The following is a 144,179-nucleotide window of genomic DNA, read 5'->3' as shown; positions in this document are numbered from 1 at the left end:
GTCTGCAATAACCCTTCCAGCTGACATTTGAAGAAAATACCTGAGCAGCAAAGCACTGCTTTGAAATGTGACAATCAGCTTTTCATACCTGTAATAGATACATCCCTATACTATAATCACTGAAATCCTCTCAGTACTTTCTTCTCTGAGTCTGAACAGCTCTGTTTATTCTATAACAAACACATAAATATATAGAACAATTGTGCTGACAAATGAAGAATGATTTTTCTCATGGAGAAAAGATTAATTATTAAACAGTTATTCTTTCTGTTTTAATGCTATGAGAAAACAAAATGTGTTAGCTCACACAGGCTAAGCTTGGGGAAGGATTTTGTGGCTTTCCTCTAATTTTGCTCTTGCTACAAGTAACTGAATCCAAAAAAGTGAACAGAATTTTGTATTTGCTCCTGAAAATAAGAATACTTCTGTTTTCAGGCTGTGAGCTTCATCTTTTGAGTATCAGGATGAGATAGACTGGGTGCCCAGCCTCACTTAGGTCCAGAAATTGCATGTTTGGTTGAGGACTAACACCAAATGAAATAGCAAATGGAGATATCTGCCTTTAGCAAGATTTTTGAGAATGATTAAATTCCTCTTCCCTCATCCACTGTTCTAAGAAGAAAATAGCAGAGAAGTTGCAAGGTAATTCACAACTGTTTTTCTTGCCTCTGGTCAGCAGTAGCTTCAGAGATTTCTGGATTGGAATACCTTGCTCCTCATTATTTTCCTCTGCATTTTAGGAGTATCTGAGACAGGACATCATTCCTGAAGAGTCAGCTGATGCAACTTAGGAATGAATGTCTTTGTATGAGATCAAAATATTCCTTTGAATTTTCAGGGATGTTCCCAGGTGGGCTGTTACACAGTGAAGAACAGTCATGGATCTATATGTTCTTCCATTTTTTTTTTTGTTTATTCAGCCTGAAGGATAGGTCAATGAATTGTGGGCACTTCTTTACTGTTGTAACTTGTTTTTCAGTTTTTATACATATCACAGACTGTAATACTTCTGTATAATACTGCTTAAGGGAAGGAGGGCTACTTTCTGTGGGAACTAAACCCTGAACCAGTAGGGTGTATTATGATACTGTTATTAAGATGCCAAAGCATAAATTCAGAATCTTAGGAATGCCTATATATCTTAATAAGATGTGGGAATCACCCTTTGAATCTCAAATGCATATGAGAAAATATTAATATATATATGGATTGGTAAATTTTTTATGATATAATTATTTAAATGTTTGCATTCTGACTTACTGCTGTACTAGACTGTGTTCTTTACCTGAATTCTCAAAATGAAATAACCAACATAATTTATTCAACAAAGACAAAATAGCACACATATAGTACACAAATATTAAACATTTTCCCTATTTTTCTGATGATCTTATGACCTCTAAATTTGCATTTCAAATGGAGTTGTACTGTCAGACTAGCCAACAATTTTCTGCTCGTATTAACCTTCTGTCTACAATACAGGTTGCTTCTAGGTCCATTAAAATCAATTGCTTAGCTTTTGTTTTTTGCATTTCAGTTATACATTTTATATGCAATTTTACTTGAATATGGATATAGATGTGACTGTGCTGCCAGTAGTTTTGACCAATAGCCTAATGGTTGGAGATCTCACCTGGAACTGAGTAGATGTTACTCGAGGTCTGAAGAGGGTCATGTTGGTGACTATCACTTCTCAAAAAGTATTCTTCTGGCCTACCAATGACTCGGGCATGAAATACGGAGAGTTGTCCGTTCTGCCTAATGCTCAGTTTGATTTATTTTTGTTATGTGGTTAGCTTTGGAAATTCAAATCTGAAAAGAATGGTTATCACAATTTCTATGCCTGTTACTCTTTGCTAGATAGTATAGGAAAACAGTTAATTTTATTTATGAAAAGGTTATTACGTTTGCTGAGACAGCATCTGGATTTTTATCGCATCATCGATACCAAAGTATTTAAGAGCTGTGTCTTCATATACAAAGTTGAGGTTGATTAGGGTTGATCTCTTTTTTTTAATCAAGTTATCAATTAATCCTTTCCATCACTTTTTTTTTTTAAATAAAGTCATTCAACTTAATTAAGTCTTTGTTTTGTGAATGCTTATGGCAGGAATAAGCATACATCAAAATGGCATGAAATTTCTTCTTCATCCTCTTATGAGTATAACTTTCTTTCAGTTGCATCTGATCCAGAATTGCAAAGCACTAAAATTTCACATTTTCTTGATGCTTGTACACTGTTTTCCAACCATGTGTAACAGCAACATATTGTGCAATTGAAATCCTCAGAGGTGCTGCAAAATTCATCCAGTTATTTGATTAGGAAGTATGAACACGTATGTATTTAGCATATCTGAGTCTTAAAAAGCTCTAGAAGCACTATATGAAGGCTATTTGAAATGAAGGACAAAGTGGTAAGCAAAATGGTTCTCAACTGGGGATAAGTAAAGCTATTAGGAAATAATGAGAGTAGAATAACTGTTAAAGTGCCTTTTTATCTCTGCTATAGTATTTGTACAGAATCTAATGTCTGTGCTAATTAGCAGATCAAATTTCTGTAAAGCAGAGGTGTCTCTGGTCAGGATAATACCTTTCCCCAGCTTCTGTCCCCATATTGCCACAAAATACCTCAAGCCTGTTGGTAATTATTCACTTCTTTCTGATATAGAGTATTAATTTAAGCTCTTCTTATAAAAAGCTTTAAAAAGCATCCTCTTTTGAAAATACATCATAAATAAATAAGATGGGATTGAAAGAGTATATCCTTTCTGATCCGATACGGATGTTGAAATATGTGAAAGTAGAGCTGACTTAAAACACTATTTGTTTTAAAATGCAAACTAATTTGTTAGTTGCATCCTTGCCAGCTGCCCTCTGTAATCTTCTGGTTTTTCTATTGTTCATCACCCTTAGTGCTTCCTTGACACAAATATTCACAGGATCTGTTCAAAATCCTAGTTTTTCATTCATATTAGTGATTCATAGGGGGGTTTTTTTTGCAAGATGGATGTTTCACTGCTTTTCGGGTTTCTGAACTGCCTCTCTGGTCTCTGAACAGAGCCAGTTGCTTTGCAGGCTGCTGGGAAGTAGCTGATTTTTGAAAGCTTTACATACTAGGTGATCTGATAGGTTTAATGAGTTCCCATATTTTAATATGCTGAAAAATTATTTGTTTTCAAATATTCATAATTACAATGGTGAGAAAAGAACTCTCTTTTTAATATAATGTCACTTCTCAAGTAATTTGACAGAGTATGGATATGCATGTGCTTGCCACAGAAGAGGTTATACTTGGAGTGTTTCACCTAATTACTTGCTTTACTGAGAATTTTGTTTCATTTTTTTATCAGGTTGTCTCCATGTATTATAGCTTGCTGCTTAATGTGGAAAGCAGTATCTGTATTTTGTTTAGAAACAAATGTCTCAACAAGCAAGGATAATTTTTACCCCTACTCCCTTCCTTATGTAAAACCATTTCAAAATGAGAAGAAAGTATTCTAGGATATTACATTTTTTACCTTTACTGCTTTGTGCTGGTTTAAAAGTTAACCAGCAGGGGAAATGAACTCAACTCAAAAGAGAGATTATAAGTCAGAATAACAATTTATTAAAATAATACAATAAGTACCATTATACAGACAAACAATTGGTTTTAACCCACAAAACCCAAATGTACAACCCAGCACCCCAGGGCATGAACAAAAGTGGTGTTCCTTGGCGCCCCCCCCTGCCCCCAGTGCAAAGCAAAGGGAGAGGGGGAAAAACCTGCTGGTGGGAGAACTGTCGCAGTCCAGCCAAAAGTGGTGATTGCAGTCCAGTCAAGGGTGGTGGTCTCAGTCTGGTTGAGAGCAGTGGTCTGCAGTCTTCCTCTGGATCCCATGAGTGGTAAAAAAGTTCCAAAACCCCGAGTTTATATATTCTCCAGTTCAGGCGGGAATGCTCAGTCCTTCCCTCAGAGTGGGGAATTCCATACAAGGGTATGAGGACAGGAACATCTTCCTATCTCACAGGCCTCTTAATGCCTAGTTTATAGCCTGAGGAGTCAGGCTGCTCTGGGCAGAGGGTGTAAATGCTCTATTGATAACAGTTTCTGGGAAATGGCATGGAAGGCTATAGAATACACAGGTTTGGGTTACACCCATCCAGTGATGAATTGGTCGCAGCTGTTCTAACTAGGACATGCTTACCTAAATGTGGTAGAATTGAGATAAGATTGCAATAGGTCACAACTCCCCCAATCTTGTTATGGTAAGTAAATGTGTTTGTTTTTATATTCTGCCTTCTGCTGAAGAGTAAACTTGAAGATGACTTCTATTGCATATACAATTAAATTGTCAATCACTGCATCTGAGAGAGTGAAAGAAAAGCAGACAGAAGTGATGACTTGCTGAGCCGGAAGAGAGATTGCTGTATCAGAAACTCCCCACTTGTCCTTCATTTATAACAGAAAATGTGTTCAAAATCACAAGAATTAAAATATTTTAATAGTTGTGGTATTGTATATGTGTGTTGTACATGTGATCGTAGTTCAACTATTCAAATAGTTCAATTATTGAAACGTAGTTCTACTGGAAGACTGAGGAGCAGCATTCAGGTGAAATGATACAAACCTCCTGCATCTTTCAGCTCTTTGAAGAAATTCTGTAGTTATTCAGTATGATGAGAAGGGTTCATGTGACTGCTTCAAACTCTTTCAATGTTAGCAATGCAAATCTGGAAGACATAACTGAGGATATTTCAGCAAGCAGTCTAGCATAAATCAAAGATCATTCAAGAGTGCAAGTGGAAATGAGCAGTATTACAGCAGATAGTATTTCGTAATGTCCAGAAAAATTACGTGAGATAAAAGCAAATCGAATGTAGCCTGAACTGGAAACTAAATTGATTTAAGCTTTAATGAAATTTAGCTTTGTATGAGAATACTGATGGAAAAAAATAGAACGCATCTCCAGCTTGCATTTAGGCTGACCCTCGAAGATATTTGAGAAATGAAACTGCACAACTAGGACAGATAGTTAGATACTGTATAAGCTACTTTTTTGATAGGATCATCTCTAAAAAGAGAGTTTTTATATTATGAATTATATCTTGATACGATCATTCCATTTGCACTGAGAACTCCACTATCTAATATTCAGCTTCCTTTTGATATGCTATTTCCTTCCATCATATTTTCAGTAATGTCTCTAAGGGACAAGCTGGATTGCTCTTGATCAATGTCTGGGCCAGAGAAGAAAGCATATTAATAGAAACATTACTCAGGGCTGTATTGTAGAGGTATTGAATAGTTTATTTTACATTGGAAAAAAACTGAAAGTAGTTATAAAGGTAGTTTTAAAGGTACTCTTTATCCCAGAAATTCATATTGTCTTTTATTGTCTTTTCTTTTTTTTTTTATTCATTGTCTTTTATTTTTCAAGACACCCTAATAGCAACTTTAAACGGACCTGCTACCTGTCCAATGTTTATTTGGTACCTGACCATCCTTTATTTCTGCTTTTCTGTTCCTTGCCCTAGATTAAATATGTCCCACCTATGTTATTTTAAAAGCAGGCTGGCTTTTGTATACTATTTCCCAAGATTTTGAGAATGCACATTAATTTTTCCTTATACTTTGTGCAGCATACCATGCATAGATAGATTTTATGAGATCTAAAAAAAATCAAACAATTTTGAATTGGCAGTCTTGAAGACTGTCATTTTGTGACACATACAAAGCTTATCAGTATAATTTGATTAGAAAATGCTACATTTAAATTAAAATATTTGTTGGTCTTTGTTTAAATTGGAGGGATTGTTTTAGTTTTGGGCTGCTTTTGTATGACTGTTAGGGATATATGCACACACATGCACATAAAGAAAAAAAAGAATTTTGTAGTAACAACTGTTTATTTGTAACTCATTATGTTTAAAACCCTCTATTTTATAAAGACTTCATAGTGAGGTTAAAGAATTCTTGAACATTCTTAACCTCTGATGACAGAGTATAATTAACTACTTAAAGATCAAGCACTGTGAATCACTTTTTTTTTTTTAAGTGGGATATTTACAGTCTAAACTGAAGAATCTTGCCATTTTACTCCTCACTTGAATGCCCTTGTTACATTTCTCACTTCAAATTTAAATTTGAATTCATTTGGTTAAATTGTAATAAATATATATTCTGATGGTCCTGTTGGAGTCAGTGGGTATTCTGCTAATGACTGATAAGTCACAATGGAACCTCTTTTCTCCTTGGCCACTCTTCAGAACCCCTCAAGCTCATGAAGCCACAAAATGACCTAGTGTTAATTATTTTTTATATTTATTTATGCAATGTTAACATAAATGCAGTTGCTAAACATGCAACTGTATAAAGATTTTTATAACTAAGCCTTAATTGAAAAACTTATCAATTTATCAATTGATATATGCATTTTCATTTTAAGCAATGTTTACTGAAGCATCTTGAACTGCTGGTGCTTGGAAAAAATGCTAGCTGATGTCAAACTCCATTGTCTAGGAATTCTCCTAATGAGTTTTTACAAAAAATAATATTCACACTCCTTTCAAATGCCAAGTATTTGTTTGGATTTATTTTGTGGTATCTGTCAAAATTAGTTAATACAAAGAAATTTTGAGAGCATAATATGTTGCATAGATAATATTGCCAGGATTTAAGGCCCTGATCCTGTCAGTCTGAGACTTGTACAGTGTGAGCATGCAATTGGCTTCTTTTACATCCAATCTTTTTATTTATAATAGGGGAAATAAGAGCAGCAACTTAGTGCTGAAGATGTGCAATTGTCCTAAACTCTTCCACAAATAAAACATATGTTTCATAATGGATTTAATTGAGGTTAATATTGCAAACAAGTTTACTAATTTAGCACTAACAACTAAACATGAAGAATAAAATCATGGCTCCACAGATGTTGCAAGTGACTTTGCTAATGATTTCAAGTGAGGTCAGAATAAAATTCATGATTGAAAATGCAAGTTAAACAAGCAATATTTCACAACTAAGTTTACAGATTAAAAACTTGCTCAAGCAAGATTAAGAAAAGCTTGTACCCTGAATTCCTCAGAAGCTCAAAGATAAGAAATCAACATACAGATGATGTTGAAGTAGCTAAAATATTTTCTAACTGAGAAGTAACATCACCACCTCCCATATCTGCCCATTTTATTCCTGAATGAATTATCTATAATAGTTTCTAGCTTTCTTCTCTACCAAATAGAAAACTGAAGGAGTCATTTTTGGGATTCATATCAGAAGAGGGAAAGTGAAAATGGCGCTTTCTCCTGCTCTGCACTGGAAAGCAGTGCCATGGTGTCATGGAATTTCTCATTATTCTCATCATTCTTTCATGGCTTGCTTATCAAAAGATAAATTAGACAAAAATTGGAAATTGTGCATGCCCTGAAGAAAGAAAATGGAATCATGCTTAAGTTCAAATCTTTGTTTTAGACTGCCTAAAAATTTGAAGTTTGAAGAAACAATGGGAGTTAAGATGGAAATTCTTTGACCCAGCTGACAAATTTGAATCAAGTTTTAAGCTAGCATTCAAGTTTCCCAAGCTATAAGATTTTCATACCTAGAATTTTTTTCTGAGTGCAGTAGATATGTGGCAATAAGCTACTGGTTGGGTGATATACAGCAAGGTAACTGAGAAGCATTTCCAAATTTATATGGAATTAATAAGCTTTAAAGAGAATTTGTAAGAGTCAAAAATTACTAGTGTACCATTTTTATTACTTGACTATTTTGGTGAGAATAAAATTGCTCAATATTTCAATGATAAAAACTGTTTCATTACAGAATTGTACATAATTTCAATTATTGTTGGAATGCATTCCAATACAGATTCAGAATATATTAGAACCTGTGCTGTTAAGGTATCATGACAGATGTCTTTTGGCAGAAAGTTGCTGTAGACATATCATGAAAGGTATCTTTCGGCTGAGAGTTTGTTTGTTGTTTGTTTGTGGGTTTATTTTATTTGTTTTTAATTTTTTGACCTCTGTATTGTTTAATGTATAGACCCCCAACTATTTAATTGTGATTTCTTTTATGCTATCTTCATCCTGCCACAAACAAACAAAATTCTCAGGGATCTAAACTTTTTTTTTAGGTTTTTCAAATACAAATACTTCAAATTCAGGAGTTTCCTGACCATTTCTTTCCTCCAGACTGAACCACACTATTTTCATCTCAAAAAACATAAAAAGGGAGTGTCAGTGTAGCCACTTCAGTAAGAATTTTGAAATATACAAAGGCTTCTTAACCACTCCGCAAGTTATACAGGCTAACTTTGAAACAAATGTAGTACTGGTATGGGACAGTGAAGTCAGCCAAATGAAAGAAGTTTGAAAAGGGAAGATGAAAGAAATCTATGCCAAAACTGAACATACAGCTTGGTTGTTAAAAAGAGGAAGGGAGTAGTAAGGGCAAGTGTCATGGTTTGTCAGCCCCAAAATCCAGTTCCCAAGTCCTAGCCCCCCTCCCACATCTCAACCCAGTGTAATATGGGTTTTCCAGACACCACATGAGACTCAAAATGGGGGGAAAGGGATATATTACAAGACTGTACAACAAATAAATAGTATAGTACACTACATACACAATCTCAACTATCTCTGCCATGACATACAGTATTTACAATGGATCAAATCTCTTCTCCCTTCCAAATAAAAGTCCAGGAGGGAAGAAGGAAAGAGATCCTTCCCACTTATGAGCAGCAAGTCTCTCTAGGGCAGCAGTGTCTCGTTCTCTCTTCCAATGCAGCAGCTGCAGCTGGATCTTTGCCAATACACACGAGGGGATATCGACCCTCCGTCTCCAAAACGAGGATCTTCTCTTCCGTGGGCTGTGTTCACCAGGACAAAGGTCATGTCACCACGTCATATCGCAAAGCACAGGGGTCTTCTCGACGGTCCTTATCTTCAGGGGATTCGAGGCCCTTGCAGAGCTTCTGGCTCTGACTCAAGCTAGCTGCTAGCTTCTTTGCAGCTGCAGCGAGGGGAGGCCCAAGGTCACCCCCCCACACACATTCCGTCCTGGCTGAGCTCTCAGGACAATTGAGCTTCTTAGCTCCTCTTTCTGCAGTGCTGCTGTACTTCAAGACCCCTTTCAAGTGGGGGGTCCACCACCCCTTCTCTCTCTCTCTCTAAGAGGGGTCTCCAGGGAGTTTGGGGAGTTTTGGTTGTTCAGTTCTTACCCAAACTCTCTCTTCAGACAACTTTGTGTCTCTCTGTGTAGCTGCATGCTGTCTCTGCTGCTTCTCTCTTATCTTCTGGCTCTTTGCCACTGCTCTCTGGATGCTGCTGTCTCCGCCGCTGCTCCGTCTGCCCACTCATGGTGGAGAAAACTCCTTCAGCTTCTCAAGTCACAGACCTCAATCCAGTTCAACACTGTTTCCGAGTTTCTATGACCCCAGCTGGGGGCTGGGGGGCCGTGGCCCCCCAGAGGGGCTCCTGCCCCTTCCTCGTAGCTTTCACAACATGGCTACTTCTTCTACTACAACTACAACAACTCTTCTCTTCTGGTCTAAGTGTGATAATGTTTATATTTCTCAGGAGCACTGATTGGGTCAAACCCCAAGGGTCACCACCCCCTCGGGGGTTACCACTTTTATAACTCTAGGGGGGAAAACTGTTTCCCCCCACCACAAAATCTTTGAGAAGATTTTGTCTCAAAGGTCTGGTTTCTTACTCATGTTTCTGACATTGTGAACTTGCATGTCAAAGACAATTTTTCTGTGTTTTGTATGACTGCTGATGACTTTTGTCATCACAGCAGTAGCATTGAGCTATGCCAGGCCAAGAAATATGTCAACAGTTGACAAATCGCGAGGAAAACTCTCTAGATCTATCTTACTTTGCAATCTGCAAATAAAAAACCAGGAAAAGACGATAGATACAAAAATTACAATGAACAGGATCTTAAACATTGCTGAAAGAACTACTACTAAAAAAAATAAATTCAGACAATTGCTTGTAACTGGATTTTCTCACTTAAAGAATAAAAGTGTGGTTTTATATCTGGCTAAGCTGTGTGCTGATCTGTACATTATAGTAAAGCATTTTTAGACTTGTGATTCTAGGTCAGCCTGTCTCCTGAACAAGGTGAACACCATAGACTATAAAATCATGAAAGATTAAAGGAAGTTGAAAGTTTTAAACTTGAATTTCAGTCCAAAGCATCTCTTCACTGCAAGAGCATTTGACTACTTAAAAAGTCTGAAGTTTATTTTTTTATGCTATAGAACAGGACAGTTACTTTTGTAGTGCCAGCACAGTTATCTTTTCTTCTCTTCTTTGTTCACAGAAAGGCAGAGAGTAAGTCAAGGTCAGCTTAAAAAGCAAGTCATTGTTCCTTCAATACAAGGTTATGTATTTGAAACTACCTTTTTTTTTTCCTGTACACACTGGTAACAATTTAACTGAATATATTCTCAAAGTGCTTGCATTTGTCAGTATATGGAAATATGGAGGAATTTGTGAGTATATACTGTTGAAAAAGAAATTCCTCCTGAAATCTGTTAGAACTCTGAAGTGCTAAATAATTGAAGTATGCTCTGTATCGTGTATGCATAAGGGGACATATTTTTATTTAGAAATACTTAGGACCACCTCAGCTATTTTAATGATGATGCCAAGAAAGTAGATAGATTTCTCTATCTGTGTTTTGTACTTTCTGCTGACAGTTGTAGACTGTAGAAATGCAAATCAATATGAACAATGTTATGGAGAGCTGTTTGCATGAAATTCTGGTCTTGAGATATAGAATTTGGACATCAGAGTTATTAACAGAGGCACGTGGCAACAAGATGGATGGCTTCTCCTTATGCCTATGGCTGGATAGTAAAAGAGTAAAAGAGAAAGCCACATTGAACCTGTTTTCCTTTTCTAAATGATCCTTGTGCTTATGGGGTAGAGAGAGTGCTTGATGGGAATACAGATTTCTTCACCTACTACTGAATGTCTTCTGCCTTGTGGCCGGAGAAGGGGGATGATCTGGGCATCTTCTATGTTTTTAAATTTTTCATGAATCCAAATAATCCAGCAGGGTTTGTCATTGGGAGACCTGTCTTTATGCTACTGTTCTGAGTGGTTGCTAAGTGCAAAGCTCTGGTTTGAAACATAAGTTACATTTGAACGAGTAGTCTTCTCTTGCACAAAGACAAATGAGCTTGATAAGTGAGGATTCAAGCAAAATACAAAGTTCTGTGAACAATTTAAGAGCAGATCCAGAGAGGAATAGATAACTAGGTCATGACACAGTGGACTTCTAGGGAAGTGCCTGAGGTGATAGGCTGTCTTCTTAGTGAACTGCTGTAATGCCTACCGCTTTAACATCCACAGAAGAAAAGTATGTTAAAAGGACTGTGTAACTGTAAGTGCAAGTATTTTGTGCACTTTGAAAAGACTGGAGTAAGGGAGAGTTGGCTGATTTTTTTGCCTGTTTACAGAACTAACGAACTGTTCAATGGAGTGGTTGTTACAAAATACTTGAAAGCTTTCTCATGGTAAGGACACAGCCATATGGAGAAGTAAAGTGGAAAGATCAATTACTGCTGCAGACACTTTCATTACTGGTTTGCTATCAGATATAACAGACTGTTCTTTTGCAGGCAGGAAATAGAAAATTGAGTATTCCTCTTGTTCCTCTAAAGTCAACACAGAAAGAGAATATAATTCTGGTTTAGAAGACCTTATTTGTTCATTATTGCTTCTGCTTACTGTTCTGTTATACATACTTTATGGAGGGAAAACATAAGGAAAGCAACAACCTATTCAAAAGTGTGCAGCACAGAAGAATGTAGTACAAAAAATTGGTAAGAGCTACATTTGTAAACTGCAGAGCAGAGGTAAAATTACATTGAAAAAAATATTGCAGATAAAAAGGTCCTAAAGCAGACAGGGCAACTGAGTACATTCATGTGAGCTAAGCAGCATCCTGATTTTAGAACCAGCAACAAAATTTTACAACTGGTTACCTGAATGTTACTGAGAACATTCAGGGCAGTTATAACTGGTCCATATTTCACTCTTTCTGTTTTAGAAACCTGTCATGAAGGGCTGAGTGTATAAATCCTTCTATACCCCATGAAAGTATCTCATGGAAGCCAATGAGACTGCATGGCTCAGCATACAGAAGTATTGTCAGGAGTTCAAAATTCAGAAGTTATGTCCCTCAGAGATCATCATATTTTCCTTGAGAAAAAAATGGTTGTGTTTAGATTTTGAGCTACCTGAGACTAATATTCTTCAACATTTTGCTCATCTCTATAGAAATTGAGATACTAAAAATGAGACAATTCCAGGGTGTGCTGTTGGGATATGTGATTTTAAAAATAAGGAACCATTAAACTAACAGTGATTTTGGTGACTTCTTGACATGCAGAGGTTCTTCAGGAGAAGGTCTGAAGAATCAGGCCCTTAACAAGTTCGATGAACTTCACTAGTCTTCTCTTTTTCACCATCTACTGAAGAGCAGTAAACTGCTGACCTACTATATTAGCATTAATAATATAATAAAATTTAAACTTTGAATTAAACAAAATAAAACTCTGTGTCCTTCTAAAAACAAAGTTGATAGTATGGATAGACATTGAATGATTTGGAAGGAACCTGAAAGATCATCTAGTTCCAATCCCCCTGCCATGAGCAGGAACACCTTCCACTAGACCAGGTTGCTCAAGGCACCATCCAACCTGGCCTTGAACACATCCAGGGATGGTGCATCCACAACTTCTCTGGGCAACTTGTTCCAGCAACTCACCACCCTCACAGTAAATTTTTTTTTCATAATATTTAATCTAAATGTCTTCTCTTTCAGTTTGAAGCCATTGCCCCTTATCCCGTCACTGCATGACCTCTTCAGCTTTCTTTTGGGCCCTGTTCAGGTACTGCAAGGTCCTGTGAGGCGTCCCAGGAGCCTTCTGTTTTCCAGACTGAGCACCCCAACTCTCTTCAGTCTGTCTTCACTGGGGATATGCTCCAGCGCTCTGGTCATCTTCGTGGTCCTCCTTTGGACTTGCTCCAACAGTTCCATGTCCTTCCTATTCTGAGGTCCTCAGGACTGGATGCAGTGCTCCAGCTGTTATCTCACAGGAGCAGGTTAGAGGGGCAGAATCACCTCCCTTGACCTGATGGTCATGCTGTTTTTGATGCAACCCAGGATGTAGTTGGCTTTCTGGTCTGCAAGTGCACATTACCAGCTCATTTTGATCATCAGCCTACCATGCCTTTAAGTCTCTCCTGGGAAACACTAGCCATACACAACCACAGTGTTTCTGTTGTCTGCAAGATAATGCAGCAGATTTCAGAAAGAAGAGAGGAATTGTGCCACAGCTGGATGTAATGGAGATGTCAGGTTTAATAATTTGACTTTGCAGGCTGAGAACATGATAGATTTTGTAGGGGTTATTTATAGAATCCAGTCTCACTGACGCAGAGTTGGGACAGTTTTGGACTTATTTTCCTTGGCAAGCAAGTTTTCTTTTGCATAGGAAGACCGCTAAGACTATGAGCCTCAGGAGAAACTAATTAAATTGAGGAGGAAATGTCAAAGAAAGGGGAATTAAACTCATAATGAATGTCGTCTGATTTGATTTGGTAATTGCTTTTTTTCCTTGCAGTCTCCCTTCTAGCAACATCATCTGCTTTAGTGTTTTATATGCCATCCCTGGAATACTGTCAGATTTAGGAAAAAAATATGGGGAAAAGACAAATTAGCAACTCTCCACATTAAATATTGGCTGGTTTATGTTTTTTTTCCATTTGAATTCTAAAAGACAAACAACTGTTAGCAAGTTTTTTAGAGTAAGCCTGAAGAGACTTTTGTTACAGCTTAAATCTGTAGTGGCTGACATTCCTAATCGTCTTTGAGTTACTGAATGTTACCAAAAGAAAAAATAATTGTCAATAAAGTACATTATGGCAGAGCAAAAGGTATTATGCCATCAGAGCAAAAGGTATGTCCTTTAGCAATGAGAATTAATTTTTCCTCACTTTGAAAGTACAATTAAATATTAATGCTACTTTAACAAAGAAGAGTTAGAAGGCCTAGTTGCACTTTTAAGGAAGGAGGTTTCAGTTGCTTGTTCTAATGGAAAATAAACAGTGATTTTTGAAGCCTTGTAGGAGAAACATATTTCACTACTAACTGTTATGGGTAATTGAAGGTACGAAGCACTACACTCAAACACCCTCACTAAACAAGTTCAATACCAAAATCTAGATCTTTAGTCTTACAATATCAGTTGCAATTACTTTATGTACCAAGGATTATGACCTGTTGAACTGAGTAGATAACTTTCAGTTATTTTTCAAAACGGTGGTTGACATGACAGTTCAAAAACTCAGAGGAGTGGGACCTTGCCTTTGTGTTCTCAGTCTAGTTTTTACTTGGATCAGTCTGATCCACCTCGCACAGGTTAATGTTGGGTGGACTGAAATTCCACACCCAAAGAATGAAGGGTCCAAATAACTAAAATTTTTAGTTGGATTTTTTTTTCCTGAAGAACTGCTTTGTACTACTGTAATCAAAATACCAAATTAAAACCTATACTGAGCAGAACTATACATTTAAGTTACATTGTCTTAAAAAATCCAAAAAACTGTTCAAGGATATTCTCCTAATTGCCCAGAAATCTATAGATACATATTGGTCAGATACCACTCAGGTCAAAAGGAGATATGAAATCAGTGGTACATACATGTTTCTAATAAGTATGGATATGAAAGAAAAAAGAAAGGAAGGATTGAATAAAAAAGTCAGATAGGCAGGAACTGATGAGAAGGGCTAAAGAGACCAAGGTTAATAGGGCTAAAAATGCTGACTACAAACTGAAAATTAAGAAAAAGAAAACCAATATATCTCAGAAAATTAGCAACTTATTAGAAGAAACTGATCATTACTAATCCTTTTTCATATATTTATCAGCAACTTTAATGAAAGTTTTCAATTTTATTCAAATTTTCACTTGTAAAACTAGATTGTTACAGAAAACTGATCAGTCATTTTAATCCAGCAGTATAGAATATAATATGCCTGGAGACAAAGAGCACAGGCTATACCTCTGCGTTATGGAAAGACTTCTTCCCAAAAGCTGTAGCTGTCAGAGTAGTTCAGAAAATAGCTTTGTTAGAAAAGCTGTTTTGAAGTGCCTGTCTTGACCTCTTTTATCTGAGCTCACCCCTTCGGTTACACCAATGTGGGTGTTTGTCAGGTCTACTCTAAAGCAGATCAGGGAGAAGATCTAAGCTCAAAACCAAATTAGACTTTTTATTTTTATAGCCTAATCATTGCCCCAGTTCATTTTTTATGGCAATGCCTGTCAGTTGTCTTGAAAAAAAAACCACAGCAGGAATGTGTAATTTTTCTGAAAAGCCCTCTACTTACAGTGTACAGCCCAAGATAGAAAAGAAAGGGAAGACTTCTTGGGCTATTGGGAAGTCTTTGGTTATAAGGTTACCTCTGCAATTATGTATTTCTTTCCTCCAGTTCTTACTTAAATATAAATAATTATGTTCTGGGTTAAATGTATCTGTAATACCTCTTTCTGGTATATATTTTTTTCTGACCCCAGTGAGAAAACCTCGAGGTCAAAAGAACATACAAAATCAGTGATATATGTATAATAAGTATGTACCTGATAGGTAAAAAAGGGGGAAGGCATCTAATAAAAGTGTCAGATAGCTGGGAACTGATAAGAAGGTCTAAAGAAATCAGGTTTCATAGATGGGTATATTCTTGGTATCAGAAGATTTGTAAGGAGTTGCATCATTTATCTTATCCCATTATTTATGAACCACATTTCTTTCAGAACTTCAGGATCAGTATCTTGTTTTATTATTATTTATTATTATACACAATAACACAGAAATTATTTATAAGTAGAACAATCACAAAGGCAGCAATTTGTGCGAGTCAAAAGTGCAAGGGAACTTCAGAATAGAAACATAATGGCACAGCCCTTTTCTAGGAGTATGTGAAAGTGCTGCCAATTAGGTCTAACAAGGGAATATTTGTAACTAAAAGTAAATAAAAATGATGAATGGAATTTACATGAGCTATACATTGTCCATAAAAAATAAAGAAAATCCTAACTCCCCTTGCCCCCCAACAGCTGTTAACCTGAACGGATTCACTGTTTTGTCTGGAGATAGTGAAATGTACTTTTTTTTCTGGCACAATGCAAGGTTATATATGTTCTGTACTCTTCTGGAAAGGTTTCTGTATGTTCGTGAGCATTTAGTTCTGCTCTGGTGAAAGTCAATGAGCTGTCTCAGCAGTTTGTATTTCAGTCTCTCCTCAAAGTGGAACCAGGCTACAGCTTCCCCAACACTCTTGCTGCCTAAATTTTTTACACTTCAGCTTCTTGTGCTTGTGTACAGCATGTTCTGCCTCTTAATGAAATGTCTTTCCCTATAACAGAGAGAAGTATCCCTGGCACACTTTAACTTAGACAGAATAAGAAAATACAGCATTATAAGTTATAAGTAGCAGTAGGGTCTCAGGTTGCAGAAGCTCCCTTAACCCTTTTCGGAACTGCCCATCACAGCATGAATTCAGTGAACAGGGGGAGATAAATTTACCATCACGGATGGCTGTTTTTGTCTCCCATTCATTCACAATGAAGATACATCCAGCTTTTAGGCACTCCTTTAATGTGTCTTTGAGATATAATGCTTTTCTATGTTTTTAATGTAAACTTCCAAATCAAAGTTCCAGGGTCAGAAGACAACTTTTTCTTGCTGCTGCTTCTCTGTCACTGTCACCTAAGTGATGTGCTTCCCAAAACATTCCCGTAAAAGAGAGGCACTGTCCATGCTAGCTGCCAGCTTGAAATAAAACAGCCTTACTTTTGAACCCTATCGTTTCTCGCAGTTTACAAGACTTGTTTATTGCAAAGGCATTCAAATTCAGTGAGCTCATGATAAGGAAAACAAATGTTGCAAAAAACTTGCTTCAACATATAAATATATAACTATCAAAAAGAGAATACGCCATAATATTCATGTCTTACAGTTAGGGAGAAAGGAGCAGATTTGGTGCAAGCATGTCTCTGAAGTGGAGAGAGGAATGATGAAGGATACCCATCAAAGTCTCTGAAGAGCGAAGATGTATGCAGAATGCTCTGTTGCTGTAGTTTAGAAGTGTTCCCTTAGGAGCTAAAGGGAGTAGTTGGTAATTTCTATGCTGAGAGAGTTTGTCAAACTTACGCATGAAAGTTGTTGCTGTGAGCTCATCACTGGCAGCTATTTTTATACCTATCTCACCTATCCTGATCACAGGGCTGTCAAATTGCACGGAGTCATATTGGGATTAGATTTGTTGAGGACAGTGATACAGAGGTGTCTGAGCTGGCTTTTCCTCTGCATCCTATCAGTGCTCCCTCAGTATCACCCCCCTCAGTCAAAAGTGGTGGTAGTGTTGACTCAGCTTGATAGTTCTCATGCCTGGACATGGGGTCTGAGATTCTGCTGAGGCAGTCCTGGGAGCAGCCTGGTATGTTTTTGGTTATTTGCATTTTCCATCCCCCCTCTCCCACCTCCTTCTACCTCCAGCCCTTGTCTCTCTGTGCCCCTTTGAGACTGTGCAGCTTTTATCATGTAACCTGATCAGGATGTATGAAGTTGGGTACAGCATCACAAAAACGTGTTGCTTTCATATGTGAGGTTCTGTATTTGCATAGCACAGCTCAGTGTTGCATGAATTCCTGGGCCTGAGTCAATGCTGCTGTGGAGATCTTTGTCCCTGTACATTCATTGAGGCCTGTAAAAGAGTACCTTTAAAGAAACAGAAACTTAAAGGAGAGCATCACCATGTGGTTTTTTTATGGATTTTAAGGAGAATCTGACATTTTCTGTGTAATGATAAAGTTGCTCTTACTACTTCTTTGTTTCTGAAATTGCACATAAAATTCATTTATGTGTGGTCTCTTAATTCCCAACAAATATGATGTTAAAAGTTAATTTCATGCCTATTGTTTGTACCATTTATAACCTTTTCCTTGAAATTGTCTAGTTCTGTCAAATAAAGGAGCAAATGCCTTCCAGCTCAGCAAAGTGCATTTGCAACCTGCTGTCATTAAGCAGCTAAAGCTGAAATATCATGGGGACTTCGCTGTCCCAGTCCCTGTCACTATTCTCATATTCTGCAGCTACAAAGAGCATGTTGTTACATAACTAACATAATTTTTAGTGTCACAGCAGGCAGCTAGTGAAATGGAATCTGAGAACTAGGTTATTTTAGTTAGGAAAGAAAATGAATATATGAGATTATTCAGATACACTTTATTTACAAATAGAAAAATTCCGTATTTGAAGAGCTCTGAAGACAGGTTGTTCAGCAGCAAAATTCTCACCAACTCAATTTGGGCAATAAGAAATGTAACAGCTCAGGTGCCTCTGTTTAAACTCTTGTAATTCTGTGAGTTTATTTATAGATTACAATCTTTACCTAAAAACTCTATGGTAGAACTTTTGGCTATTGCTTTTAAACCAGAATCTCTAAGTGATTCTGGTATATTCACATGCCCATGCCTAAATAGAAATGGCCTGATTTGCAGGGGTGTGATCAATTCTAGGTCCTATTGAAATCAATGGGAACTGATGAGTGCTCATTTCTTTTGAAAACCAGGCCATTTATATATAGGTGCCTAAATATGGCACCCAATTTTGAAAAACTTGGCTCTAAGACCATATACATCTTTCTCCTTTTGATATCTGTGTTCCCGCTGTAAGAAAAGGTAAGAAGTGTATTGAAGAAATTATTGATAATGAAAAGAAGACTTACTAAAGCACACAGGAATATTTCCGTGTAGTTACTACCCTGTAGTTACAAAAAATATTTTTTTAATCATTAAAACCAAGTTTCCATTGGAGTAAAATTTCCTCTTCTGTATTTCCTCTGTTTTGTACTGAAAGGCAAAGGAAAGCAAATGGCTACTCCTGTGCATCACTGTCTGATAATTACATTTGTAACATAATGAAATTCAGATAGAAGATGCAGACACAAAGAAAACCCCACTTGTGATGCCATAAAAAATCCCTTTGTACAGATTTCTTTTTTCTTCTCATTTCCAACAGAAAAATATATGCTGAAATGCAGTGGTATACAAATATTCACTCTCTGACTCTCCTACTTTCCATAATATCGTGAAAGCAACTTTCATTAAAAAATAGTTGCATTTTCCACCATTTTAACAGAATATATAGGACTTTTATATTTTTCCCCTCAATGTGCTGCAAAACAGAAAAGAATTATGATCTGTTATCACAATAAAAGCTCTGCCAGATAATATGGTTAGAGGCTTTTGCAAAGCTCACAGCATTCTGAGGAACTTGTTTCAGCCATGCCATTAGCATCCTCCCAAGGAAAGCTTTCAGACAGATTTTATTTGTGGTTACACAACTGTATGAAAACTCATATAACTGATTCAAGAAACTGCATACAGGCCAATGCATTAGAAACTATTATTTTTCATGTTGTGATCCTAAGATTTCAAAAAGAAAACATTTGGGTTCTATGTCGGGTTTGCGAGCCCCCAGGTTCTTAATTTCTGAGCTTTTTGGGGCAATCATGAGAGGAGTGACTTGTATTTTTCAGGTTGTAGATTAGGAAATGGTGGTATTTGTAACCTGTTTTCCTGTGGCTTTGTTCCATGTGGATCCTCCTACGTTTAATAAGGTGCAATCTCTGAACCTCTTCTGGAGTGAGGACTTGCTAGTATCTAATATAGTTTGAGCTGATTTGTGGCCTTATTCTTGGATGAGGAAGAGAGATGGAAGGAAAAGGTGAACTGTCTTCTCTTTCCATCTAGCTGTTTTCCTGAAAATCGTAGGAAAGGAATAGAGTAAAACCTGCCCTTATGTTCCCTTCTGCTGGATTTCAGTTAAAAGTGGTAACAAAGGGCCACAATAAGATTCACAGAGAAAAATACCTCTTTTTTTTTTCTTAAGAAACCAAGATAAGGTGAGGTTTGATTATTATATTATCACACAATTCTAGAGTTGATCTTTTGAGAAAAATGTTAAAACTGGATGAAGTCTTGGGCAAGGTTGGAGAATGATCTTTTTTTTTTTATCTTTTTAGCAGGAGGCAAATTTTGAGACTGAATTGCAAATCTTCTCTGAACAGAATGGGTACTCTTTAAAGTTGAGACTACCTGTAGGTCAGGTTATTATGGGCTTACTTGTAACAGTGATATTGGATCATTTAATTAATGTCTCTGAAGCGCACTCAGATTTGAAACAAAGTTTTCACAGTTTAAGGAACTCTGAAGTAGCATGTAAAAGTTGGCAATGAGGTTCATCCTTGGTTTAAGATGACAAATATTTTATTTTTTCAGTGATTGTGTCGTGTTCAGCAATGTAAATACGTTTTAACCATCGCGTGCCTTCTTTGACTGGTATAAATTTATGAACTTCAAGGAAGTAAAGGGAAATTCTCTAGTTCAGAAGAAGTGAAGATATATTTTGTTGTACTTCGATATACTTTGCAGCCTAGAAATGTTCAAGCACTATTTTAGGTGTTCTTAATGTTTTAATGGATACAGAATACTTTATGGGGAAAGTGAAGCCAAGAGGCACAATTAATATAAATTATGAGTAATGAAACAATTATCTGATAAATTTCACATGACCTACCTGGACTGTATTTAAAGACATCATCATCTCTGAAGACCCTGGTGTTCTCAATACCTGAGGGCTGTCCATGGAAAATTATTGATTTTACCCAATAATAAACTGAGTAGGTGTGTAAACTCTTTGCTGGTTTGAGATACAGTTCCCCCTCCTCTCTCCAAAACCTTGTTCAGAGCAAATACTCCTTTCCTTCTCCAGAGCAGTAAGTGACCTTGTCATGTCTGTGACGAGGTGCTGATCTCAGGACAGACCAGCTAAGCAGATATCATCAGGTGGTGAGATGCTGCTGCATAAGCCATGGTCTGGAGGGAGCATCCTGGTGGATGCTGCCCCTGGGAAGGTGACAATGGGCAGCCCAGGGAAATGAAACAAATGCCCTTGGGGAGGCCAGGTGGAGCTTAGAAATGCAATTGAACTGTCATCTGCTTCCATAATAAGATTCTTTAGTTGGACATTTTACTTATCTGTACAGAATTATCTTTTATTCCCTGAGGTCAGGAGGAGATCCACTGACATAACAATAAATGGAATGAAAATAAAGACATAGGCACTTTTGTACTTTTCATGTAATCTCACTTATGTGCTGCAATACACCTTCTGATGTTAGTCATATAAAAACAAGTTAAAATACTGGCATCCAAATCCTTTTTTGTGGAGTTAATTGAGAGAAAGGGAAGTATCTGCACAGTTGAGAGACCTTGGCAGTGTTGATTAATCTTAGGATGTGTAACCATTTCTAGATTTAGAGGTTGTTAATGGGGATTTATTGCCATTCCATAAAATGCTTCCAGACCACATGGATACTTGGTTCCTTCAGTTTTCTCACAGAAAATCTGTTTTCTGTGCTTAGCCTTCCTAAGCCTCTCTGTTGCTGCTGTCATCAGCAGTAATACTGGTCCCTGAATGCAATTAGTTTCTGTCACATTTATGTGTGTTTACATGTTTATGGTACGTATTACCTGGAGAAACAGGTTTTCTGCAGAGATAACATTGTTTTATTAAGAATTACAAAAACATATAATGACAGAACCGCAAGCCCAAAAGGTTGTGTCACTTTCCAGCTGTTTCAGTGAGTCTTCAAGCCTTGTAATTCGTGTATCATCATATATTGTAGCACAGCTATACTCACAGGCATATTAAACTCTTTTAATTCCATTTGAGTAGTGCCTAAAAGTGTTTTGAGAATCTACATTTGTATCAGTGATGTTAGAAGTTGCCAAATCTCATAGCCCAAAAAAGTCAAGGCTGTAGCAGCTCCATGTACCCGAGTGCTGCCAGTAGTGAGACTGAACATGTACCACCAGTAGGTTGTACATGCATACAATACATATACATATACATAGCCACACAGATCAATCCAGATAGAAGACATAGTATTCACACAAACATAAGCAGGCCCTTCCCGTCTATTTCAGAACATACACGTGTATAAATAAATATACACAAATACAATGTGGATCCCACCAGCAGCTGGGCTCAGACACTCAGTATGCCTAATATTTGCCCCTGAGTCCTTGGTCTCCCCACTTGTTGGTAGCTGGATATACAAACCCTGGGGCCCACAGCCCTGTACACACATACACACGGAGACACAAACACACATATTCATGTATAATGGTTCCCTGCAAGAACTGGAGTTAGAAATTCAGTCTGCCTGGTATCTGCCTCTGAGTCTCCATGTCCTGGTTACTTTGCACAGACACGGAGCTCTAGGCATGTGTTTGCCCAGCAGGTGGTTCGTTTTAACACTAGCCCAAACCCAGACCCCATAGTCTCCCCAGTAGCTTGCTTGAATCCCTGGCATCTCCAGGAGCCAACTCACAGACCCTCAGGTCTCTCCAATACCCAGCCCTGACTTACAGCCTCATTGCTTCTCTGCTCCCCAACCTCTTATGCTTACCAGTTGTTGCAGACTCTGAGGCCACTTACAAAAATTAGGCATATAGTATAAAGAAATGAGTAGCTGGTTACCAGTAGTGAAAGATTTATTCTTTACTAAAAGTGCCATTGCCTTCCGAAAAATTATGTGGAATTCCCAATGGTAATGGGAGAGTATTTACCTGCTTTCTTGGTTGACCTCTTGGAAAGAGAAAACACTGGAAATCTGCAAGAGTGAAAAGGATTTCTCTAGCCTGTTCACTTAACCTGGTGGTCACTAAAATGTGAGGAGGATGTTTCCTTTTTCTCATTTTACCCTTACAGTTGAGTTTTCCACAAATACAAAAATCCAAATGAAATGTGCCCTCACGTGTCCTCAGTCGTGGTGTCCTCTGCAGCTTTACCAAGGATTGTAATGAATGGGGTGTCAAGAGGAATCTTCTTATCCTCCACTCTAACAACTGAAAAGAGGAAGCAGGAGGTTGTGTAACTGAACTGAAAAATGTCAAATAGCCACGTGGGAAAAAAACCCCTTGGAATACTCAATTAATAATAATAATATAAACATATTCAAAACTGGATTTTAGTAAATAATAGTTTAAATGAATGATTGCAGTATTATTCATATAGTTGTTCCTGAGAAATTGGAGTCCATTAGTTAATACCTTAATGTCAAGCATGAATAAATTAGTCGATTTTTAGTGAAAAATCATCTCTCCTCTACAGAAAGATGATAGCAACATATCCATTTTGGTATCTTAACATGAACTGATTGTGAGTTCAGAATAATGAGACACATAAAAATTATTATTTTCAACTTTTGGAGGGGATTTAGAGGAAGGCAGAACATAAAATATCAGGAAGTCATTGTTCAAGTGAGAGTAATTGTGTTGGTAATTTTGAATGCTATATAAGCAATTGCAAAATTTAGTATGTGTAGTATGGTTATTTTCTTGACAGTCTTAATTTCTGTAGATTGGAATTCCTATCTTAAAAATGAACTTTACCTTGCAACTACAATTGCTGATGCAGAAAATATGAGTCTAAAAAGTACACCAGATGTATAGGAATGTCTTTTTCCAATCCCATCTCAAATTGGTTTGCTCTGCTGTGTCAGAGACTATATATTTGTTTAAAAGCCATGAGCCATTAGTCTGTTTTATAGCATCACAGTTATGAAAGGTAAGAAATAGATCCAAAAGTAATTCTGTGCATGTCCCTGCCTGAAAAGCATTTCCTGTTGTCTCACAGTTGTAGTACATTGTGTGGGAAGACACAGGCATGCACACATACCCTCTGTTGTAAGCTCTGCCGTGTTTCAGGGAGTATGTTGGTGTAGCTGCACCCTATAGCTGGAGCACAAGTTACCTAAGTCTACATGTAGGTCTATGTGATGTCTCCCCCAAATCCCTCTGCTTCTCTCCCTCTCTTGGTTTGTTTGCTCGTGGGAGAGCAGTGAACAACCCTGCTGCTTGCGTGACTTGAATGGGGATCATTTGAGGAATTCTCTTGCTGTTGCCTGTTTCCTTGCATGATAAGAGAAGTTCTATATTTGTCTCTGTTCTCTGCTCTAAAGATACTATTTGTCCTGTCAAAGGGTAAAGCTTCTGGATCAGGAGTTTATACTGAGTAATATATTGTTGTAGGGTTCTGTGATAATTCAGATTATAATAGCATCCTGTTTCAGTGAAACAGGCTGTTGATATCTTGTTTTCCATATTGCCAAAAGGAAAACAAGGAGAGAATGAAGTATGTGATGAGAAACTTAGTAAGGTAATTTAGACTTTTAATGTGTTCTGTTCAAAATTATATGTTTCCAAGTGCATACTAAAAGTCTGTTTCAAAGATTTATGCTGGGATTACAGTTAAGAAATAGCCTTTTCTTTTTAGCTATGTGTCTTGCAGCTGGATTTTTAATTACTTGGAGTCTACTAATCGGCTTTACTGGTAGACCTGCTAAGAAAGCATTGCAATTGTCCATGTGAAGCCCAAGACAGAAATGTGTGGATTAGATTTCTGAATAATTTTTTGGACACAGTCAGTATGAATTTGTGAGAAAAGCTTCATAAGCACTGACAGGCCAATTTAACTGTAGCAGTAATGAGCTAAGAACCAAAAGAAGGCAATTATTTTTCCTTTCACTTTTATTCTGAGATTTGTACTTTGTTAATTTTTTTAGACCTGAATAGGAGAAGGATTCAGTACCATCTTCCACCATCTGATCTCAAGGGTAAATGTGCAAATTTAGCTGATTAGTATTTTTTTCTGAAAATCTACCAGAGTCTGTGTAAATGGGTTCATCTCTGCATGTTCACGTAAGTGTCATTCCATTAAAACCCTTAGATGACCTAGGTGTCCAAAATCAAGTGTCAAAACTGCATTAGATACTTTATTTGGGTATAATTGATGCCAAAGCATTTGCCTCCGCTATGAAAGTGAAACTAAGAATTGCAGTTCACCACGTATTTCAGATGTGTCAGGGGCTTCTGCACAGGAGCATGGAGGTGAAGTGCTGGTGTGCAGTTATGTTTCCTCTCCATCTGGGGCTGAGTCAGCTGGTTATGAAAGAGAGGAGCTGGCTTCTGGTGCCTAGGACTGCACAAAGGGGTCTCGTGACTTGCCAAGAGTATACAAGATACTTGCTCTGTGTTGTGACTGGCCAGGGACAGCCTGAATCTCTATGTGAGATGCAGAAAAGCAATGTTTAGCTGAAACAGCTAGAGCTGTTATTTAGAACAGAGAATACTAAATCTGTTATAGCAAATAACAGCAAAATAGCAAGACAGACATTTAGCCATCTCAACCACGAAGTACCTTTGCTTGCTCTGCCATTGTGTCTCAGAAGGTTACTAGGTACCTCTGGAGGAATGTTACTCTAGAGCAATCTAGATCTGGGGTGTTGAGTGGTGCTCAGGTGGGACACAACACACTCATTAACTCTTCATGTGCTCTGCAGGAAGAATTAAGAAAACCTGTGTTTATTTCTGTCCTTTGATACTCCCTTTACCAATCAGAAAGTATGCAGATATTACTAAATGCCTCTGCCTACTATCACCAATCCTTTAAAATTTTATTTGAGTGGATTACCTTGACTCCTCACATGTATTACCCCATTCTGTCCTACTGCACTGGTTTTACTGGGCCCTTTTGCATTGCTGTCTTTTGTTTTCAGTTTGGTTGGAGTGTGAATCCCCTTGAGAGAGATAAAAGTTCATGTATAAGTGAGCCTACAAAGCTTATAAAAACTTTTGGTGGTTTTTTTCTGTTTTTATGCAGAAGGATAAATTCCAGTTTGAGTTTCTTGTGTGATCAGTGTCATGGGATCTCAGATTGCAGATGATGAAGAACTAAACACATAAATACCTAAGATGTTTCAAATAATCGTCACAAGGGAAGGAGAGGAAACCATTCCTTGGTGAGAATGTCACCTTTACATAGCAGAAGAAGGGGCAGACAGTGTATTAAGCAGATCTGACACAGAACATGGGATTTAAGTGGGACCATTGTATAAATTTCTGGGAAGAATGAAAAACATAACAGGTTGGGAATTTGGTGGAGATAAACTGGCCTCAGTTGTCCCTGACTTATAGAAATTTCACTTTGGGTAAAGAAAAGCAGTAATTAATGTGGGAAAAAACCCAACCACCTCTAACCACTTTTTTATGTAAGAACAAGAAAGTCAGTAATCAGTGTATCGAGGAGAGGTACTTGGATTTTTTGTATTTTTAGGCCTTTCTGTAACTCAAAGAGGTCAGCTCAACGAACTCTCAGTTATTGAACCTAATTTCATATTAATTTCCCTTTATCACTTAGAGTAATTTTAATTTTCCATAACTGTTCTCTTTCCATGCAGCAGAAGAGTAGCCTAAGAGAACACAGCAGAGAGGGGTTATTTCCAAATAGATGATTAGAGCATTGCACTAGAAAACCAAATTAGATTGCAATGAAATGCAGCTATAAAAATGCCTTTAGTTTGGTGAATTTTATGCAAGGACCCTCATTCAGTGATGCAATAGGATTTGCAGGATCTACATGCAGAAGTGCTAACTTCAGAGGAAAGAAATAATGTAATTGAGGAGGCTCTCTGCTCTGCAAGATGATGTAAGCCAGACTCTTCAACTAAAATAACTTTAAATCAGAATGAATCTACATTTAGACAGGTGAAAAGGTAACTTTTTAGTGACACCAACCTAATTATACAAAGTTAAAATGATAGACAGACTCCTGTTTGGTTGGTTTGGGATTTTTTTCCCATTGAGTCAAGGCAACTGCTAATGTGCTTAAAATAAGGTACTTGATAAGTGCTTTCCTGTATTGGGACCATGGAACCCACCCAGCATTTTGCAGGATTGATCTCCTATATAACCTATGAAAAATCCTATATTTCTAGGGATTCTATTTCTCTCTTTTTAGCACTATTGAGATTAATAGAATTTTGGTTTGTTAATGTTGTTGTGTTACCGATCACCCAAATGCTAAGAATAGAATATGAAGATTCCACATTCCACGTTTGCATTGACATTAGTACTTTAAAGTAAGACTTAAATCCTTTCTCTTATGCTACTGTTTCTAGTTCCTGCAGAGTTCTAAGGGAAATGTTGAACAACTTCTTCAGAAAAATCCATTATAATACAGTGTTTCTGAACAGTACTTTCTAAATAATCCATACAATTTTTACAATTTTCAGTAATCTTCAAACCTCACAGACATTCTGGTAACATCTTTGAATTACTTGTGTGTGGAGATGAGTGGGTGGGCTTGATAGAGAGGAGGAAGCTGTGAAAAAAAACCTGCCATGTGGAACAGAGCTTGTTTGTGAAATTACTTGTCTGGCTTTCTTGTAGTTTGCACTGAATCGGTTCTACCACTTCTGCAGTTATGTATGTTTTTTAGGCTATATCTAGTAAAACAGAACGATTACTACAACACTATGATCCAATATGACTGAAAAATCAGGTAGACTGAAAATTGATCATAAATTACTTAAGAATAATAAAACCAGCTCATTTTGCTGCTGTGGTATTTGTGAAAGTAATGTCAGGGTATTTCACAGGGGCAGATGCAGGTTGGATTGTGAGCAGTGTTGCCCTGTTTGGTGTCCGACAAAAGAGTCAGGGTCAAGAGAGACAAATAACTGCACATTTTGCAGTGATGCCGACCTTCATATACGAAGTTGAAATAATGGACAGAGCCCTGCTTGGTTAGTTGGTTTTTTTTCCCACTGGATCAAGACACTTGCCCATGCCCTTAAAATAAGGTACTAACTAAGTGCTTTGCTGGGTTAGGCAGGAAACGCTAATGCTGCATCACCTGAAAATGCATATTTTGTTACTGAACAAATTAATGTGTGAAGTTCTTGCTTGGTTAGATGCTGGGTAGGGTGAGTCCATGCTGTGTTACCAGAAGGTGGTGAGACATTTCCATTGCTAAGGCAGCCTGATTTAAATGTTAAGAGCATAATCAGGTTGGTCATTCTGAGTTTGCGATGAAAAACAATAGCAAGGATTAGTGCTCTGGCACTATATATTATACTTGCTATAGTATTTTCCATATAAAATCTGCCTGACAAATGAAGCAATCCTTATCTGTAATCAATAATGTACATTCAAATTACTGGCATTTTGGTACCAGTGCACTTTTTATCAATGAACTGTGTCTGAAAGTAATCAATGATAGATTAATCCACTTTTCTATCAACAATCTTTCAAAAATAACGCCAATATATCCCTCACTGACACAAACTAGCAAGGGGGGAAATAAAATGAAAGAAAGCAACCCAAGAAATAAAAACTGAAGTGAGTAAATAGGTGCTGTGCTGTGGCTGACTTGTCCTTCAGCTTCATGCCACTGCTGAGGAATCCTCCCACTTGGCCCAACTTTTATTGAACTGGAGGAAATTAAATGTGAACTCAAGCATAGGAAATGGAGTTTCATACATCTGAGACAGCCAATTAATGTGATTTTTAGTTTTCCACTGTTTTGGTAAGGTGGGAGTTTTGAGGCAGGAGAAGAATGGGTTTTAGTATAGGGATTATTTAATTTGTAATTTTCTGTGAGAGTAATTTACTTTATAGCTACCACCTGAAACAGAGAAAAAAATAAATTTCATGATGTTTCTGGAATTAGCACATTTCCTACTGTCAGGCTGGTGAACCAAAATTTCATACACCTCCTTTACTACATATTTTTAATCCTAGGAATGCATTTAGGAAAAGTAAACCTAATTCAGAATATTTGAGCTGTCAAAAATTCAAATTCATAAGCTTATGAGTACCCCTAGGTGGCACTACATGCTTTTTTTGTTTAAAAATAATCAAATACTTTATACGTAAATAAAAGCAAAATCACAGTACCTTAATACACATGATAAATACATTTCCATATTTTCTCCAATAAAGTAACTAATACGTTTTCTTTTCAACAACTGTTATGGTTAAACACTAGACAGCAACTAAGCATCACACAGCCACTCGCTCACTTCCCTTCCACCTTCTTGCATCGGTGGCATGAGGAGGAGATAAAGGAAAGAAAAGAAAATAGAATTCATGTGTTGAGAAAGGAACAGTTTAATAACTGAAATAAAGTAAAAGATATAGTGAAAATGATGATGATGATAACAAAAAAACCACCACCACCAACAACATGTCAGATCTCCTGGCCATGCTCCCCCCCAGCCTCTTTTGCATCTGCTTGCTGGTAGAGCATGGGACACTGAAAAGTCCTTAATTTAGAGTGAGCACTGCTGAGCAACAACTAAAACATCACTGTGTTACCAACATTATTCACATAGTAAATCCAAACCATGGCACTGTACCAGCTACTAAGAAAAAGAATCATTCTCTCCCAGCTAAAACTAGTACAATAACTCATGGAATAAAACTGTTATTGTCTGAGCATTGTGTGGTATTGTACTAAATTTTTTTAGAATTTCGTGAAAAATATGTGATTTTTCTTTAAAAAAGTATGAATTTCACTAAAATATGTTTATATTTTTATTTAAATTCTAGCATGTTTTAATGGTAAAAGCCATGCCAACAGGGACAAACAGGAATGGACTGGATCTGAGTGATTGACCTGTTTCATAAGAATAAAGACTCTCACAATGAAATTCAGATACAATGAATTTAAAATGTTATAAAGAAATAGGGGTTTTTCTACATCAAGTGACAGCCCCTTGTGTCAAGATACTAATGGGTTAACACATTCAGCAGGATTTGAAGACATGTAGACTATTGAAAGGTAAGTAAGAGGAATTATATAAGACAAGGTTAGTCCTACCATGTTAAAATCAATAGGAAATGGGCAAACCAATAAATGTTGGTCTGGAATAAGTGATTCTGTATTTGGTTTTGCTCCCTTTTTTATTTCTTTACATCAATGTCTAGGCTTTTTTAAGGGAAACTAGCACATTCTGTGTGGATTAATCCAGTCTGGTGACCAGTAAGTGTTTCAGTATGTTAATAATATGTTCCTCTTTTTAATCTGTTGACTACTTTTAGTGAGGAGCTATCCTAAAATACAAAATCTGGCAAGACTGCCTCATAGGTTTGTGTGAAAACAGAAGACCCCCCCCCATAAGACTGCATCAGCTTTTCATGTGGTGCAAATATGCACCAGGGCATGACTGCATGAGTACCCAGGCTGGCTCAGCAATCTCATCTTCATTGCATAGGGTTTACTTGTCAAAAGAGTCTGTCAAGGGAGCAGAGGAGCTACAGATATTATTTCCTACCCTCTCCATCATCAGGAAGAAATGGCCTGGCATGTTGGGGCAGCCCTCTTTCAAATTTCTTGCTATGGGGAACAAAGAATTCTCCGGCCCTTGGGGTGTGGAGAACAATAAACCCCACTACTGCGGTAAAATGACCTAGAAAATCCTCTGTAAGCATATTTAGGTGCTAAGACTAGAATGTGAGTCTTCCCAGGTGCCTTTTAAATTGAGTGGAGCTGCCCTTCCAGAGGACAGTTTCTGTCATCTGGGTTTCCTTCTCAAGCAACACTGGAGGGTTTTTCCATAGATGGGTACCCAGCTGGCTTGTTTATTAAGAAAGGCAGGAGGCTTAGGGGTTAGTCTGTGTGTGCAGTATGAGAGCAGTCTTCTCTGATTCTTTCTTTTGGCTTTTTATACAGAGGTGTGCTCCATATGAATCACCATTATTGCTGGGCTCTAACTGGTAAATTGTATAGGTCTATATATATTTATGTGTAGACTTTTCAGTGTGATCACCAATATCAACTGTATTAATAAGCTTCAAAAGGTAAAGCATGACAGATGAGCTGCTGGTGATATCAAAGAGAAATGTCTGTGATAGCATTTCTTAGCAATCAGTGGTTATGGTCACATCTGGGCCATTGCTGAAGTAGCACTGGGGATGATGACTTCAGTCCTATTGGCTTGGGGATAATTGTTTCTGTGTAGAAGAACATCTGGTGTGGAAGAACTGAAGTAACCAAAGCTGGTTGCTTGAGATCATCGTATCTCAAGTTGGAAAGGACATGTAAGGACCATTGAGAACTCTCTGTTCATTGCATGACTACCTGAAACTAAACCACAGGATCAAGAGCATCGTCTAGATATTCCTTGAACTCTGACATGCTTGGTGTTGTGAGGAGGCTGTTCCAGGGACCAACCATCCTCTCAGCGAACAACCTTTTGCTAATGTCCAATCTGAACTTCCCCTGGTGCAGCTTTATTCCGCTTCCTTGTGTCCTGGTGCTGGTCACCTCCCACTCCACTGCCCTCCCATGAGGAAGCTGTGAGGTCCCTCCTCAGCCTTCTCTTCTCAGAGCTGAACAAGCCAAGTGACCTCAGACATTCCTCCGAAGTCATGGCCTTGGATCTTTCACCAACTTGGTCGCTCTCTTCTGAACACACTTTAGTAAATTGATGTCCTTCTTCTACTGAGGCACCCAAAATTGCAGACAGTACTTGAGACCCACACTAGTGCAGTGTAGAGCGGGACCATGTTCAGAAATCCTGAGTTTTCATTGTATGCATTAAACTGAATGGTATTTTTTCTGAATCCTTACTTGGTGAGGCTTAGGTGATGTTGCTTTGCAGAACAGTTTTTGTACCTTTTTTAAGCTGGTGTAAAATAAGTAATAGTAGAAATAGCAAGGAAATTTTGTAATGGGTTGTGCATGTTTTCTATGCTGAATTTCAGTGCTTGGTGACTTGGGCTAGAGTTTATATTTATGCATAAAAATTTAACAGAGAGTGATGTCTTTAGCAGTCAATTTCCTGCTAAATAGTGTGTAAGTCCACAACACATAAAGCAGTATGAGAGTGTTGTCTCATAGGTCATCAGAGGAAGATACAAGAGTAGTTAATGCCTACATGACACTCTGCAGTTAGGTGAGGTTCAGTCTCCATGAGAGTCCTGTGTAAACTTCAAAATATGCGAAATCTACAAATTTGTCTCTAGCTTGCTTTTCAGAAAAGAGCATGTTCACCAGCATGGCTGATTTTACTGCTACAGATAGAAAAAATGCAAGAACATTTAGTACAGGCTGGTATAATGTTGTTATTTGTTGATAACAATGAGATGTGCCTGTTCTCAGTGCCAGGAGTTCAGACACACAAATAAAACTTGAACTTACATGCTTTTAGATGTAAAGATATATAAGGAAATGTTAGTGAACCGTTTTGCTATTTCAGGCATAAAATCAAAGTATGCAACATGTGATAAAATAGGGAGTAATATTTGAAATGAACTAAAATCCATATGAACCACAGCTTTTCTCTTTTGGTAATCTTTGCCAAACAGTGTTCTCTCCCTCCTGGATACATACCTCCTAAAACCTCTCCACTTATGTTTGGGACATGCTAACTGCCATTTAATTTAATTTAACCACAAGAGAAGAGGGAAAATCAAGTGAAATTCTGGATCCACTGAAGACAATACCAAACTTCTACAGACTTGGGGGAATAAAGATTTCCTTAGGATACCTGGAGGTATATACATCCCCTGAAAGAACTCTGTTACATTCTTAAGAAAGGATCTTTTTGAAAGCAAAGAAGAAAAGGGGAAGGATATTATTGTGTGTTGAGTGTGGCATTGGTTTATGCTGCATTTACATAGAAATGGTGCATTTGGTAGTGAAACACTTTTGAGGAGTGTGGCTAAGGTAGGTGATATCCTATATATGTTAGTACATTATATCCATCAACAGAAAACAAATTGTACATTCTTTTCCCATTTTAACAGTTGTACTTCAATGACGAGAAAAGATTTACCAGTAAACTAATGCAATAACATTCCGCTTGTAGCTGAGAGTGAAATACTGAGAGAGCAGATAATTGTTTTAGAATTGTGCTCTTTCAGAAAGGAAGAATCAATACTCACTGAAGTGGAAATGGAAGACCAATTGAAAGGAAAAATAAAAAGTTTGAAAGGAAGATGTTGGAGAGACCTGATTGTGAATTAAAGAGGATTTAGTCTGTGATTACATAACCTCTTCCATGTTTTTACGTAATGATGTATTTCATTAGTTGTTTTGCTTCGACTTTCAGAGATACTGTTCACTTTATTGTTACCATGACTCAGTGAACTCCTTTGTTCAAGATAGGAGGTGGTGGGGGAGGGAGAGAAAAAAAAAAAAAGAGTGTAACTAATTTTTAGGCTTTTTTAATATAAACAATATTTTTCATTGTTTCTCCTCATGTAAAGACACTGACTGCTCCCGCTCCATAATCTCAGGGAGGTAAATGGGGTGAGTACTATTTGTTGGAAAAATATATGTGATAAATGTATGACTTCATGTGCTGGGTGCACAAGAAAAAATGTAGCAAGCCCAAAAGGATCCTCTGTCTGCTGAGCAGTCACTCTTTGTTCAGATAGTCTGTAGAGAGCCGGGGATGAGCCATGGCATCCATGTCTTCTCATTCTCAACAATGAGCTGTTCTGAAGTTAGTATTGTAAAGAACCAAAAGTGGGCAGAATAAGTGCAGGTCTGGCGCACAGGACAGTTTGAATGTTTAACATGAGGCATATTAAAAAAGCAAGACAACCTTTATTTATTTTTAACGTGTTTATTCCAGAAATAGAAGTCATATGGTAGCCAGTCAAACCACAAAGGATTTCCCAAAATGATTGTGACTGTGGGTTGGGATTTTTTTTTTATTTTTCTATTTAGCACTGAGAATTATGCCATTTTAATGTCTAAAAAACATGTGCATGACCCAGGAATGATTATTACTTTTTTTCTGGGCATCAGACAGGGGAGAAAAAACTGTATTTTGCAGGTTGATTTATAAAAACTGGCAGTTGTTTATTGCTAGTTGTGGGCCTGGGAATACTGGAGCAAGTTCCATGCAGATGGATTAGCCAAATGACAGGATCATTTGGGCAGGTGATAAATTGTCCAGAGTAATTTCAAAATTGTACTTCAGGGAATACTGCCTGGTAGAGAATTGAGTAAATACTACTCCACATTCAGAAGTCTTGCAGAAAACTCCCTGCAGCCTGTTTTCATTGCTTATAGAACATCTCTACAGGGCAAGAACTGGATGGACAAATAGTTTTCACAGCTCTGTAAAACCATGACTTCTCTACGCTTCTCTCCTGCTCTTTTCCCTTCCTTGAGTGATGCCACACACATGTATGCCCCACAGGCACATGACAGTTATACAGCTAGAAGAGTATTTGGAGATAAAACATTATCTGACTTGTGGGATGGGGTTGCTTGGAAACTGCCCATATTTTGTTTTCACCACCTCATTTGAAATAAGAGGGGCTGATAAATAAGAGTCTGCCATTATCCCCACACAAATGCTTCAAGACACTCTGACTCTCTGCATGAAGAGCTCAGCTTAACGTGCTTGATCGTGACATGTGGGCAAGCCTAGTCAACTGGAAAAAAAAGACGAAAACCAAGTGTCCTGTCTCTTTTACCATATAGACAATGTCAAAAAAGGTGAGTGTGGTAAGGGCAGCCTGCAGCCCCGATGGCAGCAGGCCAGTGCTCCCCATGGCACTCACCAGCTTTGTGGCTCAGGGACATGGTTCAGTGCTGCTTGTTTTTCCGTCCTTGTCAACCATGTGTGAGGTGCTGTCACCCGGTTCTCCTGATGGAACTACCTGAACCATGCACATCCTTAGTTAGCCCATTTCCACACATGCTGAGTTGGTTTTTGCATGTATTGGTTACAACTATTCTCCTCCTTCTTGCCACATCTGTGTTTTCTGTCCTTCTCTTCCTGGGCTGTTAGCTCTACCATGTGTGAACCAAGTCTTTGGAAACATTTGAAGCACCTAGTGCTTAGCTGATGCTGCCAAACGCAATGATAAAAATACCTCTCCATCCCACTGTCACTCTGCAATTGCATAAATACTGTCCTTGCTACTCAGTCAACATCACAGCACAGTCAGAGAGATGTAATCTGCAGTGCTGGGAGCACACAGGATAAATGTTTCCAGGATTTGGACTCCTGGAAACAAAGGATTTCTGTAATTTAGGATTAAATTGGTAAAAGTAAGATGACTGAAATATTATTGAAAACTTGCAAACACTTCCATTTTTATTGTAAGCCTTACAGTAATGCTTTTCTTTCTGTGTTCCAGTTCCTCAGGTTGTGTGATTTTGCAAACATCTCAGACTTATTACTGGAGTTTGGGTGGGTTTTTTTTAATAGCTGTTTTTAGCCTCCAGTTTTCTTCCAGGGAAGTTTGATAGGCATGCAAATACAAACAACCCAAAGCATATTTTTAAATGAATCACAGGTTTTATGGGGTCACCAAAATCACAATTATATTGGTTTGATGTTGGCAATATTGCTATGATGATATAGTTGAAATGCTGACCTTTTCATTGTAGCCATTGGGTACAGTCACTCCAAAAAAGAATGGATAGAGTTACTTGCTCTAAAGTGAAGAACTTTTTCTGGATATTTTTTGATGTGATATTAATGTTCTCCATTGGAGTGTATGAAAAGAAAAAACAAAAACGAAAGAGAATATGGCGCAGGGACAGACTATAAAAAAATTAGAACATGTGGAATGGATGAACTGAAAATGTACTGCAGGGGTGCTCTGGGGAACAAGAATAAGAGAAAGCACAGAAACCAGGGGAAAATTTTCATCTACTTGCTGAAAGTAAATTCTTTTCTACAGATGTTTAGTAACAGAAGAATCTGCCTTTAAAAATACAGAATGAGCCAAAATTGTGATACTAATTTGGAATTGCTTGTAATTGAGAAAGAGAAAGGATACTCTTTTCTTTAAAATAATGATGTGATGCTACTTTAGCAATCTTTCTTTTCTTTTAAATGTAAGCAATATATAGAAACCAGAAAAGGAAAATATCAGAAGGTTAGAGCTGCAAAAATAAGGACTAGACAGAAACAGACTGATGGAGAAGGAAAGCGGTTGATTGCAGCCTGTATTAGAGAGGAATGCACTCAAACAGCAATAAGAAAGATCTTGTAACAGCAATGGAAAGAGAATGGCAGATAAAACTATCAAATATCCCAAAGGAAATGTCCCAAAGTTTTCCCTCTGTTCATGTCTCTTTCAAGTTCTTAGCCTCAAATTTTGCTTCACCACATGTCCTCTTCATTGGCTACCAATCTTTTGACTGTCATATATGAGTTATGTTGTTTCTTAATAGCCGGGTTGATTCCATCTGGACTGCATTGTCAACTTCAGGGTCAGCAGGGAAAGCAGAAACAGGACACTGGATAAAGGGTGTGGGGGGATAGCATACTAAACTCACTGAGAAGCCAACAAGTGAATGCAGTTGGTTCATAAGAAAGTGTGAAACGAGAGATGTTTTTGCTTTGTGCTGTGCTCAGTGTTGCTGTGTGGCAGCACAGCATTGAACTGCAGCCTCTGATGTCAAGGAAGAGGTAACACAAGCACCAATCTGCACTGACTATCATGATGTCAGTGAGGGTGCTTTAATTGCTGGTGTGCTTGTAACAGGTTGCATCTGTAGATGGATGTAAGAGTAAAGGGCTGCACGAAGAGCTCTTGAGAACAGACGAAATTCTATTGCTTTTGCTTTTGTAAATAATAAACTGTAAGAAAGCAACTTAAATTACTGAGCCTTCAGCAATGTGTTTTGAGAGTAGGATATTTCCCCTAAAAAGGTCTCTGGTTGTTTCTAAATCTGTGGTTTTGCATAACAGGATGGAGCATATAGTTCTGTGGAGCAACATGCAGCTAATTTTTTTGACATCCATTTGAATCCACTGGAAAAGGCTACAGACAATCCCTGGCAGCAGATCAGTGCAAGATTGCAAGGAATGTGTGCACACAAGATTATTTCTGTTACCAAATGCAGGATGGACTTAAATACTGCTCTGAAGGAGATCTGGCAATAGTATCGAGCTAGCAGAAATGTTGATACCACTAAATCAAAATAGATGAGAAAACAGAGATTTTCCTGGGAGAAATAAGGAGGTATATTGTCTACTAGAACGTGAAAGGCCAACTGAGAGCATGCATAGAAGTAGCAGTAATTGTGCAAAAGGTGTTTATTTGTATAGTGTTCAACAACATATCACTCAAGAGTCAGCAGTCACATAAAGTCTGAACACAATCAGGAAATGTTCAGATCAAATCTCTGAAGATAGACCATAGGTCTCCATAGTGGAACTCCAGTGTCAGCACTGGAGCCAGAGCCAACTTTTGGGAAGTGCAGCCTAGTGGATTTGTCTCATTCCGTTATTCGTATGGTGAGCATTGTGTTTAAAGAGGTATGAGTTAAAAAAAAAAGTTACTAAATGTAAACTTTTCTTTGAGGGACTATATAATAGTAAACATTGTGAGAGGTACCATGGTTTTACACATTAGGCTTGCTGTGCACTAACAGGTTTCTTTTTCAAACAGTTTTTATTTCAAATGACTTTCTTTTTCAAAATACTTTAGCATAGTGAAATAACTGTGTTCAAATATTATCAATTAATATTATTTTCTCAAAAAACAATGGAAAAACAGTCTGAACAAAATATTCCCTCAGCAGCTCTTCATTGCTATGACTGATAGCATTAAAACATGAAATATAAGTTGATTGCATGTTGAATTCTGAAAAATTTTAGCCATAAGACACAAGTGCTAATTTAAATATTTTGAAAACAGACTAAAATCAGAGAACCCAAATAGAACCATAAAAGAACACTTATTTCTTCTTACTGTATTTCCTCTTTTCTGATGTTACTTGTATGACATTTTTGGTTGTTTTTTTTTCTGAGTATCTCACTTTTTCATAAACTCACAGACTATCCTTAGAGATCTGTAGAAACTTTTGAGTATTCAGAACTGGGAGCAAATTGTGTTTGTGTGCATACACTCACTTCTTCTAATAATGACAGCCACATCTTTATTGAATGTTGAACAATTGAAACCGGAATAATTAAGCATTTGAAATTTCTTCTTTATGTCCTAAACCAAATAAACATAGTATTTTTGAAGAGAGGCTATTGTATGCAAATCTCTCAAGTAATTTCTTTTAAATGGTAATATTTTTTTTGCCGCATATTGCTTTTTATCATGCAACTGAATTCTTCATTTCTGATGGCAATTTTTCAGGCAAATTATTGAGATTCTGTGTTCCTGCCCAGGCATCAGGGTTTTTTTTTGGTATTAAACTTTTAAAGCCGTAAAAGAGATCCTCTATGTGATTTTGACTGGCAGTAAGATTTTAACTGGAGACTTCATTTGCACTTCCCAGGTAGAAGTTTTCTATAACGTCGTTCAATTAGCCATGTAATTTTAAAAATAGTTTTTCAATATTGTGAAACATTGACTTAGACCTCAAATCATTGATTTATAATTGGAAGAGTAATTTCTTCAATTTATGTACTTTTAGATGTTATTTCTTGGATTTTTATGTGGTTTGATGTGTTTTTAATGTGTTATTATGAAATATGAGTGACTTAATTATATTTGCTATTACCAAGATTTTCATAGGAAGAAGTGGATTTTATATATTTTGGCCTTTAAGCATTCAGGTGATGAACAGTTCTGACTTTAGCACAGATCAACTGCCTTGACTTGTACTGATAGTATTAGAGTTTTTTAATAAGTATTTTATAATTGGCCTATGAACTCTTCATTTACAGTACTATAAAAAGCAAAGTTTAGATTCTAATATAGTATGGTATTTTAAGTATTTTATTCATAGCTTATATTTAGTCTTAACAACCCAAATCTACAAACATTAATGTAATTGTGCCTCATGAAGCAATATTTTGTTTGCTTTTTAAATTAAGGTATTGCATGCTATTAAAAGAAAGCGTTCAGAACCAGTCAAGTCTCAGAACTTTTATTCCACAGGAAATTTAAGATAATGACTTTAATTTTCAATTCCTTGCCCATTGTTTCCATGTTTGGAAGATTAACCTGAACAGCTTCAGTAAGACACCAACTGAAATTTCCCAGGAGAAATATTCTTCATTATTTCTGTTGTTTTCAATGAGATCATTACACTGCTATATTATAATTAGGACAATTGGTTTGAAGCTCAGATATGTGGCAATGTGTCTTTGGGAGTAGGCATTAGTAAAAAGAACTGTATTTAATGATGTTAATGAACCATCCACTTAAATCTCAAACTGATACTTTTGAGGGAGTCAGGATGATGCAAGAGAAAAGTTTCTTTTCCTTTTTTGTCACTTTCATTTGCTTCCCAAACCTGGTTCTGGTTGAGACAAGAGAGGCAACTTGAAATATTTGCAGCCTGTTATGACATACAGGCCTAGTGAAAAAATTGTTTTACAGCAATAAGTTTCATATGCAATTTTTGTAAACAAGAAAGCTTTCAAGTTGCTGTGTATATCCAATCTTTAATACTTCACCTACTATCAGAAAGTGTCTGATTTAATTTTGTGTTCACAGAGTTGGGAAGTTAAAAAAGATTAGTACCTTAAAAAATTAAAAAAAAAAAGTTTAGGAAAATACTGAAGTTGAAAGAAGTTGGTAATATGTGTCCCATTTGTACAATGATGATTGTAAAAATATGTTGGATTTGTACAATGATGATTGTAAAAATATGTTGGATGTGCTGTTACTTTCTATCTATTTGTAAATGCATTGAAATCTTTGTATCTTCTTTGTGTTTATTCATTTTGATTGAATTACACTGTTTGATCCAGGAGGCTGGGAGGCCGGATCATGTCCCATTCATTTTGATGGCAGGTACAGTCAGGGCACTGCCTTGTTCCTCTGTTTAAATACCTGTCTCTGAGGAAAAGACCTAATGTGCTAAGGGTAGAGTGTGATTATCTCCAAAGTCATGCATTAAAAAGGGAAAAAAGTTGGTTCAGGGTTTGACAAACTTGAATGATCAAAAATATCCTAGAATAATTTTATCAGACATGCACTTTTTGTGAAGACTTTGGTTCTTTCTAAGGCTCTTCCTGCACTGTCTCAGCAATTTTGACACATTTTCTGGTAGATTTCTTCATAAATATGTGTCTGGTATTTATCATTTATTTCAAATTCGTTAAGGAGGAAAACTGCTTGTGTAGGTATGCTACAACTGGGAAACATAGGCTTCAGAATCTGATATTAATTTCTAAAAATGCAGTCAGGTCCCTGACTTTATGCCCTTACATTTGAAAAGTTATAGGCACTGATATTTTTAGTTAGGATTCACATTGCTTCTTCAAGTGCCCTTTTCAGCATTGTGGGAATCTCAAGTGCCCTTTTCAGCATTGTGGGAATCCCTGCCTTGTGAGCAGAGTGTTGGTGAATTTCTGTTATCTCGTTGCTGCCAAAGTATATCTGCATGTTAATATGAGAAACAGTTCCTCTCGCTCAGCTAGTAAGAAAAATCATAAATAATATTTTGGGCCATTTAGAGATGGGCTGTATCTTCAAGCTGCCTTCTTTTTAAGATATAAATAATTATAAAAGATAATAAATGTCCCTTCTAGCTCACCACTGCACTCAGAAGTCTCCAGCTTGAGTCCAGTGATGCTATCACTTGAGATACTCGGCCCATCAAGAAGCCTGAGCTGAAGTTCAGATGATGCTGATGCTCAAAATAATGTAGAAATGGGGAAGGACCAATACTTCAAGCTGAGAAAGCTCTCAATCTCTGTGTTCTTGTACAGTTTCAGTATTTTTTTGCCATATGGTCATTCTCATTTTGGTACTATAACTTAAGGAGAAGAGTTTCAGCTAAATTCTATCACAGAGGCAGGCTGTTAGTATTGCATGTTTGTGTCTTTCTGACATCTTTGAACTCTATTTTGTTTGGTTTTACTTTGTTTCAGTTAAGATAAAAGCTTAGTCTAATAAGGTACTTTCTGTCATCAATATAAGTGGTGAATGAGACCTCCACCTCTGCAAAGACAGTGAAAATTAGCACTGTATAATTTGTTTCATGATCCTGAGGTTTGTCATTCTTTGTTTGCTTTTTTCATCATGTGAGTAAAGTGACTGCTCCTCTCTATTTAGATGTCAAGACAGGCCACATCACAACAGGATAACAAAATCACACATTTTGACAGTGAAGTCATGCCCTCTGTGTGAGAGGTACTATTTCGTATGGCATTGGCCAATTTAGAAAATAATTATTGCTGAATTGATATTGATATATAGTAAGTAAATTTTGCTTCCTGGTTATATGTGACCTTTTCAAGTCTTGCCCAAGTCTTTCTTCAACAAAGTAGTTTTATTAATGCTTTCAGGTTTGACCTGTCATGTTTGTATTTTGTTGTGCTGGTTTTTTTGTTCTGAGGAAGCTGGTTTCTATTTGAAATTGGAATTGGAATAAATGGGAATTCTATTATAAAATCTAATGTTGCATTGACTCCACCTAGAAAGTAACAAATTTTAAAGGTCACATAAAATAGGCCATTCTCAGCTCTTATTTCCGAATATGTTTGATTAAAAATAGTTTGCTCTGTTTATTAAATCACTGGTGTTTTCCCTTCAGGGCCAACCAAAGCAGAAGCAGATCTTTGCATTTGTCATCAGCTTAATCGCAAATACAATTGGATTAGATATGCTATATACCTTTCCCCACTACTGAATTATCAATTATGAAGTATTTATAATAAAATTAAGCACACATATCAGGAGTCAGTTGAGTGTAAAATGTTACCCTAACGGCATAGCCAGGCATTTCAATCAATATGTGTTTACATCTCCTTGTGCCAGATGTATTTCCACTGTAGAGCGTAGTAACCTGCAACTCTCAAAGAAATTTGATAGGAGTTGAATCAGACCCATGGTATCCCAAGTGATATTTGGGAAAAATATCTTTTGAAGTCGATTTGTTGAATATGAAATGAATAAACAAAAGGCCCATGACTGCCTTTCATTGTTTAAAGAAGGTTGAGAGATGGATGCTCAAAAGAGGCATTGTGCTTTCCCTTTTAAATTATTTTATTTCCAGATGAGTTTTGTTGCAACCACTATCTTCAAAGTAAACATTCAGCTCCGGTAGGAAAATTCAGATCCTATGGTTTATAATCTCTGTTTAGTGGGCGCTCTAATGGATACACACCTATTTAATATTTGAGACTCCACACACAGCTCACTTGGTATGAGTGCCATTTCATATTGCCCAAGGCATGATGCAAATCTTAATCTGAAGAGTACACCCAGGACAGTTTTGTGATACTAAGCACCTTTGGTACTTCTGAAGATGGAAGAAGTGTCTGCATGAACTCGATGATGGGAGAGTTGAATAAATTTTTCCAAGAAGTCTCAAGGGTTTTTTTTGATTGTTATTTAATTAGAAATAAATTCTAAGAATTTTTAAAGTCAATTTTTATATAAACTGAATGTAAGAATCAAAGGCAGTGGAATCACCATCCCTGGAGGTGTTCAAGAAATGACTAGATGTGGCACTTAGTGCCATGATCTAGTTGACAAGGTGGTGTTTGGTCAAAGGTCCAAAGATCTTAATAGTTGTATGATTCTGTGATTATAAACTGAATTAAAAATCACAACTGAACAAATATTACATGCCACTTATCAGAAGGCAGAAGAGGTAACCCATGCGTTCCACAACATCAGTTCAAAAGATTCTGTGTTCACTTAGTTAAACTGTGTGTGCACTGTTAATTTAATATGACAGCCCCCAAATACTGTTCAGCAAGTGGGCTGGTAAGACTGGAACAATTTTTCTTTCTCAGGCTCAAAAGTCCATTAGCAGGACCAATTTGAAGTATATGATCCATTATAAATGTGAGGAAGGAATAGTCTACTTTCTGCTTCTTACGTGGGAATGAAAAGAGTCATTAATAAAGGGTGAGTGAAAACTGAGACAGAACATGTGAACTCTGACTTCTTCAGCTATTTCTTATACCCTGTGAGTAATACTTTGCCAAAATATCAGAAACTGTTAGTCTGTGGTTTCATTTCATACATTATCAGAGGCATTGTGAGTTCTTCAGGCAAAAATTTAAGATTTCCAGGCTATTGAGAAAAGGTTAGAAAAGGAAAAAACTATGAGTTCCTAGAAGTGAGTTCACAAACTACATTTTTTATTAGACATGATTTTAAAGTACATGGAAACTATGAAAAATGACAGCGCTATAGCCAAACCCCCCGAAATAAACATGATGATAATAATAAAAAGTATCATGCGTAATTGAAATGAAGCTGAGTAGTAACAAAAAAAGGAGAAATATCTATGAACTTTGTCCTATTATGTAAAGTAAAAGTGTGGAAAAAGTTAGTTCTCAAGAGAATTTTAATTTTTTCTCAGGTGCAGTAATCTCCTGTCACTTCAGTAGTTTTTTGGAAATGCATTGTCCAAAATTTACAACTCCTTCTGCTTAAGCTGAATATTTAGGTATGAAATTAGGAATCTAAATAAAGTGGCCAGATATTCAAATGTGTTTTACAGCTGTAATTCCTGCTTAATTGCATGGCATTTTTGGATGGTAAGTGTTTAATGATGGACAGGCACTTATATGTAACTACGTAAGTAAAGGGTTTAAGGACCTAACTTGAGATATGTGCAAGTGTTTGAGTTATTTCTGTTATGAATAGTATCTTATTAAGAAATCCATTGAAACAGAGATTTGACCACACATCCATACTACAAAATCAAGTTAAGTGGATTTGTGGTCTTATATTTCTTCCTATCCCACTGGAGAAGCAGCTGATGGACAAGCCACCATTTGCTTAAACAAGTGACATCGACTTCCTGACCTCCAGTTTCTCTTCTAGCAAACTACACTTCACACATCTACTAGGAGTTTTAATGAGTTTTAATATGAAGTTTAGCTCATTAATATGGAAATTGTAATTTGTGATTACAAAAAAAATACTATAAAAAGATGACTTCTTTTACTATTCTTGTTTCAGTCAATTCCTGAATGGAAGAACTTTAAACATGCAATATATGACTTCAATCCACAGAGCATTTTGGCTATTAATATTAAAAAACCCACACTCCTCCCAGGCCCCAAATGTAAATATATCAATACAATACTATGAACAAATATTGTTTACATTGTAAAAAGTATGCTTGGGGTATTTTTTTGGTTTTTTTCCAAACCAAACACGTATTGCCATAAGAAGTTCCTTTTTTGTCAAAAAGAGATTTTTAAAAGGTTTTTCAACATTTGCCTAAGATTTTTTTTTTAAGTTCTTTTCTTAATACAGAGTTATCACAGGTATTAGGATAGAGTACATAAATATTAAACTATATAAGCAAAAGACTACTGATAAAAGTATGTTTGAAAAGCTGATAAAACAATACTATGTTATGCAATCTAGATAACATCCCAGATATGTTCATGCATTTTTAACACTGCACACTAAGCTTCCCAGGAACTATTTCTGGAGCCAACAGTTTCAGAAATGATGGAAGATTGCGGTGTTGTACACAGACTGTGCAGTCATTTTCTTTGATGGATTTGATTTCACATAAAATTTTCAACATGTTCTTGTTCTTGCAGTATGTGACCATTTCTGCAGAGCCACAGTACTAATGAAAAAGCTTAGAAGAAAACAGTGACAAGATAGAATAGTCCTTGCAGAGCCCAAACCCTACAGCATAATGCCTAAGCCCGTAGTTGCAGAGGCAGGGTAAGGGTTCAGGAGCCTTGGCTATATGTGAGTGTTGGGTTTTGGTCTCTGGAGAGTTTTGAGAACCTGGTCCTCCCCTGGGTCTCTTACAGTAAAGCCTAATGGGAAGTTTGAGGGAAAACTGAAATTTTCATGTGATCAGGAATTATCTGCGCATTGCAGTTGTAGTATAGTAACCATATAGACAAAGTACAACCTGAATGCGTGCTGGTGTTCCAAACCAGTAGTAATCCTTGCTATTTTTTCCAGTTCTTTAAAATAAAATAATTTCAGTGCACATATCCACTATTTTGGTTCATATCAGCTACTGAAACTTAAACTATTGAAATATCTGTAACAAAAATACATTTCTCAATAAGAAAAATGTATAATAGTGACAGTTTCTGTTTCTTTCCATTTACAGTATCTCCTAAATATCAGTGTCATCTGCTCAACTTTGGCAGCAGCTAGATGGTATTTGGATAAGGCTTATGTTACAAGCATCTATTTCCAATGATTGTCAAATTGGAATTTGGAATATGTTCTCTTAAAGTCCCCTAGATTGAAAAAAGGTTTTGTCCACAGAGTTAGTGTCTGAGGTATATTTCTAATATACAGGTTTTGCATTTTGGGACTCAAAACATACACCGTCATTTTCAAACAAGGACCAAATTAACAGAAAATTAAAGACACTGCAATGTGCTCTCCATATTTGTACTTGCACATGCACTCATTTACAATGTGGATACTTAATCTCTGCTTTTAGTTTAGATATGTAAAAGTTAGGATACAAATATTCTGTCTTTCATGTGTGAATTCTTTTATTTACAAATACAAAATGTCATGTGCTGGTATGCCTGTATACCTCTCACAATCTGATGTTTTTAGTCCTAAAACCTCTGAGTTCTATGTCTATCCATACAATTAAATAGTATTTCAACTTAAAAATCCATAAAATAACAACTGGACATTCTTCATCTTCTAAATGTAACACCTCCGTAGTGATAATTATGCATATAAAAATATTATATATTTATATTGAGTAGACTGAATTATTGATAAGTAAAGAATATGTCTGTATTTACATTTTGGAAGTATATTGAAACCAATATAGCAGAAAAGTGCTAAACGTATTTTTTCCATACTACTTGGCAGCTGACTGCTGCTGTTCATGCAAATTCTGCCCAACAAATTTGCCCATCACAAACTTGAAAATGTCTGTGTTGTTTTTGAGAATTATATGTGTGATTTGCTGTAACGCACTTTTCATATGCAAACATTTTTTTGCCATAAGAATGGAGGAATATATTGAAATCCAAATTACTGTATTAGTTCAATATAAACTTAGCTACTGCAGATGAGTAGCCATAAAATTATCAGTATTTTTGGAAAATAGCTAATGATTAAGAGCAATTAACTATCTTTTTGTGATTTTTGCTTGGTGAACTAGTACATGCAAATAGTATAGAAATAGAAGTCAAAAAATGTAACACTACTCATATTGTTTCTTCACGCAGATTTTTTTGCTTTTAAGAAGGTAATAAATGTAAAAGTGAATTTTCTGAAGGGGTCATTGAATCTCCCACAAGTTTGTGAGTATTTAAATACCAAGTTCATAGAAAAGTAATGGTTTCACTAGCTTTTCCAAGCTTTTTTGATTTGTGAGTCTTGCTTCAGTTGGAAGGAATTGTAGGCTTAAAGAAAACACTTTAGCAGGTGACTTCTATCCAATATATGCCTTTTTCAGCAGCTTACATAACACTGACTTGCAGCCAAGAGTCAGGTGTGTCAGCATAGTTCTCTGCCGAAATTACCATGCTCAAATTAATGGTCCTTGCTGCGAAACCTCAGTTTTTTTAGAAGTTCAGGATGATACCTGTTTTCCTTTAACCTGCCTGATAAGCATGAAATTATTTGCATTTCTGATTTGCAACATGTACATCACCTGTATTTTCTGTCTGCAGATTTTCCACATGACATATGATCTGGCCAGTGCAGTGGTGAGAATCTTTAATCTCATTGGAATGATGCTCCTACTGTGCCACTGGGATGGTTGTTTACAGTTTTTAGTACCATTACTCCAGGATTTCCCACCAGATTGCTGGGTGTCCCTAAACGGTATGGTTGTAAGTATTGTTCATTTTTCATTGTGCTTTCTAAACATTACTATTCTAAACAGTTAGCTTCAGAATTTAGTGTAAAACTACATGCTTAGTAATATGCTGCCCTGCAATTTATTCAAGGTTACTTCCATATTTTGTTGGCTCACTTGCTAATGAACTGAAGTTTGTTTTGCAGTCCTTATCATCAGTACCATGATATTGACTCACTGTCAGTAAATGAGCCAGAAAATACTTTAAGTTTTAAGGTAATTTTAATTTGTTAACCCTCATTCCCTAAAAAAAAAACACCAAAAGAAATATGGAACACTCAGTTCACCAGTGGTTTCAGTTTAGTCTGTAGTTTCAGAATGCTCCTGAAAGTATATTATTGCTGTTTGCTTCATCTAATGTTATCCTCAGTTTGTTTTGTAAATAATGTCTGGGTCATCTCATGATCTGTTGTTCCCAACTTAAAGGTCAGCATGAAATTTTTCTAAGTAAAATAAGATAAATAGATTTAGTTGTATGATACTCTTCTGCGTGGGAACAGAATGTTCTAGGACAGAATAGAACTGTGCATTATTTATAAGGAAGAGTAATGATATTCTTCTTAAAGGACAATGGCTGTGAAAAATATAGGTTTTTATCAAGTCAGATAACACAGCAATATAGACTACATTTTTATACATACTACACTGAAAAAGTTGTTGAAAAGGGCTTATAGCAAAAAGAAGCAGCCCAAGCAACTCTCTCATTGGACATCTGAAAACATGTGTCTCTCCAGTTTTTACAATCTTAGAATCCATAAACCAGCACTTTTTACTGTAGATGGGCATCTCGCTCAGTCCCACGTATTTCTATCGTAGAACCATAACAGTATTTGTTCCTCTAGGAATGTGATACTGCGCATTAATGTGGAAGCTCCTTGACTAAGATTGTCAGTCATACAGACAAGTAGTTGCAGTCATCAAGCAACATCTTTAATGATAAGCAGCATTTTGGTGCCACCTCATTGTGCTGCTTTTCTGAAAAAAAAAAAATTTTTGACATATCTTCAGATGTGAGATTGCTACGATAAAAGTAGGTCAGCACAATGCTGACTGGCACATCTTTCCATTCTGCTGTATTCTGGGTTCTGCTTTCTAACATCTTCCATTCACATTGACAAAGGGTACATATTCTACTAGCTTTTTAAAGATCTGGATGAAAATCGTTCTAGCAAGTGAAAGGAGGGCTTGGATTACACTGAATTGAAGTATTTAATTTTTAGATAACACTGAACTATTATATTCTCTTTGCTCCTTAAGAGCTACATTCAGTAAAAAGGCTGTAAACTCTATGTATGTGCTCAGACCCTTCTTTCAGCTTACCCACACTCAGGTTTTTTTTATGGAAACAATACTCTCTTCTTACTGGCCACGTACTCTTGGAAAGGTCCTTTCTGAAAGTTGCACCTTTAAAAATTTTTTGTCAGGCTATTAAATTTCTTCTATTGAATGAACATAGGGGAGAGGTCTGAATATAATGTTCACAGCATAGGCAGTCTTTTAGGCCACTGGAAAGAGAAAGAGTTGTGGACTGCCAGCCTGGAATCAGAAGCATATTTAAGACACCTCTTGAGGAAAACATCTAGATGTTTGCTCTGACCACATCGTGGTGTTATGAGACATTTCATGGTTGCTTTCCATGCTCTGAAAAATAATTCTTTAGCACCGAAAACAGATGGAGAAGCAGTCATGGAATCTCAACCCTCTAAAATAATAGAGGAAATAGAATGATGATAATGACGATGATCATGGTTATCTGCTTTTCTAGTGTATTCGGAATCTAACTGACTGTTAACTTTAGAGTTTGGAAGGGCTTCATGCTCCTGATACTGCAAGAGCTTAGGCAAGAGGGGTGCTTTACTGCCCTTGTATGCTGTAGCCTGTAACAATCTAATCTAGTCTGAATTGTAAAACTTTTGTTAATGAAGTGACTGCATGTGATACTGGGGTTTGGACTCAAAGTAAAATTTTAGACTTATTCATTATGATTGTTGGCTTAAAGACTTATTCAATCCAATGTGTGCTTAGCCAGAAAAAGTTAGTTTTTCTAAAATATAAGCCAGTTGTGAGCCAGAGCATTTGCAGATAATGTGATGATAAAGAAAATGAGGATGCCATGAGGATGCTGTGCTGTTTCCTCTGTTGACACAGCCTAGCCTGTTCTTCCAGTCCGCAGTTGCTTCTGTCTTGCACATTAGTTGCTTCAGGCTGTGGAGTGCAAGAACTTCTAAAAGCCTTCTCCTGAAAGCTATTTCTTCTCTTTGAACTGATACGTGAAAGTATTCAAATTCCACAGGCATGATCGTGGGTATACTTTATAAATACTTGTAAAAAAAATAAGTTAAATTTAATGTCACAAAGGTGTAGGAAAATGAACTGAAGATGCAGTTTGCTTACTTCCTCTCTGAACAATGCCACTGAATGCAATTAAAGTGAAACAAATTGGTTGGATTTTTATCTTTGAAAGGATATTAGGAAAGTCATAGTGCAACATGAAGGAAACTATAAAATGGAAAGCTCTCTCTGTGAAAGGAAATAGGATCACCACTGGTTAATACTGTACCAACCTACAGCCTAAGTAATTTAACAAAATATGTTCAGGTCCCATTGGTATACTCTCTTCAGTAATAATATTTATGACCCCATAAGCTTAACCTTCTTGGACAGTTCCTAGCATTGGCCTTCATGTTGCTGTGAAATGACTGCCAGAGCTGACATCTTCCTTTGATTGATGTGATCCCACTTGCTCACTTACTCACTTCTATATCTTTATTGCCATTTGATTGCACTGACTTTATTAGTGCTGAGTACTGTGGAAAGGCAGGATCTTGTGCTCTTCCAGAATATCAATGCACTTGTCTTTAAAAATAGGAACACTGGTAAATATAATGTAAAAGTAGCAGCTGTTTTTCCATCTCACTTTAAGCCATGTTTGAGCCAATCTGCTACAGACAAAATAACAGTCAATTACCTCTGTGAGGGAATATGACTCTTTGATGCCGTTCCTAGTTTTTTTTAACACTAGAATTTCATTCCAAAAAAGGTCTTTTCTGAAGAAGTTTCACAGACTTTCCTAATGATGCTCCCTAATTTCTCCTTGGCTCAGAAAACCTATTATCTGCTGCTCCTTGTGTGATTTATCGTCAACTTTCTGATCTGCATTGCTTTAGACTAGTGTACTTCCATAATGACTCATAGACCAAACATTTTATCATGCCTCAAAATTTGAGCCAGTAGTTCCTTAGAAAATTAGGAGTAAAACTTGCAATTGAAACCATGGAGGCACAAAACCAGAAAAGCATAGTAATCCTCTTCTATAATCACTCTGTGCAAACCAAGATTCTGCATTTTGCAATCAATTTCAGCTGCAGTAATTGACAGAAAAGTGCATGAGTCCCGATTGATGAACTGTTACAGTCAGGTCTTATATGGGACAGGGATTCCAGGCAAGTAGAAATGAGAGATGACATTTTTGCCATTGATGCCATCTGGCCATCTAAACATGACAGCCTGCAATAAAGTATCCCTTGCAGTAGATCCTTAATAACAGTAACTGAAGATTCCCAACCTGTATTTTCCTGTCTATATTTGCAATAATTGGTTGTATGGTTAGGAAAATGTATGGTCCTTTAAGCAAGGTGTTTTCTTGGCCTTTACAGATTTTTCATTTATAATGTTCCCTTTGTGAGATACAAATCTAGAAAAGAGGTATAGAATTTAAGTTGAATGGTGAGTTTCTTAAGGCCAAAAGGGATTTTAAAGCTTTTGGAAAGGCTTTGTTTTGCTGGCATTTCTCCTGGCTGTCAGCCAATGTTTGCTCAGCAAGAACACTTCAGGTACTCTGGTTTTTTTGTTTTATCTTTCCCTTTCTGTCCTTGCAGTTGGATTGTTTGCATGTCTCAGGTTGTTTTAGGTTTGGATTTGTTGAAGCGGGATTTTGCATTGTATTAATGCCCATTTGTTTCACTTAATTTCCTCAGGGGCAAAGGAAATCAGATGTTAGAGTTCAGATCTTCATCTCTGATGGTATCAGCATTGCTAGAAAAAAAATTTGGAAATTTTTGCTGTAGAATCTGAAAGTCTCTCTCATTATAAAATGAATTACTTAAATGAATATTTGATAGGGAAATTCAGAAATGCAGGAGATGATGAGGATTTATAATGCTCTGAGCTGTACTAATATATATGTAATATGTAAAAAAGATATTTAGTAATAACACCCAAAACTTGAATTTTAATTTTCAACATTTCTTACCAATGGACACCATTTTCAATTACACAATCACTTTTTTTTCCCCCCGTAAGATTTTTGATTTACTTAATGGAGTGCAAGGAATGCATTGTAGTCATTTGATGTGTTATTCTGCATTGGGTTTTCTCCTTTTTTATAATGCATCAGTGTAGCACCTTCTTCCCTATAGCTGGCCATCAGGGAAGCTAATTATCTCATGAGATTTTTCCTCATTTGATCATGATGTGATAGTCATAATTTGGAGTTTCCAAAATGTTTTTGAGAACCTTTTTATTATATGGCAAAATATTGTAGAGCCACATTTAAAGAATTAGATTCTTCTGATTTCATTTGCAATGCTGAGCAATAAATGCTTATGTAAATCAAATCCAAGAATCTTAAATTGGTTGCTTAAACAGTATGGAACATATGGGAATCATCTGGTTACTAGAGGCGCTAAGGATCTGGTGAGGTATACTACTACTCTAATGTATTTTGTAATCATATATTTGTATTTATGTGTGCGTATTTAGTTAGAGCAATGCTTCTTGGAACAGATGAAAGAGTGAAATTACCAATCAGAGATGGACTGTGATCAAAATTAGTGGAATTGCCCAAGTCAGATGCTTTATTTACAACACAATTTAGAAATATCGTAATACCAATAAGAACAGTATGTAACATTCTTAGGACTAAGATACCCTTATTTTTGAAATTTACAGTGAATAATTATATCCATTCTAGTCCATGCAGCTGTTCAGAGTTCAGTTACTGCTCTCTTTCTTGCACATAGCATCGACCTAGTCACTGAGGTCAGTCTTTTTCCTCCTGCATCAAGATGATGAAATAATGACCCGTTTCACTGTTTTGGCATGAAGTTATAGGCCTAAAACTGTATTATCTCAGGAAAATTTACTAGTTAGTATGATTTGACAGTATAAGAAACTGCAGGGGAAAATTTTGTAGATGTGCAGAGCTAAATGACCCAAGGTATGTTTAATGCAGACTGAGGACATGTGTTAACCGCGTTACCAAAAGTTTATGCCAAGCTAGCAAGGACTAGAGAAATAGGGTATCTGAGGACACTTGATTTAATTCAGTGCGCCATGATCAATGAAGAGGAAAACAAATGAAGTTCTCTTTTTTACAACAACTGCTGAGGCTTTAGGAAGCCCACATAGGTTTTGGCTTATGTTTTTTTCTGTTCTCTGACAGGTTAGCAGGTCATCTGCTTTTGCAGGCCTAGAATGGCAAATAATAATAACTTTTTCTTCCAAACTCCTTGCTTTTGGTGTAATGTTCTTTATATTTTTTTATGTCTAATATACTTTTGGACTGTGTACTTTTCACAGTAGATTTCTGATGTGCTTAGGTAAAAACAGTTACTAGGTTTCTTATGTCTCATAGTTTTTGAAAATATTTCATTTTCATTTTTTTCTGTGTATTTATTTCTGCCATTCTACTCAGTTTATAACTTCTGGTTTATTATATTAATACCAAGAGCTAATTGAGATGTAGAACCTTGAAAGTTGAAAAATAAAGGTGTAAAATCAATTACAGGGAGATTTAAAACTTTCTAAAAGTTTAACATTAGAGAAAGTATTCATGTTACACATGAATATTTGCATTACAAAAGGGAAAAAAGTGTTTCAAAGAAGGTATTCCCCATCATAATCACACAAGTCCACCACCTTTGAAAATTGTTTAGCATCATGAATTTAACTATGGTCATAAGCCCTGGTACCTTACTTTACTCTCATCAAAATGCTTAAATCTTAATGTTATCATATTGATGTAATTATTTAATGCTGATGGTGATAGTTGGTGATAGATATTTCAGTAGATATTGGTGCTCAATGCTACAGAGGAAAGATCTAAATTAGGACTCGTGTTTATAAGTATTGATTGTAGCACTATGTTACTGATGTGATAATAGGTGCTAAAGAGAATGACTTCTGGAATTAGTTGGCTGCCTTGCATGCTTCTGTTTCTTTCAGATAGAAAGCAGGTCTTCCTTATAGGGGATGAGAATAATGAAACAATTATTTAGAGGAAGCATACAAAAGCAAATTAATGCACTTAAAAGATACTAACTTATTTCCATGTTTTGAATTTGCTATTGAAAGAGCTAGTAGGAATATGTCAAGGAGAGGATGCAAGGAACAACTTGCCTATTTTTCATCAAAATTTAGTTTCCATATTTCTCCCTCAAGAATCAACACAACTCATAAATGCTTATGCTGTAGTATATTCTGAAGGGATTTCTGGTAACTGTAAATTGTGAAATATTTTATGTAAGCTTTACACTTGAAAGAGTACAAAAAATTTCACATTATATGATAAAGTGTAATGCTGTGTTTGATAGAAATTCTAGGGAAAAATAACAGACTTCATAAAGCATGTCTTAAGCCACTTCTTAAGTGAAAAGATGTAAACTAAAATAAAAACATGAATCGTACCTGTCATGTTTTAGAACCTTGTATCTCTCATTTGCCCTACCATGAATATTCAGGAGGAGTTATAAGCACCTCATGGCCAAATGCTGATTCTCTTTTGTAGAAGAGAGTGTTCCCAGTGGGGGAGCTGGATCAGTCTATTTTGCTCTGTCTCTTTAAAAGTGTTTACCTGCATGTACTGGTATTCCAGGTGGAACTGGGATATCAGTTTGAAACAATTATTCTGAAGTAGCTCTCCATGGGTGGCCTTTTCTCTTGTTATTGGAATATCCAAAAACTGAACTGTTAGAATATTTATGCCAGAGCAGGTTTCCCAGAATAAATCCAGACGTACATACATCAGATGAAAACCACTCATATACAGCTGTTCTTCAGCAAATTTTACTGGTTTTCAGTGCAAACCTATATTAATATGTACAGTCTAATTCTTGATCGATATGCTTTAAGACTGAATAAAAACTTGTTTTACACAAGCTGCATATTTTTGCCAAGGGGTCATTATCACAATCAGATTTTGCTGCTTTTAACTGAAGAGATTTTCTGTATCAAATTTGAACTTTCTACACATAGGTATTCAGCACCTGACTCATTCTAATACTTAAAGTACATCTGGAGAGAAGTCTCTATTGGGATGCAATTAGACATAAAAAATGGCCACCTGAAATTGCACATTTAGAATGCCTACATTTCACATTAGAAAAAATCAAAGCAAGATACTTTATTCTGGTTCACATAATTCTGAGCCAAGTCACTTTGATATATCAGAAATGTGACATATAGTCCTGTGTCCACCAGACCTAGGTCAGTATTCTATAGGGTCTGCAATCTGGATTCCCAAAATCCCAGAGGGAGAAAATACGGTATCAATACAAGGTCCTCCATGGAAATTTTAATATTTCATATTTTTACTTTAATTTGAATTTGAATGAAGCTAAAAGCTAAACAAGGAGAAATCCCTGTAAAACTGGTAGTTTTCATTTGTATCCACTTCTGGTTACCGAAATACGAGGAAAGCAGGAAATACACGACATAGTGTTGTCTTTCATTTGTTTTAACCTACTGATTTTCCTTCATGTCTGAAATAGTTTTGCCCATAATTTTTATACTTACAAGCCAGAGATGTACAGAATTCTTTTAGATTTAGGCTGCATGTATTTTCTCCGTTTTAAAAATGTAGGATAATTTTCTCTAAGATTGCTCCCATCCATCAACTTTCTGCTCTTCCTGCTTTCTGCACATATACTCACTTAAGCAGACTCAGCCTGAACTAATTCAAATAAAGTTATAAAACTTTCAGAAAATGTATTTTAATAAAAATGATAGGATTTTTTACAGGAGAAATACAGTAATATTCCACAATTTTTATATTATCTGAAATAAGCAGCATCTTAATAAATGTTACTCTTAGTGAGGAAATTTTGAATACTTCTAGATATTGTGTGTACAGATGCCTACCTATTACTTGTAAGAGCAAGCAGTGAATACTTTTTGTATCAATAACTTTAATCATTAAATGCCCTTAAATATATCTTGCTTTCTTTCTGCTATCTGGATTTTTATGTTTGTTTCATTTACTCTTCAGAAGGTATTATTGATAACATAAGGAAAAGAACAAAGCCCTGTGGTGAGACTTTCTCTGGTCCATGTACCAGAGAATAATTTGCATTTTAGTAGTTTGCATTTGGTTTATTTTCCTCATGTGAGAGGAAAAACAATATTATAATTAACAAAATTATTAGTATCTATTCAAAATAACCTGCTATAAATAATGTAATGATCTATTTAATTTAGCTGTAAAAATAAAACCAGTTTTCCACAAATTTCAAAAAAACATTACTTATTTTTTTTCTCTCTTTGTTTTGAATGGCTGGGGTTTATTACAAAAGATTCATGACAATCTCCTTTGAAGAGGATTGGAGCATAGAACAATGTACACCATAAGGTCTAGTTTAATAACACAATATTACCTACATTTTGTGGTACTGCTAACATGAGAGAAGTGCTTTGAAACATCCTCTTTGAAAGTCAGCAGCTGGCATTTGAATGAGACAAGAAAATAATGCACATATTCTTCACTGATGACTAATGTTCTTTTTCCAGTCCATCTCATATCATTTTAGTCACTGTATTTGTTTTTTTATATTTGGAAGGAGATGACTAGCTTGCGTTTGAGGGTAGCCTAGCATTTTGACAATAGTAATTATAATCAAAGAAGGATTATTTGTATTGGTATACATAGGGAGGGACCTAACACGACTGCTTTTGAACATCTTTCTACTTAGAAGTCATATTTTCAAGTGGAGTCTACTCAGACTAATAGTTCAGTTTTACAAAGAGTAATTGAGTACTGATCACAAATAAAGGCAGTGCACCAATCATTTGTCACTCTTTGCAGTAATATGTAATATCCCTATGCTTATCTCGAATAGTAAAAACCTTAAAATTTATCTCCTAAATGCAACTAGAAAAGTTATGGCAAATCTAAACTCAATTAAATTTTGCTAAAATAGTTGACAAAATATTTGAGGCAGTTTCCCTTTTATTTTAATAGCTTTTTCTGGTGTTCCGAAATGAAGTTACTGTGCATGATAAGAAAACTTTGATGGGAGAAAAATATAAATATAACTCATATTTATTTGAAAAGAAAATGCAAGAGCTCACCCTGGAAAGCTACACTCAAGAGCAACGAGCAGGCATGCTATGTTTCCAGGAGATAAGGACAGATTTGGCTCTGGAATTTTTTGGACCTATGCAGATATCTCTGTATGAGCTCTCATAACCCATACCACTTAAATCCTGCCCGTCCTGTACTCTCATCTCTATATATTAAACACAGATGCTATACAGAATATTTAAATCTGCCTTTACATTCGTGGTGTCTAACACTGATTGTCTTGGCTTTACTCTTGAAGCAAAACCATCCTGCTGTTGCATGCACTTTTGTGCATATAAAACTTTAAAAGAAATTAGTTCATTTCTGAGTTGTATGAATAAACAGGGATGAGGTTCCCTTAGGTTTTTGCAGTCTGTATCTTGACAAAGAAGCTATTTATGGAAAGAATAACATATAAATGCTTACAGGAAGTGCCTTTGGGGAATGCCACGTACCCTCAGACATAGTGGTGCACTGCTCCTAAGTGTATTGTAGATCAATAAAATATTTTAAGTAAGCCATCTTAGTTGAATTGTGAAGGAAAACCACACGCACACAGAGTAATATGGGGAGGAGATAGAAGGAATGAGATATGTTAATAGAAATATAACATCTGAAGCAGAAGTGGGTTTTTTTTTGGGCAACAGCCAGTGCTCATGATTTTAGGAAATATAAAGATGGCATGTGTACAGATAAATAAAAGATGAGGGATTTGTAGGATTTAACAAAGCTTGTTGGTTTTACTCTTTTGCTTTTAAAATCTTTCAGACTTGGTATAAGAAAGTGCTTGCTTATACAGATAATTCATAGACATCTGCACACAGACTATCTAGAAAATATTCTTTAAAATTTTCTGATGAATAATTATGTTAAAGACAGAAAAATACCATTTAAATTATTCACTTACAGTGATGACACTGAACACAAAATCTGAATTAGAAACTAAATATGTATGGTATAAATTAAAACCTCATCCACATACAATATAATGTGTGTTTCTAATCAATAATGACTCTTAATTTTATTTTAAAATATAGTAGAAAAAACACGGCATTTTTGCTGTTTTGAATAATGAAAGCTGCTTTGATGCATTTTTGGGATAAATACATGCTATGCCCTTAGAATCTGAATCCTTTAATATGTTGCCAGTTTAACATCCTTTTTAACCTTTTTCAAGCAAAGTAAATGCCATGCTTTCAATAAATGGATATACGAATATGTACCCTGAATCCAAGAACTCCTTCTCTCACTGTGTGCTCTTTTCTCTCACTGTGTGCTCTCTGCTGGGTAACTTTATCCATACAAGTAAATAATTATGATGTTTGCATTCTAAGCATTCCTCTGTCCTCATTAGGTATCTTTTTTTTGTCTCTCACCTGCTCCTATCTGTGGAGATGATGATACCATCTCACTGTGGTGTGCTTATATTAAAGTCACTGTGCTGGAACTGAATTCACCAAGTAAAATCTCCAGGACCTCTGACAGAGCCCCACTGACTTTTCTCAGACTTGTAAGGGCAAACTCATGTTCTGATCTCAATGTAAAGTTCAATTGTAAGAGAAAAACAATGGATCATAAAATAAAACCAGAACTCGAGAAAAGATCGAGTTCTTAGGAATTTCATTTTCTCCACTGGATTGGAGTAAGGAAGAAACAGGGAGGCAAGTCCATCCAAGAAAACAGAGGTATGCTCAGTAGGGGAGCTCAGGAAGATAATGGATGCAGCTTTAGCTGAATAGGATCTTGGGCAGCTTATGGAGAGAGAAACTCTTCCCTGGAGGTGATAAAGAGCACCTGCATTAACATTCTACTCTGAATCACCATCTGCAGGAGTCTGATTTTTACTGACTGTGTAGGGAGCCTAGGGAAACCCGCCAACTCACTTAGCTATCAAAGTGAAGTACCTGAAGTCAGCTGATGTGAAGTTTTAGGTGCCTTCCTCTCTTATTGCTGGTTCTCACAAAAAAACCCCGAGACAAATTGGACCACTGGTCATTGCAGATATCCACGTGTAAACAATACAAAAATGCAATGCACCTGTTCATTTTCCATTGCACAGGGTTGTGGTGTTCCTGCTGTGCCTCTCTCCCTCAAACATCACTGCCAGATATCCCATGACTGGCCTCCCCCCAGGGTTTGTCCTCTGGGCTGGGCTGTCTACCTCAGCCTTACCCATTTCAGTCAGAGCATTTTTATCCTCATCATCTAGACTAAGGAACCTGGATTCCTTTGAACTACTCACCAGGTAGATGTTTTCATTGCTCTGCAGGATAATTTTGTAGATCATCCTGTAATCAAAGCATGCAGTTTAACTCTTAATCACAGCAAGAGACTTTCTTACCTTTTATGTTGCAGCTATGAAAGAATCTCATTTGCTTTCCAAGCATTTCTGTACGGTTAAATGGCATTACCATTCCTCTGTGGATGAAACAGTTGTTTCATAAATACATGCTATGGAACTTTGAAAAGGAAAGTTGGCTAAGAAAAGTTAGACCCATGAAAACTAGGTATTTTATGACTTATTCATTTCTGTATTCATTTCTGTATTCACTAATCTGTGGAAAAAAGCTATAGAACACTCTTGCCTATTTATGACTTGGTCATTGTGCTTTCCAAATTTTATTCTTCAAAGTATTTTTTCCACTTCTCTTTAGATAATAAAGATCTTAATGGTGGTGGATAGTTTAGAACAAGGATGACTATCTTGAACTGCTGTTTCTCTGATCAGCGACAAATAATCAATTCATTTGAAAATATGAGAGAGGTTATATCCCACATGGTCACTAATCAGGTAAAAATAATGCTGTTAAACAGTCTATTGAAGAGATTGAAATTAGAATCATACATCAGTGGCTTTAGTGCACCTCACTTTTGCGTGAAGAATCAAAGAATTGGTTTAGGTTGGTAGGAAGTTTAAAGATCATCTAATTCCAACCCCCCTACCATGGGCAGGGAACCTTTCACTAGTCCAGATTTCTCAAAGCCATCTCCAGTCTGGCCTTGAACACCTCAAGGAGTAGGGTATCCACAACTTCTCTGGGCAGCCTGTTTCAGTGCCTCACCACCCTCACAGTAAGGAATGTCTTTATATCTCTAATATCTAATCTAAATCCACTCTCAGTTTAAACTCATTTCCCCTTGTCTTATCACTACATGCCCTCCTAAAAAGTTGCTCTCCCTCTTTTTCATAAGCCCTCTCTAAGTACTGGAAGGCTGCTATAAGGTCTTCCCAGAGCTTCTCCAAGCTTAACAATCCCAGCTCTCCCAGCCTGTATACACAAGAGAGGTTCTCCATCTCTTTGATCATCTTTGTAGCCATTCTCTGGACTTACTTCAACAGGTAGGAAAGTGGAGAGAGAAAAGAGAAAAACAATCTAAAGACAAACTGAATGTGTGGCTGCATTCAAGTTAATGATTGAGCTGTTGGGAGTTTGTTCAGGTGGGACCAACAAAGTGGCCACGTAAAGTCTGGCCCCTTTCCAAGGGTGGAAAGGAGTAGATGCCCAGGGAAGATCTAATCACAGCAAGCATGGAGTAATGTTTCCTTCAGTTTTCAGACATTTGCAGCTGAGGGACTTCTGGATAAAGAGCTGGTATCCCGGTGTTTAACAACTATCACCGTGTTTCTTCCATTAGTCCACCCAATCATTTTTTGACTGAATGAGAGTGTTCATATTTGGCCAGAAGCATGGGCATGGTGTCACAGCATCATGACTCTGACATGCTGTCATGGTTTTGAGCTGACCTGGATGGCTGTCCTTGGTGTTTCACTCCCCACTGGAGTGACTTAACCTGAGAAAGCCCAGAGTGACTGAGTGGGCATGGGCTGATGGCTGTACAGGGATGTCCCTGTCTTTAAGAGCTGGAAATGGAACCTGGGTGCTCCTCACCTCTTAGGTGAACACTACGGAGTCACTCTGGTGCTCTGTTAACTCCCTCAAGGATGTTAAAGAGGAGCATGTTCCCCTTTCTTCCTCTCAGAGTATGAAGTTCATACCCCAAAGGTCAGGACATTCTTCTATGATTCAGGTTAACCTTCCTCTGCTAGAGGAGGGAAATGAATTTTGTATGACTCACTCAGTCTTTTTTTTAAATGCCTAGACATCATTTTGTGGGTGGTGTTTAGGCTGCTAAATCATTTTTTCTTTATATCATTTTATTACCTATATTATGTTATTACCTTGAATATCTTGCAGACTCTGGTAAGCACCTGTGGTTTTAGGGCATCTGAGTTTAAGAAAAGGTCATCAGTAAAACTCAGATGAATTCTCAGAAAAAGAAAAGCCTCTGACCTAGATCCAACCTACTTGCTTTGACACTGAGGTTTGTTCTTTTCATAGAGCCAAAATAGATTTTCAGCTGCAGAACTACTTTGCTTCCTGCTGTCACTGCCTAATAAAACAATGCACAGCTTTTTGTAGGACATAGTTTCATCCATTTAATAAAGGATTATGATTTACCAAAAAAGCAGACCAGCCTCTTGAGAGTTCAGATATCTAGTAAGGTAATTTCCTGAAGAACTGTAAACTAACTAGATGCAGCCTAAAGTCTCAAAGACATCCGGTTTGGAAATATATCAAAAAACTGACAAGAAAAGTACCAGCTAATTGAAAAAAAAATGCTTAAAACCAGCACTGGTCCTCTGCCTTAAAAAATACGTTACTTGAAGAGAAGTAAAACATGGTAAAAATTGTATCCTTAGACTAAGCAGAAAAATATTTGAATTAGCCTATGCAGTACCAAGCATCACTTTACTGGGTAAAAAATCATGTTTTTAAAAGCATGGGATTCAGGAACTCCTGAATCCCAGTTTGAACCCTTATGCTGATTCTCTCTGTCAAAGTAGCATTGGTTAACCTTGATTCATTTTTAAGCAGATTAAAGCATATTCAGACTCTTTATGAGTGGATTATATTAGGCCATTTTAATCTACTGTAATCTACTATTTTTATCTTTTTTTACAAAGAAAATGTATTTAGCTAGAGTTTACCTCTGTATAGAAGAAGGATGGAAGTGTTTCTTGCAAAATCAGATTTTGAATGTTTTGAGATGTTCTTAGTGAGAAAGCATGGGGAAACTACTATTTTGTGCATATCTGTCTGTGTACTTTTCAAGTTATGTATGAAATTTGCCAAGCCATTTCCTCGTGATAGCCTTTTCTGCCACTTGTGAAGTTAGTTGTTTCCTTCCTTTTTCAATGTAGCTTAAAATCACTTTCATTCAAAGAGTATGGTGATAGCATTCAGAAAGCTCCATGTCCACTCCCAAATCCATATGATTTTCATTTGTCATTTTATTTGGAATTGGATGCTTCACATAGTTTGCTGTCTAGCCTGAGCTGTTCACATAATAGAGAGGTGCAATTCCTTCAGCTAAGTTCCTTTTCCTAAATTGATTGCAAATATTGTGTGTGATGGTAGAGATTCTTCCTAACAATCTTCAGTAAAGCAGTACACTCTGGAATCACGAGTCAGGTTTATGTCACTTCACTCCTTCAGCTGTTTCCCAGAAATGCTCTATATTAAGCCCACATTATCATCTGCCTGTTCTTGACTATCAGATAGCCACCGCTGAAAATTCAAAGCTTTTCTCAGTGATTGGATTATAAAAGCATTTCATAAATGGTTTGATTCAATACTTGAGGCTTGTTTAGTAAACTGTTTTACATCATATCCAGCTCCTCTCACCAAATGAAAGGAGTAGAACAGATAGATATGTTGTCTTTAATTGCACACTGAGTTTTTACCTCTCCTGAACAGTGATATTTCATGAAAAAGGTTTCTCAGTGAAAATGCTTCCTACTGTCGTTTTTTTTTCTTTTCTTGTAAGAAAGTGTTTCTTTCCAGGATGCATTGTTTATCTGGTAAAATTATGTTTACTAAAAAGCTGTAGATGTACTTGTTTTAATCACTTATTGTGACCACACAGTACTTATTGTGATTACAGCATATTTTCCCATTGGCAGACAATGTGTATCTGTTCCTTTCAAACAATGGTACTTAAGTTTATTACAGGATCAAAAAGCAGAGTGATTTGAATGTCAATCAAATTTTGTATGCTATGAGATTGGGAAACAAAAGCTGTCTTGATCAGATTTTTTGATTACTTGATAAATTTAAAAAAAAAAGATCTCAAAGAACTTTGTTCAGCATAGAATGGCATGGTAACATCTGCCATTTCAGCAGTACACATTTGTAAAAACTTTTTTTTTAATATTTTGTAATAATGCCACTGATTTCAAATGCAGTGAAAAGGAATGCTCTACGGAAGCAGTAATTTTTGCTAAAGATGATGTCACCTAATAAGTTTGAAAAAAGATGTATATAGCCAAAACCTAAAGCCCCCTAATATCCCTCTTGCTGAAGCAGTTCACATCCTGTGAGAGTCCTTAAAGGAACTGAAACACAAATCCTTTAAAAATGCCTGATTTCTTCCCTACATTCTAATCGTACTTTTCCAGAAGATGGACAAGAGATGAAGTAACAGGTACAATTTGGAAAAATTCTTTAACCTGTATTCATCAGTTTGTCACAGATTGACATGGGGAATGCACTGATACTGATAGATTAAGCGTGCCCAGGTAAGTTTTCTCTCCTGGAAGTCTGTTGCTTCTACAACCTGCTTCCATAAAACTGGACTTCTTAGTTACCAAGGCAAGGTAAACCTATGCTAACTCTCAGATTGGTTCAGGAGCTGTTTTGGTGGGTATTAATTAGCCTGAGCCAAACCCACAATTTTCTGAAAAATTACAAGTATAGGCAATCAAATTCCCCGAAGGCAAAAGTTTCCTAGCATTGTTAAATTTTCATGTGGGAAAAACAGACAAAGTTCATACTTTTCACATTTTACTTTAAACTTTATAAAAGCTTTCTAACGTCTTTGCAAGCTAAAATTTCTATAAAATTCTTATTAAAGTAAGTCTTTGTAATGGACTGTTATATTACTTGGGATTCATGCATTACAAACTTTTTTCAGTCATCTGGGTTCAGTTAAGGGAGCACAGTGACCAAGTAAAAGGATGAGTCAGAGTGAGCTGATTCACAGGCAGAAGAATAGAAAAAGTATTTTTCACATAAGATTTAATTTATTATTTTCTGAGTTTGTATACATACAGCTGTAGAATGTCACGATTGTATTTCTAGGCAAAAATAAAAATAATGATGAACAGTACTGAGCAGTGTACGGGGAAGCCTCCTCTATGAGATTCTCTGCATATCTTCTTATGTGAACCATCCTTTTGAATGCAATGGGCCTATTAGTTGGAATATAATAACTCAAATATATGTGAAAGACCAGGCTGTGTACATAACCCAAATATCTGTTCTTCTATTGCTGTTTATGAATTGTCACGCTGATTCTATGATGAAAATTATTTATCCTTACCTCAAAAAGGTGATCACAAGTAGATATTCTGGCTACTTGCTTTTAATAGGGGAATATATTAGCAGGTAAATATCTGGGGTTTTTTACATCAAGAAAATAATCAAAATAAAAAGAAAGATCTGTTCTGCTACATTGTTTTTGTTGATGGCTAGTGCCAAAGACATAGCAGCAAAAAATGAACAAGCTGTAATGACAGACCTCACGTAACTCTGAACAGAGTAAATATATAATATTTAGTTATTGCTTCTCCAGTCAAACTTCTTTTCCTGTGGAATGCAATGCCAAACACTTTCTAATTTTTTTCTGCTAGTACTGCTCTTGAAAGTATATGCTGAGTCACTTGCACTGTCTGTTATCTGTGCACATATCAACAGAGAGAAAATGTTGGGAAGTTTCTGAAGACATCTGCTTGTTTCACTGAGCTTACCAATTCAGGGTTTTTTTCCTTAAATCATAGGTACTTACACACTTCCTAAAATATACTCTTCTTCCTTGCACTTCTTAAGAATTTGAGAACAGCAAAATTTTTAGTCTTCCAAGTCTGATCCCACTGTGCCTTTGTTTACTAGTTTTAGAAAACAAGTTATATTTAGTAAGAATAGCTGTGATAAGAAGTAGAGGTTTTACAGGGTAGTGCAGCATGGCATGAGTTTTGAAACAGTAAATATTGCACAACTTTCCCATTGGCCAACTTGGTTATCATTGTGGAATTCAAACAACTTCTTTAAAATGCTGAGATGATATTTTGCTGCAATTTCCTGTCTGAGATTTTAACTAATGTGTAATTCTAAGGTACTGTATGATACCCGAGGCAGAAAATTATTTAGCCTACTGATGGAAAAGTATATAAACTATAAATCTATATCAAAATGTATATATAGATTACTGCTTTGTGCTTTCTTCAACTTTTGAAGCCCCACCCCTAATTTTACATTTATTTTGTGCAGTAACTTCCTGTGACAATGCTAAAACCAGAGGGCTTACTTACGGAATATCCAGCTGCCTCCACAGTCATAAATTAAAAGTGCCCACTTTTGATGGACACCAGGGTAGGAATGGTTTAGGAGCTACCTACTACGTCCATAGTATTAATCTTGCTTTGGTTTCGGCACAGGGCAAGCTCATGCCAGCTGCCTACAAGGAATGGTTCCTCACCTTACACCTGCTCTAAGGTAGACCTGCTGTTGTTTGAGAGAGTGTTATATGGCCACCATGCCACACACCCGGGGCAATTCTAACAGTGAAACTATGTGAACCAAATTCTAGAGCTTGGAAATGCCTTTTGCTACTTTTTAATTTACTAGGATAGACAGTAACTACCTATATCCTATGAAGACTTTCCTTCAGATGTCCAGTTACTTTCAGAAGAACCCAAGGACAATGGTGGGCATTGAATGAGTGTGTCTGAGTGATAGTAAGGCAAGCTCTTTTGGATAGGGACAAGCTACTTCCACATTTTTACTACAATTTTGAAAGATAGAGTGAGAATGAGTTCAAGATCCCTGTAGAAACCATTTCACTTAATTATTAAGTCAATCTTTGCTGCATGATTGTAAAGCATGCCCTTGCAAACTGACAGGACCATTTCTGTGACACCTGCAGTGACTGTAATGTGAAAGAAAAATGGAACTAAAGCAAAAATGAGGAAACCATTACTGTTTGTAATAGTCTCCTTGGTACAAGATTTCTAAATCAATTTATGTCTCAATGCAAGGATATGGCTGAGGGAAGATAAGCTGTGCCTGAGAGAATGACTACAATATGGGAGTGGAAAAAATTTCCTGATGAAAACCTTCATAGACTGCAGTAAAACACAAAACCCTTTCTTAATCCACTGAGAAAAATAATTTGCCTTCTATCATTGTTCCTTAGAAGGTGCCATGTGATCTTTCTGTGATTTATTTCTTTTGAGCTGAAAAGTTAATATTACAAACAGATATTTGTAGGAGTCTTGTATGAAATTATGGGACAAACCATAGTGTTCTATGGTGAAGGAAAAGTCTGAGAAACAGATTTTTAAGAATCAGAACTGCCCTGTAATTAATATATTCTTCAGGATAACTGCAAAGTTAATGTATATACTTACAGAACTAATTGCAAATGATCAGTGACCATTGCTTTCATAAATGTGAGGATTTCCTAATGTCATCAAGCTAGATTATGTAATCAAACCTTGGATAAATAGCTTTGGTATTTCTCACAATTACAGTCTTTAACAGTTTTTTCAAATTAATGTCATTGCATTTAAAACTTTTTAAACTGATTACTGCTAATCTGGAAACAGTGATCAACCCATCGTCAACTAAGAAATTAAATGCCCTTTTTTATAAATTAGTAGTTGATTTTTTCAGCTAGTAGTGGTGGTTTGCTTTTAAAAAAAAACAACAAACAAAACTATACATTAAAATCAGAATGTGACTATTTGCTGAAACATTTAATGTGTATTTATATAAATATTAATATTTAGGATTATATTATATATATTACATTACATTACATTACATTATATTATATTATATTATATTATATATATTATATAAAGAAAAGCTGACTGTGTGAACACAGGATATTTTATGTTACAGAATGGGCTTCTATTAACTCAGGAATATTATCTGTGTATGTGTTATGTAAAAATCTCCTTATGATGCAGGTGCAAAACTGCTTCTTATTAAAAAACTAAAATATCACTGTAGGCTGGTAGCAAAGGAATGGCCACACCTCACTTTTGTACAACAAAGAGCAGCATATTGGAACAGGGTTGTGGAAAATTCCAACCTCCCACAATGAAACAAAGTTAGAGCTAGTCCTTCCAAACCCTTAGGTTATACAACACAAATAGGAAAATAATTAAATAATTGTTATTTCATTTAGTAACATTGGTTGTAATATACGTGATGTATAGGATTTGACATTAGAATCAATTTTTTTTAAGTGGTTTATATGTGGAATAAATCATTGAACAACACAAGTAACTGTACTGAAATATGTACCCTACACAATGGCATTTGTTGAACGTGATTTAAAAAAAAATCCCCATACAAACTAAAAAGACCAATGTTTGCAACTGCTCGTATAAGAACCGATGGATTATTAAGGAAAAGAAACAAAAAAGCATTGGCAAGTATTTTCAGCAACAAGATCCCCAGATAAATCAAAGTTGAATTTAAATGCTTTTTCACTAGCTTCTGGGGCTTTTTTCTCCTTCTGCTAAAGCCTTTATACCTATCTGAGAACCAGTTGCTCAGGGTCATCCATTCACAAATGTCTGAAATGTGCCTAGCCTGTAACAAGGTCTCTAACAAACTACACAGTAACAGCTGATGCTGCTTGCATAATAAACTGGCCATTTGAGATAGCTTTGACCTCTGCTTTGGATTCAGATCCAGTCCTGACTGACTGAAATGCTGGATCACACTTTGGCTTATATATGTACACACACATATAAAGGTAGCTATGTAGTTAAACATGTTTGTTTATTTTGTTGTACATTTTCATTTTTTTTCTTCTGTCATTACAGCTCATCTATTCCTGCATAGTACTACTTCTTAGGTAGTATTTATTTTCCCCTTGCCTTGTTACACTGTTAGGAGGAAACATGCTTTCCATTTTGTTTATTCCTGCTTCTTCTTCACTTCCATTTTCTTATTCTTTCTTGAGACAATGGTATTTTACTCATAACTGTGATTCACAGACTTGGAAAGTACCTCAGTCATGAAATAAAATCCACCAGTGTTTGGATTAACTCAAAGACTTTGATGTAAAAATATAATTTTATAGGAATTATTATAGTTGAGATTTATCACACCAAAGGTATGATAGAAAATATTCATAGAGAGTATGAAGATCAGCTTTTATTTTTGTTAATATTTATAATAGTTATGCTAAAAAATACAGTTAAGGAGCAAGATCCACTGTAAAGAGCCCTGCAAGAACTGACAGTTTGAGCTTACAGCCTCATGAATACTGTGACTTTAATAATGCTACTTGTAGCTTTAAAAAGACCTAGATATATTTCTTCTAGCATTTACTTTATTGGTTTTCCCAATATAATCTGTATGAAGATGCAACTGCTAGAGAATTTGATATGAATCTTGGGGAATTTGCATTAAAATACCTGCAGCGACCCAGAAGGCAGAGAGTTTCTGTGGTTCTTTCATTTTTTGAGTATTTTTAAAGATCTGAAACAATAGGAAACTTATTTCCTCATTACTCACTGAAACCTACCTGATTCCCAGCTATCTAAGATAATTTTCATTTAAAAAAATTTTTAAGTATAGACATTCAAAACCTATTCCTTAGATGTATTTATGACACAAAATTTTGACTTGTGAAGACAGCAACAGCTCACAAATCCAAGAAGATTTAACTTACAGAGTGAAACAAGTACAGAGAAGTCAATAATTTGTAAATTATTACCTGAGTGAATAAATAGTTACTGTGTCATCTTCAATACTACTACTGGCAGCTTATTTTGTGGTACCAGTTATTTAGGCTAATTGGGGGTCTAGAAAGAGCATTTCAATAGAGGTAAAGCACAAGGGTAATTAGTAACCTTGGCAAGAGAGCAAGCCTGAAGTTCTTTTAGGAATAAGAGCATTTGAGTAAAGCTTATGTCGGTGGAAGAGAGACATAAATATTGATATTTCATATATAAATTTTATATATAAATGCTACTCATGATTTGGAGATTCGTTGATGTTAGCAAGATTATTATTTTTGGTCTTGTATATTAGACCCTATACTGTATAGCTATCTAATCTTTCAAATGTCATCCCAGTTCTTTCTTCTTCACTTTGTTATTTTTTAAATTGTTCTCAGTTCTTTTTATGATAAATACAGTGTTTTCTCATGTGTGCTGCATGCCTGCAAGCACAGTTTGTTTCCCTGTTCTTTTTCATTCCTTTGGCAAGAAAAATAGAAAAACTTGACAAGGAGTCCCAGGGCTTCTTGGAATGTGTTAAGGTGTCTCTTTTTCTCTGGGAACAGCCTCTTTGACTTTCTGCCAACACCTTTGCAGTTTTAAAAGCGTGTGAATGAAGTGTCATGTCCTAATCCCACAGAGAGAATGGAAAGGGATAGCTTCACATCAGAAATAATAATAATAATAATGGCCAGTCTTCGTGAACGAAGATTTTGGGAAAGGTCTTTTACCTTTCCAGCCTGAGCAATGGATTTTTTTTAGGTGAGACACAGCCTGCGCTGAACTGAGCCCACCCTTTAATCCTAAGGTTCATCTGCCGGGGCCAAGCAAGCTTGGACAATGGCAGTGAGGTCCTCAGGACGTAGGTTTGTTTAGAGTGACCTTCTCATAGATGGATGGCCTCACAGGGCTAACGGGCTCCATCTGCCCGGGGGACCGAGGAATCGAACCTGGGTTGCAGCAGTGAGAGTCCTGCATGCTAACCACTAGGCCACCAGGGGTCCCACATCAGAAATGCAGGGCCTAGGTATTCACCTTTTTCAGCCGAGGGGCTGAGTTGCACAGAATGTGGCTATGAACACAGATGATGCAGAATAGACATCTTTTTGAGACTATTCTTGTATAAGCACAGTATTACAAGAAAAAATCAGGATAAGACCACAACAAATAATACGGGTTTTTTTCTGTCCTTGAAAAGTGAAACGGCTAGTAAGGTGAATGTGGTTGTGTATTAAAATTGACAGTTTCAAAAAGAAAGAAATAACATAGGCCATAAAAATATGTTCATGCATATTAAAACAAAATACTGCCTTATGGTGCTTGGTAAGTCTGCGTGCTCAGCTTTTTCTAATTCATCTGCCATGGACTGTAAAATAAAATTGACCTTTAGTCTCCTTGTAATTAGGTTAACACCCATGTTTAAGAATACAATCATGTATTAAAAATAGTCAATTTTATTTCATCTTACTGTGCTATTATCTGTCAGAATCCCTGATGCTTTATCCAATGATTAATTTAGAAGGAATATCTCTTCTCAAGCATATAGGATACATCACCAGGCCCGTTTTTCAGAGCCAGCAATCTATGATCCCATTATACAGGTACAAACGTATTTCTGCCTTCAGCTGCTTCCAGGCTCAGCCACCTGTCTCTTTTCTTGCAGAATGATTCCTGGGGAAAGCAGTATTCCTATGCACTCTTCAAAGCCATGAGCCATATGCTCTGCATTGGTTATGGAGCCCGTGCCCCTGTCAGCATGTCCGACCTGTGGATAACCATGTTGAGTATGATCGTGGGGGCTACTTGTTATGCCATGTTTGTTGGTCATGCCACTGCCCTCATTCAGTCTCTGGATTCCTCACGACGACAATATCAAGAAAAGGTAACCCATTTTCTCATAACTCCTTAAGTTCTGAAACAGATTAATGGGATGTTTTAACTGTGGAAAAGGCTGTACGAGTTTACATGAAATAATCTAGTACTGTCTGAATCCTGTGGCAGATGTCATTGAACACAAAGGAATTCAGAAGACTCCATAAACTCAATATATTTCTGCATGAGTCCACTTTCCTTAGAAAGTAAAAAGTTCTCAATGTTCAACTTCCTTTAAACTCTTCCATGAAAACTCAATTTTTCTGGTTCAGGCTGTGCTTTGTACCGCCATGCTGCACTCTGTAGGTACTTGATCTAAGTAGCTTGGAGCAAGGGCATTGAGCTTGGTAGCATGGGCATGTCTGTACAATTTCCTGTCATTCCTTTGGAGTGCAGTTCAGGGATCACCTTGAACATGTCAAAAGAATGTCCTTTAAATGACAACAAGACCAAATGAATTAGTTTTGTTTGTAACTTCCTCAGAGAAGTGCTCAGAAGAGGCTTTCGTTTGCCTTGTAACAAATTGCCTTGTATTGTTTACATGCGAATCCATGACCTGTAAGGTTATCTCCAAGGTCAAAAAGAACTGGGGCCAAAAGGTAGAATAGTAGAGAGAGATTGGTAGAAGTGAGTTCTTTATGAAACAGGAAGAAAAAGGTTGGTTTAGTCCATATAAGACTGAAAGAGACAGGAATGGGTACAGGGTGGGAACTTTCTGTAATAAGTAGTAATTAACGCTGTCAGTTAAATAAAACTGTCAGTATAATAAAAATAAGAGACAAATGTGAATGAAGGTATGAAACTAGGAGTTAAGGCTAGGAATGATGGCATAAGGAAGAAAGGATCAGAATGAACCTCAGCCAGGGACAATAAGGATGTGCAGAATTACTGAGGTGCTTAAAAGATGACAAAATTTGTTATTATAGTAAATGGGAAACTGGACAGGCCATGCCAGGGGAGAGGTCAGCTGAGCAAAGTGGTGAAATCAGAGTTCACATCAGCAAATAAGAAACACAGCCTGAGCAATAGTATTTGGCATATGTCCATAACAAAGGCCAGAAAGGTAAACTGGGCAAAAAACAGTGTGATGTAACACACACCTGGGGGAGAAACCTGGCAGATAGAGAGTAGAGGAGAGGGTGACCCTGGCATGTGCCAAGGATGAAGAGAAATGACCTGAATTTGCTGGACAAGAAGGAGAGAAAACTGAAAAAAAATTTGGGTTGGATGGATTGGGGCATTTTCTTTACAGGCAGGCAAAGAGGAAGGAAATGAGAGCACGTGGATGAAAAATAGGGTTTACATACAGTTTTGTTAAGCTCAAATTGCAACATGACCATAGGCTCAGTATAAGAGAAACAGGAAGAGGTAAGGGATGAGCTGTATATTCAGTAACAGAAAAATTAGCTTGTGGCTGACAAAACAGCTGTTCAAAACAGAAGTTTGCAAGCAAGAAATTTCACACACTGTAGTATCATGAAACATAAGTGAGAATGAGCGTTTTAGAAAGAGAGGATAAGTGAGCATTAAAACCTCCAAAAATCTGAGCTGTCAGTGACGATGTGAAACCCCCTTATTTCATCTCTGTATAAAGCCAAGAGCCAATCCATGTAACCCAACTGGCTCATTGGGTCTGTTCTGCCAAGTGAAAGGAAAGTAATTTTACCCAAATGGGACATTTCTAGGGAGCTGTGGGACAGAAACATTATAACAAGGGACATGAAGTATAACTACAGCTTCATTAGAATTTAGGGTGAACATACACACACACTATACACAGATGTATGAAATAGAAGAAATGTCACTATCCACCTAAAAACTCATCTTAGTCGTTATCCTCAGACCTTGTTGGCTGCAGCATGGTATCATAATATTCTGAGCATAAGAAATATAGTACATATGTAAATATATCCATAAATTGTAAACTGTGCAGAGTAAAGCCAGTTTCATTTGCAGTTTTGGTGTAAATTAAAACCCAATAGCAGTCAAGCAGTATTGCATTTCTCATGTTTTCTCGTAACAGCAAGCAAAAGTGTTCATTCGTTTGTTCTCTGATTTTATAAACACACTTTATTAAACACTAGCATAGAAATATCTGGCATTTTTCAAATTCCTGCAATTCTCAACATTTTTATTCTTCTTTTTGGTTTCACTTCTTACTTGTTTCCTGACTTGAGAGGCAAAAAAATAGCATGGCATTGACAATCAGAAATGTAAGAATTGATCCAGAAATTGCATGTTTCTAGGCTTTAGAAAAATGTTTCTCTTTTGCTGGAAACCCCTTGTAAGCCAGTTATTATGGACTAGAGCTAAAGGATGTCTTAATTAAAGAACTTTTTTTTCTATTGATTTCTGAGACCCTGAAATTATATGTATAATATCAGTTATAACAACTATACAGTCATGTTTGTATATTCTTAACCATTGCTTTATCAGAGTCAAATCATATTTGGAAATAAATTTTTGATTATAGGTTAAGAATTTTAAGCTATTTCTATATATTGCTAATGAGTGCTTTATATTTATCTAGTTTACTCTGCAAACTAGATAAATGTGTATTTCAAAGATCAGTTTGTGCTACTCATTTTATTGGCATATTTTCTAAAATATTGGCAGATAAAAGTTGCTTATGTTTCACTTATCTGAGATTTGAGAAAAAGGTAAATCAAATCCCCAGCCACTGATTTCAGAGTTTTAATATAATACATTATCTGTTTTTTGCCTAATGAATTGCTTTCTTTCTTCATCTGAAATTTAAAAATCAGGAGAGTGAGACTTGTTTTGATTTTTTGGGCTTAAGTTCTAGGATCAACTTCTTTTTTTAGACATATATATTTATGGTTGTGTATTTCTTGGCTCCACTGTTTTTCTTATAAGAATTACAGAAAATAATGTAATTAACATGAATTGTTAGGCAACATAGAATGATAGTGGAGGTGAAAAAAGGGGTTGTTATTTGATTCTTCTCTGAATAACATCATAAATGTGTCTGTGAAATATAACTAAAAGAAAAGGAAAGTTATGGTCCTTCTCACTGGTCCTTCTCACACTGAAAGCAGCTAGAAGTGAAATATTAGCCAAAATCTTCCTCATTCAGATCCTTCCAAAGCTCAGAGTATGCAAAACTAGAACAGGCATAGTTCAAAATGGAAGAACTAAGCACAGGAAGACAAGAGAGAGTTTTCATGAAGCCAAATATGTCAAACACCATCTAAAAGTTTGACCTGTGCCAAGGGTTGCATGCTGAGACAAATAAAAATATGGTAAGGATGCAAATACTGCTCCACATATTTACTGTTATGGGCCAAAGACATAATTTGTAAGAGTAATTATAAGCCATCAAATGTAGAAGATGGGAAATAAAATTGTACACCTTGAAGTGGTACAAAAAAGAATGCATTGATACATTCTGGTCACTCTGAGGAAGTTCATATTTTTTTCTGCTGAAGTAGTGAAATTGTTCTCACGGAAAAAAATACCTGTCAGATTTAATACATACATCAGGTCTTGGTATCAGTTTGTGAAGGCCTGACAAAGGAGAAAGATGTCCAAGCCAGGTATACTCAATCCATATTCTCTCTTCAGTAAGAAAGTCTGACAGACAATTCTACCTTATAAAAGGACTGAATAAATCAATAAATCAATGGCATCTTAGCACTCTCCTCCCTGGCTTTGATGTAAGTCAAAGATGAATGCAGTAGTAACTAGAAGTAATATTTTAAGTGACAACAACTCTGACACTTTTTAACATCTAAGGAGTTACCACATCTCAAAGATATTTGCCTTTGCAAAGGCAACATTTATTTAAAAGAACCAGAAATGTGTATGCAGAACTTAACAGTCTAGTGTGAAACAAAGAAGGCAAAACGAACAGTAACTTGACAGGGAGGTGAAGATCATTAGTTAAATATTTCTTCCTTTAGATGTTGGCAATTCTTAATAGGAAGATGTTCTCCTGATGCTGTGAATGTCATTGAATTATCATGATTGAAGACAGGTTAATATTTTCTCTGTTCCAGTCTGTCATGAGCATAAAGTATCCAGGGACAACAATCTAAGAAAGTCAAGATTTGTAGTAGCATACCAATTGTCTCTAAGCTTAAAGATTTTTAAATTGGTTTTAAAAAATATCAGGTATTAGCTGGGGGTGTTGTATTATTTTAATTAATTTTAGTGATCCATTTCATTATGTATATTTTGGTTTTTTTCTAATAGTACTTGAGCAACCAGACAAGGTCTCAAAAACAGAAAAAGAGTCAAACCACTTTTAGCAATTGCAAATAATATAAGAGGCATAAAAAATGGTTAATTCAACCACATACATATGAAAGGAAATGTAAAAAAAATTACAGCTGGCTCCGTATAGTGGATGCTGTCGCAGTCATGGGAAGATATGTTAAATCATTATTAAATCTATGAACGATTCTGGGTTAGACATCAACTTCCAATATCCCAAAGGACATCTCCTCCTAACTCCATAATCTGCTTTTATTTTATTGCCTTATTTATGATCTTTTAGCACATCTTCAGCTAAATAAGTCTAATTCAAAAGGAGAAAAAGACCTAAATATACTTTTATCCAGAGAAAAAGCAATTATTTGCATATAAAATTAATTTAAAAGCAACCAGTAAGTTGTAAATAGTAAGCAACTACTACACAATTGTGTGGCGGTGTATATTTTTACGTAGAAAACATTGGGATTTGAAGCTCAGACTGCTCATTTTTCACTTCATAATTATCTGAAGAAATATTTAAAAATTACTAACAGAGTTAGGGCAGGAGCTTTAGATTTTGCAGTGCAAGGCCTTGCCCCAGCTTTTCCAGTCTGTCCCTCACAGCTCCAGTTTGGAGATCTAAATTGTTCATGCAGTCCATGAAGAGATACTTGATATGTACCGCAAGATGTGGTAAGCTCTTGGGGTGCTTTGGACGGCCTCCGGGAGGCTGTGGTATGTACTTGATCACTTTGTGCAGTGAGACATCTGAGGTCCTCCCTTTAAAAACTGGGAAGAAAGACCTCTTGAAGCTTCTTTCTCTGAGCAGTTATTCTAGGGGGGTGGGGGGGGCTGTGCCATAGAGTAAGTCAAGACTTGGTAGCCACTCATTCATAGAATCATTGAATCAGCCAGGTTGGTAAAGACCTCCAAAATCATCAAGTCCAACCCTTGATCCAACACCACCGTGGTTACTAGACCATGGCACTAAGTGCCACATCCAATCTCATCTTAAAAACCTCCAGGGACTGAGAATCCACCACTTCCCTGGGCAGCCCATTCCAATGCCTGATTACCCGCTCTGTAAAGAATTTCTTCCTAATATCTAACCTAAACCTCCCCTGGCACAGCTTAAGACCATGCCTTCTTGTCCTACTGCTGGTTGCTTGGGAGAAGAGACCAACCCCCACCTGGCTACAACCTCCTTTCAGGGAGTTGTAGAGTGTGATGAGGTCTCCCCTGAGCCTCCTCTTCTCCAAGCTGAACAACCCCAGCTCCCTCAGCCACTCCTCACAGGACTTGTGCTCGAATCCCTTCACCAGCCTTGTTGCTCTTCTCTGGACCTGCTCCAGCACCTCAATATCCTTCCTGAACTGAGAGGCCCAGAACTGGACACAGTACTCAAGATGTGGCCTTACCAGCGCTGAGTACAGGAGAAGAATCACTTTCCTGCTCCTGTTGCTCACACTGTTCCTGATCCAGGCCAGGATGCCATTGGCCTTCTTGGCCACCTGGGCACACTGCTGACTCACGTTCCGCTTCCTGTCAATCCAAACTCCCAGGTCCCTTTCTGCCTGGCTGCTCCCCAGCCACTCTGTGCCCAGCCTGTAGCGCTGCATGGGGTTGTTGTGGCCAAAGTGCAGGACCCGGCACTTGGCCTTGTTGAACCTCATCCTGTTGGAATCAAGCCCAACTCTCCAGTCTGTCTGGCTCTGCAGAGCCCTCCTGCCTTCCAGCAGATCAACATGGCCCCCCCAACTTGGTGTCATCTGCAAATTTGCTAATGGTACACTTGATCCCCTCATCCAGATCATCAATAAAGATATTAAACAGAACTGGGCCCAACACTGATCCCTGGGGGACACCACTAGTGACCAGTTGCCAACTGGATGCAGCACCATTCACCACCACTCTCTGGGCCCGGCCATCCATCCAGTTCCTAACCCAGCATAGAGTGCCCCTGTCCAAGCCATGGGCTGCCAGCTTTTCCAGGAGAATGCTGTGGGAGACAGTGTCAAAGGCTTTGCTGAAGTCCAGATAAACCACATCCACAGCCTTCCCCTCATCCACCAGGCGGGTCACCTGATCATAAAAGGAGATCAGGTTGGTCAGACGGGACCTGCCCTTCCTGAACCTGTGCTGGCTGGGTCTGATCCTTTGTCCATCCTGTAGGTGCTGTGTGATTGCACTTAGGATGATCTGCTCCATAACCTTGCCAGGCACTGAGGTCAGGCTGACAGGCCTGTAGTTTCCTGTGTCCTCCTTCCGACCCTTTTTGTGGATCGGCATGACATTCACCAACTTCCAATCATCTGGGACCTCCGCAGTGAGGCAGAACTGTTGGAAAATGATGGAGAGCAGCTTGGCGAGCTCTTCCGCCAGTTCCCTCATCACCCTAGGGTGGATCCCATCTGGTTCCATAGACTTGTGAGAATCCAAATGGCTCAGGAGGTCTCTAACTTTTCCCTCCTGGATTACAGGGGGGCTATTCAGCTTCTTATCTCTGTCTTCCAGCTCCAGAGGCCAGTTGTCCTGAGGACAACCTGTCTTACTGTTGAAAATTGAGGCAAAGAAGGTGTTAAATACCTCAGCCTTTTCCTCATCTTTGGTGACTCTGTTCCCCCCAAGTCCAATGAAGAATGGAGGTTTTCCTTGCCCCTCCTTTTGCTATTGATGTATTTGTAGAAAGACTTTTTGTTATCCTTAACAGAAGTGGCAAGATTGAGTTCAAATTGTGCCTTTGTCTCTTTACTTTTCTTTCTATATAACCTAATTACATTCCTAAACTCTTCATGAGTAACCAGCCCCTTTTTCCATAATTACTAAGCTCTCTTTTTTACCCTAATTTCCTTCAAAATCTCCCTGTTCAGTCAGGCTGGTTGTCTTCCCCGCCAGCTTGTCTTTCAGCACATTGGGACAGCCTGCTCCTGTGTGTTCAAGACTTCCTCCTTGAAGCATGTCCATCCCTCCTGGACCCCTTTGTTTTCAATGGCTGTTTCCCAAGGTACACTCTGAACCAGTCTTCTGAGTAGGCTGAAATCTGCCCTCTGGAAGTCCAGCCTAGAGGTTTTATTGAGGGCCCTCTTTGTGTCCCCGAGGATTGAAATCTCTATCATTTCATGGTCACTGTGCCCCAGACGGCCTCAACCACCACATCTTCCACCAGCCCTCTGTTTGTGAAGAGCAGGTCTAGTGGGTCCCCATCCCTGCTAGGCTAATTTACCAGCTGGAGTAGGAAATTATCCTCTATACACTCTAGGAATCTCCTGGACTGCCTCTTCTCTGCTGTGTTCAGTTTCCAGCAGACATTCGGCAGGTTAAAGTCACCCACAAGAACAAGGGCTGGTGATTTTGAGACATCTGCCAGCTGCTTGCAGAATAATTCATCACCCTCATCATCCTGGTTTGTTGGTCTGTAACAGACTCCCACCAGGATGTCACCTTGTTGGCCTTCCCCCTGATTCTGATCCACAGGCACTCAACCTTATTGTTACTGACCTAGAGTTCTACAGAGTCAAGAGACTCTCTAACATATAAAGCCACCCCTCCACCTCTCCTACCTTGCCTGTTCCTTCTGAAGAGCTCATAGCCACCCATGGCAGCACTCCAGTCATGCGAGTCATCCCACCACGTTTCCGTGATGGTGACTACAGCACAGCTTTCCTGCTGCACGATGGCTTCCAGCTCCTCTTGTTTGTTACCCATGCTATGTGCGTTGGTGTACATGCACTTCAGCTGGGCATTCAGCCAGTGATGCCTCTGCATTTTTTTAAAGAGGAATGGGAGACAGCACTTCCATGTTTTCCTAAGCTTCAAGCACTTGGTTGTTAAACTGAAGGTGGAACAAGGCAGATACCAAGGTCTTGGCATGTTCATAAGTACTGCTTTAGTGCTTAGGAAACATTTCTGGAAAATTTTGGATATGTGTAACTATCTCATCTGTAAGTATCACGGATTTGTGTATTTCCATAGGGGTCTAGGAAATGGCAGTTGTGGTCATGATGGGAATTGATAGGAAAGGAAGAGCTAGGGCAACCTCAAGACCATATCACTATTTAACTAGGCTTGTAGCAGCTTTTGGTATATATATAATAAAACAAAGTATAAATATTCATATACATGTAAATATTTTTTGTCAGCTGGAGCCTTGCTGGAGTCCAGATTCAGATGAAATATATTGAAACGGATAAAGAAAAGTTCCCATTCCCTAAATATTACATGCCATTTATAAAAATTTCTGAAAATTTAGTTTTCTGGCTTTTTTTTCCCCTTGAATTGGACAGAGGTTCAAAATAGAAATTGAAGAACTTGAATTTTAGACACACAGCTGAACTTGCAGTACTGGAGTTTTAGAATGTTATTCCTGGATCTGGTTTGATCTGAGCAGCAAAGTTTCTCATTAAGTACTGATTTCTAAGTTCAGTAGGTTTTCATTGTTTCCACATAGTTTTTAAAAATGGAAGTCTTGCTTTTCTGGTGCTGATAGTAGGTTTTAGAAAGTCTGCCAATAGCGTAACACAAGAATGTTCTCTGACTCTTTACTTAAGAATAGTCTGGTTTCAGTTATAAAGCATAATTTTAGCAATAGGTCATGTTATGTTCATACTGCTGGAGAAGGTGAGCCACTTGGAAGATAAATCTTATATTTTCTTTACAGCAGTGCTACAGTATACTGGCCACCCCAAAGGAATAATTTATTTTGGAAAATGAGGGATGGTTTATCTTATCCTGGAGTTATACCTACTTGGGGGGGGAAGGAAAATAAAACAAAAGCTTTTTGCTAACTATCAGCTTGTATTTTTGCAAGTTTTTTAGAAAATTCTCATCAACTTGCACAGGTGTATATCCTATTTAGCTTTGCCATAGTGCAGTAATTTAAATAGACAATTTTTGAAGTATGTTATGAATAATCACATACGAGTATTGTTAACAGTCTTGTACAGTGTCAGAACAGGACTAAGTATTGACTGTGCCAAAAGCAATATAGTCATTGTAGGATTGTGAAGGAGAAAATTCATTATTCCCTAAATGTTTAGGCATTACTGAGAGTTATTGCCTGACACCGTATTTGTGGATTGTTTCTGGTAGTTCTGGTAGGTTTTGCATTTATTTGGAAGTCCAGGGTGCCTTATAGTTAGAAAATCATCTGTAAATCTTGACTTTTGGATTATTTCTGAATCATCTTATGCAGTTTCAGCAACCATCAGGTCACAGGCTGCTAAATGGATAGATATAGTATTCCTGCCTTCTGTAAGTCTTATTCTTGTAAAAAGCACTGAGATTTATTAGAATAAAGCTATTAAAACATATTTGGTATAACTGAATAACAAAACAGTCTGAAAGGAAAAAAGTACACATCTGCATTTCAGAAAAAACTTTTCAGATACTTCATTTCACAGGATGCATATTGTTATTTAAAAGAACATGGACATAATAGAATGTGTAGGTACATTAATTCTTTCATTTATGTGCATTCTTTTAAATAACTTGATGCATAATTAAGACCTTTGTGAACTCAACCCACTGACATATAAATGAATATGTAAACACAGCCATGAGAGCCAGTGTGGGCTGCACAGACAGACTTATTGAACATGAAAATATTTGTTGTGTCAGGATAGGGCCTTTGCTGCCATCACTTGCTGTCTCTTTCTCATAGTTGTCAATTTATGTTTTTAATAATTACCTGAATTTTTGCTGCTCATATTTGTGATATTTAATTTGACCTTGATCTTCCCAAATTTTGAAATGAGAAAGAACAAAAGATAGTATTGCAACAAGTAAGGACAAAAATTATTTCCTCTCTCCTAATAAAAAATCAGAAGTTACCTTTAATGACTCAGCAATAACTAAATAAACATGTTTATTCCTTTTCAAGGTAAACTGAATAGTATGTTTAGTTTGAGGGTAAGACTTCAGAGAGGAATATAGATCAGTCAGAACATTCTCACTAGACTGCTCTCCTCTTTTGTCCTGATGCTTCATTATTGTGTTTCAGCTTCTCATCTTGCTGGGGTAATTGGGCTGATTATTTTTGTCTTGCATCTCTGAAAAGACAATTGGTTCTTCCCAGTAGCGGGTACTGTGCAAGCCAAGTGCTCTCCACCCAGCTGCATCATACCTGTGCCAAACTGTAATAGACTCCCACAGCTTCTAAAATGACAGATGGGACTTTTTTTGATTTATTGCTGTGTTGTGGGTAATTTACCTATAAAGTGTTCTGGTGTCTTGCATTATGGATTAGGTTTCTAACAGTTTTCCATATGAAACTGCAGAGCAAGCTCATTACAATTTCAGCCATGTTCATGATGACTATATAAAATTATCTGTGAAGGCATGAAGGTATACCAGAGCCAGATTTTACACACAATTTGCTTTCTTTTCACAGTAATTACCATAGGTTTACACATTAAATAGATTAAAAAAAAAAAGGGAAACAAAACCCAAGGAACTAACTTGTGGTTTTCAAAGTCTCTATTAAAATACACGGGACCCCTGGTGGCCTAGTGGTTAGCATGCAGGACTCTCACCGCTGCGACCCAGGTTCGAATCCCGGTCCCCCGGGCAGATGGAGCCCGTTAGCCCTGTGAGGCCATCCATCTATGAGAAGGTCACTCTAAACAAACCTACGTCCTGAGGACCTCACTGCCATTGTCCAAGCTTGCTTGGCCCCGGCAGATGAACCTTAGGATTAAAGGGTGGGCTCAGTTCAGCGCATGCTGTGTCTCACCTAAAAAATCCATTGCGCAGGCTTGAAAGGTAAAAGACCTTTCCCAAAAATCTTCGTTCGCGAAGACTGGCCATTATTATTATTATTATTAAAATACAGCACAAGTTACCTTTTAGCAAAAGAAAACTCTGATTCATACCAGAGAGATATAGCTGGTAGCAATTATCCCAGTTACACTAGAATTATTGTGCTTATGTCCTATTGATGGGTAGAAGGAAATAGCAGTCAATATTATTAATACAATATTAGGAGTGAGAAAATAATCCTTGCTGTGAAGATTGGGTCTTTTTCCTTTACTTTGTTAAGGAAAAAGGGAAGAAAGTAGGATTGATTATTTTTATATTGACATTTAAATCGTAATTCTCTCCTGACCTCACCATGTTTCTTAATATTCAAGTAATTAAAGCATGTCTGCCTTGAAAACATAATAATTTATATAACTAAGATATAATATAATAATGGCCAGTCTTTGCGAACAAAGATTTTGGGAAAGGTCTTTTACCTTTCAAGCCTGCGCAATGGATTTTTTAGGTGAGACAGCATGTGCTGAACTGAGCCCACCCTTTAATCCTAAGGTTCATCTGCTGGGGCCAAGCGAGCTTGGACAATGGCAGTGAGGTCCTCAGGACGTAGGTTTGTTTAGAGTGACCTTCTCATAGATGGATGGCCTCACAGGGCTAACGGGCTCCATCTGCCCGGGGGACCGGGATTCGAACCCGGGTCGCAGCGGTGAGAGTGCCGCATGCTAACCACTAGGCCACCAGGGGTCCCAACTAAGACATGCAATATTTATAAATGTTTTGGAGTGCAGAGACCCCGGCAGCCCCCGCGCTGCCTGCGGCGGTGGTCCGGAGACCCCGGTAGCTCCCGCGGCGTGAAGGTCCGGAGACCCCGGCCCCCGGGCGCGGCCACAGTCGGCCCCTGCCCTAGCCCCGGCAGGAGAAAAGAGAGAAAGAGGGGGAGCCTCGCTGGCGGGTACTGCGCCCCCGTGGAAGAGGAGAGGGGAGCTTCGGAGCACACAGACGTTTGCCATTCCAGGTTTGGGGGAGGGGAAAGGTGTTGAGCGGGCTGTGGGGATCCTCAGACTGGCGAGAGGGCGAGTGGGGCAATCCTGTATGAAATGTTGCACGTGAGCAGTGCGCCTGAAGATATGTGGTAACACAGTGGGGTAAAGACAAGGTCAGGGTGGACAGGAGCACCACAGACATGGTATTTGTTCTCAGACAACTGCAAGAGAAGTGTAGGGAACAGAACAAAGGTCTCTATGTAACCTTTGTTGACCTCACCAAGGCTTTCGATACTGTGAGCGGAAAAGGCCTATGGCAGATTTTTGAACGTTTAAGTTGTCCCCCCAAGTTCCTTAAAATGATCATCTCACTCCACAAGGATCAGCACGGCCAAGTCAGATACGGCGATGCACTATCTGAGCCCTTTCAAATAACTAATGGTGTGAAACAAGGCTGTGTTCTCGCACCAACCCCTTTCACAGTCTTTTTCAGCACGATGCTCCAAAGGGCCACGGCAGACCTCAATGATCAGGACGATATCTACATTTGATACCATACTGATGGAAGCCTATTCAACCTAAGGTGACTGAAGGCCCACACCAAGACCTTAAACCATCTTGTCCGGGAGCTGCTTTACGCTGATGACGCCGCCCCTGTTGCCCACACAGAAGCAGTTCTGCAGCGTTGAACATCCTGCTTTGCAGACGCTGCTGAGCTCTTTGGGCTGGAAGTCAGCTTAAAGAAGACAGAAGTTCTCTATCAACCAGCACCTTAGGAAGTCTTCCATCATCCCCACATCACCATTGGCCAATCAGAGCTCAAATCAGTCCAACAGTTTAATTACCTAGGCAGCCTCTCCTCGGATGGTAAGATTGACGGAGAGATAGACAACAGGTTGGCAAAGGCATATAGTGCCTTTGGAAAGCTTCATAAAAGAGTTTGGCAAAATAAACACCTGAAGAAAAGTACCAAGATCAGTGTTTACAGAGCCATAGTGCTGTCTACTCTCTTATACGGATCTGAATCATGGGTCATCTACTGCCACCACCTGCGTCTCCTAGAACGCTTCCATCAACACTTTCTCCACACAATCCTAAACATCCACTGATCAGATTATCCTAAACATCCACTGATCAGATTATGTGACCAATACATCTGTTCTTGAACAAGCAGCAGTCACAAGTATTGAGGCCATGTTGCTGAGAACACAGCTGTGTTGGGCAGGACACGTTTCAAGGATGAAGGACCACTGCCTCCCTAAGATCCTGCTTTATGGTGAACTTGCCAGCGGCTACCGCAAGAGAGGAGCCCCAAAGAGAAGATACAAGGACTCCCTGAAACAACATCTCAGCCTTGGCCATATTGACCACCAGAACTGGTCTACTCTGGCCTCCAATCAGGAAGTCTGGAGACACACTATCTTTAATGCTGCTGATGCTTTTGAGAAAGCACTCAGGATCACCCTTGAGAAGAAAAGACAACGCAGAAAGAATCGTGCCTTGCAGAATATACCACCTAAGGAGTCTCTCTGCTGTGCCTTTTGCAACCGGACGTGTCTATCTCGTATTGGCCTTTTTAGCCACCAATGCACTTGCAAAAAACATGGTTAGAACCCTTCCCAAATCTTCGTTCGCGAAGGCTAGCCATGATGATGATGATGATGATGATGATGACGGAGTGCAGAGGATAGAAGAAGGACCAAAACCTTCTCTCTGCAAATGAATGTTTTAAAAAGTTCTTTGTATTCTTTTGTGTGCTAAATTAACAGTTCAGTCCAAGTGGTTACTAACCTTGAAAAAATATTGTACCACTAATTCAAGAAACCTTCATTAGAAAAGAGACTCAGTAATGAATATAGAAGTAGAATGTTTTTATCCCCATGTGTTTTCATAAAATGCACCAGACCTATATTTTCCAGCAATTTTCTGCAACCAAACAACAACAAAAACAAACAAACAAACAAGCAAGTTTTCTAAACACTAAATGGTTACTACAGCATAATAAAAAATAAAGTTTGGGGTTAGGAAAATGTCACTTTCACATAAGCACCTATATGATCTTCTTCTAGACAAAATATTTGTTCGGCAGATGCCTTTTACTATAGGCAGTGCTGGATACTTCTGTATATTCAGGCAGAGCTCGTTGCAGAATTTAATGTGAATATAAAAGTAATTTTATAAAGTTTTGGGGAAAACACTGAGCCTTTTTTAAAAGAAAAGTGAAGTCTTTGGGTGCTTCTTATTAGACATGTGATAGGAGCTGGTAACCAGGTTTAATGGAGTTAATTCCCCTGAATAAGATACCTCCCTATCCTTTTTCCTTTCTCAACATTTTTTTAGGCATAGGCCTTTGTTTTCACTGACTTCGTAGGGAATGCAAATAAGTGAAATGAGTCAGTGATCACCTGGCTGAAGAGTCCAGCTCTCATTGTTACTGTTTCACTCCTGCACAGCATCAGGTGTTTTTCAGCCCATGTTTGGGCATCATCAGGCAGCGTCAGAAGATGGATATGGCCTCACCTCAACCAGGAGTACCACTGACACCAGAGGCAGCCCAAAAGGCTAACTTAAAGGAAAACTGAGGCAGAGAGCCCCGAAGATGACTGGGCACTGTAACAGAGGTAGTGGAAGTAGCAGGAGCAAGGGATATGTGAAGTGGGAGGTAGGGAGACATGAAGAGAGGAAGGAACTCGGACTGCACCCAGGGGAAAGAGGATGACTTCTTGTACAGACGAACTATGACATAAGAGCTTGGAATGAGGGATTTATTGATGGCTGAGAAGAACCTCTCATTGGGCTACCTGACATTATTTGGAAGAAATTAGGGAATCATTTGGCATGCCCTCTGATTTTTGGGCAAAGAGATAGAGATGAGCCTTTTATTTCTGCCTGCATATGCCCCCCACTTTGAACATCAGCAGCTTCTATATGTGGACAGTGCAAATAAAATAATAGAAGAGACCCAAAGTGAGAATGATCACTGGTAATGATTACATGGACACTATGTCACATCACCCAGTCAGCCAGCCATGACATTTTGGGTTGCACGGGCAGAGACAGGATAGCAGCTGATAATCCCTGCTCCATCAGGTGCACCTGTAAGGCAGACAACAGTACTTACTCTTCAAGCAATGTTTCTAGAAAAAGAAATCTAAAGGGAAGTAAATGGACTACTATAAAAAGGGAAAAAGATTAAAACCTGCAGTAGACTATATTGGTCCACTGATTTTAAAACAAAGCTATTAAAATCAGAGAGTAACTCTGACTGAAAAGCGATGGCACAATAAAACCAATAGTATATGTAACTCAGTAAGTGAAAAGATAATTTTTTACTGCTGAAAGATTGTGGTTTAGATGTCTGTTTGCAAAATATTTAAGAAACAGGCTCTTGCTCTGTAAGAGTTCCTGATTTGTGGAAGATAGTAAAGAACAGTATGACCTTGTAAAATAGTGCCAAACTGAGAAATTATTTGGGACAGACATAAACCTTCTCTCTTCCTTTTTTTTACCTCAGCTTCATTTTCTCTTGTAGTTTCTCAGTCTACCAGTCTTTCCCCCAATCCCCATGTCTCTTTTTAAGGCAGTCTCTGCATGTGGCAGAGAACATTTATCCGCTCCTTCCTCAAAACCCTCCACAAAAACAGTCTGTTTTGTGGGGTTTAGAGAAGATAGGACCCTCAGCTAAACCTTGCACCACACTTACCATGGCAGAAAAAAAAGCTTTCATTTTCTAAGTGTTTCTGTATCACTTAATGCCAAGAAAGTGAGAGCTTCCGGGGGATACTGGGCGGAGGGGTGCAGTGGTGTAATTGCATAGAACAATTTGAAAAAGCTGGAAAAAGGAGAAAGAAAAAGTGAATAATGAAAGCATTGTACTGTGGCATATTCATTAATATTGGGTGTATGCCGCATTGCATGTGACATTCAAATTCGTAGTACAGATCTGAGCAAAGGAGGGATCAATCAGGCAGGCTGAGAAAATGAGCTGTCCCTGTCAGCAGCGGCTGAAGGCAATTCCTTAGTGTGTTAGTCAGAATTTCTGTGACACACTGAGGCTAAAGGCATAAAATTGCTCAAAACAAAGTTTACCTATGTAATTTACATTATATGCAACTTCTAACATGCTCTCCCTGCTTGGCAAAGAGGTCTTCTGTTTTGGCCATCAATTTGAGAAAATGTTAGAGTCCACTGTGAAAAACAAGCAAATACCAGCTTATATTTGAAGTGGTTGCTGTTTTAGTCCTTAAAATCGTTAGGTTGCCATAGGCAGTTATTATTTATAGCGAAGTTCTTACATAACATGAGGTTTTAGCGGAAGCAATATTCTGTTTCTGTAGTTCTCAGGAATTAGCATTGTAGAGCCCAGGTGCTACATTTGATTATAACTACTAAAAATTTCACTGTCTATGCAGCTTTAAAATATATTGATTTGTTGTGAAGACATTATGAATTCTTCTAGCTTTTTTTCACATTCAGTTGAGAAACAGAGTGTAAACAAAAAGCCTTTTCTTACCTCAGCACTTTGTTACCTGTGTTTTGCACACAGCCCATCTGTAGCCTTCTCTACGAGGGGGATGCACTGCCGTTTTCTTGGGAAGATTTCCTTACAATTTCATGATCATCACACAAAACTTTGTGGTCTCAATCGAATATCTCTGAAAGACTGAAAAGGGGCCTGGTGATATTTTATTAATGCTTAACACATGCCTTAAAAAAGAAAGGAAAAAAGAAGAACACTTCCAAACCCAAAACTTCTTTTAAAGAAAACCAAATACTTTGCATTGCCTACCTGGAAGGACCCTCCTTGGCAGGTCTATGCAGGTGCCTCCTCGGCTTCAGAAGTCCTGCACTGCAGCCTTTCCATCAGACGCACCATTGTCAGTGCTGGTAATGCTGTTTAGGGTACTAGTCCAGAATAGAAGTGGATTATCAATTGCCCGTGTGAAACAATGTCCATTGCAGATTGTCATACTCACAGCCAGTGGTTCTAGAGTGCAAATGGCTTCTCTTGCCATGGAAACAAAGGAACCTTTATTCTACTGTAAAACTAAGGTAAATTTTGCTAAAATTTCAGATGCTGAGCAGAGTATTCCTAAAATATTTAGGAAGGGAAAAATAGCTATGCATATTTGTTTAAGTGAAAGAAAATGTAAATAATCTTTAGAATTGTTTGTAGAATTGTTTAAAATCCCTTTGCTAGCCTTTCACTGCTTGCCCTTTTTTTATAGCATCTTATATATATTTCTGCCTACTTCTCCGAGGCTCTCTCTATTTCTCCTTCTTGTTATGGAAGAAGGAAAAAAAAAGGTATTATTTGTCAGAAGTTCCATTATTTTTCTTTAACAGTTACAGCTTTGTGACTTCACTTCTGAATGAACCCAGCTGAATAAAACACTTTCCCTGAGTGTTTCTGCAGAAATGATCAGGACAGAAATACAGTATCATTATTTATTTGAGAGTTAAATCTCTATAGAGCTGTGGCAAGTAATCCACTATTACTAACAACTTTTTGTGTCTTTTTGGAGAATAAAAGATACTTACTTACTCTTTATGTAAGATTTCATGCATTTGGATGATTGAATGGTTGATGCATTGAACTGTTTCTTCATAACCAGGAATATTACAGGGATTGTTAGACTACTTGTTTGAAGAAAGCTATAAATTGCCTTAAAATTTGTTCTTTGCAGAATGTTCCATTGGCTTTTCCACTCCTGATAGAGGTTGTAGCTCTCTTATTTCTCATTTTTATTCTAATTAAATAATTATCTTTGAGTGATTAAATCTGAATTTTTTTTTCTGTACCTAGTGAATAAGTTCCATAATTCTGGAATATAAGAGAGTACATCCTGTTGCTCACAGTCATTCCTCTAGAACCTTCAGGTCTATAATGATGCTATTCAAGGGAGTACAAAAGGTTGCTTGGAGTATTACATTCCTGCCATGACTGTTGTTTATCCAAGCAGCCTTCAGGTGCCAGGATATCTCTGAAGTGTGTATACTCCAAGACTAGATAAAGGCAAAGTAAGGAGAAAAAGAAGGTAAGTTTACAGATAGTTTGGAAGAATGAATGAAACACAAGGGCTGGGAACAGGAAGAAGAGCAGTTTGTCAGACTGTTGCAGTTGTTAATACAGAAAGCTCGAAATCATGAATATTGTGTGATACTGTGTGTTAACCTCATACATTCAGGTAAAGCTGGAAACCTGAACAGTCTGATTAACTAAAAAAATAAATTATATACCTAAAATCTCCTCTATAAGTTGAAGGGCTCTTTGCATCATAAGTATCTAGCTGTACTCTCAAATAAAATATGCAAGAACGTTTCACACTGCATATGTTAGACAACAGTTCATAAAGTAATAATAGTATTAATGAGGTAACCCGCTCAGAGCAGAGGTTGTCTGGTTTTCTTAAAGCTCCTGTGGTTCATAAATAATCTTAGTACTGCAGCTGTCTGACATTGACTCGGGTGTTTACAAGTGAAATTCCTGCAAGGAGGTGGATCAATTGCAGCCAGTGGCTCTGTGCAGGCTCTTTTTCCCCACAAGTAGCATCTGCATAGGATGAGTCTTTGTGTTTCCCAGCACCTTAATTCTAATGTGAGTGATTATACTTTATATTGTGTGTATACTTATAAATTATTCACTTTGCTGGAAAAGCAAGATGAAAGGTAATCATCTACATTGCCATTTCTATCCTTATGAAGAATAAGAGAACCTTCTATCTTTCTCTACCTTGATACATGCTTAGTAGACAAAGCAGAAAAGACACTGAGAGATGCTCAGCCTAGACAAACCATGTCCTCATCATTAAGACACTGCTGTGAAATGAGAGAAAACCAGTTTCAGGTCTCTGATAAAAGGTCAAGAAAAGCAAAGCATTCTATAACTGAGCAACTTGACCATCTTTATGTACTGAAGAATCTCTTTGTATCTCCCTTTGGACAGACCTTCCCATGCATGCAAGTATCTTGACATGGAAGTGAAAAAAGTGAAAATGGATCCATTAGAAAATCAAGTTCTTTTTGATGAATTGGCGTTTTCCACTAATTAATACAAAAAGAATTGAGAAGCCATAATTAGGTTTTATCAGAGACAAAATTACCAGGATCAGCAGCTGTATTGTGCCAGTGTTTCTGTCTTGTGTGTGCTGGTTCCGCTTGTAGCATAGCTGTTGGCACAACACCAAGCAGATGTAACAGTTAGAGTGCTAATAAAACTTTTTTCTTCTTTTCATTGTAACTATTAAACAATAGCTACAAAGTTACATAATTTCAACCTAATTATACATTTTCTATCTTTTCTAAATTACTACTTCAAATTGCTTCTTAAAATAACTGCATTTCTGTGAGCAAGATGCTTGCAACTAAGCATGCCCGTTCAGCTAAAGCCTTTGTAGGACATGCTGAATTTAGCATTATGCAGTATTTCTATATTGCAGGATCAATGGGTTGAGGTGAAGCCCATGCCAGGAAAACAATGCTTCTGATAAAGCAGACAATACACATCTCAGAAAAATTTCATTCAAATGAAAATAGGTGATTGACAGTTGTCACCTTGTGTTCAGAGTCAGCATCAAAGATACCTGCAGTGTGCACTCAGTGCCTAGGTACAGATGTCCCCATCATGGATCCTGGGGCTGCACAAGCTGCTACTTCTGCCCAGAACTGAACTGAAGGAGTGACCGAGCAGAGACAAGCTGATCCCCTTTACTCCTCCAGAGTGCTAGTAGGGAGTAATTCCTTCTGTATCCTGTCCCTCCACTCTAGGCACTTGTTTTAATGTATATTCTTTTTTTATTGGCACAGAAAAATTGAAAAAAAAGAAAAAAAGAATAAATTCAAATCATTCAAAAGATAAGAAAAATTGTACAAGATGACAAGACAGGTATTAAATTTCACATCAAAACTGGCAACTCTGAGACCAGTACAGCATATCTGATATTTCTAAATAAGATGTCATCTTTACTGTATCTTTCTCATTAAGAAAGAAAATCATCTTACCTTAGATTTGATACAGTTCCACCTATAGCTGTATGGAGGAGAGATGTTTTTCTTTTCATGCCTTGGAGCTCTAAGTTGTTTCATTAAATCAGTGTCCTGTCATTGCCTCTGTGAAGAGAGGAACTAAGCCTGGTTTTCATGCTACTTCCCTCCCCCTTTTAAAACAGTAAAAAGCAAATTTGTGCAACATAAAGAATAGACTAAGAAAACAAATCCTATTCAGAAAATTCCTTGTAACTTAATTAATTTCTCAATTATACTAATTGAAAGGAACAATAATAAGAGATTGTGTATTTTGTGGCAATTGAAAGGAATGTTTAATTGCTGCATGTACGTAAAATGACAGCTTCAAGCATTCTTGCAAGCAACAGTACTCTTTTGGGGTAATTAGTGAAAAATAGATAGTAAACAGATGATAGCTTTTAGGCTAAACAAATCACTTCAGTTCCATCTCATGATAAAGAACTATAAAAATGAACTTACCATACCATTCAGCAGGAGTACTTACATTTTATTTTTATCTGTGATTGATTACAAACTGTTTTTTTCTTTATGTGAAAAATCCTGCCTGTTAAGTAAACTAACAGTAAAGAAAGCAGATTGTAGAAATATCTCTGGAGCCCTAGTAAATTCAGCTGTTCAGTGACTATAGGATGTACAGGTAAGCTTATTTGCCACTACTGAAATAAGATAACCAAATAGTTGACTGGAAGGTTTACTGTTCAGTGTCTTTTCTGAACTCAACCAGATCTCTGGTCATTCAAGAACCATCTGTGCTTTCTCATTTTTGGTATATATGGTGTATATGTCATCACAGATAATCATCCTATGAGTTAACGTTAAGGTTAGTGCTAACTTTAGGTTTGACCAAATATTCTGTTAGAGTTTGTCCTTTGGTGCCTTGGTGGTCAGGTCAAAAGTTCAGCTGGCTCATGAAATAGCCATTGTAGGCTAGAGGACCACACATAAACAAGTGGTGGTTATGAAATGGGAATAATTCATTTTTCCAGTCTGGTTGGGGGAACACGTACAAGAGCAGGACAGAGATTGGAGCCTTGTCCCCATATGAAGCATGTCCCCATATTTCAACATGCAAAGCATTCCTTTCTTTTCCTAATAAACCCAGTCAAAGATAGGATGAAAAGAATTTTAAAAGGACCAGACTTAGAATAACCTTTCAAGGAGCACAGCAAAGTTTCTTGATTCCTGCTTGAATTTCCAGTGGAGAGCAAGAGTCTTTGGCCAAGTGCATGGAAACTGGATGACGCCTTCTAGTGACTATGAAGCAGTAGTCTAAAGAGAATATTTTTAATATTAGGACAGAATTAATGACTCCACTCCTATAGAGGTGAAAAAAACTGTACATGCTAGAGAATGAGAATTACAAACAGGAAATACATATTAGCAGCTACTGAAGATAATGCTTTTAAATGGTGGGTGAAACTGAATAGACACTGAGCTTAAACACTTTAGGAATATTTATCCAGAATTCCTTATAGCTTGGGAAGGAGTTCTTGACATTTCTCTCCTTTCTTTCTCCCAGAAACCTAAAAACCATTCAGATCCTAAACCAAGGGCAGTAGGTGTTTACATAATGTGAGGTCCTTGCAGAAATAAGGAATACTTGTTAGTGAGGTAGAATTCCCTTATGGTAGAAGAGGGAGGATCAGTGATTACATTCTCCACCTTTTTCTAGCTGCTGGTAGCTGAAGCTCCAGGCTGGAGTCATCAGCACAGCTAACAGAGAGCAGCAGACCCAGAATGTTGTTGTTTGACTCTTTAAGTGTGAGTCGAGGCACATTAACAGTTGGTTCGTATAGTGTGACTTACAATGACTGCAGAGAACAAGTAATAAATTTGGAGACCTCAGATCACCCAGATGACAGGCTCATTAAATAGCACTGTTTGCAGATGAGACACAGAAGAAGCAAACAATGCCAGGGCAGAAATTACTGCTTGCCCATTTCTTGTGAGCAGGAATACTGGTTTTCTCTGATTTACACCACTGTGTACCAGGAGTAATGCTTGTAGCTGGTGACATTTTAAGGAGTTAAAGAAGAGAAAAAATGCCAAGTTCTCCGAATAAATGTGACAAGAAAAATCGAAAATCTGTTAAATAACCATTAATAAATATAAGCTATACAATTCTCATTCCTTTCCCATTAATCTGTAACTTAATGTGTTTTTATTATTATTTTCACGTAGAATCTACTTATGAAGTTAGATTGGAAATTCTTGCAAAAGGAAAGTGTAGCCTGCTGTCTGTGATTGTCTCACATTATTCAAATTTTTCCAGGGAAAATCAAGCCTTAGGGATTTTTTTCAGACATTATTTTTACTTAAACAGATTAGATTATTCATTCAGCAAACAGAAGCAATGTCGTGTGGTATTTAGACATCCAGCTGCGCAGCTCAGCTAGTGAGTTGGCATTATTGAATAGTGGGTTAAGAGATAATTTTAAAAGCCCGTAAACAACCTATTATCTAATTTCTCAAATGATTGAGTGAAAAAGCAAATTAATTTATTATTTCATATGAAAGAAAGATATCATCCAAAGGGGGCTATGTGCAATATGAAATTACACATTCTTTTTTGGGGGAGAAAGATGTATTTTGTACATACTATTTTAATAGCATTACATAATAGACTAGAATTTACTTGAAACAGTTTATAAAGTGTTTTAGCAAAGTGTCTGCTTTAAAATGCATAATACTTTAATTTAAAATAGTATCTTTAAATGGAAATCATTTATTTTCATTATGGGATCTTTTTACAGAATTGTGCAAATCTTGTTCCTTTAGTCTTAAAAATTATATTTTGCTGAAGGATTGTTTTAAAAGCGTGATAATACTCCTTTTTCATAAGGAGAAAAACTGTTCTCCTTTATATTTTTTTTTCAGTATTCATTCATTGCACTTGCAGTTATCCTTCTGTGCAGAAAGAAATTTCAACAAATGAAATATACATATGATGCTTAAAAATTAATTGCCTACTTGGTCAGATGAAACTTCAGTTTGTTTCTTTAAAATTTCTTCTTCCATGTAATTTGAGTGAAAAATCAACATTCAGTTGAATGCCACATGTAAGCACAGTAGACATTAGAAATGTTTCCGTGAATTGTAAACTAGAATGCTATTTTTATATTTTTAATTTTTAACTAGAAATTAAAGTTTCCTGCATATTTAATAGTTTGTGTAATTCCCTGATTGTTTGCTTTCCAAGTCCACTATGCATTTGAATAATTTTGAGAAAAAGGCAGTAGAAGCTTTCATGCAGATAATATGCATGTTCTTCCCATCTGCAGTTCTTTGCAAATGTGTGATCATGGTTCAGTTCTGTCTGTGTCCATACAGCTTGTGCTATCTCCAGAGCTATGTTTGAGCACTGCTTGAGAGGGAGGCAGATATTTTTAATAACAAGCACACTTTCCACAAAGCAGAATTTTCCACGAAAACCATTAACTTTTATACGCTCCAAGAATATTATTTTCCCCCCTCCACAACAACAACAAAACCCCACCCATCCACAACAAAAAACCCCAACATAATGTTGTTTTACCTCATAACATTTTATGTTTTGTTTTGGGTAGCTTCAAATCCCTTCCATGCTGTATCTCGGTATCCCTGTTGAACCTCCCCTCTTTTCTCAGAATTCATCTGTCTGGTACCTCTTGCAGAGAAGTGAGGGGGCCTAAAACTCCATGAATATGCAAATTAATCTTAAACTGAGACAATATTATGTGATTATATGCTTTGAAAGAATTCCGTGGGCCCTCCCCCTCAACCACCCTGAACTACTTTAGAAATTTTTCTCTCTTTTCTTCACTGGAAAATAAATAAAAGTCTGATTTTGGTTTCCATATAACTGTCAGCCACCTGAATCATGGGTCTAATTAGTACTAAAAACTTATACAGGGAGAAATCTTATGGTTACACTGTTTTATTAGAATTCAATCCTTTATACATCAGACCATTCTGTAGTTCAGTAGATTTTGTCAGCTGTTATACAGTGAAGTGCTGGCTTACTAGCTACCTTTCCCCTACTTTGATTCAGTGAGAACCTCATTTATTGACCTTCCAATGCAGAGCTCCCATCTGCTTTTTTTCCATTAGAAATCTGAAACACATGGCAGGAGGTTGGAAGTAGATGATCGTTAAGTTCCCTTCCAACCCAAAGCATTCTATGATTCTATAACAATCTTCACCTGGCATTTGATAACTAAAGATTCATCAGTGCCTCACTGTAACGTTCACTTTCTTCTTTTGATAACCAAATTAATTTTCTTCCTTTAAGGCTAAAAATGTAGAAGCACAGTTATAAGGATGAATGATGGAACTTGAAAGTTCAATTGGATATACTGAATCAGTTGCCAAATCTATGTGTATCTCAGTAGAAAAGTTCATTTAAATAAATTATTATTTTAAATACATGATTGCAGTTGATGTTTAGCTAATTGGTCAGTGCTAGTCGTTGAGAACTCCCCTAGGGTCAATTGGAGAGAAAGACTTAAAGATGACAAAGGTGACTGTATTCCATCTGTGCAAGACATGAATTTTTGAATAAGGTTAATTAATGATTGTTATCTTTCTTTGTTTATGAGAGACAGAGTCAGGATAACTGGTTTAAATTAGACACTTGACTTACAGAAATCTGAACTATGGTATCATAATAATAGCTTTTCAATCTTTTTTGTCAGTTCACAGTTTTCAAGACTGTTTTAGCAAATAGAGAGAACAGTCTTAATTTTATAATTCTAAAAAATTCTGTCAAAAGTCCAATTTTGGTGATAGCCACGTTCGCTGCCTTCTGATTTATTGAAACTAGTAGTTGATGAAAATTTACAAAAATGAAAATTGTTTAAGTATTAGAATATACAGGAAGTTTCTGGAATCTCTTCTGTGTGATACCTGCTATGTAGACCATAAAATGTCATCTACATAAAACTGATTTGCTTTAGGTTATATAAATCTCATTCTCCTCTCCCAAGCAAAGCTGGTGAAAGACAGCAATTTTCTTTGTTATCACAGGTACTACTGCCATTCTACATCCCAATTTGGTTGTGGGCCCATTGCGAGTTTTCAAGGTACCAAGCTGGAGTGAGAGGACATAGTCTCAAGCTATGCCAGGGGAGGTTTAGGTTGGATATTAGGAGGAATTCTTCACAGAAAGGGTGATTAGACTTTAAAATAGGCTGCCCGGGGAGGTGATGGAGTTACAGTCCTGGAGGTGGTTAAGAAGAGACTGGACATGGCACTCAGTGCCATGGTTTCATTGAATTGGTGGTGTTCAGTCATAGGTTGGACTCGATGACCTCAAAAATCTTTTCCAACTGAATTGATTCTGTGATTCTGTAGTAGAAAAATACTTAATGGCATGATATTGATATTAGGCTTTTGCTAACTGATGGTATAAAGCTTTGGATGGTATGAAACGTCAAATGCTAATACTATACAAGGATCAAGATATTTTATAGAAAGAATGAACTGAGTTTTAAGAGATGAAGTAATAAGAATATGATGAAATTCAGAAATCCAAAATTCAAGGACTAGTACAAGCTTCTATTATAAACTGGGAGATAAAGAGCCCAGCAATTTTAAGTGGCAAGGAGAAAATGAGGAATCTGAGAGATGAAGCTGCTCATAAAATTGCTCCAAACAACAATTTCAATGCATCTTGGATTTCCACTCGATGGAAAAGAAATCAATATAAACTACAAATTGGTGAGACTTTCACTAAAATATTATATATGGTTCTAGTAATTGCAGTTGGAGAAAAATGAACTGGAGCTAGAATGGATCAAAGAGAAGAGGGCCAGTATGCTGTCTTCTGAACAAAGAGTAGAATAGAATACTTGAACGAGTCTGGGAAGAGAGATAATTCCCATCTATAAACACTCCAGAGAGAAATACCAAGGAACAGGATCTCTTGAGGTGCTAGATAATTTTGTACTAACATTAGCTGATTTAAACTGCATCTGGATACAATTAGACTGAAATTTAAAATAAGGTTCAGAACTATATATAAGACAGAGAGCTTCTTGAACTGTATGTTTGTGTTTAGAAAGGCTTCATCTTGATCAAATTGCCTCCTCTTACCTTTCTACTCCTCAATGAGTTGAATCTCCTTCATATTATAATGCTGCTTAGAATCTTCTTTTATACATGGGATGCAAGAATTTTCAAATCATGTTAAGAATACTGATGAATTTGTTGCATCTAAATTATGTGATAGAAATTTCTTGTTTCAGCAGAAGGATTTAAAAAATTATCTCTGCTTTCTTTTTACATTTGTAATCATTATATAGGATTTATTGTTTTTACACAGCTCATTGAAGTTTATATTTGTAAAGCTATGGCTTTGATAGGCTATAATCTCCGAAAAAGTGCCATTTCCTTTTTTTTTTTTTTTTGCCTAGCCTGTCTATAAGTATTCATTTTCTATTGTCTTATAGAGTATGCTAAAAATACAATTACAGTATTAATTTACTGTAAGAGTCAGGTTTATATTTGTGGTATAAGAAAAGACAACTTGAACATAAACACTTTTGCAGATGCTTATATTTTTTGGAGGAAAACTTTCCCACAAGTGAGGCCCTATTGCCAAGGACGAAATTATTGTATGAAGTGCAAAAGACCTATTGTTCAAGCTGGACTTTAAAGTGATGGTACAGGGGCCTAGATTCTTGGAAAATCTAGCCAGTTATAGCAGTTTTTCAGTGTTGACGTTTTGGAAAAATCTGCTTTGGCACTCGTTTCTGAAAGGTATGCAGAAGTTTAAGTGGGACCAGTTTCAGGTACAGCACATGAATGTAATTAGTTTCATGTTTTGTAACTGATACTATTCATGTCTTTCAAATATTTATATTATTTATTGTATCAAAGACAGAATGTTGGGCTATAAAGATTATTAGGACTCTAAGCATTTTTTCAGCTAAAATGGGCAACTTGATAGTTATGATACCTTAAAAAAAAGGACCTGGTAGGCTCAACTTATGTAGTAAAATATCTTGTGAGAGATCAACGTTCAGGTTTCTGTTTTACTGGTTTTATTGGGATATTGTCTATATTGGGATACTATCTTAATTTTAAAATATTTTCCCAGCCCCATTTGCAAATACTTATGAAAAAGACGATGCTCTTCTTGCCTTTTTCCATATCTATTTTTTTCAGCATAACTGTAGTTTCCTAACAAACTCTACTAAGGATTCCATACAATTGATGTCATTCTAGTCACCTTTTGCTGGAGGAACCCATTAGCCGAATTTTGCTGCTGACAAAAAATCTATGAACAAGATTATGTCTGAAACAAGAAGATACAATTATTACTGGGTGATGCTTTGCATTAAAATGTGTGGAATACTACTTTGAAACTTTGAAATCCACTTGCCTATCTCAGCAATTTTGTTTCCTTATTTTTGTAGCAATTATGGGCATTTTCATTTCAGTGATGAATATAAAACAGATAGAAATTACTGAAATTATGGCAGTGCAATATATAAAGCACATTAATATACATGCTTATTTTAGGACAAATAATTCAATATTCATCTTAAAAAAGAGATATTTGTTGAGTGGTCAGCGACACAGTATTTATTTCATTCAGTGAAATATTGAAAAGACCAGGAATACATATTTGTAATAATTAAGACAAACAGCATCTGCTTTCAAAAATATTGTTTTACTTTTATGAAAATATAAGCCAATATGTTATGAATTTGAGGAAAATTAAGTGCAAAATTAAAGTGAAAAAAGACTATGTTCTTCATACAGACCAAAAACAGTGTAGACAGTATAGAAGCACAGAGGAATACAAAAATAGGTATTTATATGGATAATAAAATCATTTAAAATTGCATCAAGTAGAATCAGAAGGCAACCTTGTATTTAATTGCAAATGGTTATGTCATTATGCATTAAAAGTTTTTTAAAGCATTCTGAAACCATTTGATTATCATAAATCACACTGGGGTTAATTGGACCATGTTTAGGATTTTATGGAAATAAACTCATACTTGGGTTTAGTAAAATTAGACAAAAAAAAAATGTTCTTGTTTTAAAAAGTTTATCTTAGCTTTCCTTTGTCTTGCTGTGTCTTCATGGAGCACAGGCTCTACTGAAGATCCTTGATGCTTATTCTTTTTCTGCTCAGAACACTGGAATCAGAGTTAGTTTGCTGTTGCCTTTGGAGTGTGCACAGACCTTTTAGATGTGCACACGTGGAGTCCCTTACTAAACAGTCCTTCCTGGAAAACCAAGTACTACTTGGTGTCAGGAAGGAGCAAAGATGGAAAGGCAATTTGAAATTAAAAAAAAGGGGTTTAGCAGAGTCTTTTTGAATGTAGTCTGGGGCTTATCATGCGACATACAAAACCCCCCAAAAATAAAAGAAGAAAAATTAAAATCAATCTTGAGGGGACTTGCTGTGGCTCTAAAAGTTATTTCACAGAGATATAATGCAATAGCCAGAGATGCTTTTATGAATGTGGAATTAAGACATCTATTTTCTGAATAAACCAAATCAAACAAGAAAAAAAAACCCTAAACAACCCACCTCAAACTGAAACAAAACCCCAAACAAGCCAAACTTTTCAATCTAGAAGGGAAAAGATAGAGGATACAGTGTAATGAGAAGAGTAATTAGGGAAAAATTATTTTATTCACATTTAAAAATGCATGTTCCAATGTCAGATCTGATGGGCATATCAGGATTGGTTACAGCTCTTTTAAATATGATTAAAATATAATTTTTGACAAAATTTAACTTTACTGAACATTTTATCCACTTCATATATAAAATTACACTTAGAAAAATAAAGAAGCTACTGAATTATATTTATTCAAGGGAGTCACAATGCTAATGAGAATTTTAAAACATTTTAACATCTTTTTTCTTTTCCATAAAGTACTTCAGTTCTCTTTAAGTTATTTGATTTTTTTTTTTTGGTGAGTAAAAAAGACCCAGGAACAAAAATTAGTATAATTATGTAAAAATGAAAAATACCTGTGTTTCTAGCCATTTTTGATACCTGTGGTACCCACAAAGAAAACACTCTTTAAAATTAATTTAGACAAATTCCTGTTTTATTACACAAAATTCATATTACACAAAGATCATATTAGTCTTGCTCTCTTTGTATCTTCATTTCAGCACACTTTTTTTTGCAACTGACATGGAACACTCCACAGTGACAACTGATCTGGGATATCCTCAATATTGTATGTATATATCTGACATATCCTCATGTAGCAGGCTGAAAAAATAAACTTACTTTTCTGAGGAATAAAAAAGCAATAATTTCTTGGAGTTAGTGAAAGATATCAGTTGCTGAAGAAAAGAGTAAGTTAAAAGTTTTGAGGTAACACTTCATGTGAACAGAGCATTAAGGAAGGGAGTAATGGTACCATGAATGATACAGAAAATTAGTCAAAATCACACATTGGGAAATACTAGGAAAAGACTGATTTAAGGGCGATAGTGGTAGTATACTATACACTCACAGAGTCAGATGTTTTGATATAGAAAGGCACCTTGATAATATTTTAGATGGTTAAATATTTCTGGGAATTGTGGAACACTTTAAATTATTTGTCGATTTAAAAAAAAAAAAAAGGTTGCTAATATTCAGCTATCCCTATTATTCTATATGTTAGTAATTTGCAGACATTTTGAGACACAGTAGTGATAAGCATTACATTCCTACCAGTTTTATTTTTTCTATTTCTCTAAAATTCTCTTGTGCAAGCATAAATCCTGGTAAAAAAAGAGAGCTTGCTTATGTGGGAGAACGCACCTATTCAAGCAACAGCCCTAATGAAAGGCAGCGGTGTAAACTGCTGGCAAAGTAATTCTCTCATAGCATGAATTTTCTCTGTTTCAAGGTCATTCTGGTATACAAGTCCTTTGCAGCTTGCTTGCAATATACATCTCAATGAATGTATGTTTTTTATTAGCAAGGATTATTCTTAGTGTCACTTAAGCACATTTGTGTGTGAATAAGATTGCACAGAGGGTAAAGCCCCTGTGCTAGGCACCATAGTGATGACTTTACCCTGTCCATGACACATTACATGGGGCCACAGCAACAGAGGTCTGGGCACAGACAGGAACCGGATATTGTGCAGTGAAGCATCTTCTCGTCTTTGCTGCAGAGGAGCTGGAACACTGCACAGCAGGTGGGACTATGTGAACAGCTTGGTGGCATAGACGGAGCACGGGGTTATCTCTCCTTTCCCTCTAAGTAAATCCATGCCTGGAGTAGGGTACCTGATCCATAGGGTAATTTTAGTAGCAGTCCTTCATTTATGCTAAAGCATGTCTGGTTCTGGTTGCTCAGAACTCTGATTCTAACCCACAGTGTAGGGATAAATTTCTCTATATCAGAACAGAAAACAATGGAAAGTATGCAAATTTAAATCACGCATCTAAAGGATGGGGATGAAGAGTTATTACTTCAGAGGAGCAAAATAGCTGTGCAGAGGTTAAAGCAGACTTACATATTCATCATACATTGTTAAAGAGTCCCATGCAAAATTATTTTCGTCTTATTTTTGGAATGGATGTTGTACACTTGGCCTCATCTAATCTTTTGTCATTTTCCAAAACAAAAGCTAATTTTAATTCTAGAAGACAGAACCATCTTCAACTATACAATCTAACAAGATATGTGCTGCAGTTCATAAAGAGTGCATATACATTATAAATTTGCTTAGTTGCTCTACAGAGATGCCAATCCTAATTAGGACTTCATTGGCTTTTCCATTGAAAACAGTTAAAATTCCCTAATTAAGCATCAAAAAATTAATAAAAATTAAATTAAGACTGTGTACATAAGTAAATCAAGTTTCTGCCAAATTTTAACTCACCTTTCAGCCTGGGATGGAGTTTATCCTTCCCTGCCTCAGTGCCTTATCCTTTTCAGCTTAGACAAGGATGGGGGTCTGAGGGGCAAAAATCTTGTTCTGGCAGTATTTGTCCATTTGCAGTTTAGATAACTACTCCATTTTGTGGGTCTCAGATTATCATGTGGTTTAGTACAATGCAACTCTTGAGTATTGTAGCAGTTGATTCAGGACTTTATTTTCTGAAAATTGTGCAATCCAAAAAGGCTTCTGAAAATAGGAAGGAAAAAAACCTCCAGAAGATAGGGCAGAGGACTAGTAGAAACAAAGAAACCAAATGCACAAGGTAAAATGAAGTGAAGTCCTCTGAGTAACCTCGGTCCTGGTATCTTTTTCTTCCCCCAGTTTCTATTTCCTGATGCCAGGCATATTTTTCTAGTTTACCTCTCTCCATCACTCCTAAGGAATGTTTTCTATTTCAGATTTTAACTTTGTTCTTCAGTCACCTTAAAAGCATACACAACATTAATATGTTGTACAGTAATACAGCATAGTCAATTTCTGAAATTTCACACCTTAAACTCTCTCTGAATGCAGCAGTACAGATGAAACACTGTGTACAGCTTTTCTGTCCACTGCATGAGCTAAAAGTGGTGTTAGTGTATTTTCACAGCTTCTGTATAGCTGGGAATTTAGGGAACACATGAGATGTATGAGAGTTGGACTTCTAACACTTACGTATTAATCTGGATATTAGCATTGCTACTAAAGGTAGTTTCTATAAATTTATAGATGTCCCGTAACCTGACTAATATTAAATTAGCTAATACTTGTGTATTAGCTAATTTAATTATTAGTATTAGGTTCTCTGACACATGAAAAAATGTTATCTTTATAAAATAGGTAAAGCTTAATTGGATACATGAATGAATTTTGATTTTGTAGGTGCCTTTAGATAGTAAAAAAATGTGGAGTTTTTTTCTGATTCTTCCATATTTTTTTATCTTGACAGTACAAACAAGTGGAACAGTACATGTCATTCCACAAGTTACCTGCTGAAATGCGCCAGAAGATCCATGATTACTATGAGCATCGCTACCAAGGCAAGATCTTTGATGAAGAAAACATTTTGAATGAGCTCAATGATCCTCTCAGGGAGGTAAGAATAAATAACTGGAGTAGCTCTTCATGGTATGGAAAACTTTCATATCTTTGCTGTTTCTGTGTTGAAATGCTCTTTCTGATTCTATTCTGTAACATTTCATCTCATTTGACCAGGATAATTAAATTTATATTCAATTGGCACAAAGAAATAAGCAGATTTACACTCTATTCTGAACCAGTCTGTCAGAGTCACTGCCACACAAGGATGTCAAAGAGTAAAATCCCATCCTTAAGTGTTGTCAGAAACTCATGTTTTTCTGACACTTTTTGAAACAGAGTGGACTGGACTGGAATGGTCCTGGGTGAAAATTTTTTTTCCTTTCCCTACTTGCTAACCACCCACCTGTACAGATAAAACTGCTGAAAGCCACCACAGAGAGAGAGCTTCTTTGTGAAGTAGCATCCTTGGTAAAGATATTCTTTACTTGAGATTACAAAGCTGGAATATGATATACAAGCCTTTAAAAAATCTCTTTTGTTAAACCTATAGTCTGTATTCCAGTTTTAGGAATTATACTATGCTATCTAATGTGATGTGATATGTGGAAGCAGTTGGAATTTTCTTTGAAGTTCCTTTTGTGGGGCAAAGGCAGCGTTCATCTTGTAGCAGAAGTATCTGCTTCATGGGAGTATAAATCAGACTCTCTTCTGTTTGGTGCAGCTCATGTCTGATCTCCTCAAGGATGTTAGCTGATATCCTCCACTGAAAGGAGGGGGAAAAAAAGCAAACAGGAGAAGAAGCAAGTTGAAAAACTCAGAGAATAGAGAGCATAAACAGGGAAAAAAGAAAAGAAACAGGAAAAGTGTGGGAATTATCCCTAGACTACGTGACAGTCGAAACATGAATCTTGGCCAGTATGGAGCTTGTGTTTTGTGAAGAGAACAGAAGCATGTACAGACATATCAGTCACTGACATCAGAAACAGTTTCATCCGTTTCCGCTTTTAAGGAAAGCATTTCTCCATAAGTGAAGTCGAATACTCTTCCATTGCAAAATATTATTTTACTAACAGCAATTTGCAGTTGTTGCACTCTAATTACCTGTGTGTTCCTCTTTTCCTGCCTCCCTCTTTGTTTCCTCCCTTCCTCCCTCCGTCCCCTAGCCTTGTTACCTTCCCACCCTTTTTTCTTATACCTTAAAAGCAGCAAGGCAAATTTGGTCAACCATAAAAAACAAAAAACACTTCTGGAGAGAGATCAAGCATGGAAAATTTCAAAAATTAATGAGCCCCTAAAGACATGGAGAAGAATAAGATTTCGTCGAAGGAATGGCTTCTGATTTTGCTATGGTCATGTCTTCTTTGTTCTCTGTATTATAGGACAAAAAATTTTTTACTCAGCTACGATCACGTTGCACACTACTCTGATGACAACATAGTAGTGTTCCAGAGAAAGGTCAAAAAAAAAGAGAGAGAAAAATAAGAACTGGACACTGGCAGTGCCAGAACAGGTTTCTCAATGAATCTGTCCAAATTTTGGTGGCAGCTCATTCACTGTGCCCTGAAAACTCCCCTTGAGTATTTGCTTAGTTAGTAGTTTCAAATTTAGCTACCACTTCAGCATGTGCAGTTCAGTTGTGCAGGTAGTGGCTTTTTGATGTTATTAACGGATAATAAATTAGAACCTTTTAAAGGTTGTTCACATATTGGATGGGATTTACTATCTTACATGCCAACAACTGCACAAGGCTCTAATAGGTGATAGCACAGATAACCTAGCTGCATCATTGAAGAATAAATATTTACTGCATTTCTTAAGTTTGTAATTAATCCTAGATTTGATTATACTTGGAATTTAGCATAGGGTAAAAATTCAGAGTCTCCACAGGATGTACTTATCTTGATGAAAGTAGCTTCTGACAAAGACATTAATCTGGAACTATTATTTTCTTGCTTAGAGTAAGCAGAACAAAAGAAACCATACAATTGCTGCATAATTATAGTATCACAAAATGTTATTAAAATAGTTGCCGTGTTTTCACTACTCCTTGCTCTCAGCCATTGAAATTTACTGTATGGGCTGAAATTTTCCACAGCTAGCCTCTCTTTAGGAATGATGACCTTGTTTTTTGGTCCATGTTTTAAAATTTTGGCTCTTTTTTAGCAGAAAAGTAATTATGCATGATATAAATGTTATCATTCAACCATTAAAAATAGCTAAAGTACATAGAATTAGCAGTAAAAATCTGTTGTAAAAATAGTTCTTACATGATAAATACTAGTAATGAAGCTGTATATGCTTATTAAATCACAGTATCATAGAATCATAGATGATGTTGAGTTGGAAGGCACCCATCAGGATCATCAAGTCTAACTGCTAGCCCTGCACAGGACCACCCCCAAGCATCACACCATGAGAGCCTGAGATCATTGTCTAAACGCTTCTTGAACTCTGTCAGGCTTGGTGCTGTGACCACTTCCCTGGGTAGCCTGTTCCAGCACCCAACCACCCTCTGGGTTGAAGAACCTTTTTCCAATATCCAACTTAAACCTCCCTGACACAATTTCCCTTGGGTTCTGTCACTGATCACCACAGAGAAGAGATCAGTGCCTGCCCCTCCTCTTCCCCTCAGGAGGAAGTTGTGACTGCAGTGAGGTTTCCCCTCAACCTCCTCTTCTCCAGGCTGAACAGGCCAAGTGACCTCAGCTGCTCCTCATACTGCTTCCCCTCAAGGACCTTCACCATCTTCATTGCCCTCCTTTGGACACTCTCTAATAGCTTAATAGCTTTCTTATATTGCAGTACCCAAAACCGCACACACTATTCAAGGTGAGGCCGCACCAGTGCAGAGCAGAGCAGGACAATCACCTCCTTTGATAGTAGAGGTTAAGACTTTTTTGATAAAAGAGGACAGATGACTGTATGGAACATTCATAGTAGATTAAAATAATGAAAATCTGAGAAAAGATTTGATGAATATTTGATACAAAGGTGTGAGTGCCTAACATTGTTGGATGATAAAAACAGTCATGTTTATTGTGGGGAACAAACCAGGTCTTCATAAAAGAAGGAAAAAAAGAATCCTGAACATCTTTACATTTTACAGTACTCTAAGTGCTTCAAAGCTGAGTATAGCAACTAGTGGTTGATCTGTATCATTTAAGCATAATCTTGTATTAACAAACAGATTGTGTTCAATGACTGGGAACTAAGGTAGACATTTATGAAACTGAAAAATTCTATATTCTCCCCAGTTTAGTTAATTGCACAATTTGGGTATATTAGTCCATTGGTAGTGTAGTTAATTGGATATTCTCAGCTTTATACACTCAAACTGAATTAACCATCCACCAGAACATTTGATGTGCTACTACCTGCTCATAAGGACACGTGCTCTCTGACAAAAGTAAAGGATTTTATTTTCATTAAATCCAGAAATTTCACTCTAGCTGAAAAACATATCCCCTTTTCCACAGACTTATCCAAATAACTGTCCAGTCTTCTCAAGAATAAAATAATCAGGAAACTCCTGGCAGTTACAATTTTGGTAGAGATGAAAGATTTTAAATTGCTTCTTCCAGGCCATACAGGTTTCGATTCATCAAACCTATCTGTAGCTCCATGCAAGTTCTGCAACAAGTCTGAGATAATCATCAGGATCTCTCTGCACATACCACCCACACATATATGCTCTCATGATAAAGAAAACCTAGCTGACTAGCTTAGAAAAAAGGCTACATCTTCAAACAGCATGAAATAAATTGTTGACATGTGAAATAAGTTGTCTTTAAAAGCATTTACAATAAATTCTGTCCTTAATAGCCTTTGCAATTAACTCTCTCTCTCCCTCATTTCTTGATGTAGTGATTAGAAATTGGTAACAATTAGCATGTTTCCCTTATATAAATACCATCTCTGGTTCTTCAGCAGACAGAGGTACTAAAGTTCACATTTTTTAACTCTGAATTCTTACCACCACATGCTTGAACATCATTTGGCCTCAGAAGGCCTTAGTTCTAAAAAGGGTCTTTGTAACTGTCATGACATGAAATGGAGATGGTACGGACAACACAGAAAGAAAAAAAAACCAAACTCAACAAAAACTCCACATAGATAAGAGAAATATATTCCAAATGGAAACCTGAAGTATAAAAGTTTAAATACATATACATAACCAGTTTCATCTCATAAGAAATTTCGAAGTGGCTCAGCTCTGGCATTTGTCTAAGCCACTAGCCTCACTACCAGTGGCTGCAAATGGAGACCCACAGAAGAAGAACAGGGTATCTGTTCATGACTCTCCTAGACTCACAGTATTTTCAGGTTAAGGGATACTCTGAGACTGATGTGATTTGATTACAGGGTAATCCTTAATACACATCTCTTCCAATTATTTATTTGCATGCTTGAATCTACATACTCTGCAACCACACCATCCTTTGTCAAGAAGCACAAACCTGTATCTTACTGCATGAGAAACCACCTCTTTCTTTTGGGATTGAACATGGCTTTGACTGTTTTATGGTTCTGATGGCCATTAATTCTTGTAGCAAAAGTGATAGTACAGTCAATTCCTACCCACTATTTGCATGACAGTTATGATTTTATAGACTTACATGATAACATCCTTAAACTGTGATTTTTTTGATGGTAAAGAAATATACTTTATTTAATTCTTTCCTGCGTGAAGCTAGCTCACCCTTATGATCATTCTTCTTGCCATTCTCAATTGTTTTTTTCCTGGCTCTACTAGAGCCTTTTAGAGCTGAGAGCACCAGGTCTGCAGCTAGCATACTGATGCTACAATAATACAAATAATTAATTTCCTACATTAATTTCTAACATTAATTTGCTTTTTAATCACTGCCAGCCATCAAGTTTTATTTTATTTTAATGTAAGAACTAACTCTAAGAGGTAATGGATACATTATTTTATGTGTTTAAATAGGTGTGTCACTTAACATTTCTCCACACAAGACCAGAAGAAGCTTCTTGTAGTTTCTTTTTAACAAGCTACTTCATCTTTATGTGGTGCTGTTTCTGGAACTGAGCAGAACTGTGTGAAGTTCTTGGCCTTTGTTTTTTCCATAGGGATAGTGAATAGAAGTACATTGTGGTACCTATTACAGCCTAATGAGTCAGGTGTGAGGTTCTGAAAAAACACTTTGCTCAGTGTCTAGTGTTGCATCAAGAACAGCATTTTGTGACAGTTCTTGTAAGAAAAGTACTCCCAGAACCAACTAATGGAAAGCTTCCATTATTTATAATTTATATTCTATCTAAACGAAAATGGGACACAAACCAAATCAGTTTGTACATGTAGACAAAGTGAGTATTTTTGTAGAGAAATTATTTTGTCTTTTCAAAATCAATTTTAAAATTATCAGTTTGGTAACCTTGGTATTTTTCCCTAGTTTTAGACCTTCTCCTTTTGCCCATTAAAACATACCTCCTTTTTTAATATAATTCCTTTTATTTAGTATTTATCTTTAGAAATCATGAAACAATATATTCTCTCATTTTGACTATACTATAATACTGTGCTCAAAAGATGAAGCATCTCCAAAATAATAGTATGAGGCCAAAATATGGTGTGATTAGACTATGGAATGTTTGATCCTATTTAATAGCATAGTCATGATGATTTTGGGCTACAGACTTTCAAACATTAAAATAATGGTAGAAAATCAAATTATTTTATTAAAAAACAATGAAGCATCAGAAGCAATATTAAAATTTGGAGATTCCAAGTATTTTGGTCCATAACGACTTATGTCCCTAAGTTTATCTCATAAAAGACAGAAAGATAATTATTTAATTACAATCCACTTTTCTTCATTTAATATGCAGTGATCCTTGGTATGAAGCTTAAAGAGGGGAAGTAGGAAAAGTGCATCAGAAGTACAGATGTAGTCACATTGGAATTCATTTAAGTATCTTCTTCTATGTATATACTGAGCGTGAATACCTCTTTATCCAGTCGATTAAAGTTTTTTGTTTGGTTTTTTTTCCACAGAGACACAAAATACAGCTTTGGTTCATACTCTGGAGTACTGAATCATGAATGACTTATGCAGCATGTCAGTCTTGCAGAATAAATGCTGATATACCACAGCATTATTTACTTCACAAATGCTAAAAACCAAAAATCTGTATTTTTCAAATATCTGTGTGAATTATGCCTAAATTGTAGTCTAAGTATACAAAGCTTAGGCAAAACCCTGACCACCTCTTACAAAGAACTATAACAAAGTTTTTAAAACTAAAAATAGTAACAAAGGGTCATTTTAATGTGGAAATGGGCAGACAATCACCACTGGATTGGATTAGTGTTTTAAGATGATTTTCCCCAGGAGGCGTAATGTGGTAACAAACAGTGTGCACTCTCAAACCTATTTCCCAGGGACCTAACACAATGTAGTTTGATTTCCTGAGCTATGGGAAGTGTGTTTGCTCCTTGTGTATATGCTGCAGCTGAATTGTCAACTACTTTCATTGCTGTTGTGCATATTCAAGAAACTTTGATGACAGTCCCTTCTGTGTTTGACATGCTTTATTAGCAAATTCATCCTGAGATGAGACATGCTTTGACAAGTCCCACATCTAACTGCTTCCAATAATACAGATAATAATACACCAGCGCTGCTCAGTAGTTATGAACAGACATGTTACTGCACCTACAAGATTCCTTTGTTGTAATTGTTTAATAAATATTTCAGACATGACAGTTCTTTCATGAGCACTTCAAATATACTAAAACAAATCAAATGCCCAAATCTTAGTGCAGTAGTTGTCTTTCATATAAAGAAAGGATCATGCTTCCAAGCATCTTTTTTATCTCAGTTTTTAATGGACTGAAGAATTGTTCAGATACTTGATATCCAGGTAGTGCTCAGGGCAGTGGATGGAAAGAGGCAAGCACTTTTTTTTATTCTCTGTGTGGTTTCTGGTTAAAGCCAGGAAAGGTTACTCTGTATTAGTGCTTCTCACAACGTGTTCATTTCTATTAGGTTTGAATATGCTATTGCAATTATAGATAGCATTGCTCCATGTTTTGGAGGTTCAAAATAATAATAACCTATACTTCAAATAACTTCTGAGTTAGTTCTTCGTATGTAAACACATTCTTCTACTACTGTGCTTGCTTGCAAGGTGCTCTTTTTGGTTGGATGTGGAAAGTTTTATTTCGCTAAAAATGAGTGATATTTTACTGTAATCCCTGAATTGTGACTATAAATCCATTACATTAAAACAGCAGAAGTTAACACACATTCCTTTGAACCTGTGAGAGAACAATTTTAAAAAAATGAAAAATAAGTAAATTAAAATTCTTAGTGCAGGGCTGAAAATTAAATTCTCTCTTTTAATGCAAGATTAGGAGATGTGGGATCTGGCACTCTGGTAACTACCAGGGTTCTCCATTTTCTTCTCACGTGCTTCTGCAATAAAAAGTCATGGCACTTGCATAAGGGAAGCATGGGAAGGAAAAGGAGAAAAGAAGAGGGCAGGATGCAGCCCTGACTCCAGTAGAAAGCATATTTCAGACAAGATAGAGATGCAAAGTGTAGACATTCCCACATGCCTTCCCTGTAAATCTCATCCTTTCAGGTGGTGAGAGTGAACATCTTTTCCATAAGTTTTCATGGTAGAATTTAAATTCTAGATCCAGAAGCAGACTAAAGTCTTTTGAAGCATATTTATTTGGAACCAGTAAAAATGCTATGGGGGCCATGTAATACAAAAGTTTCTGTGTTGAATGGGCACCCTTCAGAGATGCCACTGTCCATGAAAGTCACCAGAAATAAACATTGTGATTTGCCACCAGCAAGAGGAAATAAATATGCCATGAACTGTTTCATGCAGAAACAAATGCATGTGCCTATTTTTATGCACTCAGTTGCACATTATGAATATGGTAGTAACAGCATACAGAAGGGTATGCAGCACTTCCCATGCATAAATCTGGAGTTGTCTTTCATGAGCATGCAAAAAACAACCAAGCATGAAATCTGTTCTGAGTACACACTTATGAACTTAAATTCCAGTTGGTACACTGATGATTTAAGAAGGTAAATATAGTTAAAGCTGTGAGAGATATCAAAGTTAAATTCTGCACTTCAAGGCAATGCTAGATCATTGTTTTCCTTTTATCCTAATGCTACTATAACAAAAAAAAAAAGTACACTATTTTGAAACTTGAACAAAGTTCTGTCTAATCTGTAATTTTGTACTGTTGCTGTTATTTAGAATATGCAAAAGGCAAATACATAAAATCTTTTCTCCATAAATTGTCTTGTAGATAAGTCAAAGTTGAAATACTGAGTTTTTTTACTACCTGAAAAATCAGGATTCTCCTCTACAACTGCAAAATAATCTTTTGGAAGTGTAATCTCTTTTGATGAAGAATTTTTATACAAGAGATTAAATGGAAATGGGAATTGAATTAAAATTTTTGAAATTATTTATAAATGGACAGATAAATTTAGAATTTATATTGATGCATAAGGTGTTGAATTACACTTGTTGCACTTAAAGATAAGTGTCTAACATTGAAGGAACTTAGTATATGATATTTTTAGCGATTAATGAGAGTCTCAGAGATGACTGAAGTTAAAAGCTGGTGCAAAATGTGGATTCTGACATTCTGTTTACAGGTACAGACTTCCTGGTAACTTCTGGACTGAGTTCAAGGCAATGTTTTTATCTGTTGTCTCTGCCTCTTTCCTGATACCTTCACACATTCCTGGGTCAGTGGTAGCACTGGAACATAAGCCACCCTTGGTAGTAGTAGAGCAATGACTGACAAGGAGTTCCCTGAAGAAAGTTTTAATCTCCCGCCTTCTTCTGGGGGGTCTATGTTTATTAGTTTTCCTCTCAATAAACCCATTTTTCTTCTCCCTCATTTGTGAAAAGCAAAAAATCATGGTTGGTTGAAGGAAACTAACAAGGTGCCCTAAAACACAAACAGCTGCAAGTTTTATGAGCTGATCACTCACTACAGTACATTTGAAGCAGTGGATGATGCCTTGATAGAAAACTAAAATATTTTGTAGATTAAATAAATACCTGTGTGGAACATATAAATTTAAAGAAAACCCATAGTCTTTGTAATTAACAGGTTTCATTTTAGCCTATACAACAGTCATTAGCTAACTGTGCAACTGAAAACTATTATTTCTATGATCTCATGAACATCCCTTACATGTATTGAAAATTAAGTTTATTTCATAGTGAAGATTTTTCTTATACTAAATTGAAAATCAGGAAGCAAATATGTATCTGTGTCTAATAAAAAAGTAAGAAAAGAGTAGAATTACTGAGAAACATTTGAAAATTATGCATTATGCTCTGAGAGATGTAATAGATTATTTGGGAAATACAGTAGCTACTACAGACATCCACAGTCCCTGAAACTAAAATCTAGTACTAGTCATTGCCACACATTGTATAAACACTTGTGTATTGATGAAAAATAAGTTTTCATAATCATCATATTTCACCAAGAGTAGAAAGTCTCCCATCCCTGCCGTGTTGGAAATTAAATAGTTTGTTCTTTTTAACATCTGTCAGAAAACAGATTCACTACTTAGAGGAAAAGAAATGCTGTCATTATTGTGTGTGGGCAGCTTAATATATATAACAGACCTTGAAGGGAATTAAGAGGCAATGACATCTGTAGAGAAGCAGAAAGGGAGGTGTATGTAACTTGCTTTGTCATTCTCTAACACCAGATACATTCTTCATAATATTGATACTTACAACACAGCGACAAACTTAGAATGTCAGAAAGAGGTTAATACCCTTCCCGAGCCATTATTTAAAGTTCATGGCTGGCCTATTTTTAGGCCACCATGTGAGAAGATGTTCACTGAAAATAGATACAGATCATGTGTCCTTGCAGAATATAGAACATCAGGACATTTCATTTCCAAAGAACATAATTGGGACTCAGAGCAGAATCTTCTTTCCTCTCACCTCTTTGCTTATAGATTATAACTTCAGTTATACAAGCACACACTCTTACATGACTTATATTGATCTCCAAATATATAACTAAAACTAATTTGCAACATAGATCTAATGGGACCCATTTAAACTTTAATTTTTTTTCATTAAATGTACAAATACATACATTTGTACACATATAAATACATCTGTAGTGATATATATGTGTATATATACATGTGGAGAGCATATATATGCATATGTATATGTATACACACACACCCTGACTTGCTGGCACATACACACAAACACGTGTGCAAGATGTATATTTGAGAAGAATATTATATAATACTTTGTTGATATCTTCGCATCATAGTAAGGTCATATATTGCATTAGGTACTTCAGTATGATCTTTCTGTTTCTACTGTTGCCATATGTCTCAACACATACTTCCTATGCCACCCAGTCTATATTTATAATATATTATCTTAAAATTAACTGTATTTACAAAGGGTATAAGGGCTCTCCTATGATAGGAATTCAATATGTAAGACAAATTTATTCATAAAGGTAGAAATGAAGACATAGTCTTAAGATCATTTGGAAATCTTTCTGAATAAACTATAGGAACACATTTCTTATGGATATAAACCTCAGCCTATGTTTAATTCACTGTGAGTAATGTAATTATACTTAAACCCTATTAACAGTTACATAAATTTAAAACTCTGGGCAAGCAGATGAACTGAAATTGATCTGAAAAGGATTATTTAAGTGTTGTAAAGAACCTGGAACTTCCTATGCACCTGCATCCTGTGGCTGCCTGTCTTATGCATGGATGCTAATGGCAGTTCCTGAATGCTCTGCTGTTTTGAGGCCCCCTTGCTTTTAGTGCATGTCTACTCCTGGAGGGAAAGCACAAGCACAACTATTTAAGGCCTCAGTGATTGCATTCAGAGAGCAAACAGAGCAACTGTAAATGTAGACGGCTATAGGTATCTCCCCTGATTTCTCATTTATTATTTATATAGCTGCTTCCTCTCCATGCTCCATAGAACAAAACTTTTCAGGACGTAGAAATGCTGAGGATGTCCTGTGCATCCTTGATCTGTCAAATCTTGACCATGATTTGGCTTCTAGTTGTAATGTGACTTTTTTTTCATTACTCTGGTACCATGCCACTATTTAGTGTGTCTGCCTACTGGATACTTAAGGTCTGATGCATCACTTTTATTCTAGCTGTTACTACTTATTCACATTGACTAGTCTACTCCTGCCACTTTGCCTTCTCTTTCCTCCACATGATCTGCTACTGAGGCTGTTTTTGCTGTCACTATTTGCACTCCTCAGAATTTCTTCTATTCTTTACAACCTCCCTTGCCATTTATTCATTTCTTTCCCCTGCAGCTACCAATATTAGCCAAAGTGGTACTCTCAAGAAAATTCTGTCTTGAGGGCTGTCTGGCTGACACTCTACTAAGTTATTCCCAGAAGCTTCATCTCCGTTTTTATGAACTGATGATATCTTTTCTGGAGCTAGCTCTCCAACTCTCACCCTTACAACCGAGCATCATCCCCATGTTTCACTGCAAAACAGGGCTCCAAAATCAGCTCTTCAGTATTTTTCTACTTCTGCATGCTTGGGCTCTGGTGCAGTGGCCAGAATGTGGGTCATGAGCTCCTTACACCTGTGATTCAAGTTGTGACTCACAACATAACATCACTGAGCCTTTGCACATGATCCCACCCCAGCACCCTTGTCAGTAGTTTCCTGTAGAAGGCAAATTCAAATGGTCATACAATTGGCTTGTCCCAGTTCCCATTGCAAAGCAGTGATGAAGGCTGATTCAGAATTAGAAAGGGATTCTGAATCCTCCTTATCTTTCTTTTTATAGCCTTCTGTTATATATAGATGTGTTCATCTATAGCTGCCATTATAAATATTCTAGCATGTACACACACTGGCATTTAGGATCCTGTCACACATTTGTCTAAGAAATCTAAATAAATGTCATTGTTTACAAAAGCTCTTTTTCACCACTTTAAGATGTGGCATATACATAGTGTAAGAATGTTTAAATTTTGTGTTAGGTAAAGTTAGGAATTTGATGTTTCTCCTATATAACATAGAGTAGGCCTTCACTGAATAGTTATAAATCAAATTAGATGCAAACTGAAATGCACTTAAAAACACTAAATATAATTTCAATGTGGACATTTCAAGCTCAGCTAACTGGGATTTATCCAATATAATCACTAAGATTTAATTTAAGCCATTTCATAAATTTATAGAGAGAGCCTCTGAACCAATGGACTTTTAATTCATAATAAGGAGAGAAAGTGTTAACCTAGCAATTAACAAGATAACAGTATTTCTCATCCAGAGCTTTTTGAGAGCTGTAAAATAACTCAGTGAACAAATTACCACTGATTTTTCAGTGACTGTTTTCTTGGTGGTTGTTGCTACTGTGTCAGCTAAACCACACACATTGTGTGTAGACAAAGCACATTCTCTTGAGAACTTCCTTCTTCTTGTCTCAGTTATTTTGGCCATTTGGGTTGCATACACAGGGGACTAAAGAGGGGAGCAGGAGACAAAGAGGGAAAGAGGGAATGGCAGAAGGAATTCTTTGCCTATTGCAGAGCACACAATAAACTCTCCATGGAAGAATTCCCAGCTGATTCAGCTTCTGATCTTGATCAAAAAAGTGAAAATCAGAAATAAGTCAACGCAAAAATTTAGATCCAAGCCATAGCTTTCAATTTCTTTCAAGATATGTTTATATTTTCCTGCCAACTAGTTCTTTGTTTCAGTACTTTGTTTTAGCCCCAGTCAGCCCCATGATAGCTTCAAACATAGGGGTTTTTTTCCTCCCTGCTTTCATCCACAAGTTAATCTCTTCATGGCTTTCCCTTTTCTCAGCAAGAGAAACTGTTCAGGCTTTTCATACTGTTCTGAATTCTGACAGACAAATTTTACACCACAAAACACACCAGTGAATATATTTTACCTAATAATTCATACAAATGTGGCTTGGACTGCCTTTGTGAAACTGTGCTGTCTCCTCCTCTTTTTCTTACTCTCATGCACAATTATTCTTTCTTGGTATCAGGTGAATCAAGCACTGTCCTGAGAACAGCAGCCCTCTTTCCAGCACTATTCTAAAACAAAATCCCTTTTTTGCTGGCAATCAGGTGAAATCTCACTCACTTTGGTAAATATAAGAGGTACTCTTCATTCAGCAAACCTATAAGTAGCAATTGAGCTGTTTTTTGGGAAGGATGTAGCTGCCACACAGATTACATACAAGATCAGCCACAGATTGACTGGCATTCGCAAGTTTTACCACTTGAGTTTCCATACAAATGCACAATAATAAAAATGGTTTCCAGAACCAGCTGGAAGTGGAAGCTCCAAAGACAGTGGAAAAGCAGTGCTACAGTAGATATTAACCTGTGAGCAAGCAGACTAGACAAAGTTTTGTGATTGTTAGCAAAACTTTCTCCTATTTCTTAATTGCTGTTTTAGAAAAACATGAAGTGTGCTTCGTTCATTGTACAGCAAATATGATGTCTAACTCATTCCACTTATCCATGTACTGACAAAAATTTTGATATGGATACCAATAGGATATGGATACCAATAGGATTTTTTCAACTTCATGTCTCTTAGGATTCACTTTCTGCCACAGTTTGAAAATACATATGTTTACATCTGTAGTCTAATTGGTATAATGGGGAAACTTCAATTTTTAAAATACCTACTGAATGAAGGTTTCAGTTTTAATTGCCCCCTGCCCAAGATATTATTTACGAAATACTGTACAGTATTAGCAAGTATAACACTCCAATGTACACACACAAATACAAATGAAGTTATTTGGTTACTCAGGTGCAGAAAACTGAAACAGTGATTGTTAAATACTTTTGCAAATTGCAGCTTCTTTATTCAGTTAATAAAACGGAACATTCTCTACAGCAACTGCTGTTATGATACAGCACTATTTCAATGCCACCTCCTGTAATGAATGTTGGGTGTTTTTTACTAAGAGCATTCAGAAAATTTGTTCAGCAGAACAGTTCAGAAGTAAAACCTTCAGGAGGTAGAGATTGGTCAGTTGGCCCAAACTTTAAATACTTACCTGAATTATCAGGACTTCTCAGTGTTTTGAAATTAGACTGGCTATCTCTCTGTGACAGACTGCCTTGAAACATAGCCTGTATTGCTGCTCCCATTTTAAAGCCTGTCATCTTTTTCGCAGCTGGAAACTAAACTTAAACAGCATAGAACATTTCAGAACATTGAATAAGATGAAAGCGAAATTCCTTTTTAAAATAGTTAAAGAATGGATAGACAGTTGTGTGAATGAAAGGGTGCATAGATAGTGTCTTTATTCATTCCTTTGCTCTTTTTTAATCTTCTAAATATAATGGATGATCTAAAGAGAAGCTTGAGATGCATAGAACTGCTCTTTCTTAAGCTCCATTAAATCAATTAACAAGCTGGGAAAAGATGGATATCCTTCATCAGACTAACTTTATTGGAGGTTTGGTTGAACCATACCGTCTCAAAAGGATTATTCTGTCTGCATTTGAATTTAATGCAATAATAATACTGAAGCATAAAGAATACATATAAGGAGTTGAATCAAAAATTCTAATCAAGAAAGGAATGACAGAACAGTATGCAGAAGGCCAACATTTAATCAACAAAGCTAAGAAAATATAATTGCTCAAATCTATATCTCTTCTGATTGCAAATGCATAAAAAAGATTGCTTTCTCTCAGGAGGCAGCAATACTAGCTACCATACGCTCTCTTTAGGGTTGACTTGTCTTAATCTGAATTGAACAGAGCTAGAGAGAAAAAAAACCTTCTTTGACTCAGTCCTGTCAGTCCTGGTAGAATCCAAGCAAGGAATCTCACTCAGTTCATTGTTTGGCTGGAAAGCCTATTTATTCATTCTTCATTTTGGCTGCCTAAGATTATCTCACAGCTGTCTGGCAAATTTTCTGCATTTGGATAACTGTATGCAGGTATACTGAAGGTCTTGGGGACTGAAGTGTTTTGAAAATGTAAATAGACAGGCTGACCACTGGATTTCAAGGCAATTGAGATCCCATGAAATGTCTTTGCCTCAGAGATCAGAGTTTTTTTCAGGTTTTGTGCTTTGTCTGTAGGTCAAATATGCAGGCTACATCAAGCAGAGCATTATTGGGCTTTAAAATCTAAAACCAAAGGGGCTAGACAGGGAGGTTTTCTAAAACGCACACATAAAATATCCAGCTATGTTAACAGAATGACAAAATATCAAGTCATGAAGAAAAAAGAATGCTGTTTCTAGACACAGCTCTAGATGTAAATAATAGTGTCCAAGAGTTACCATATTTGTTAGTAAAATTTAAGCAGAATCTCTATATTGAAATTGATTAGTGTCATTGAAAAATGGAAAATCATGTCAATCCCACTCAAAGAGAAAAAATTTACATAGTCATTATTACTTGCATGAAAGGCCTCTGAGAAAAATTTGGTTTTATGTCATAAACTCTGTATAGAGGATTAAACAGAATGTGTCCAAGCAACTTGAACAATCTCAGGTGCTCCAGAAATGAAGAATATTGCATCCTGTTGCCACATGTAGATTTTCTGGCATTTAACAAGTTGTTAGATAATGATGTAGTCATTCCCTCAGTGGGGTACTAATCCTAGTCCTCCTGATTGCCTGCTGTAATAAAACCTTTCAGAACTTAGTACCAGTGAGATACCTCTTTCTGCCAAACTTGACTATAATTGACCAATGGGTTGAAAATTGCAGGAAATCATGAACACATATAGAATATGACTCCTGGAAACTGGGTTTAAATATATCTAACCTGTTCACGCAGCCCCAAATCCCTAAATGTAATGCTTTTTCCTATAGGTCTGTCTTAATGATGGTTCAGTATTTTTTATCTGTGAGTTATTTCTTACAGGAAAAAAATAGCTTTCTCAGTAAAGTGATTTCTTCCTTTCAATCATCAGGAAATTAGGACTAATTTAGTTTCTCATCCTTTGAAAGCATAGTGTAAAGGAAGAACACTCAGGAAAAAAAAATGTTCCTTGTTACAGTTACACACTAGATTTTTGCAATAGTATGTAGAAGTGACCTAACAAAGCTAAGCTATTTTTCTATGTAGTCATAAATGGACTTTGTTGGCCTACACACAAGGACATAGTTTGTAGATGACAGTACTTTTTATTAGCTCAGTTGGATTATTGAAAAAAGTAAAGAACTTTTCAGGCATACAGATCTTTCTTGCCTTTTTTTATAGCAACAGCATTTTCTGGTCAGTCTAACTAAAAGCACTACCTCCAGCTAAAAAAAAGCACTACCTACAGCTAAAAATCTTCTGGAGAAAAAGTCCTAAAAAATTTACAGATGCCATCAGAGAGCCCCAACCACAACTAGGACAGCCTTGTGACGACTTCTCTAACATCCTGAGATGCTTCAGAGCAGTCATCAAGAAATATTGAACAAAATGATAATATCTGATGCTCTAACATCAGCTTAAAAATATAAGCAAGATGAGTAATAAAACCAATACACTACAAAGGAGCAGGCATCAGTGTAATTACCTAACCAATCTCTTATATAAAGCAGACCACTGCACCTCTGACTTAAATCTTGTGTAATGGAGAGCAACACTTGGACTAGTTCAACACTTGTTCCATGTAGGGCTGAATCATTTTTGCCCTTTAACCACTTCAGCTATATAATGCTCTCTTAGTCCTTTCCTCAGGCTTCATTTGGTGTTTTCCTCAAGTAAAGGTGAGACAAAATCATTATTATTTCATTAAATTAAGATATCATATTGTGCAGCATAGTCTGGTTCCAATCTATCTCCAAAGAATTAAAAAAAATATATGAGTGAAAAATTTTTCTCTGCACAAAGTGTCACCTCTTAATTTGTCAGTTTGTTCTTTTGTTACATCTCTTTTAAAACACAGAACTTTTTCTCCTAGTACTTTCTGAGTTACATAAAACACTTTCATAATCTTTACTGTTTCTTTCTCCCCAAGATGGCATTTAAAGTAATACACAAGAATCTGAAATTGCAGCACTGCCTGTGATTAAGACTCAGGGAAATGTATTTTACTTGCTCTGAATGATCTCATATTTAAATAAAAGAACACTTTAAAGAAAAACAAAACACTCTAAAAATGACACATTTCTTTCTCCCTCAGTAATTTTCCACCTTCTAATGTCTTAAATAAGGAAGGTTTGCACTTTAGCACAAACTTTCACAGAAAACTAATCAACAAAATGAATGCATTATTAGGATATAACTGCTGAAATTACCACAGCAGGGTGGTTTTGTAGCTATGTTGGTACCTTAATTAGGCAACTCAGGCTGAGCAGGATAATGTGTGTGTATATGTGGGTATATCCAGATATAGATTTCATAATGAGAAAGAAAGGTGGGCATAAGATTGAGCCATAAGAGGACATGAGATTCGAAGAATGAAAATTCTGTTTCCAGGGTGTGTTTTGTTGAGATTCCCAAGATGAGGTGAATTTCTCTCTGGCTGGGCTGGACTGGCTCTGCACAGAGGAGTCATGCAGGTCTGAATTCTCCCCTCTCTCTATATCATGCTCTCTCTTATGGTACTGTTAAAGACATGTTACTGATAACTTCTTTTTTTTTCCAATTTCTCTCTTGTTTACTTCATCTGCCCTACTTCTCAGCTTTCACTCTAGACACTTATTTTCCAGGTTTTGTTCTCCTGTTCTCTCACTTTTTCAAGCCATTTCCATTTCTCAATCTGTTTTTAAAGTCAAGCTTCCTGCCTTCTTTTATTTTTTCATTTTTTCTTGGTCTTTGTGTTCCTTCTTTTTGTTTTCTTCCCATTCTCTCTTTCTTAGTACTACTCCACCTAGATCTATTTTACTCTTTCTTTCTAATGTGACTGGAGTTGAACTTTCTACTCTCCCAGCCTTTTTTCATGCTTCCCCACCAGCTTCTATATAATTTCCAGTCAATTTTTGCTTTCTTCAGTAATTTCCTTTCTCTGCCTCCTGGGCATGCAAGACAAGCTATTCACTTTCAGAAACAGAAAACAAGCAGCAAGCCTGCTGAAAAGTCCCTGAGCAAGGCAAGACAAGAAATAGTTATTGCCAGCATCAGCCAAGACTGCAGTAAGGAAGTCTCACAGGGAGCTGAGGATTTAGTCTGAGGCTCCTCCTGTGATGCCACCATGCTGCTAGCAGTGGGAGAAGAGAATGACTTTCCTTTGGAGAAGAGGTGGTGCCTGAAGCTTTACTAAGAAAAGTAGTGTTTAAACAGGAAGGAAAACAAGCTTTTCCCCATCCTTTAGAAAAGACAGCCAATTGGAATCTCGGTATGATATTTATTCCCTCATACAGAGTATACTTAGAGGGGTAGCCTGGGATTACCCCTCTTGACTTAATGACACAACAGTATTCACTGATTTGAATGCCACCTATCTGGTAGTTCACACCTTGTAGTGCTGTTGCTTGAGATAATTTTTGAATTTAGGCAAACTGCAGGGATCTTGAATCAAATTTAACATGTGTTTTTACAAGGAAGACTAGTTCTTGGGCTTCTGGTGAGACATTTTTGCCAATTTATTTTTTTAAGTTCCGCTGGGTTTATTTGTAAAGGAAGTGATAGCTCAGGGAAAGGTGGTTGTTTCTTCACTCTGTTCACTCTTCACCCATTTGCAACCAATGGCTTCCCTTGAAAGGGGGGATTTCCAGTTCTTCCCAGATGCAAGGGGACTGATTTGAAGAACCAACTATGGTTCTGTTGTTTATGCTGTGGAATTACCTTCCCCACCATGTCTGCAAGCAAGATACAACATTGTGGGCTGGGAGAAGAAAAGATCTGTGGATAAGTATAGCCAAGCTTCATGCTCAGAGAGCTGTCTGCATAGGATATATGAGATATATGAGACAGCAGAAGCATGGAAGATTGAAAAAGCCACTTCCAGCAGGAGTGCAATGGGTCTCAGTCAAGGGAATGAGAGCACTTGTAGGTGGGATGCCTCATTTACATCAATCTCAAAGCCTTGGTTTAGTGTAAGAAATGCTAGGGGTACTCCACTGACAGTAAAATCACATTTAGTTTTACAAAGCAGTTAGGTGACTGCTGGTTTTATTTTTCTTTTATTTGCTTTGTGTGCATTTATATACAGATGGTTATACTTGCTCTTCCTGTCATGCTGGGTTTGCTACCTCAGTAGGTGTTATCTGCCTGAGCCCCTCTCTATGTGTAATAGTGATTAGTCTCAGCTCTTCAATACACTGTTAAATCTGTAATGGCAACTGATCATGTTAATTTCCTAACACAATGTAAGGTTTGCAAGAATAAGCTTGAAAAGATTTCAGGAATTGTTCTTTTTTTTTTTTTTTTTTTAAGCAAGGACACTTATAGACTTTTCATGTAGATGTGCTCATAGTTGGCCCTGTAAATATAAATGCTCTTGGTGGGAGAAACCCTTTAGGCCTTAGGAAAAGAGTAGTGCTTTCTGCATATAGGGGTCTACTATATAACCATTTCTTTGAAGGACAGAAATGTATGCCTCTGTGTTTATAAAATGAATTAAAAACTGGGAAGGAAATTTTCCTGTTGATTTCAACTAGCTAACTGTAATGTACATTTATATTGCCACTGGGTAAGTTCAGAATAGAAATATATTACTGGTGTATAATTTGAAAACAGAGGACTTACATAAATTCATAACTTTAATATAGTTATTGCAACAACTAATCTTGTGTCAGGCAGAGTAATACCTATTTAATTTTTATCTTTCTGTCATATTTTCCCCTTAAATTCCAATGGGAATAATAAATAACTTGTGAAAAGTCACCAGAAGAAGACAGTCTTTAACCTCAGAAATGCAAGTCAGACTGCACTGATGTTTCAATCATTTCACCAGAAACAGATGAAATAGTTTATAAAATAGGCACAGAAAGAGACAGAAATGTCCAATATGATGATAAAGAAATTCTTTGTGAAGAAAGCAGAAAGTCTTTTTTTGAATGCCCATCATATTGTACATATTTACTGACTGTTATTATCATGATGTTTCCTTTCTATTTAGGAGATTGTCAACTTCAACTGTCGGAAGCTGGTTGCTACAATGCCTCTTTTTGCTAATGCAGACCCAAATTTTGTGACTGCCATGCTAAGCAAACTGCGATTTGAGGTGTTTCAGCCTGGAGATTATATTATCCGAGAAGGGGCTGTGGGTAAAAAGATGTATTTCATTCAACATGGTGTTGCTGGTGTCATCACCAAATCCAACAAGGAGCTGAAGCTGACAGATGGCTCTTACTTTGGAGGTGAGTAGAAAACAATGAATGATAACACTGGATTGAATGCACTAGAATAAAACATGTTCAGATAACAGACAAAAAGAGACTTCAGAATAAGTCTACTAAGCATCTTTTGCCTAGACAATTCAGACTGCATGAAAAGGTATGCAAAATATTTGCAAATAAGTCATTCAGAGTGTGCTTACTGTTGTGAGGACAGATAGTAAAGATGCAGTATGACCTTCCAGAATTTTGAAGTTATTTTGAATTAAGAACACTGTTATTTAACAGACAATATTTAAATAAAAATATAATCATTTTCATGGTAGTTTTATAGCTTTTAAAGGTAAAATTGACAGGATTAATCTTTGAAAAAGAGTACCTTTTTTTAATCATAAATTTAAAGGTAAAAATCATGTTAAGATTTGCAAAATTAGGCAAAGGATAAAAGAGCAATTTAAATGGGATATTTTTGTAATTCACAAATATTTCAAGTTGTTATTAGTGCTTTTTCACTGAATTTTAGCACAAAGCAACATTTGTTCTTCTGGTATATATTATGAGAAATTGGACTCCTTATCTGACTAGGTAGGTTGTATATACAGATGTATATTAATAAAAACAAGGCTTGGGTTTTAATCCTAATTAAATTAATCTGTTAATCCTAATGAAAATAGATTTTTTTTTAGACAAAGGGATTTGAATATTTATATTTGGATTAAAGCAATTTCTTTTTTTATACCTAATAATTGACCAATATAAAAAAGTTGTTCCTTGTGACTGCAGATTGTCTTTATGAGATAGTATAGGCATTTGCTTCCATAAGCAGCAGCAAAGCTGATTTTCAGAAGCTGATTGAACATTTGTGTTACCACTGCTGCCCTTGAAGTTGATCATTTTATCAATTTTCTGTTGAATTCCAAGAATCATCTCAGAAATTAGCTGAAAGCCTTTCAGAAAATGTTCAATTGAAAGCCTAATCAGTGCCATTTAGCTGGTATACAGAAGGGGGAAGCTTAGAAAAGTGAATTGGGCTCAGTGTTTGAATTGTGCTATGGAGTTATTTAACTAATCCCATTTTAGAATAATACCCTAAAGCAACTCTTACTGATCTGGCCAGCAGACCTTGTCACACTGCAGTAGCCTCTGCAAGGTGATTTGTATCACCAGTATTTGTAGAAGCACTTCGGTAAAAGAGGTCTTGTGCTTATCCCACAGGATTAAAGTGTAGATTCTGAAGACAGGAGATTAAGCAGAAAGAAAAGGTAAATGCTGGGGATGAAGAAACAGAGCAACCTTGGTCTTGGTCTCCTCTATGCTTAGCAGTGCCCTAGTTTATGAAAATGAGTGTGCAAGAGCCTGCGTGCTGAATTTGGCCATAATACTCCTCTGAACCAGAGAGGATCAGAGGAGATTGCACATGAAAGTATTTTACATAACTGTCAGCCTGTTGTTGCAGTGCAAACAACTATTTAGCTCATCCTGTTCATCCACTACCCTTCTTAACAGGAATACAGGCAAAAAAATAAGCTACTTGTGATATTCAGACACCACAAGAACTTACTACGCTGCATAACAAAGCACTTTTGCTCATCTAAATTGCAGCTGCGATGAGACAGGTGTTGCAAAAATGGGTGCAAATGCATCCAAAGCCCAACGGCTACTGGTGCAAATGGAAGGTAATAGCTGCTGCTGTAGCCTTTCATCATAGGAGAGGTTCTCCAGCCCTCTAATCATCTTGGTGGCCTCCTCTGGACTGGCTCCAAAAGGTCAATGTCCTTCCTGTGCTGGAGACCCCAGAGCTGGATGCAGAGCTCCAGGTGGAGTATCACCAGAGCAGAGCAGAACAGAGGGACAGAATCACCTCCTCGACTTGCTGGCCATGCTGCTTTGGATGTAGCCCAGGATACAATTGGCTTTCTGAGCTGTAAGCACACATTGCCAGTTCATGTCCAGACTCTCATCCACCAGCAACCCCAAGTCCTTCTCTCCAGGGCTGCTCTTGATCTGCTCATCCCCCAGCCTGTGTTAATACCGGAGTTTGCCCTGACCCAGGTGCAGCACATTGCACTTGGTCTTGTTAAACCTCATGAGATTTCAGGTCCCTCTGGATGGCATCCTGTCCTTCAGGTGTGTCAACAGCACCACTCAGCATTGTATCATCTGAAAATTTGCTGAGGGTGCACTCGATCCCTTCATCTATGTCATTAATGAAGATACGAAACAATACTAGTCCTAATACGGACCCCTGAGGGACACCACTTGTCACTGATGTCCCTCGGGACTCTGAGCCACTGGCCACTACCTTTTGGATGCGACTGTCCAACCAATTCCATATCCAAGTAATCATGACCTTCTCCTTCTAGCTGCCTCTGTAGGCATGTCTAGTAACATGAATGAAGAAGGTCAGTAAAGAATGAATGGATGGTCTGGACTATATTAACACACAGGCCAAAACCATAGGGAAGAGTGTGAGGAGCAATATAGATGTCAACAGAGAAAGGACTGTGGGTAGGAGTCAGGTTGTGAGTGGTGCCAAGAACTAAGAGATGGAGGAGCTGACAGTGCAGAGGAACATCGTGGGCATGAGATTGATAGGAAAGGGAAGAAAATGCAAGGGACAAGCATGTGTCTGAACAATTTTCAGGAGCTGGAAAAGAGTGGGAAGGTGCTTACACCTATCCCTTTTGAACAACAAGTAGGAAAACCTGACTGCACATGTGTTTGCAGCTAAATTGAGTTGCAAGCTTGAGGTGAACATTTGAATTCAACACTTCAATTCAGCCTTTCTGGAATGGAGAATAAGAATCAAGAGGCAAGTCAAAAATGTAAGCAATTGTATTTTGAGGATGTTGTGATGGCTAAGTTGTTCAATTTTTTTGTTATCTTGTCCATGGTCCTGAGTATCTACCATTTACAATACTGAAAATGCAAAGTCTTTGTTAAGTACACAGCAGTGGATAATGAGAGCTCCCCCCTTTTTTCTTCTCTGTCCTAGTCCATATTTTGTGTTTCTCTTTAATATCTTGATAGTTCAGAATCATTAATAGTATAATCCCAGTAGTAAGTGGTAGGGAGGAAATTGGCAGGTTTCGATCCAACTGAACCGTCTCCTCTCAGTGCTAGGTGATTGGTTTAGAAATTACTCTTCCTGTGACAAAAGAAATTACTGAACAGATTGTGTATTAATTCTTCACTAGACATATAAAATTGGTAAAATGCAAAGATTTTGACGTCTTTCAAGATGAAGCACAAGAATATGAGTCTTTTGCTTATAGACTCATTTACTGGGGCTTTACAGAGCAGAATTATTAATGTATCTAAGAAGCCTAATACTATCTAATTTACCTTATACAAATATATATTGATAGAAAATGATGTAATACCACTGATGTGAGACAATTCTGATTTTTGCTGTGGTTTGCATGCTGCAAACATGCCAGAGTGTAATAAATTAAAGAGAAATTTCCTTTAATAAAATAAATCCTTTCCAACAATTTCCTTCCGCTTACTCAGTTGGCTCTATGTGTGGCTCTTAGGGCTCCTTCAGTTATCACAGTAAGATCAGGCCCTGCAATTTCTCCTTGCCTTTTACTCCCCGATGCCTTGTGACTCTTCATTTCTGTGCATACCCCTCACCCCAGACCTAGTCTGCTACAGACAGCAGTCTCCTGCTTGGGGAACAAAGAAGAAAAGCAGCTTTTGCCACTTGATAACTCCCCTGAGATTGTTTACCCCTGCAAACATAAAAGTTATAGCTGTCCCAAACTAGTGCAGAGGACTTTGATGAGTGGGCGTGGTTTCAGGTGCTCTTGTTCCCCTCCAGCTGCCAGCCCTGTGGAGTCAGATGAAACACTATGGGCATGCAGTCCTGACTCAGCTAAGTACATGCTTAGCTGCCTTCATGCTGAACTGGTGTGATGGAGTGGCTCTGACATGCCTACAGAGGCAAAAAGAAAGGAATAAATCCAGCACTACCCAATCAGTAAGGCTCAGCACAGCTTATCCAAAGGTGGGTTTCTGGGAACACGTTCAGGACTCTTCTGTTACTTCATTTGCTTTCTTGCTGGTGAACAGAGGACTGAGTGTTCACTGTGGTTCCATCCTGCTCTTGCTGTTGTCACTGGAACAATTCCTCTCAACCTCCACGGACACAAGATAAGACTTGCCTCTTTGCTATCTTTTCCATTCTCCATCTGTTTTCACACCTGTGCTTACATAGGCTTTCCTTCATTCAGTAGCCCAGACGTATGTTCCAAGAAATTCAACCCCTTTTTTCCTGTTTATAACAGATACTGTGTGAGACCTGAAGGAATGCTGATATTGCTAGGGAAATCCAAACTGAGTGAGTAGGAAGTATAGGTATATTTTTATTAATTAGGTCTAGGGACCCCACGGAGGTTTCATTGTACTAGTAGTTGAGGGAGTTTCCTAATTTCAGTAGGTAAGTGTGCAATAATTCATGCTGCCCAATTTGTGAGGTATCCTTTGCGGATCCCTCTATCCATTGTTTTTTACCCCATTGAAAATCCCAATGATATTATGCCACTTGGAATCAGTAGATAAATCAGTTTTTAGACTAACTAAAACTCATACTGCTTAAAAACATTTGTTTTCTAGTAACTTCCAGGTATGTTGAACATGAAGAAATGCATGTGATTTTTTTTTAAAACTCTTTTTATGATGTATATATGAGAATCACTGCTTGTAAATATGAAAATATATTGGCCTATCTCTTGCATTGTAATAAGACACAAATACATGTTTTGTTTTATTTTATTTATTCAAAGGCAGATATCACTAACTGTGCTTCATGTCATTATTCATTTAGCGAATTTATATAGAAACCAAATTCTCATTGCCATCTTCCCAGACAACGTCCCAGAGTCATATTACAGCATCTTTTCTTTTTTGTTTTGTTTTTTATAACATGTAGTTCATGGAATATTTTCAATTTTAAATGTTTTATTTTGCTTAAATTATTTAATGCAGTTTTAACATTTACCCTTCTGCACTTGAAATTCTAATAAACTGTATCTTGCATTTGCTTCAGCTTGTACAAGGCCAATTAGACAGAACTTCTTTGACCTACCTATTATTTATGGAGCTTTTCCCCCTTTCGGAACAGTAACTGTCAGTGTATTTTAGACCAGTTGAGTGGAAAATAATACCATGGGAAATGTTGAGTCACTTTAGATTATATTTTGCCACTTATTTTTTTCTGGGTACACTCTAAGTGCTTCCTCTTGATAGAATACTTTATAAGATTTGCATTAGAATACTGATTATAAATGGGAAAAATTCTGTTGAAGTGCTTTACATATGGATGATATGATTTGATATATAATTTTACATTTGGAAAAAATACTGCATATGGCTACTCCTTATTCAAGGTAGTAGTGGATGAACTCTCTCAATAGTCATGCTATAATCCAAATAATTAATTATAAGTAGCCTCCCTGAGATGTAATTATTCATATTCTTAATGGCAAGGATATAATTAAATGCTTTAAGGGAGCAGGATCTCCAGATCTCCGTACCAACTCATTTGTAAAACACTTTTCAGGTGAAGAGTATAGAACATTTTTCTAAAAGTATTATCTACAAGAGGGCATAAAAATTAAACGTCTTTTGGCACAGACTAGTCTGCCATTTTGAAGATACAATTCCTCATGATAATGCTTAATTTCTTGTTCTCCACTGTGTTGTTCTTTTGACACCATGTTTTATACAGAAAACACTACTCAGTCAGAAGGACTTCTTGCTATTCAAACGCAATAATATTGTTAAAATTCCAAGAGACTTTTTAGTAAGATAGAATGAAAATAACTTACTCTGTTGTGCTAAAAGGGAGAAGTAGGTTTGGGTTTAGGAGTTTTATTAATTAGCAAATGTAAATATAACTTTAACAGTATTCATAATAATAACAAAATTAATAAGTCTTGCAATCTAAAAATCATAACTAAATTATAATTCTAATTCTGCAAATTCACATACAGTATAAATTTTTAGATTAGACTGTATACATAAAATAACTAGACATGAGTAAAACACCTCATAGCATAGCTTGAAAATCTGAAGTGGCCAACACAGATAAACCACATATAAGAGGATATGGCAAGTACCTTCAATTTCACACAGCAGACTTTTAACTAAATATTTGAGTTTAGATTAAATAGTTAATCTAAATATTTAATTCAGAACTGACAATCTCTGCTCATTTTTTTAATAATTTAATGGGGGGAAAAAGAAGTGCAATATTTTTATAGCCTACCTAAATTCATGTTGAATAGTTTAATTTGTAACGGTTGTTGTTAGCCAAACTCCAGATGACAAGAGAATACAGAACTAAGGAGCTAAGTGCCTTCTTTTTCAGTAGGGAATAAGCATCCATCTGAACAAAAGTAGGAGTAAATGAATCACACAAAATCATTTTTGGCCTTAGACACAGCCATTATGAAAAATAAATCTGTACATAGGCACATTGTCTAAGTTTAATTATTATATTTTTAAAGAAAATAAAATTAATATCAGTCAAATTTTGAGGTTTTACAAGATAATAATAGACTATCTTAGTCTCTCGGTGGAAAGAACACTTCATTAAAGTAGAAGAAAAACATATGGATGCTCTGTTATAAATAGCATTGAAGATAAAATATGCACTTCCATTTCTCTTTTATAAAATTATCCTAAGCTTCTGTTCTATCAAACAGAGCTTTCTCAGCAGAATTTCAGTTACCACTAGAAAACAGGAAGGATGTAAGAAATGATAACAAGACTATACGTGGCACTCAGTGCCAGGGTTTAGTTGACGTGGTTGGTGATGTTCAGTCAAAGGTTGGACTCTATGATCCCAGAGGTCTTTTCCAACCTAATTGATTCTGTGATTCTTTTACTGGCTTTTGTTCGCTCTAGTCATGAAAACTTGGCCACAGCTATTTTCAGTACTTTCACAAATCAAAAAGCAAAGACAGGTCAGGATGGAAAATAAAATATCTCTGGTGAGATAACTTGCCACATTTTATAAAGGCAGTTGTATTCTGGCCATGTATATTTGTCCACCTTTCTTGATTCTGAAAAGAATTTAACTATACTGTCAATATATATTAAGCATACTACATTGAAATATGTTTAATACTAAATTTACATGAAATAGGACTTAAAACATAGTTATATATGTCTTGTCAAAATATACAAAAACCATTAGAAAATGACTGAAAAGTCAATGACTTATTGCATCCAAATGTGCCTTGAAATGTAATATATACTCAAAATGTCTTTTTCCACATCAACATTTATTTATATCACAGTAGATAATATTTTAAGGGCTCTGCAAAGTTGTTTTTAATGAACTTCACAGAAAAATATTAAGGGACCTGCTCTGATTGTCTCAAAGCATCCGCATTAGTTGCAAGTTATCACACTGCTTTTTTCAGAACTGCTATAAAATATTGTATTAAGATTTATTCAAGGAAACAGACTGATTAAAAGCAAGAGTTGCTTCAAGAAACAGGCTTCTCCTAGGTAAGTGCCATAAATGCTAGGAGCTAGGCAAAGACAGGAGCATACTCTCAGGCTTGTTGGCAAACCGTAAATAAATATGAAATGTTTTTTAAAATAAGTACTTCTACATGAATTCTATCAAATTTGGAGTCAACGAAAGGTAGGCAATTCTTTTCAAATTAATTATTTTTCCTCAAGGAAATTTTTACTATTTCCTTTGCTATTTTTATATTAAATTAAATAAAATATGATAAATTAAACAATTAACATACTGAGAGTTCACATCTCTTCAGGCTCTTCAGAGGCAGAAATTTCAAATTACTACAAACAACTAACCTATGATGTTTTTTGTTTGTTTAGGATTTTTTGGCTTTTTTAGTTTGGGTTTTTTTTAATAGGATGACTAATAAGGGCAACAGCTATCCAAAAATTACAAATAGATATATTTAAATTAAGCTTAGGTAAATAGTTAAAAAAATAACTGGAGACTGAAACTGAGATGTTACAGAAGTTGGTTTTAATTCTAATTGGCCATTTTCAGTCCCTCTTGAAATAGTAACCACTCAGTCATGTATCCAAGCCTCCTATATGAACATTCTCTCTAACTGATGAACCCAGATATCTGAAAGCAACTTTATAATTACTGCTGTCACTTTTTAAATGAAAAGGTCATGCAGGCAATATCTCCTAACTCAAACTGTCTTGTCTTAATTTCATATTTAGTGTAAATAACATGGCAAAAGGTGCAATTTTTGCATAGCTTTCTTTTGGACAGTCCAGATCACAAATCTGGCTGTAAAAGTCAGGAAATATCTCTATTTTCCTGCCTCCTTAAGATCTCTCCTTTGCTGCAGAAATGTTCCTGTTGAGCAGTGACTATAGTGTAGGGCTCCTTAAATGTAGAACTGAAGTTTTTAGAACACAGATCACTGAAACTCATTTAGTAGGCATAAACTACATTCTGACTAATCATAAGATGTGGTGGTAGTTATTTTAGTAACTATAACAAAAAGCAGCATATCCCCAAGTTTACTGTTCTGTGTACTAGTAATAATATATTGAAAGATAAAAAGAATGCATTAAAAAGTTAGGAAAAAATATAGATAAATGCATTTACTGTTTTCCAGAGTTTAACAAAGAAAAAGGGAACAGAAATGCAGAAGTGTATGTTAAAGTAATGTGTTATCATTTGAAACAGCTTCTCCCCATTTACTGAATTTTTTTAATTGCTTGAATTTTATATAGTCCTTTCCTAAAGAAAAAAAGCATTACTCACATTAGGTGTTGTAAAGCTGAGAACAGAGTGCCTCGTGCTGAAGGTCCCTTCCTGTGACTGGCACTCAGAGAAAGTGCCCATTAACTAATCTCTGCTCAGTGGACAACTTCAATAGCTTGAAGGAAGCAAAGAACTATTGATCTTTGTTACATGCCAAGTAGTTGCTGTTATGGCGAGTTATGTTAGAAAATAAGAATAGTCTAAACCTGGTAGTTCTGGAAAACCTACTCTGAAGACTTACAAGATGGGTGGATGGAAAGAGCATTTGTACATTGAAGTTTCTTTAATGGAAAGAGCATTTGTACTATGATAGTTCAGTAAATCATTGCTTTCTATAAAATAAAAAATATTCTAATCCACTGTCCTGTTCTCAGAAAACATTTCCAAGTCTACTAGACTGACTGACCCAATCCTTTGAATTGCTTTAATTTTCCATCTTTCTTCTGCTGCTCAAAGCAACCAGATGGTCTGAATAGCTTCTTGTCCGTTTGCACAGCAATGTATATGCCTACTACAAGATGAAACAAGTTTCCTGCTGAGGAACTGAAGCAGCAGTCAGCTGTCCTCAGCTGGAAGGACACCTCATTAGATCGTGTAATATTAAATCTGACAGATGATGGGAAACCTGTTACAGCTTTGGAAGGGGACAGAAATGCATAGAAATTATTACTAATTATTTTTACTTGCCGTTAATAGGGAGAGTGCTATATAGCTAAAATACTATTGACTTCATTTATTCATTACTACAAAAATTATTTCTGCATCTAGTAAAGTGAACTTGTGCCTTAGTTTTAGTGTTTGTGTCCTTGCAAGACAAAGGTGTGCATACAGTAATTCATTGTATTAATTTTCTACACTAATTATTTACCATCCTAAACTAAGAAATATGTTCCATGGAGACAGGACTGGTTTGGTGTCCTTCAATGAGCATGCTAAGTACTGCACTCATACCTCTTTCCTTTATCAACTAGTTTATCTGTTGGTGGACACATTTTGTCTGCGAGGCAACTTTATACTGATATATGAATTTTTGAAGATTTTAATCTCTAGTCAAGTGTTAATGTGACATATGAAGTTGAGTAATTACATCTGGAGTATAATTTTTATGTAAAATGAGCTGATGGTGACTGGAAAACTATGCTTTCAGATAAACTGTACTGCTTCTCAGAGTAAAAAAGGTCAGTGTAAAGGGGACACAGGAAACTATTGCTAAGGTGGCCAGTAAATATATTCCCATCCAGTAAAGACTAAGGAAGCAATGCAACATCATACAGGGTGCTGGTGATTAACCTCTTCCACATTCCCTGCAGTTATTTTCTTGAAGAAAAAAGTGTTCAGGAATCACATAGCAACAGGGGAGGGGAAAAATTATCACCTACAGTGGCATATCAATACAGTCCACAAGAACGATGAACCTGGTCTCAGCTGGAACCAAAACTGTGGCCCTTATTGAGCCTAATTCTTTAAAATTCATCCTGTGGGTTGTGTCATTCACCTTAACTCATTTAGACTTGCCTGAAGTCAGTCTTCCGTATTGCTGTCTTTCAGGTATGTAGAATTTCCTATGCAGTGTTCTGTCACATTAAGGCAATAATAAAATACAACCTATGCATTCCCTGTTTTATATGGATATGGGCAAGCTTCTTCAGAAATTCATGGTGTTCCAAAAATTCAACCTGATGCTCTTGCTGAAATACTGCCATGGCATTGTAGGATCACTCTAGATCGAAACAACATTTAAGATCACTGAGTCCAGCCATTGACCCAAGCACTAACAATTCCACCACTAAACCACATCCCATGTATGTGTGCATCTAATATACTGGTGATCAGATTATTTTATTTATAACCTTCAGAACAAGCTTAGCTTTAAACTTTTATCATTGTGCTTTTTAGTCAATGCCTTGACAGCAAAAAAGTACATTGTTTTTGAGTCTTTTCCATATTCTTTTGAGAGCTGTACTGTTCTGCAGGAAAGAGCTGACCCTAGCACAAATTATGATTTTCACAGATGAAATAATTACATTTGTATTAAATATGGACTTTAAGAATAAATTAATGTTTTTAGAATCATTTAGTGCTTTCAAATAGTCACTTTTCATTAGGGCAGTGATAGACGTTTGTTTCAGAATGTTCTAGGGAACAGTTATCCAAGAGATTAAATAATAAAGTAAAACTTGCATTAAGAATTGAATTACAGGTTCATTGTAGCCTAATACATAATTATTGGAATTAATTGGAATTAAAGACATTCTTTTGTTTGGAAAGGAAAGATAGAAGTATTTGACACACTGAAAGCAACAGCACAAAGGTAAGGCACCATGCCAAATGCAGACAGGAATATTAGTAATATGCTACTGACATTTATTTTTATTCTAATAGAGAACCTTGTTTGTCCAAGCTGTTTGAAAATAGTCTGTGCGCTTTGTATTTCACTACACACTCTTGTGTTATTATTGTTTGCATTTCTTAGTCTATTTATATCACTTGCATTGCCAAGGGAAGCATAATTATTGAGGGCACCATGTGCACTTGATGCTACTAAGACTAATTTTAAATATATCATGGATATTTTCATTACTTTTTTCTTCTCATGAAAAACAAACTTTGATTTATTTAAATGAACACAGGTGTTTGATGGGAACACATTTCAATATTCTGTGTTCTTCGTCTCTGATCCAGGTAAATGAGATTTCATATATTATGTCTTATTAGGCTTGAGAGTCTGTTCCAAACAAATAACTAATAAATGAACACATACAATTGACAAACATATTAGTCTTGTGACCAGAGTACAAATGATGCTATTGGTGCGTGTAACAAAGCAATATAGAGGATGTATCAGTGACTATAATACAATTCTTATCAGTCAAGAAATATTGCTGGAAATGCAGTACAGAAGTATTCATCACATGATATTTTTTCTGTGAGAAGCTGTAGTTCATCTTTTGAATGACACCATTCAACTGGATTTAGAACACAAAGTTTTCCTAGCTTCCTGAGCAGGCAGGCTCCACAGTAGCAGTCCCTGATCAGTTTCTAGGCACTTGGGACATTTGTCATATCTTTTCTGACCCATTCTTTATTGTCTTATCTAACTAGTAGACTCCATTATGGTTACTAAGAGCCTTCCAAACAGATATTCTTCAACCAGAAGTTGTGAGTTAACAGAGTCTGCACATTATAGTTTTCAGTGATTTTTTTTCCCACTCTCCTTACTTGACAATAATAATAATAAAAGATGGTTGAAGGGGAAAAAACCAATTGTATTTGTTGCACCAATATCCATTCATTCCATGGTCCCAGTCTCCTGTGATGAAATCTAACATTGTCTCTTATGGCTTCTTCCCATTCTTTTTGTTTAAATTATCTAAAATACAGTGGTCAAGATTATTAATGATGAAAACTGTACTTTCTTCATTTTTTTCCTGCACTCTTCAAAATTATTTGGATCCAAAGCATTTGTTTTGTTTGGGGCGCTTGATACTTTTTCAACCTAAGTACTTGTATTTGTTGAGAATAGCAGAAGATATCTCCTTATGTCTCTAGTACTGTTTGCAGCAACTTTAATTGAAGAAAGACCCCTGGTGGTCTAGTGGTTAGGATGCGGCGCTCTCACCGCTGCGGCCCGGGTTTGATTCCCGGTCAGGGACACTCCCCCGGGCAGACGGAGCTCGTCAGCCCTGTAAGGCCATCCATCTAAGAGAAGGTCACTCTAAACAAACCTACGTCCTGAGGACCTCACTGCCATTGTCCAAGCTTGCTTGGCCCCGGCAGATGAACCTTAGGATTAAAGGGTGGGCTCAGTTCAGCGCATGCTGTGTCTCACCTAAAAAATCCATTGCACAGGCTTGAAAGGTAAAAGACCTTTCCCAAAAATCTTCGTTCACGAAGACTGGCCATACATATACAATTGAAGAAAGCTGAAAATCAAAAGGTGATCATTAGTCACACAGATTTTCCAGACAGTTGTCTATAAATTCAACCACGTGTTGTAAAACTTTATTCTTTGTGAGATCTGAAGAATATCTTAGGAAATGGAGCAGGCATTCACTGCATTTAACTGCTCCCTTTGGGCAAAATGTCCCTCTCACTCTTGTAACTAAAATGCAGAGGGTTCAGTCTAAGAAGAAGAGGTTAGGGTGAACTAGGAGTTAGAAAAGGAAATGGCTGACCTCTTGTTATACCTGGCTGTCTCTTTACAGTAAGTTGTCGTTATTGCATGGGCATCAAGTTTTGTGAGGAACTTTAGGTCAAGAACCCTTGCAACACCCAGTAAATTCTCCTCAGAGCTGTTGGGGTTTAAGTACATTCTGTGCTAGTACTGGTCCCATGTTAATTTCCTTTAATTTATCCACTGCAATTTAAGCATTTTATCCCCTAAGCCTTCAGGGTTAGGTGGTATGTGGAAATTCCTCAAGAAGTATGAGACAAAAAAAAAATCACGGTTCTTTACATTCTAGATTAATAAAAAATTTATTTCTTAAAGACATACAACAAAAAAATAAAAGAACTTTGTTGGCACTTTGTATAACTGAAGTCTGAGGAAGTCTAAAGTCTATTTTTGTTAGGGAAGAACATTTTTTTTCCACACTTGAGAATGATAGTTTGATTGACGTTTAGCATGTAATGGACACAAAAACAACATAGGAGACAGTTTCCTACTTCGTATTTAAATATGAACAAGTATGAATTCATAACTCTTGTCTGCTGGAACCGGTTAGGGAAACTATGTCTCATCCTGCCTGAGTTCAAGAATTCTTGATATTTTTAAATGCATTCTTATTCCCCAGCTTGAAAATGTACTTAATGTAATGAATCTAAATATATAAATATTCTACTCCATGTTTTGCTGTTACATGCCTCAGACATTTACTTTGGTCTTAATGCAGTAACCCTGTTACTGTGGGTTTTAGAATCAGCAATCACAAGTTTGGGGCTGTTTCCTGGGACTCTGCATATAGCTTTGGTTTCCACTGTTCCAGAATAACAAATTTCTATTGTAGGCACTTGCAGAGAAAAGCTACTAGACTAATCAAATGGATTCCATTTTTTAGCCTAATGAGAAAAAAAGTCTAAAGTCCTAAGTTTGTTCTCCCAAAATACCTAGGACATAAACCCTAAGGAAACAGAAAGCATTTTCATGCTTGAAGTATTTTTTCTTATAATAGCTCTTTTATTCAAATATCATTACATCATGTATTGCATTGGCTTGGTAAATCTAGTGAATTATTAAAGGCATTGGTCCTCTATGGCAGTTTTATATATAAAAGAAAATCAGTATAATCACTTGGGTTAATTCAGCACTTGGGTTAATCAAAGTCAGAAAGCTGTGTTTGACAGCTGATGGATCACTTCTTATAACTTGAAGCGTTGTTTTAAAAAGGCTTGATAAAATCAGAGTTCAGACCAAGAAAAACTACAGGCGGGTCTCTTAATGAACATGAGGGTTTTTTTCAGAGTACCAAAAACAGAATCAAACACCTCCAGAATTGCCCCTGCAAGCTTGTGTAAACAGCAGTAGAAAAATTACTACTGAGTACTGAATTATTACTTGTTAGCACTGAGTCAATGTCTACCTTTTAAGTTTCGCATGGTTCACTAATTTCTTTGTTTCCTGTGTGTGTTGAAATTTTCTCTCCACAGAGATCTGCCTTTTGACCAAAGGCCGTCGAACTGCCAGTGTAAGAGCAGACACATACTGTCGCCTGTATTCCCTCTCAGTGGACAATTTCAACGAGGTCCTGGAAGAGTACCCCATGATGAGAAGGGCCTTCGAAACAGTGGCAATTGATAGACTAGACAGAATAGGTATTTATTTTTTTCCATATGCTTAATTCTTAAAACCTTTCTGCATTTTCTTTTCCTTGAGTTGCATGATAAAATGCCACTCTTAAAAATGAAAACCCGTCATAAGTTTTGTTTGTTCTACAGCAGTAAATGTTTTGTTGATCTATAAATAACACGTGTGCCAACATGAAATTTTGCAATCTCACTTTTAAATAATAAAACCCACGAAGTTTTAGAAAGTTTTCATACTCTTCTGAGGATATTTTTCATACTTTAATTATCATTAGTATTATTTATTAGTCCTATAGATTTCTTTTGCTGCGTTCAGCACTTGATAGGATTTATGCTGTTTCATGAGCTGTAGATGACATTTTCCTAAATAAATTGCTTAGAGATGACATCTATAATGCTGGGAAGAGCTAAAGCCTCTCAGCATTCACAAACCCCTTGTTTGTTGAAGTGAATCAATCCTTTGCAGTAGGGCTCTCATTTTCCTCACAACATGGGCACTGCTAGCCTTGATGGCTGCACATTGGCATTGCTCAGATCTGCTTGCAATCAGAAAAGCAGGCCAACAACATCCAAGTGAAAGGCAGAAAGGTATGGCAGATTATCAAAACAGAGGGTGTGAAATTGCCATCATGCATCCCAATATTCTGGACCTCTCTAACAGGACACAGTAGGCAAAATATATGGTCTTTGGTCAAGAGAATTGCACTCTGATTATCGACACTGGTTTTAAAAGGCAGCTGTGAAAAAACAACTTCACAATAAAATTCCAGTGTAAGGATTTCTCCACATCCCTCTTTCTCAATACTTGTAGTTTCTTCGAAATTACACCAAAAAGAATTGCAAGGAAGTGTCGTGCTGCCTGTTCTAAGCTGAAGATGTGATCTGGAAAAAAGTATCTTTTCTTTAATATACCAAAAAGAATTGCAATACAGGTATACAGGTTTCTAATTTTAATAGAGGTGTTTTAGTATTCTGCAGATTGTGAGCACTCCATGCATTAAACTCTTAAAATTTTTCTCTCAAAACTCTCTGAAAATGTAGTCCAACTCTAAGTAATATGTGCTTGAATAATATTAGCAGTCAAGTCCAGTCCACTTGGGAATAGCAATCCCATCTGAAGTGTTTTATTAAAAAAAAAAAATTGAGCAATTGAGTGCCATTGTGTTCCTGTGCATCTGATGACTCAGACAGAATAGCGTCTACATCTTGCAGACACTGATACCCATCAAGCAGACATTAGGACGCAGCGTACAGCAGTCTTTACTGTGCAAGCAGGTTGTCACATTAGCCATAAGTTCATATGAGTTCACATTTAAAAGGATGATTTCTTGTCAATTGGTGGCCACTGGTTACTAATGTCTACTTATTACTTCCCAGGAATGTGCTAGATGGCAGGTGTATTTATGTTATGTAACAGCTCAGTGGAAATCTGGTTTTGCAATGAAGAGAGAAAGATGATGTAGATGCAGAGCACGGTGACTTTTCCTGTCAGTTGTTCAGTAAATTGCCATTCTTACATGTAATTGTAGTAACAGCAGTAAACTACAACTGAAGAGGCACATAAAGTCCGAGCATCTGAGCGCAGGGGTCTTACAAAAGCCCACTGTGCTGGTGCGGGGAGGGGGTGTACGGGCTGTAGGTGGAGGCAGCCATGGGGAGCTGTGACCAGCGTGGGCCACTGTGGCAGTGCCGGGGTGGAACAGTTCCCCTCCTGCTGGGGCGGAGCAGGGGCCCTAGTTCAGCGACCTGGTGCCTGCTGAGGCTTTTACAATGCACAGCACCCAGTGCTGAGGGCTGAAACACAAAGCCAGAGTGGGGCTCTGCCCCCTGTGCCTCAGGATCACTAACTCTTCTGCCTCTCTGTGAAGGGAAGAAGAACTCAATCCTCCTGCAGAAGTTCCAGAAAGACCTCAACACCGGCGTTTTCAACAACCAGGAGAACGAGATCCTGAAGCAGATCGTGAAGCACGACAGGGAGATGGTGCAGACCATCGCCCCGGTGAGCCTGCAGCAGATGCCGGCCCTCAACTCCAGCACCTCTGCCTCGTCGTCGCGCGGCCGGACGCAGTCGCCGCCCGTGTACAGCACCACCAGCCTCTCCCATGGGAACCTGCACTCCCCCTCGCCCAGCACGCAGACGCCCCAGCAGGCTGCCGTCATCCTCTCGCCCTGCTCCTACACCACGGCCGTCTGCAGTCCGCCGGTACAGAGCCCGCTGGCCGGCCGAACTTTCCAGTACGCCTCGCCCACCGCCTCGCAGCTTTCCCTGATGCAGCAGCAGCAGCAGCCGCCTCCACAAGCGTCCCAGCAGCCCCGCGGCGCGCCGCAGAAGAATGAGGTGCACAAGAGTACCCAGGCCCTCCACAACACCAACCTGACGCGGGAGGTGCGGCCGCTGTCGGCCTCGCAGCCCTCGCTGCCCCACGAGATCTCCACGCTGATCGCCAGGCCTCACCCCACCGTGGGCGAGTCCCTCGCCTCCCTCCCGCAGCCCGCCCCGGGTCCCGGCGGGCCCCCGGCCGGCCGCGCCTCCGTCCCGCAGCGGGTCTCGCTCTTCCGACAGATGTCCTCGGGGGCCATTCCCCCGAACCGGGGGGCCGCGCCGCCCGCTGCTCCCCTGCAAAGGGATTCTTCCACAGTCTTAAGCACAGAGCCCGAGGGAGACAAACCGCGTTTCGCCTCAAACTTATGATCCCTGATGACTGTGAGCAACAGACTTTCAACAAACCGAGCACCATCCCCCGAACTGTTGTAGCCTGTTTCCTAATGTTCCCCAGCAGTCTACTATGAGAAAAATACTTTAGACAGCTTTGCCCTATGTAACGAATGTAAAAATTTTATATGTATACGTATATACATATATACGTATACATATATATATTAAAAGAGTTAAAAAAACTTGTTTGAATTCATGTCTTCCTTCCTCTCAACCATTAAAGAAAATTAAATTTAGCTGTAATGTTTTTAATGTGTTGACTTCAAAATCAGCCTAAGAGCTGTTCTCTGTCTAGGGGATCTGCTATTTTCATGGGAAAATTGTCAACATAATAACAAACTTCAAACAAGTATATTAAAAAAAAAGAAAAAAGAAATATCAATTTAACTAACAAGTAACACATAGCACTGACTGAGTGATATTCTGAAACCTGTGTTATTTCATTTATTGCGTATACGTTGTTAATTTCTTGTGAAGAATTCAGTTGTTATTTTGCATTACATTTCATATGTCAGCACCATCCATTTGGATTTAGATTGGAAAAGCATTATATTGCAAACACCTGCAGTCTAAAGGGTGGTACTAGCACTCCTCTGGATAGGTTGTAACCTCATGACATGTCAACCCTTCTATTGTTTAAGAAAATTGGGTGGACTTTGATCTTCATATTGCTAAAGACTTTTACAAAGACTAAATATTGCCATTGTAAATAACTTTTTAGACCCAAGCAAAAATAGCTGCTGTGTGGTGTACCATTGCAAGGTCTTTGTTTAGGAATTTAGGTTCTGCTTTTCACTTCAAAATTTACAGTTTTAAAATTTGTTAAAGCTAAGTGCGACACAACTGTTAAATTGTAATGCAATGGCTTAAAACCTATGGTGTTACTTTTACATGCAATGTTTTATGCAAAATTGTACGCTTGATCCTGCAAACCGCTTGTACTTCACCAGTACCATCACTTTTCTTCTTCTTGCCCTCAATAGCATCTGAGAATATTCCATGCATGCTTTGGAAAAAAAAAAAAAAGACGATAAAATAGGTTTGGTCAGTAGGAAAAGGCTTTATGGTATCTTAGAAAATAATAACCATTCATTAATTGTGTCTACCTTAAAATTCCTATAATGCTGACTTTGAATCTCTGGTTTAAGTCTAGAAGTGAGGTTTTTCATTTAAAGGATTATTTGTAAACCACAGCTTGATTTAGACTTTCAGATGCTTTTCTGTGTCTTCACTGTAGTTTTGTAGTTGACTGTGGTGTTAATTTACAAAAATAAATATAATATAGCATCAAGTCTGTCTGGAAATGCACGATTTGCTCTGTGTATATTGTAATTAAATGGTTAGTATATCCTAAGGCATGTAGTGTCAAACATAGCCCATAGGTATGAGGTTTATTATTTTTTATGTCTTCAAAACAGAAAGGAAATGGTGACAGAAAGCAGGGTTAAAGCATACTGTTTTGTGAACATTTTGTTTTGTTTGCTCAAACCTTCACATTATCTTATCCAGAAAAAAATTCGTAATCATTTGTGCCTGATTTGTCACATTAAATAGAGATTGAAACTAAATGTGTCATAATTTAACTCACTAAAAATCAGCATTATGGATATGATATAAGCATATATTCTGTTCCTTAAAATGAGGCTGATTCATGTTAAGGAAGTGAATGCAAAGGAGTTCTCTTTCCATTAATGCTGAGTTTAATGATGCATGGAAAAATTAAATAACATCACAAACTACGTAATGCAGTGAATCCAGATGTACTTGAGAGCCAAGTAAATATACTAAAGCTAACAGAGCTTGAGCCCATGCTGCCTGTTGTACCTTTTACTAAAGTGGTACATCAAATAAAATTTTTAAAAAGTCTTCCTTTTTTTTTTTTGCTGACTCACACTCACCAGTAAAAATCGATGTAATTAACCCACTAACATGCTGCTGCCATTAATTTAAGTGACCTGGAGTGGAAATGGGGAAATGATTGTTTAAAAAGTGTCTCAAACATTATGGATACGCTGCAAGACCATTTATTTATCAGTACAATACCCCTTATATTATTTTAATGCTAACAAATTCTGTCAGTTAACTAAGATCATATACTGATCTTGAAAACTGTTTAAGGTTTACATTTAATAGGAGAAATGGGGTTAGTAGCAAAATATTTTTATATATATTTTTATTTTATTTTAAGCACTATGAAGAAATATTAATTCACATGGTCTTTCAGTGAAACCATAAATAATTTTTAATGACTTTGTAATAGAGTGGACAATATCTAGGATTTGTATGTTAATTAAAAAAAAAATGGTACAGGGTATAAAATTATATACGTATATATATATATGTATGTATGAATGTATATATACTTAGATTAAGAAACAAATGACTCACATTCCTGTAATATAAAGGTCCATTGCTAGTTTCAGAAGTGACCTATTTTCTCTGTACATAAGTAAGCCCATAAGTATGAAATCTCACATCTGTACAATGTATTAATGAAAAAAAGGTTGGATCTTACTGCTGCTGGGAAGACTATAGGTCTGGTTCTTACAATGACTGTATGATCAGGGATGAGTTAGATTTTTTCTTTTGTCTTTGCTCAAAGCCATAAATAAACAAATATAAAAGATTATTAATAAATTGAAGAAAATATATAAAAAATAAAACCATGAATATTTTTTTGTTCCAATATCTTTATAACTGAGCAAGTTTTGCTTTAATATGAAAGAAGAATTGTTTGCTTATCTCTTTTCTTTATTCTGAGCCCGGAAGTGGTATGCACTAAGTATGGGGAGGTGGAGAGAAAACTGCCTTAGTAATTATGTGCACTCTTGAAAGAAGGGGCTTAGAAATTCAAGGATACTACCTTATTTACTCAACCAATTCCTAAGCTATATTTCCTCTTCAGATTAGAGAAATTAATTTCCCTACAAAACTTTCATTTAAGCCATTAATATTTATCTGTAATATTTTTTAAGTACAAATATTTGAAAATTACTTTTGTTTTTGTATAAAATATTAAATATCCCGGTAGAAAATCCCGAAGAGCTGTAAGTATAACTTAAGGAAACTGTATTCTGTCATATTTTCACTTTATCTTACTGTGTGTGCCAATCCCAGATGATATACCTCTGAACTTGTGTATAATAGTTCAGATTTCAGGGGAACATTGATGTGGAAATAATGTGCATTATTTATATTTTAGGACATTGTAAATTAAAAAGCATAGTGCATTCAAAGCAATAGCACATTATGTGTTTTACATTATCTTCAGTAGGATCAATAGAATCCTAGTGATAAACTGAATTAAGCAAGCATGAGTAGTTGTATTTTCAGTTTGCACCCTAGAGTATATTGTGAATTCCTTTCACTGGTATTTAAGTTTGATTTTTTTACTTTGCATTACTAATATATTGCTTCAGTCCAATGGTAGTCAATGAAATGATTTTCAAAAATACCAGCATGGCACTAGAAAAATCTTGTTTAGCAGCAACAGTTCAGTTCTCCTGTCTACATTTGACCACTGCACAAAGTATACTTTGCTCTTTGGTTCAGTCTTATTATTCCATACATGTTTGCGTGCAGAAACAAAAGAAACAAAGGATTGTTTTTAAGTGATATTCATGTCCCTGTATATGGTATTGATGTGTATCTACACACCAATTTATGTATTTTAAAAATCTCTCCATTTTGAATGTCTATATCTACCTCAGCTTACTTCCTACCTTATCTTGAACTGGAACCAAAGTAAATTTTATTTAAAAAGCAAACTTTCATGTCTTGATGCATGTCATTAAGAGTTAAGCTTAATATTTCTATTTTCAAAATTTATTCATGAGTTCTCAAACCAATTTCAGTATTTCTATACATTTACATTCATTTCTACTCTGTAAATGACATTGTCCAGTGAAGAAAGACATTTTACTTTGAAAATAAGATGTTACATTTTAAAATGAGCCTGCAGTTCAACTGCTCTGGAAATATGCAGGGATGTTAGTAATTTCTGCTGTTCTTAAGTCCTCTGCTCATACCAAAAAATTCTTAAAATATATGAACAGAAAGTGTTTGTTTACGAATCATGGGTCTGAGCTACAAGCACTATCTGAACACTCTAAAAATTGGGTGTGCAAATTTATTTGTTTAGTGGATTTGGCCTTTCGTTTCCTTCCTTTTTCTGTTTAATCAGGGAAGAATAAGAGCATTAATATTGCCCTAGAGCATGTGCTATGAGAAATACATGCTGTGTGTCTTGAATTGCCACATTTTTCACCAACAATCAATACCCAGCATTCCTTTGCATACTTAGCACTTGAATGCTAGTGTGAATCACACCCTGACTGGCCCAATGGATGCCATCCAGATAGTATAATTTCTGGTCCATGGTTACCTTTTTTCTCATCTCAGTGAAGACATGTGGTACTTTAATATGCAATATCTTAACAAGAGTGTGGTAGCACTGAATTTTTCAGGTCAAGATATAGGAACATTAGAAAGAGAAAAACAGTGATAGTAGACAAGCAGAGTATCCAACTAAATGAACTGATTTTAAATCTACCTGTATACATTTTTAAATATTGCTATCAATTCCGTTAGATGGTTTAAGAGGTATTCCAGGTCAGGTGATCTTTGGCCTATGAACTGATGGACTCAAGCACACATTTGAACTGAATCTAAACTTTTCCTAATCCTTGAAACTGTTCTTGTTGTGTGATGTTATTTCACCTACTTGCAAAAGATACCATATTTTTTACCATTCTCCAGTGTTACGTGTCAGATTTGGAGTATGGTTCCCCCTATGCTCTGCTTTGAAGAGATTGTGCAGTGCTGAGTTAGTTCTTGCTGAAAGGTCATTGGCAAGTTTGGATCAAGTAGAACTGCAGCACAAAAGAGAGGAGATTGAATGTCGTAGCTTCAATCAGTCCAAACTAGCCCGTGCACTAAAGAGAAGCAGGTACTTGAACCATTTTTCTGGAAAGTCATCAGGGTACTGGAGGGACTCTTACACTGAACCATGGGTCTCAACAAACCCGAGGTTCAATCTGAAAATGCATCTCCAATGTTAGCTGC

The 144,179-nt window shown here is 36.9% G+C and overlaps 1 protein-coding gene across 1 annotated transcript; it reads left to right on the top strand.

Annotated features, from left to right (window-relative positions):
- Positions 1 to 46,429: 46,429 nt before the first annotated feature.
- On the top strand, positions 46,430 to 140,978 carry HCN1 (hyperpolarization activated cyclic nucleotide gated potassium channel 1). The gene is made up of 6 exons (XM_027708897.1): positions 46,430 to 46,621; positions 69,451 to 69,669; positions 101,463 to 101,609; positions 121,605 to 121,845; positions 136,244 to 136,408; positions 138,268 to 140,978. Exons 1-6 carry the CDS (start codon positions 46,430 to 46,432, stop codon positions 139,089 to 139,091), a joined length of 1,788 nt encoding a protein of 595 aa, XP_027564698.1. The 3' UTR covers positions 139,092 to 140,978.
- Positions 140,979 to 144,179: the final 3,201 nt, after the last annotated feature.

The sequence above is a fragment of the Neopelma chrysocephalum genome, unplaced genomic scaffold, assembly GCF_003984885.1.
Source record: "Neopelma chrysocephalum unplaced genomic scaffold, ASM398488v2 Primary Assembly neopelma1_96588, whole genome shotgun sequence".
Lineage (NCBI taxonomy): Eukaryota > Metazoa > Chordata > Aves > Passeriformes > Pipridae > Neopelma > Neopelma chrysocephalum.
The sequence above is the reverse complement of the archived record's forward strand: the minus strand, read 5'-3'. Positions and strand labels throughout refer to the sequence as shown.

Coding starts and splice junctions, on each gene's coding strand:
- HCN1 (XM_027708897.1), top strand. CDS start 46,430: ATGTACATCACCTGTATTTTCTGTCTGCAGATTTTCCACATGACATAT. Junction 46,622..69,450: donor TGTCCCTAAACGGTATGGTT/GTAAGTATTGTT, acceptor CTTTTCTTGCAG/AATGATTCCTGGGGAAAGCA. Junction 69,670..101,462: donor GACGACAATATCAAGAAAAG/GTAACCCATTTT, acceptor TTATCTTGACAG/TACAAACAAGTGGAACAGTA.